This window comes from Haemorhous mexicanus, chromosome 2 (assembly GCF_027477595.1).
Source record: "Haemorhous mexicanus isolate bHaeMex1 chromosome 2, bHaeMex1.pri, whole genome shotgun sequence".
Lineage (NCBI taxonomy): Eukaryota > Metazoa > Chordata > Aves > Passeriformes > Fringillidae > Haemorhous > Haemorhous mexicanus.
This window is the reverse complement of record NC_082342.1, coordinates 2,992,924-3,137,102: the sequence shown is the minus strand read 5'-3', so window position 1 is coordinate 3,137,102 and position 144,179 is coordinate 2,992,924. Positions and strand designations below refer to the sequence as shown.

The following is a 144,179-nucleotide window of genomic DNA, read 5'->3' as shown; positions in this document are numbered from 1 at the left end:
CTGTTTTCCTTTCCTGTAGCTATGGTTTAATCTCTTGATCCCCTTTCTGGGCAATCAATAAAAGGCTTTCAATTATGTTTTAATGTTTTATGTTGTCTCCCTCCAAACTTCATGGAGTGCAATATATTACAGTGGGCTGTTGTCTGCATTACTGTCATAACTTACTCTCTTTTAGTGGATGCAAATTATCCTTCAGTGCCTTCTGTGAAGAGCTGAAAGAACTGATCAACCACCAAGGAGCATCCCTCCTGTGCATGGGGAGGAATTTCTTACAACTGGGAAGGAAGAAGCAGCTTGTTCTGGGAGCCAACCTACTGCAAAAGCAGTTTTTGGCAGAAAATAACCCGGGGGTCCTGCTGGACAACACAGGGAACCATGAGCCAAGCCTTCAGCAAGGAAGGCTGAGAAGATCTGGGCTGCAGAAGGCTCAAGGGAGAGCTGATACTGGAGATAAATACCTGAATCATAGAACCATTTGGGTTAGAAAATGTCTTTAAGATCTTAGAGTCCAATCCTTAACCTAACACTGCTGAGTCCACTGCTAAACCATATCCTTTAAGCATCCCCAGAGATATCAAATCAACCCCTTCCCTGGGCAGCCTGCTCCAGGGCTTGATGACCCTTTTGGTGAAGAAATTTTCCCTAATATCTAATCTGAACCTCCTCTTGGGCAGCTTGAGGCCATGTCTTCCCATCCAGCAGGATGAGAAACTCATTGTTTCCACCAGCCTCAAGGGAGGTGCAAAGAACCAGGCTCTTCTCAGCAAGAGGAGAAGGGCACCAGCTGAAACACAGGAGGTGCTGCCTGAACATCAGGAAACACTTTTCCACTGTGAGGGTGACCAAGCACTGACACAGGTTGATCAGAGAGGTTGCAGAGGCATTCATGGGCCTTGGAGACACATGGAAGGAATCTGGACATGGTCCTGGGCATCAGGACCATTTCACAATCCTATAGACCTCTGGGAAAATCTCTTCCTAAACACAGGTTATTGCAAATTGGCATGAGGGTTTATACCCTTCATGGTCTCACCCCGTTGCCAACTGCTGCCCTTTCCATCAGGGATGAGGGCAGAATAAAGAGAATTAGCAGAGTCCCTCAGTCTGGTTGTTACATTCAGCCTGAAGTAGTTCTGGAAAATAGAAAGATGAAGATCTTCATCAGCTTTGCACATCTGGGGAAATTATTCTTTCTGAAACAGGTCTAAGAAAAACCTGTTTTGTGTACTACACACACACACAACTGGGATCAACTCCCATGCATATTTCTACACATATATTTTATTACTTTTTCTCACTCAAAGATCAATAATGTTTTAAGAACTGCTTCGGTTAAGAGTGCAGCTACTTTGCCTGTTGTAAATCTGGTTTGGTCATCAAAATTGGCCAACCTTACAGGCTGCCTCATAGAGAGCATTTGGAGGTAAGGCTAAAAGCCACCCTCTATGAATCCCATAAGGTCTTACAGTAAGTCATATCTGACATCCCATTTGTCATCCTGAAATGCTGAGAACAGAAGACAAATAGCCCTCAAAGTTGAAGGGAATCCTTCAGACAGAACTCACTTAAAAAGTAATAAGTTAATAAAGTCATCAGGCTCATGGGCTGGGGTTTTGCTCAGACCTCTTTAAATAACTTCCTAGATAACAAAGAGAATTTAATTTTCCTGATAAAATTAGACCAATTAATCAGACAGCACAGTAAAGGATATATTTCCCTTCTATAAGAGGACAACCAGCTATGTTATGATAAAGAATTTATTAGCAAGAATAGTTCTCCTTAGACTTCCTTGGGAAATGAAGGGCAAGCCAATAGTAAAATATTTTAAAGCTCTTTGAGGGCTTTTGGAGCACTGGTGAAATGTGCACCATCTATCAAGATTATTAAGATGAAACTATTAACCCTCTGACAGTTTAATAACCATTCTTTATGTTATAATAACACAGGGCCCCTTTGGGATCAAAGTTCCAATTTTGGAGGCACTGTCCATCATTTGTCTAGGAAACTGAACCTTTGTGTTGGCCAAAACAGCAACAGGACCAGCCTACCCTACCTTTTGCTCTCTAAACTACAGAGCCTTGCAGTTCAGGTCCAGGTCCCTCCTTTTATAGAGCTTTTAGGGTAAATAGTGCCACTGGGTCAGCACACTTCTTGGGGGATCATGAATCACTGGACCAAAGGAAGAAGAAATCTGAGAAAAGGATTAATGAAGTGTGGTCTCACAGACCTCAGCACCCCTGCAGCTCATGGAGGTTTGGATCTTTTCTAGAATTGACAAGTTGGGGTTCCAGACTAACATCCAATCCTGCATAGCCATCTTCAGGGTGACATGCCAGTGCTGCCCAAAACATTGCTACCATAACAAAGATGAGAACCATTCCTGCAGTGAGTAATTAGTCCTGACAGAATGTAAAGATTCCACTGAAATCTCTCCTACAAGCTCATTAATGCCCTTACAGCTACCCCACACTCATAGTGTACTCTGTGTGCTTTGCTTTACCCTTGTGAATATTCAGGTTTACAATGCAACCAAGAACTCTGCTTCCCTAGGAAGTGGCAATGCATGATCTCCCAGCAAAGGAGCCTTTTGTAGAAATGTCATTGCAGCCAGGCTAAAGTTTCAGCCAGACTGATTTCCAAGCTGTTTCTGTAGTAAAGCAAAGTGTTTTGCTGTCAGCTTGGTTTCCTTATCCAATCCATCCTCAGCTGCCACAGCTCAGCATTTGCAAGATAACCCTTTGAGGGGACAGTGTTCTGGTTTTGGATGGGATAGAGTTAACCTTCTTCCTAGCAGCAGGTGCAGTGCTGTGTTTTGGATTTGGGATGGGAATGGGAACACACTGCTTTCATTGCTGCTGAGCAGTGCTGGCTCTCCACCCTGCTGGGGACAGCGAGAAGGGAGCTGCACAGTTCTTTTTTGTCAGGGTTAAACTATGACAGACAACACTCAAGATTCTCCTTGGATTAGGATCTGAGCTTTACCTGAACTCACAAGAAACCCAGTGTTGTTTTGGAGGCTGTGCCATACACCTTGCTTTCTCAAGAAGGAAACAGAAATAACAGGAACACCTATACTTTTGCTCAAAAATGATATCCCAGCATTTAGATCATAGCTTTGTTTTTCTCTTACATGTTGAGATTTAATTTTCTGCCTCTATTGTATCAGGGGGTAGGTTGGTTTGTCCATTCAGTGTTCCAGAAATGTCTGTTCTTGAAACACTTCCTGCCCCATTTTGCAAACCAGCTGTGCCTGGACAGGCCATCCTTCAGGTGGTGTAAGAAAACACTGCCAGGCACTGAAGCCAGTACAGCCATGGACGAAGTAAGGATACCCCTGTATTTTTTAATACAAAAGCAACCTCCAGGTGTTTTCCCAGCATCAATCACTGGCAAAATCTCAGCAAAGCCTGTGCTAGCAGTCAGGGGAAGAGCTGACAACAAATAGTGGGAAGTAAAAGAAATCAAACCTGAATACTGCTGCACACCAAAAATGCCAAGGTGGGGAGAGAGAGGGAAGGAAATGGGGACACACACAGGGCAGGAAGGATGAAATCAGAAAAATTGGGCCCAAAACCAGAGGTGATTATACTCTCTGTCTGTAATCAACAGTCCTCAAGAGGTGCCTTTTTTTCTTCTGTAATTTTTGCTGACTTGGTTTATGTTTAAATGCAGAAATGACTCCAACTTTCATAAACATTGTGCATACCAGCATTTCTAATATGCACTTTTGGCCCTGTGCCTAATTTGATGTAGTTCACATCTGTAACCTTGCTACTTTTTGAGAATTCAACCCTGACCTTCATCTATTCCTTCTCCAATGCAGCTCAGTTTTCTATCCTACCCTACACTTGGCAAAGTAGCATCCTGCTCCTGACTGACAGTCCTACCAGCTGTCTTTGGGTGACCCCAGTACCCTTCTGCAACTGTCAACTCTTCCCAAGTTTCTAATTTAAAACATCTCCCCAAAATCTCATCAGTGTTCTGTGTCAGCAGTCTAGGAGAAGAAAAAAATAGAAAATACACTCATTTGCATAACCTTTCCTTTCTACAAGGATCTCAGTGCCTAATAAGACACTGAGGATCTTTCTCATGTCATCTTCTGTCCTCATGTTTAGGCAAGGTCAAGCTGGGCTTTCCCATTGAACTGGGACCATTTCAGAAGATGCTGATGTTTCTTCCTTTCCCTTCCACCCCTGGGAATTAAATGCAGCTCCCCAAAACTCTCTCCCCAGCTCATCACACTAATTATAATCAGAGTTCCTTAGAATTCTTGCAAATGTAGGGATTTTCTTTTTGCTGTAGTTACTGAAATCACTCCCAGGAAAACACTGCATCCCAAATTTGATGTCGTGTGGGAAGTCACCTCCATCATCCAACTGGTTCATCAATGTTTTCAAATTTAATGTGAATATTCATTTTGTTCATCAGAGCTCTTGAGGACTGCTCTCTTTTGACCCAAATCTTTAGGCTTCAGACAAAAAATACCAACATAAAACTTATGCCATTGCATTCTACATTGGATGATGATGTTAAATATCTCCCTGTCTGTGCAGTCCACTCTCCTCACATCAGAAGTGAAGAAATCTGATGCAGTTAGTGCCTCTTTCTCTCTTTTCTCCTCTTCCAATCCCTAAGAAGGTCTAGGGTTTTGCCTCTAGGATTAGAGTAAGGAAGGAGAGGAAGTTTTCTGGTATTTAAAGTTTTGATAGGTTAGTTGTTTTTGTCATTCTTTTTTCAGCATGGTCTCCAAGAGTTTGTAATTTGTGCTACTCTAATTAACAAACTTGCTCTAATTAAGCTGTGTGAGAGCTCTGGCTGTCAGCAACATGGGCACTTATTTTAAGTTTCCTTTTATTCCAAGCTTTTAAGAAGGTGTTTTTCAACTTCAGGCAGGATTTAAGTCACATGAAGTTCAATGGCTTTTAAGAACCTGTGCTCTTTGCTGAATGCAAAAAGATTTGGAGGCACCTTTAATTAGTCTGATGAAATTGGAGCTGGAAAGAACAGATTATGCTACTTTGTCTTATCTCTAAGTGTGTGCATTTTGCATGAGAGACACACAAAAAACTGCAGAGCCCTTTTGTCCATTTGCTATCCTGGTGCCTCTTAAACTCTCATGATTTATAAAGTATCCTTGGAATAGAAATCTAGACATGGCTTTTAGAATGGGAATAAATGTTTTTCAGATTACAGAACATTAGGGCTCTAAGAAGCACACAGTAAAAACCCCACAGGCCAAAGAACAAAATTCACATCCCTTATTACCTCAATGCTGACCATGTCTATAGCTGAGCATCACAGAGTGGTAAAAAAAAAAAACAAAAAAACCCCAAAACCACAACAAATAAACTTAGAAATCACTGTATATTGTTGATTAAAATAAAGAATAAAAGAGGCAAATTGGATAGAAGAGGCAGAGAACTGGAATTAGCAGTCTAAAAAGAGCACTATCAAAATTACCCTGGTTTTATAAAATAATGTTTTGCAGCAAACTCCAAAGCATTTAATTTCCTGTGAAAACTTTCAGAGAGCCTGAAGGCATTGTTTGACCAGCTGTACAATGTATCAGCTAAATGTCCTCTGAGTGAATAGAATCTCCTAGCAGAGGCACCTGCAGGATGTATAAATTGTATTTCACACATTCTTTCAAGGCAGCCATGCAGCTCCACTGGCTCATCATTTGCATTCACAATGGACAGCTGGCATCACCCAAATGAAACATTACATTTGCTTTTGCTGGCAAATAAATAAAAAATCCCCACCAAAATAACCACCCCAGGAACAATAAAAACAGCAACCAAAAAAAAAAAAAAAGGGGGGGAGGAAATGTCTTGAAAGGTTCTTTTGGATTCTGAAATGCTTAATTGGACTTTCAACAAATCAAAATATGCAGCTTTTCATGTATAATGAGAACTAAGGAAACAAAAAAAAAAAAAAAAAAGAATCACAAACCTTTGCAATACCCCAGAATTCCAAATAGATGAGCTTGCCAAATCAGGAAGCTTGAAGAGGGAAGTATAATTATCTTAAGTGTCTGCTTCATTAGCAGCCCACGAAGCAACAGGAAAGTTAACCATATGTTGCACTTTGCTGAGGGAGAGGAGAGAACAAAACAAAGAAAGCCTGACACAGTCTCCTAAGCATCTGCTGAGTTCTGCAGGGTGAAAATCCTCCCCTTGCTTGTGTGAGTGGAAACACATCTTTTGATTTTTAGATGTGGTCATGGACTTGACAGGACACAAGTCCCAGTCTCCTGTCTAAGTTCACCCAATTATGATGGTGCAGACACCACAGATCCTTGTTCTTTTTAAATCCTGTTAACATGCATGGCTGAGATTTGTTACACTGCAAGTTCTTAATGTGGAGAATTATACACAAGCAGGATGTGGGAAGCCCCACCAGTCCCAGGGTCATCATTTCCAAGGCTCACTTTGCAATAAACAAACTTGCAGCAGGAGAGATCTCAGCCAGCAGTTCTGACTTACCTCAAGTCCTTCCCACTCTGGAAAATGCTGCCTGAAAAATTTCAACTCCAAGGGAGCTCTGGACACAGTTTGGTGTTGTAGAATAATTCTCAAATCCCTTCTTTACCTCTGTGCCAGCAAAAAGAATAAAACTTCTCTCCAAGATCCTTTGGTGGAAGAAAGATTTATGACTATAAAGGACAGGATTAACTGATTACACCAAGCCATGCAGCTTTCATACATTGAAGGGATTTCCCTTCTTTTGATGGACAGGAACCATGAAACAACATGAGATCTAAAATCATGGAATGACTCAAGTGGACATGTCTGTGCAAGAGAAAGTATCTTTTAACAGGCAGCCTGATAAAAAGCACAATTGCATCCACAGTGAACAGAAGACACAGTCCATCTACCTCTTATCCAGGTGTTTCAGTGCTTTTATTTTTCTTACTTTCTCACTATAATACTTCAAATGCAAAAGTGCATCTATAATTTTTTTTCCAAGAAATATTAGTGACTATTTCTTGCTGTGCTCCCTTTGCCCTGCTCATTATTATTTGATAGCTCCTCATCAGGCCACCTTTTGTGATCTCATCTCGAATCCAGAACTTGGAGTTAAACACTGTTTCCTTCTCCAGGAAGTGATCCCTTGAACCTCATAGTTACCCTTCTGACCTCAATCACATCAAAAACACTGGAGTGGGGTGATGAGGGAAACTGGGCTGAAGCTAGACTGAGTCTAGCATTCAAGAATAAATGCTGCAGGCAAGCTTAGAAATGTGATGCTCTCAGAAAAATTAATTTTTTAAAATTTTTTAAATATATTTTTAAAAAAAAATATTGGGTTTTTTTATTTTTGGATGTATGACAAATTTACTTTTAAGCAGCACCTTTAAAATTAATGAGAAGCACATACTGGAAATATTTAACAGCCCAGTAAGAGTTATAATTCTTTCCTCTGGATTTTCAATGGAGCATGGAATCCAAACCCACTTTGTGCCTTGAATAAAACTTCAGTATTATTCAAAATGCTGAGGTCTGTGGAAATCTTGGTGCCTTATTCCTCTCACTTCTGCTGGCCACATTTATCAGTGGGTAAAGAGACTTGTGGCTGCATGGATCCAGCAGTTCTCAGCTAATGCAGATGTAATTTCCTGATATTGTGAAGAACTGTTAATTGTTGTTATCTCTCCCTTTGGTGCTATTAAGAAAAGGTTTAAACTGCTTCAAACTCTGGACTGGTGAATCTCTTTTAAAAGCCACTTATTTAATCCTGGAAACATCAGGGAAATGCTACCAATGATAAAGTCCTGCTGTTAAAATAAATATTGAATTCTGGTTTGCATCTGTATTTATTTTTAATGCAAACTGCTAAGGATTTGTTCAGCAGTGGGAGTCTATTTATCTGCATAATGCATGCTCTTGTTTACACATTATCACTTGTTAAGTGTTATGTCTGCACATAAACAGACAAAAGAAAAAGCTGGACTGAAACCACATGAATCTGACAGGGGAACACTCTTGACAGAACAGACAAGGTTATGGGTTCTTAGCACACCCTTTCATGAATTGCCAAGTGATGACAATAGACAGAATTTTATTGAGGCTTACAAAAGGCTCTGCAGCACTCTGCTCTTAATCAATATGGTGCAAATGTTTGCATAAATAACATAAAATCCTACACAGGCTGACTCTCAAAACAAATCAGGCCAGAAGAGAGGGAGAAGAAATGGAGTTTCCAACCACTAAGACAGGAACCACTGCATTTGAGCAGCTAAGCCCATGTCTAACCCTTTCTGGCCATGACATTTTTGGGATGAGATTTTCTAGCACATTTATTATTGACATGACACTTTTGAAATCCATGTCTGACTTGACTGAGTCAACATTTTGCCCACATTTAAAACATAATTCTGAATTTACCAGGAGGCCACTTATACCTGGATGCAGCCACAACATCATGCCTTTCATGCATGTGATAAGAAATCATTCAACAGGCACCTTTCATGGCTGAGTGTGACCACTTCCAGTAGCATGTAATTCCTCATTTCATACAAATTTTAAAGGTAAAAGTATTAATTAGGATTAAAGATCTGCTCTTAGTCTCAAAGGAAGAGATTTAATTGATACTTCTGTAGCTGGAAAATAGACATTGTAATTTATACATAATCATCACTTTTCATCATGTATTCTGCTAAATTCATTGCTGTTACTTTATTATTTTGTTATTTATGGACAAACTACAAAGCATAGCACTGAATATTCTGTTAGGCTTTGCTGAGAATCCATTTTCATGCAGAGTTTTTTCCATCACCCCTGCAACCCAACCCAAGTCTGAAATGAGCAGTAGTGATATTTTCATTTGAATTATCTAACCCTATTTCAAATTTTACATCAAGTACAGGCTTCTTTTCTTTTTATATGTAGCCCTTTTTTTAAGTCTGAAAAACAGTCTCCTGTTTACCAGGGAAAAATAAACATAATCTTGCTCCAAGGCACAAACAAATAGCCCAGTTTTGTGGAATACAATAAATACAGCTTGAAAGAAGCATCTGAATGAATTTGTATAAATGGCCACCTCATCATGAACTGCAGTGTGACAGGGTTATGATCTCCAAATCTTGCATTTCCCTTCCTTCAAGCACTGCCAGCCTGAGCTCCTTTCTGCTCTGCAGAAAGCAGAGTTAGTGCAATTTCTCTACCAGCTATCCCATTTCACGTGGAAAAAGACTCTCTTAAATGCCAAGGAAAGAAAAGTGCATCAGATTTATGTCCCTCAAGTACTAACTTAGTAAATAACTTCCAGTGGACTCTTTTTGTTCATTCAGGGAGGGCATTTGCTATTTTAAGTCTGCTAAACAGGAGATTTCTCACTTTTCTCTTGAAAACGATAATTTCTTTTTTGGTCAGTTCTCAGGAAGCTTTATTAATAAGTGATTTATTACTGTGTAGCAATCCTGTGTTAACAATTACATCATGTTAAGCACTTAAGTGCCTATTAAATACAACAACCAACATCCTGCAGACATGGGCACATCCTTTACAGCCTTCAGCTGTGTGAGTACAGAGCATTAACTGCAGAGCAGAACATTTCTGTGTGAGGCAGCAGATGGGAGCTCAGTGCTCCGTGTTTTCTGCTCTCAAAAGGAGTTTTCAAATCCACCTCCTCTTGGGGGAAAATCTACAAACCACCTGTAGGAATGCAAAGCCTGTAGCAAAATCTAAGTGCAAGAGGGGCTGATGTGCCCCCCTTACTTTTGTAGCTCCCTGCAGGTGGGGTGGGTCCTTCCAGTTGTCCCACATGGATGCTGGAGCCTTGGTGGGTGCTCTCCAGTCTCCTGGGGAAAAACAGGAGCTGAACCCCAGACACTGCTGCCCTTCTCTCTTCTGTATTGGCTGGACTGGTTATCAGTGGAGAGAAATTATGAAGATCTGCTGATTGCTACATTCCCAGACTGCCTGAGATGTTTTTACCATTTTCATTGTCTCCCCTCATAAACCAGGCTAATCCTAATCTCTTTTAATGCTGGGCTCTCCACAGAACAAAGGGCAGGGAAAGATCTCATAGATTCCATCTCACTTAATAACCACTTTCTCCCTAACATTAGGAATGGGTGAAGTTGAGGTTGAAAAACCTGTCTCTTTTCTGGATTCATCCCACATTCCTAGATTCTTTGCCAGTTTTATTAATTGAAGATTTTTTTTATACAGATTAATCTGACAGGGTCTTTGCTTTCCTGTTTCTTCTGCCTCATTAGCATTTGAGAGACATTTGATGATAAAGTCTTATTATATCCATCACAGGCATTGCAAAATCTGACATTTCCTGGATGATCAGATGGGAATTAACTTTGGAGCACATTGTGATGGGCAGCACATCATGATATCTGAAGCTGACAGGCTTCACATACAGGAATCCTTTCTGGCACAGATTTGCCCACCTTTGGTGACCCCAGTAAATTTAAGCAGCCAAATTTTGGGCTTTACCTGATCCCTGGATAAGGAGGCAAACGGCCAAATTTTGAGCATGGAAAGCAGAGCTCAGGCCAGCCCCTCACAGCTCCCTGTGCTTCTTGTGTGCCATGGGGCACCCCCAGACCCCTGCCTTCCATGGGGCCCTGCAGGGAGAAGCCCCAGGCCCCAAGGAAGAGCCCAGCTGTGCAGAAGGGCAGAGGCCTGAGCACCTTGCACAGCTGGGAACGCACACCATGCCCTCACCTTCCTGGGGAATGCATCTGTGGACATTTCAAATACTGATGCCACCTGCAACATCCTTGAACAGCCTCCCAAGATGGAAGTGAAACCCATCTGCTTTGTGTTCCATCCTCTGCCCAAAGAATTGCCAGTGGGCTTCACACCTGCCTCTTCTCTGTAAACATTTTATTCCCAGGAAAGTCAGGTTGTTTGTTTTTCTTCACTGCTTTAGAATGCTTTTGAGCAAAAATGCACAGAAAGAAAACCTACTTTAGATGATCACAGCAACATAAATATGGCCAATTCAGGAAAGCTGTGCAAGGAATCCTAGTGCATCACTGTGCTGGATGATCCAACTGTTTGCAGCTTTTATATTTTCCTAAGTTTGTATCAGTTGTTTGTAGATTTATAATTTCAAACCACTACAGATAAGAATAAGTCCGTGCAAACACATGAAAGCAGTTACAACAGCAGAGAACGATGGAAAAGCAAAAAAGCAATTACTGGGTTGTTGGTTTTGGCACGTGTTTGAGAAATGTCTAATGCCATCACATCTCACAATTACACGTAGCTAACCCCTACACTGAATGGAAACTCCAGAAATATCTAGCATCAGCTTCAATAACTGCTGCTGCTGTGCAAACATATATATACAGAAGCACACAAATTATTTAAGCAACATTACCTTAGAGTTTAATGTGTTTGCATTTCATGCTGCAGGCACACCACAAGGCTGCTATCATAAAATATCCCACACCTACCAATTCCTTCCCACCAGCTGGGTAGTCCCTTGAATTCCAATTATGTAGGAAACCTTCACGTTGAAGATGCTACTCATTTTTGCCTTATGATTTCATATTTCTGCTTGTGACATGAGCTGCAAAAAAATCTCCCACTATAAACTGTAGCTAGTCCAGGCTGGATCAACACAGTACTTCCCTCTAATCCAGGTCAAAATTTGCTTTGTTTTATTATTTCATGTGTATGCTGATGTTAGTTTAAGGTAGTTTCAGCACTAAAATAGTTCCTACAGTTAAAACTTACTATGTCAGGACTAAAAATTCATGAAACATAAGCTACAAAATTGACTACAATAAATGCAGAAGCAAGTAGCACTTGAAAATTATCTTGGTGAATCATCTAAATCTGTCACCATACACACATTTGACATATATTCATATATTGGTCTCATTTACTATAGATCAATCATTCTGAATTAAAAGCATCAGGAAAGACAGAGACCCAAACATGAATGATCAGCTTGAAAATTAATATGGGAAATTACACCAAATGATTATGTTTGTACAAATTTCAGTAGAAAATGCATCCATTAACAAGTCAGATTGGGCTACTATATGGTAGTCACTGTATCTATGGATCATTTAAGGGGATCTTCAAGCTTCTCATCTACCAGTGAGAAAAAAAAGGAAATTTACCACATGAAAAGCCAGGATAAATTAATGTCATGGTCTTTTCATCACTCCTTTTCCTAAGCCTTAAACAGAAAACAAGCAGACCACCTCTCTTCTGTACATGGGAGAAAAAGTGGAAAAGTGCTCCCAAAAGATGGAAGTAATGGCAGCAGATTTGTTCATTTGGGGTGTGCCTGGGGATGGAACTGTAGGCTTGTGGAAATATTTTCATACATAGGTAGTGAAAAATGTTGCAACTTTTGAGGCTCTGATCAGTGATACTTTTAAAGGACATAAAATTCACCAGTTTGTACACTCACAACCTCCACCAGCTAAGCTAGAGCTGCCTAGGACCCATCATCTTCCCATAGATTGAGAAGTGATTTCCAAGTGCTGTAGACCCAAAACCAAATACCCAAAATGTTCTGAAAGGTTTCCTGCTACGTACAATTAAAAAATGGATGTTAGATACAGCTTAATGCCTTGCAGCTCAACAGAAACCTTGGCCAAATCACTCCTTTCTTCCTCAGTAAGTTTAAGCAGGAAATAAGAATAAAGCCTCTCCATTCATAACAGCTTAGCCAAAGGGTTGGCAAAGTGTTTAGAGATCCCAGGGGACAAGTCAGCACATAAAAGTATAATATTCTGATTGCAAGGGGCAGGTATATTTTATCACCTGCTGGATAAGTCAGAGTGCAGGGGATCAGAAGAAAGTGCATCAAAGGAAAACTCTCCATGTCCATGAGACAGACACCTCCTGGGGTATTTTTTTTTTTGCTTACTTCAGTTTACCTTGAGACAAGGAGGAACTCCCCTCCAAGAGCCAGCTAAACAGCTTGGTGGTGAAAAAAGAGAAGCAAAAAAGCTGGTAAGGATCCACACTTCAGTAGTGGTAGAAACTAGAAAGAGCAGTGTAGCTTTGTGAAGCAGTTGTGAACAACAGGACAGGAATTTAGAATAATATTTTCAAATTTGCCAGAATTGAGCATGCAAAATTACACAGTTTTCAGAATTACACAGGAATTGAGGGGATCTGTATCCTGCTATCAGCAACCTGTCCTAGGTACACTGGAGTCCTTTCCAAGGCAGGAAAAACTGTCTGCCCCCAGCCCCACACAGCATCTTCAGAGACACTGCAAAGGTATGGGGTAATCTTTGCCCTTCCTCATCAAAAACTTAATTACAAAAGCTGTTGAAAGAATTTCTTACAGAATTTGAAGCTTGATTCTGGTGACCTTGGGACAGAATTCCAGAAATCACAGAAGATTTGTTGGCCTGAGCAATTTTACCCGGATCCTCTCTGGGCTTAACCTAAAGCATCCAAGCCTCTCCCATATGGGAACAGCAATTCATCCAGAAATAGTCATTTGTTGCTGACAGCCAAAAATACTATGCAACAAACAGGATTCTTTGAAATTCTTGAAAAAAACCCAGAATCTGCACTGGTTTAATACAACTCAAGTCACAAACTCAGTGAAACAGCTTCTGATTTACAGCAACTGGGAACAGAACCAGGAGAAAACATCTTTACAGTAAACCCCTCAGACCACAAAGTGCAGCTAACAGAGCCATACAGCAGCAAAACAGGGATAAATCATGCTCATGTTGTGGATCTCAGTAAAAACAGATCCTGCTTCACTCCATGACTTCTCCCCACCAGGTGCAGATATAGATGAATTCCATGATAATCACTCCAATGCACTGGTCCATGTGAAGGTAATGCCAATTCTTTGAGGGGTCTAACTTTTTGGAGTGGTTTTTTTTGTTGGTTTTTTTTTTTGGTGCTTTTTTTTTTTTTTGGCTTTTAGATTAGTTCCTTAGGCTTCCCTATTTCTCTAAAGCAGCAGCTTTAGCAGTTCAGCCACCACTGCTAAGACAAAGTGGTTGTTGAGAGAAGCCTGAGGAAGAAAGAGGTGTGCTGCTTCCTGAAATGCAATCAGTTCTGGGGAATCAATACTACCAAAACAAAACAGGAACTTGTTAATAGACAGCTTTGATTCAGAAGGGCAGATCAAGTGATGATTACACTTTTTAGGTCCATTCTTTGGATAAGCAGACCACTTTAACTTGTGCCAGAGGTGAGTCTACAATGGCACTTACCTGCTAGAATTAGCTCAAACCAGATTGAAATCCCCTCATAATAAACAGCTGAACTCCTAAGTGCATTACAGTCTCCAGAAAGGAAGGAAAAGGGCTGGAAAGAGAAAACAATATCTGTTTCTGTGTACACCATGAGCTATTGAAAACATAATAATCCTTCTCTGACCCCACTGCATGCTGGAAGGATTTGGGTTTTTTTACCATTCAGTCAAACTGGAATCACTCAACTCAGTTTGATCTGAAACACAGTTCAGTGCTCCAATAGGCAGAAATTCAATATATAGAAAATGCAGTAAAACCACAGATGGATGAAGAGAAATAAGCATCTCCTTCACAAGGTAAGTAAAGGGTCACAAAACAGACAAAATCTTGTGGATAGAATAACTGGGGCATCCATTGGATTTATGTTGTCAGCATATCTTTTACCAGCACTAGTCCCACCCACCAGCTGATCATCAATTTATTTTAATTGTGAGGGGCAGAGGTGACAGATTCAGCTGTCACATTTCTCAGAACAGACATCTTTCCTTAAAAATAGTCAGCAGAATCATCCACCAGTGCATATGGCCTTTCTTCAAGCAACATTTCCCTCTGTGCATGAAACATGAGAGAAGCAACAGAATCTTTTGACTTACAGGACACTGAAAAAAAAAAAAATCCAGGGTTCTCAACTAGCAAAGATACTTTTGGAAAGCAAATATTCTTCATCTTGTAGGAATCACTTTAAAAAAAAGAAAAAGAAGGAATGCACTTAGCACCTTATTGTAGGGAAATTATACATGTGCAACTTAAATGTGAGAGTGCACACAGAGAGAGCAGAGAAAAGCATTGGGAAGTTTTCTGAAATCAGAGCAGATTTTGCAACAGAGTAGAAATTCTTAAAACAGAAACCATAAATAGTAGGAGCCTCAGCATTATTGTCCCTACCAAACAGTCACTTCCACAGGTGACAAAAGCCACACAACCTGCTTTTGCTGCTGAGTGAAGGAGCCCAAGGGGTCAAAGAGCACCCCTGCAGCTCCCAAAATATGCTCAGTGACCTCCCTGGATGCTTCTGCAGATAAGGCCCAAGTGCTCAGTGAGAACACAGTGCCTTTAAATCTTTTTTTGCTGGTACAGTGTAAATGTCTGCACTCTCTGCTTTGCTGGTGTCCTGAAGATGAACCTGGCCAGGATAATTGACTCTCAATCTTCCTGATATAGTTACTGAAAATAACTTCATCTAATGTAATCTCTTTATTACTACTGTAAAACACTTTACTCCTCCTGCAGGTCACAGGCAGAAGGGTGAGCTCTTTGAATGCCTAGCATGGTCTCAGGAACACAAAACTCTAGCAAGCACTAATAGAGCTTCATATATAATCAGCACTGCTCTCAGCTGCAAGGAAATCTGATTTACATCAGGCTACCACTGCAGCAAAGCCATGAAAGGTCCTGCAGAGATGCAGAGCTCCAATAAATTCAGGCACCATTTCAGAAATTAAACTGAGGGTCACATTCTGCTCCTGGTAAGGCTGGAGAAATGGCCCTGACTTCAGTGGAGTTGTTCTTGATTTATGCCATACCTGGTAGCATAACCTGGCCATCACTCTCCTGAACCAGTTTTCATTCTCTAGAGAACTTTGAAGTATTCCAAGGTTGTTATTTTTAAGCTTGCAGTAACCAACAACAGAATAGGAACTTTTGGAAGGAAAATATTTCCTCTTCCCTAATGAGGGTGTTAAAAGCAGGTCTCCCTTGAGGGGCTCTCAGAAATACCCAAAGCCATGCAGAAAGTAGGAAGCAAAAGCAGGTCTGAAGTTTACAAACTTTATGGTCTGGAGCAAAAGCAGCAGTTGGTTGCCACCAGTCTATTGATTACAATAGCTGGCACCTTATCAATGCATCAGTCAGATTCAGATAAACCACCAGGCAAGGCTATTTAAAAAAACCCAAAACACAAAAAGGAAAAGAAAAATCCTTTTTCTGCTGTACATCCTTGTGGAATATGAAAAGCAAGAAAGAAGAGCAGATTGCTGCCTGGAGAGCACAAGTTTTTATGTCACCATCCCAGCTGAGCCCTTGTTTTGCAGGAGAAGTGGGACAGGTCTGTGTCCTCTGCTGGTGCTGAGAACTGAAACGACCTCAGAGGGCCAGCCTGCAGCAAAACGAGGTCAGAGCTGCATTAGGATCGATCCAGAGCATTTGGCTGTTACACTGAGAGGGCCACTTCTCATTTCCCAGCCAGAGCCAAACTCAGAGAGCCATTAGAGGTTGCTCTGGGGCCATCCAGCCTTCCCTGGGAAAGGCAAACCTCCTTGCTCCAGCCACTTTCATCTGTAACACTCCACCCTCGGGACTCAACCTCCCTTTGACACTTAGGGCTTGTGGCTGGGGCTTGGGTCTTCTCATCAGAGATAAGACAATTGGGAAGTCAAACAAACAGGCAAACAAACACCATCACCTCTTCAGAGGTCAGAGCTTATCCAGCACCCAGGGGAAAGGAAGCCACACAAAGTGTGACTCATTTTGTGTTTACTGTTCTAGTGCAGTGCCCATCTACAGGTGATGCTGGGCTGTGCCTAATATTGATTTGTGCTGGAAGTTTTGATCTTAACCCATTAGTCAGAGGAAGGAAAGCCAACATTTATGTCAGACACAGCAGAGCAAGAGACCTCCACTCGCTGTGTTACAAATCACAATGCAATTAAAATGATTCATCATAAGTGATCCCCAGAAGAGTCAAAGGAAAAAATAGAAGTATTTCCACAGAGGCACTAGAAAACTGCTGTGCCAGGGCATACATGCAATATGTTTTAATCAATATTTAATATTATTATTTTTATGGTATACCTGAACAGAAACATATTAAACCCACTCAATACTACAGCAGGAGTTCAATCAGAAGGGGGCAAAGCTCAAACTAAACTTTGTTCCTATCATAAGACATTAGCAGATGACATATAAAGAAAAAAAAAAGTATTCAAAATACACACTGCGTGCAGACTGAAAAAAAAAAGATTTAGGTGTAATCTAAAATGGACAAAAATAGTTTTTCCTGAAGACAACAAAGCCATAAAGCAAGATCAATTATAACAGTGTAGCCTGAAATAATTTTTTGAGTAATATAATTCAGAAAAATATTGTCCTTACAATGACACTTTGGAAAGGAACAATTACACCTTAACAGAAAAGTGCAAAGGCAGGGAGGGGAACCCAAAGCATGCTGGGTCTTTAGGTGGAAGGATTAGGAAAAGTGATCAACCCCAGACTAATTTTAATGAGGAAAGAGATTTTTTTTCACATTCACAAACCAGATTTGAAATCAGACTTTACCTGAGCTTCAGTAAAATATGTCTTCTCAACATAAACTGAGCCCAGTTTCAAGGAAATTACCACAAAAATAACATGGGTAACCCTGAGCATGGCCAGGAGTGCTGGCTGGTAAAAACAGAAAGATTACAGAAGCAAGATACCATGCTAGTAATTGTTCATTAACAAAACATAAAGATGGAAAGAGGCTGAAAATGAAAACAAGACAAAACAAGAAGGATCTAATAAACACAGGAGGAAGAGAATATCCAAAGAAACTTCACAGGAAAACCTTGTTCAGGTACAAATCTCCCCTCATTTCAGCAACTGGGTTTCAAGAACCATCTGGCATCTACAAATGGCAACCTCTCCAGCCACAGAATTTCAAGGACAAAGTGCCACCATTCTGATGCCAATCCTGTCTTTTATTATCTTAATAATATCCAACATCTTAATCCATCTAAGGTAATCGGATATGAACACACAACCTTGTATTGATCCACACAAGGCTAAATTGATGTTTACTATACACCTGGCTGACAAGCAATTTTTTTCTGACCTTTTTGTTCATGGAAAAGTACAACTGTCTCTCACATTCAGTATTCCCTCATCCTGCAAATTACAGAGAGCCTACAGATAAATTGATTTAAGATGCCTAAAAGAGCTGCTGGTGGCTCTCAAACCACCACTTATAATGTTCTGCCTCCCCACTGAAAGAGTTAGGATTAAACATGGGGTGTCACTGATGCTAAATAAGTTTCTTTTTATCAAGTTGAAGGTAATAAACTGCATGGAACCCTTTCAAACCAATCTGTCAGAGTGCAATAGGCACAGGTTTTATTTCCCTCCACCATGTAAGTGCTTGCTGTACTTGCAGCCATCTGTCTTGCATTCCTTGCAGAAGCAATTTCCCCCTTCTACCTTTGAAAATAGCACAGAGAGCTCCTGTCAGCACTGGGGTGACATTGGCCCGTGGGTCTGAGACAGGCAGTTTTCTTGCAGCTCTGCTTTAAGCAGAAGGAAAAATGAGGATGGAAAACCAGAGGATGTCAGTGGGAGGAGTTAAATAGGAGTGGTGGGGAACAAGGGGCTTGGTAAAGGGGCAGTGAGTAATTTGGTAAGGACCATCCCAAGTGGTTTGAGGGATGTAACCTCACAAAGGTGAGTTTTCCACAGGTCTCAGGCAGGCAGGATGCAGCCAGGGGAAGGAAGAGCACTAGCACTAGCCTGGCTGTGTGGGGCAAAAATCCTACAGGAATTGCTCCATTTTGACTGCTGCCCTTGAGCATCTCTCTCAGAGGAGGGCTGTAGCAAGCAGGGGAAGAGAGAAGGGCGATGCTGCTCTCTCCTCCCAGGCTCTGTGAGGCAATTACAGCTACTTGGAATTACAATTAGCACTAAAGTGAACCCAGCTCAGTGCAGGTGAGGCTCCCACCTCTCCATCTGGATTTAGTCCAATGCTTCTAAGACAGAAGGCAGATGGTTTTTAGCTTAATTCTCTGACAAAAGCAGAACCTTTAAAAACGATGCTGTGTAAGAGCCCTGCAAGAGATTTGTTTATAAGCACTTTGCTAAATAGCACTGCTTACTGTTTGGAGAAAACAGCATTTGTGAACTGTTCTCACCTTTCAAAGGCAGGGCACCTGCTGCAGTCAAGATTCTTCTTATTGTTGTTTCATTATTTCTGCAGACAGAGGACAGAACATTGAATAGTAAATGATGAAGCAGCCTAAATAAAGATGAGCTAACACTGACAAAAAAGAGCAGCAGAATACCATTTACTGAAGCAGTAGCCATGCACAGTTGCTAGTGCACAAAGTTCATTGGGGACAAGTTTTTTCCACTCACCACTGCAAATTAGCAAAGACTCCTTGTTTTGATGAAGGGCAAGAAAGTCATAGATTATCAAAACAGAAAGGAACAGCTCCTCTTTCCCAAAGTGCCAAACCCTCTCACATTTACACATCAAAGTTGATGTCTAAATCAGTGTCGTTGCTTCCTTGATTCAGCCAGTTCTGGATCACACATGATGTGTTTGATTTTCTGAAAGGCAAAGCACATATGTTCAATGATTGATGGATATGAAGCACATACAAATGTATATTAGAAACAAGGAAGTAAAGAGCTCCAGCTCAGATGGAAATCAAATCTTAAGATAAGATCTCTATATTTGATTCTATACATCCAAAATACTGTTACTTATACAGAATAAATAGTTTTAAATAAAGATTTGGTCAGTAAGCTTCTTAAATTTGTATTGCAAATTCCTGTTTACAGGGTGACTCCTTCAGTGAGGGACTTGGGCTCCATATAAAAAATTTCATTCAATGTTTATGCTCCTGTGTTTTAAAAGCAGGACCTGCATACTCATCTTTTTCTTAGACATACATGACTGCTTTCATTGTCTTTTGACTTCTTGGCTTCAATTTACAAATTTTCTGACAAGATGTTTTAGTAAAATAATCCTATTCCAGTTTAGCAAATGAATTTTCCATTATCTCACTTGAGTAGAGCAGACTGAGATCAAGAATACCTAAAAGCCTGTGAGCAACTCTACCTCAAAGCAGTTTATCCTCTTTCCTAACTTGATTTTACATGGTTAGTTCAGAATCCAGAAAAGAGCTACATGAGAACAGATCCTGATGGGGGAATAGCTGTGCATATCCACGTTCTCCTAAAAAAACTTAACCAACCAGAAAAAAAAATCCCAAAACAACAAAACAAACCCAAAAATTAATAGATGAAGGAGTAGAAGAGCCTCTCAGGCTCTGTGTTTGTGTCCACTCCCAAACAGGCCAGCTGTCGTTTACTGATAACCTGCCTAAGCATTGCTTTTCTAGAGCAGGTGAAATAAGCTGCAAAAATAAAGTGTATTTGTCACACTGCTGCTAAACTTTAATTTGTTACCTATGTGAAATCAATTGTTCAGATCTTTAGGAGGTGTGTGTGGAGGCAAAAAAGGTTAATTCTTTCTGTGCCCTTACTTAGAAGGCTACTGTATATTTAGAGAACAACTATTTAGCTAATTGCTTTCATCATCCTGAGCTTGAAGGATCAGAGACCCACAGAAAATAGTGAGGGAACAGCAAACTCAGAGACAGCTGTCAAACCTGATACAGCAGGAAAAGGACAAGGGTGTTTAATCAAAGCCAGGAATGTGCAGGTACAGGACAATGTTCAGACTTTAAAGATAAAGTCTGGACATTTCTTTGGCATGACAAATTGGACATCACTAGCCTGCCTTTTTCTGATTTTGGAATCATCATCTGAATTAGGTTGTTCTCTCAAGATGAAAATTCTGCGTGCTCTCTGCTCTCTCAAACAGGAATTCTCATCTCATTGGATATCAAGATTCATTGGATATGTTGCATTCTTAACCACAGCCAGAAAGGTTTTTCTTTCCATGCCATGTGATAATCTGGGGGCAGATCCAAGAAAAAAAAATTAAAAATCATCTCATTCCAGCAGTGCTCACCTACTTCTACATCAAGAGGAATGTGTGTATTTCCCAATAAATATTCAGATGTGGAGCTGTGGGTCAGAATCCAATAATGTCAGAGCTTGCAGAAACACCAGAAAAGGAGGACAAAAGGTGGAAATTGCCCAAGAAAGCCCCATACAGTGAATGGTTTGACCTCAAAACTTTGACTTCTTCTGGTGTTTCTCTCCCAGCTCCAGATTTATTTGCAGCCCTGAAAAATTTTTGGATTGAAAGGAAAAAAAGGCATAACTCAAAATATCCTGCCCAGCAATCTGCTGTGGGAAAAAAAAAAAAACAAAAAAAAAAAAAAAAAAAAAAAAAAAAAAAAACAAAAAACGACGTGGATTTCTGGTAGTAAAGAGTTAGTGTACTAATAATGATTTTTTATTTATTGTTCTTATTGTTCATACCCAGAATGCACAAGAATTTTAATAACTTTAGTGAACAGAAGTCAAAACCAGGATCAGATGGAAAAGAGACTAAGGAAATTCAGCACCTATAGCAATTTTATATCAAAATGAAGACTGTTATACCTTAAACACCAAAAAATCCAGTTCACAACTCTCAGCCTAGTCAAAAGAAATAAACACCAACAATGAGCAGCACATCTCTGACCCTCATCTGAACCTGAAATATTTCAGATTTCTCTAATTAATGCCATTTTGTACCAATCAATACATTTGTATTATCAGAAAAGCAGACCTGCTATAATTACAATGTAAAAATACCAAACACCACTAAAATAATACATCACTGAATATGTGAGTATAAATACCAATTCAACCACTGCCTATTTTGTCATTGCTGCAGGAATCTTTTTAAAGCCCCCTTTCAGTCACAGGGTTTGTCCACATGAATCAGAATCACACAAAATTTCACCTGTTTGGAATATTAAAAAAACCCAAACAAATAATGAAAATAAATTGACCTAATAAACATACCTTAACCAACAGAAGAGATTTTTTTTCAATTAATAGGCACAAATGCTCTTTTCAAGTAAGCAACAATGCTCAGTAAACACCATCCTTGTCAAAAGTATATATTTTTTTTTTGCATTTTATGCCTCTGGTCATAACAGGATTTCAGCAAACTACAAGAAGGAAATACTTGACTTCTTTGTAGAAGGTTTTGTGCAACCTAAAAGAAGGGTAATTGGGACAATAAAATGCCACAGAAATACCATGGATTTGTGCTGAAATTATTGTGAAAAAGTCCGGGGCATTTGTCAGCTAGAATCTTGCTTTAAAATTGTGTTAAAACATCCTACAGGAACAAATATCACAGCTAATATTTCTATTAAACACTACAGCATGGCCCAGTTTAAGATTGGAGCTTTTCCATTAATAAGAAGGAGTTACCTGCAGTTGTATTTGACCCTATGTGGACCATCTGCAATACTTCATATAATTTTAACCTATATATTTAACATATATAATGTTATTTTTTTATTATTTATTTATTAATATCTGTACTAAAACATCTCTATATTTATACTCCCATATTTTGGGCTGTTTTACACCCAACAGCAACCACCAGGGGCAAACAGTTTTACATCAGATGAAAAGAGGGAGTCAAAACTATTTTACCTACAGTGGCTGAAAAAGTATTTAACAATTATAAATTTTGGCTGATTCAAAGCATGCTTTAAAAAAAAAAAATAAAAAAAGAGGTGGGATGAGCATCACCATCAATGGTAGACAACAAAGAGCAATAGCAAAGCACTCAATTTTATCTGAAGCAATAAATCAAAACTTTCTAAATAGCAATGAACAAAACAATCCCAAAAAACCCCACAGAAATACAATACCAGAACTTAAACAAAGTAATCTATGGGAGAGTATTTGTAGCATATTTCCAAAGCACTGCAGTAGGAAAATTCATGAATAATATTAGGAGCATTTATGTGATCCACTTTCCTCCTGTACAGTGTTTGTCCAACATAATGAGATCTGGATTGGCTGAATATAATACAAATTTGAGAGTGTTATACAGGAAACTGATCGTGCATGTTAGGAGGGGGGAAAAAAGGCAGATGGAGCATTTTTAATGCATATAATGGCATGTGTGAATATTGACACTCAGCTGCACTAATACAGGTTATTGCTACTGAATTAACAATGCTCACAAATTAACAGCCGGAGAAATCCCATGGATTACACTTGCATCTTCTGTGTAAATATTTTTTTAACATTTGTTTCCATTCAGGTCAAGGCCATGACATTCTAATTTCATTGGAAAAATGCAGTTCCCACTCTCTGAGGCAGGCAGTGTGGGAGAACTATGACCCACAGAAGATGGGTTTGCTTTATTCTCCAAAATTGAAGTGAAAATTACATTTGTGTCATTACATTTTAATACAGTCTCCCATGAATATACACACCAATATACATCTCTCTTTTTATATATATATTTATATTTATATATATATGTTGAACTTATTACCATTCCAGACACTAAAAGTTGAGGTTTACAGCTGCAGGAATTCAAATAGGATTAAACAGAAAACTTTTACTTGTTTGCAAGCCCTGCAAACAAGTATTGAATTTTGAACAGCAGTTTTCACCAGGTAGAGAGCATAAAAGTCTCCTCCATTCTGAGAAGAAAGCCAGAAAATATTAGGTGGGATAGGATGGGTAGGAACGACTGCAAAATTTCATCTTTTTATGAAATTCATGCCTTATTATGCCTGATCCTGCTTCGTTCATTATAAGAATAAACCATTAAATAGTGTAAAGCAGTTGCAGGTCTTCCAGCAAAACTTTACTTTTGCTTTTCCCACATAAGTCTACACAATATTTTTATTAAAATTCCCCACAGCAGATGAAGGAGACTTTCCTCCTCCAGCAGTTTTGTACCTGAGGAATTGTCTTATAGAACTGAAACTTTGTCCATTTGGAGCATTAAGTTTAACATTTTCAAAGTGCTGAAATGATTTTGAAGGCCCAAGGAAGTTAAAAGGACTTTGACAGAGTCACTTAGGCACTGTTAACCTTGCAGACAGACTAAAGGGATCATGTAAAGAAGGAAAGGGAATTCCCATTTTCCTTTTAATTCAACAGAGAATGTGCTTTCCTGGGAAGTTTTTATACAATCCTTCTTTTACAGCCTATTTCAGAAACAGCACAATTCCTGCTTTCTTTTCCTCAACAGAAAGAAAAAGAAGAAATTTTAGATTTAAGAATTTTAAGATACTTCTCCCTAACATAGCTTTGTTTCTTTCCAGATGTTCCTTTTACTCAAAGTCTGTGAGGAAAAATCAATAATCAAACAGGTTCAATAAAACAGACAAAACAAAACGTAACCAAGTTTTAATGGTAAAGAACGTGCAGCTTGCATATTGTTAGAAGCTCCACAGCTATAAATGTGTGCAAATCAGACCATTAAAAGGGGAGAAACCCAGAAGTTCAGAGTTCTATTCCCAATACTCTTAAGACTCTTTTTTCAAAGTTTTCTGCCACTTAAAAACACCTGGAAATAACTGAAAAATTGGTGTTCCAGCCATTACTATAATTACCTTAATTTTCTTTTTACTAGATCTTCTAGATAGCTGTTGCACTCCACAGTATTTTGTTTCCAGCATGGGAAATCTCAGCACAAAATCCATTCTACATGTAATTTTCTATTTCATGGGTCAAGCATCAATAACTTTAAAAAGCAGCTTATATCTTAGACTAAAGCAAAGCTGAGTTCAGAAGTTAAAGCATTTTCTATTCTGAAAAAAAAAAAAAATTAAACAAAAAAAGGAGGTAGGCTTTTGTCAGAAAGCCAGGCATCTGTGCTTTGGGGTTGTTGTTTTGTTTTTTTTTTGGTTTTGGGTTGTTTTTTTTTTGGGGGGGGGGTAGGGGTTGTTTTTGGTTTTTTTGTTTTTTTTTTTTTTTAAGAAGAAGAATAACATTTTATATAATTTTTGTTTAACAACTTCCCCATATTCTAATCTTTGTCATCTCTGGATGTCACAGTGTATTGCCAAGAGCCACTGTGACATCTGCTAGGGAGGGCAGAAATAATTTGCAGGTTACTGACAGCTGCTGTGAATTGCCAGACTGTCATTTGAGAGTGTACATGGAATAAAAATGTGTGGTAAAAAGCTTTCTCCATCCCCACCCTCTGCTATTAAAGTATTGCACATTCTCAGCAAAACCAGTGAATCCTCTAAGCACTATATAGCCTTGTAACTTAGAAAATAAATTCCCAGATCAGCTGTCTTCTGAAAATTGGTGGAGTCGAGTCAGAACTTTACAAAAATGTGAATTGCAGCAGGGGAGGCTCAAGGTGGGGAATCAGGAAGAATTTCTTCACTGAGAGGGTTGTCAAGCACTGGAACAGGGAGGTGGTGGAGTCACCATCCCCTAAAAGTGTCCAAGAAGTGACTGGAAGTGGCACTCAGTGCTATGGTTTAGTCAAAGTTTGGAATCCATGATCTTGGAGGTCTTTTCCAGCTTCAGCAATTCTGGGGCTCTGTGGAAGTTGGCAAATGCTACTGGGGCAAGCATGGTTCTGTTCTCCAAGATCTCTGTGGCTCACACGTGTGCATCATCATCAGGAGACAGATGAAAAAAAGAAATCCCAGAGACTTTGAGGGTAAAGCAGCAAGTAAGTCTTAAATCCAATCTCCAATGAGTCTTAAATCTGGTTTTGGGTAAGGCAATGGGAAGATTTGATTTTTGATGGCACTTAGGCCTACACTAATTGCTTTTAAAAATCACAGCAGAAGCAAATTGCCAAAGGAAATCAAGAGAAATAGAAAAAGGAGCCAGGAACTGAACTGTGACCCACCTGAGCCTCTCCACAAAGCCTCTGTGGTGGTTTACAGGTGCTGGACAAGGAATGATGCTGAGGTGCACAGCTGAGCACTTGGAACTCAGCTCCACCTGAAACTGCGTTCAGCACTGGAATTCAAGGTCTGCAATCTCCTGAGAAGTAGGAGAGAAACATGAATCCCAGCCTGGCAGTTCAATTTTGTATCTCTAATTTAACACAAAATAACAACCCCTCCCAAGCAAAATAAAAACCCACAAAGCAAAATATCCTGCTACTTACATATTTTAAATAAACAACACAACCAAACCTGAAAACATGAAGATGGTGAAAACCAGCCCACCAAAACCAGTTAATTCTCATGTCCTAGGTCAGTGCTGTTTTCCAGGAGTGCTGGAAGGGACTGGGCACAAGAGGGCTGCTTGTGCATTGAGATGAGGCTGTTCAATGGCTTTGTCAACCCCATGCAGCACAGCCACTTAACACCACCAGAAAGAAGGACTCTTCAATATCCTGGCACTGCCTGTGCTTCAGCAAAAGCTGGAAATGCTCCTGTGTACACCCAGCTAAGCAAAGAGCTGACAAGCCTTTGCACAATCCAGTTGCAGGAGCTGTAAGTGCAGCCAGCATGAAGTGTAAGGGTGTTGTACAGCAAGGCCAGCTGAATTGTGTACTCACAGCTACATCCTAATAGTTTTAGTCACACTGCAAACTTCTTGTTTGAGTCTTCTGCAAACCCTGCTCCTGCACTGAACTGGGAATGTGCTGCTCTCCAGCATACTTATGGTGAGGAAAGGAAGCTGAGTGAGAACATCAGCCTGGCAGTCATCCCATTTCCACTGTGCACACGTTGAAAGCTGCTCTGAATCCAGAGCTTTCAATGCATAACCAGCAAGGTTCACAGCCACTAAAATATGGCTCATGCATTGTGCATTTTCTTTAAAGAGGTCGAGGACAATGGGTTCTGCAGGAAACAGGCATCTTACCTCCATTCAAAACATTTCCCAATTAGAACATGAGTTACTATACTCATCTAATTAATTTTTTGTTTGTTTGTTTGTTTGTACCTTGCTGATTTAGTGAGCTGCTATCCAAACAGCTGCTTTTCAAAAGGAACCTTTCTTAGCCTCTGGTGCTGCAGACTGCTCTGTTATGTACTAACCCACTGATCCATACTGCCTTCAATTTTCTTTGATGCTTTCTAGTTTTTAAGTGCTGCAGCATAATGTTAGCCTTGCAAGTGCGGCATCTATTTCTACCACAGTTACCTCCTGCAATTTATCTGGGCAAATTTTTCAAAGGCAGTACTATACACGTGGAGATGTTCTGCATGCATCCTGTGCCCCTAATAAATTTAAAAATAGGTAGATAAATAAATGCCAACCTTTAAATTCTATTTTGAAGGCAGATCACATTATCTCATCAGCTGGAGACTACATCAACAGTCGTGACTTCACCACTTTATAAAACACTCTCTGAACCTCAGATGAGGAGCACGCTACACACGAAAAATGGTGTGTGCAGGAAATATCCATTGTATATCTACAAAATGGGCCATATCCCAGTGCTATTAAAATTGATGGGAGTTTTGCCATTGCCTTCAATGGGATCAGCAGCAGTATATAAAGATGGATTGGCTCTGAGCGGGCACACTGGCGCTTTATGGGCGTGACAATATAAAAGCCCTGTTGAAGTAATGGAATGAATTATAACAGTGCTGGGGATGTCAATTTGCCTTCTTCTACCTTCACTTGCTGTACAAGGAACATTAAACATTTCCCTGGTTAGACACAGAATCATAAAAATTACAGATAAAAAAGTACTATTAGGTCTACTTCCCACCAATACAAAATTACTCCTCCTTGTACCTTTTCTAATCCTCTCCGCAGCCCTATTTTACACCACTCAAACGTTCTGGCATGTTCTCTTCCCTGTAAAGAATCATTCCATCAGCTACTTAATCACATATTCAGACATATAGATTTTTTCCTAGAGTAAATCAAAAAAGCAAAATACCCTCCTAAAAAGAAATATATATATATATATATATATATATATATATATATATATATCTGAATTTGTTCTTAGCATATTATTCCACTTTGGGACAATTAGAAAATATTTTTTGAGAACTGTATCAGTGACATTTTAACCTGCTTTTTATGGCCCACCACACCCAAATGCAGGGAGGAGGAGCTGCTCATTTGTTAGTGGTGGGAAGGTTCTCAGTAAGGCTGAAATCCCTGGGCTCCTCTCCCACCTTCTCCCTACTGCCTCATCACACTTTTGGGCTTTATCTTGATTTGGTCAGAGTAGAGAGCACGAAGTCTCCTCTGTTTTTTAGGGTAGGATGATCAATAAGGACCCAGTACATTAAGGAGGAAGAAGTAGATCTAAAAGATATGTCATGTTTTGAAGCAACCTCAGATCAAGGAACCTCGAGCAGGTTACAATAAATGTTTCAACAGCACTTATTCTGAGACAGAAGTTTGGCCAAATGACATCAAAAGGTGGTTTGAAAGCCATTCCCAGGTTCTCACTGAAGATGTGTGACTCTAAAGATCTCCCCAGCAGCAAAGGAATTTACTGGAGACAGGGGAAGAACCAGCAGGAGTCGTGTCAGGGCCCATCTCCAACACAAATGCTGCTGTACAAGAATTACCCAAGAGCAGCACAGGGGACTGAGACACAGCAACATCAACCCAAATCTCGTGGATGGCTGCAAGATCTGCTCTGACACTGCATGCAAACAAGCCCCTTGTCTGGTCTGACTGCTTTATTTGATTTGCCTTGTCAGAGGTGAGGCCAGGCCAAATGCTTGTAGTCCTTAAAGATGAAAGCCTCATGTCAGGGAATCGTCATTTTGGAAAGAACAAGGTGAGAATGTCACTGACCAGCTGAAGTGCTGGCTCCATTCAAATTTGGATTTCTCTGCTGCCTCCTAGTGCCTTTATCTTTAAAAAAATAGTTCTGCAGCAACACTTGTGGACCTGTCACTGTAGGATTATTACCTGTTTAGGGTTTAGGCAGCAGATTCATTTTTTTTTCCTCTGAGCCCACAAAGGGTCACATCACCACACCATGTGCAAAGGGCCATCTCAGAGTGGAGCAGCAGAAAGCACTGATGGGAAGAACCACCTTGACACAGCTGTAGGGAGAGAAATTCTGCAGTGGAGTACAAAAAACTGACCCTGGTTTATGTTCCATCTCTCCCTCTCAAGAGCAGCTGTGACTTTTTGATCCATTTTGTTTTGATGGCACACAAAACATTTTTGAGCTGGAGCTGCAGAAGGTGCATGATGCTTGACCCTGCTGAAAACTATGTAAAGCTACTAAGAAAATAAAAACTTCCAAGGTCAGAAGACCTTGACCTCAAGTCATAGGATGAAGACAGCAAGCTCAAACAAGGAAAACATTTTCTGACAAGTGATAAACACAAGTCTTTAGTCAGGAATCACGTAATGGGGTGACATCTAAGAGCTGTGACCAGTGACTGTGTGTGCCTTGTATGCTCTGACCCAGGTTTGGCAAACAGAAAACTCCAAATTTCACTTTTCCCTGTAAGTTAAGAGACTACCAGCATGTGCTGCTCCAATTTCCCCTGGAACAAAGAATCTCATTTATAGCCAATACTGCATAAAGTTACACCAGCTTAGAAGTTCTACTACAGCCAGGCCTGAGTCTCAGATATTTCTCCTACTCACCAAATAAACTTTTCTGCTAGGAACATCTACCAATACAGCCATTTGTTTGGCAAGAAGCAGGTAGACATGTTTGATTTAAATGCTTATAGCTAGGTTAAAGACCCTGCAAATTTAAAGAAAACCCACTGCAGTTTTCACAACTTATGTCCTCAATTCTCCTTCTAAGACAGTCAAATGAAGTGAGGGGGTCCTCCCAGCCCAGTACCTGTGGCTCTCCCACCACTCTCCCCCAGAGGAACTCTCCCCTCTCCACTCACAGAACTTTTCCTGAGCAGGCTGCAGCACTGCTGCTCTTCCATGCTAAAAGCCACAGTATGTCACATTTTTCACCCACTGCTGTAGTCCTGATCTTTTCATTTCGCCCCTCCTTCAACCTTCTCTTCCCACATCTTACTGGAACAGCCAAGAGTTCATTAGTCCCCTGGTCAGCTGCATCAGCCCACACACATTGTGTAATCTGTTTTTCCACTCCACTCCACAGTGGAGAATTCTTTTGACAAGCCATAATTGAACTGTGTCAGATGCCACTGAATAAAGGAAAAAATTTGGTAAATACTGAAATTGCCTTTAGATAAGGCTTTCCAATTTCTTATTGTGCCAACCCCCTGAAACAGAGAAGTGACTTTTTGGATGTTGGAAAAGGGAATGGCAGAAAAGCATGAGAGCAACTCCAGAGCTCTCTGCAGCCTCTGAGGTGCTGGCAGTGGTGTGTGCTACACATACACCTGTGGGCAGTTTCATTAGAGATCACGAAGATTTCTCTGGGACTCCCCAATCCAACAAAATTGGTCATTTTCCTGCCCTCATCTTGCTTGGGGCTGCAATTTCTTCTATGATAGAAAGACTGACTTGTTTTCCACCCCATGTCCATCATCATGGCTCAGGAAAGAGGAAGGACATGGAAAGGAATCAAATTACAATTACCTGGCTGAAAAAAAAAAACCAAAACAGGTGTAAAAAGGAAAAATGTTGCAGCCTTGTAATGAAGAGGAATAAAACCAAGAGATACTTGAATGGACAAGAAGCCTTTCAAGAAGTGCATTTGAGGGGATAGTACTTGCCAATATGTGCAAACTTTGCCCCTCACTTCTACAGGCCTGCCTCCATCCTTTCTGCTTTTCCCTTTTCACTCCATATGTGCTCACCAAATTCCAGTCACCAGCCAGAACTGATTAGAAGAAAAAAAAAACAACTCCACAGCACTCTGGAACAGAGTACAAACCAGAATTAATCAAGTACAAACAAAAGTAAGTATCACTTATTAATTAACCTTTTTTTTACCTCTCTTGTCAGTGCATTTTTAGACTGGTGGGGACTGGAAAGGGACTCCAGGAGATCAGCAAAAGGTTATGCAGAACTCAGAGCACCTTTTAGACACAGGTCTAAAACAGCTCACAGGAATTTGCCCATCTGCTGAGACTGAGTTCAGCTTTCAAGGGTCTCTTTGTTCTTCCCGTGATTACCCAGTCCACGTCCTCCTCAACCATCCAATTCAAGCACATATTTCAATTCCATCCCTGAGCAAGTTACATTCTTGCCTTTCCATTTCAATTTCTACAGGGCAAATGAAACCGATGGGAAGCATTTTGCCAAAGGTATGGTTATTTCACCCAGCAGCCTGACATGACTCCAAATCTGGATATTACATTTAATGTTCCTGGGACAGATGCTGTCAGGCCTTTTCACAGTATCCTCTGCATACTCAAACTACATCCACTTTACAGCCTCTCAAGTTTTCAGAGACATTGCTGACAATTTACCACTGCAGGGCCACCTCAAACATTTTTCATCCCAAAGCAGGGGAAAGGGGAACTGTGAAAGCTCACACAGCAAAGGGTGAGGTTTCACAACCTCTGATGCATTTGTTTGCCTCAGCAGAAGGTACAGCAGTGTTCTGAGGGCAAACTGTGTGATAGACACATAAAATATACTAAATGTTTGCAAACTGAAGCAAGGCAGATTTGGATTTGATATTAAAAATAAATTCTTTACAGTTAGAGTAATGAGACACTGGAACAGGCTGCCCAGAGAAGGTGTGGATGCCCCATCCCTGAAGGTGTCTAGTTTAAGGTTGGATGGGACTTTGCAATCTGGTCTAGTGGAAGGTGTCCCTATCCACAGCAAGGAAGTTGGAACTCGATAATCTTTAAGGTCCCTTCCAACCCAAACCTTTCTGTGATTCTGTAAAATTAAAAAATGTACAATGTCACAGATCCCCATTTCCACATGAGCAACTCATCTACCCCTGTTCTTTAAACCAATGTTTTTAAAACCAGTGATTATCACCTTCCATCTGGGAAAGAACCCCTGGAGATGACAGGGTTCCACTCTGCTTCAAGACAAGCACAGGCTGGAATAGATGCACCATTACTTTTCCAATTCATATTTTTGCAAACTCAGAATAGAAGAATATTAATAAATTAAAAAAAAAAAAAGCTGGTGTTGATCTAACTGCTGACCTTTTCATCTGTAAACACAAGACACCTTTGTTTTTTTTAAGCAAACAACTTAGCAAATATGAAACCTGTTCTGCCAGTGCTTGAAGATGACATATACAAATCTGTTCTTGCAGAAACAGAGATTTCTAGATGTGTTTAGAGGGAATGCAGGATTTCCATGACTTCAGACCACTGAAAACCATTTATTTAAAAACATACTGTATTAGAACAAAGTAAATTAAAAAAACCAAAACCAGTGCAAAACTCTACCACATTAAGCCTCCAAATTCTAGATTCCAAATCCCTTTAAAAGCATCACCTTAAAAACAATGCAAATTTCCTAAGGGCTTCTCAGAAGCTCACAAGCCCATGCTGGAAGGCACATTCAGTATTTTAAGGTAAATTTCTTGCTTCCTTTTGATCAGGAAACTGCAACACTCTAAATTCAACTGCCTTGGGTGTGTTCACATATACAAACTGTATTTAAATCAATATTAATTTATCATACACTGCTCATAACCAACAGGCATCAGCTGGAGGACACTTTCTTTAATTTAGCCACATACATGGGACCCCACGCTCTCCCTTTCTCTGGGAGAACCAGCAGTTCATGCTGCTGCATTCCACTGAGAAAAGTGAATTCCTGGGAAACACCTCTGGCCATCCCACTTATATCCACAGGCATCACATTCCTGCAGGAGCTCAGGATGAGACTGATCACATCACTGTTTTCTGCCCTGGAGAGGGTGCACGTGGAATAGACCAAGGAGCCACCAGGACGCAGGGCTTGAACAGCAGACCTGCAAAGAACAGGAAAAAGGGGAAAAAAATCAACATCACAAGTGACATACTGCTAGTGGGAGAATGTGTAGACCTATAAATCCAGAGTATAAATAAATATGACCAAAATAACATTTAAAAAATGCCTTAACTTTAAGTACAGGAAACCACCCACAACACAATTTTGCTTTTCATTTATTATTGTATTCTCAGTTAGCTGAAGGTATTTTTTACACCACAGTGACAAGCAGAAAGCAGCTTTCATTCAGAATACACATCAAGCATCCCCGTGCTCAGCACTGCTGTGAAAATGCTGCAATTGCACACAGAATGGGTTACCCCACATCAAAAGGGCCTGTTAGACACTTGGCAAGATGCTTGTGTGAACCTGCAGTAACAGCCTGAATTAATGACTGGGCTGTAATTTTAGAAACATTCCTGCTATTTCTGCAACTTATTTAGCAGGTAAGAGGATTTGGGGGTGTCACTGAGGCCTTAAAAACCTCATTTTTTAAGGCTCACATATTTATGTACCTTTCACTTACTAACCTGTTGACAAATTTTGACTAAACAAAGGTAAAATAGTGGCTTAAAGCCTGTAAACTTCACAACTACTGTTGGGTGGAGGGAACAGAGGCTCTTCACCACTGAAAGTAAATTTAAATAAACTGCTTATTTCTCACTACAAGATCTTACTCAGACACATGAAATACAACATATGAGTATAGAAATGAGATATGCAAGTTGTATTCACCTACTCCAAATTAAATGAGTAAGGAGAAAACTCAAAAATCTTGCACCACAGAAGTATTCTTCAAACCTGCTACCACCACATTTCTAAAAGGAAGCTACACAAAAGGTTCACTTGCTATTAAAACACTGTCTGAAGAGAAATCCCATTAAATCATACATTTTTGAGCCATTTTTGGCTCAAAGACTGAACTGTAAGCTGGTATACAAACAGATGCTACTGGAAAATACCACATTAAATACAACTGTTCCCTCAGTAATATTTCTTTTATTTAATACCAAGAAAACCAGAGCAGGTGAAGGGTGTAAATGACACTGAATAATCAGAGATGAAACTGTGCCCACACCCCAGGGGAAAAAATATCCTGGGACAAATAAAAAAAAGAAAAGAAAAAAACCATCTCCTCAAACCAGATGAGGTGAGCAGCCCCCAAAGGCAGAAAGTCTGATTCCAAGTCTAGATAAACTAAGACAATGCCATGGAAATAGCAATTCCTCCAGAAACAAGCTGAGGACTTCCCAAGGGTGATAGCTAAACAAAAACAGTTGAGAAAGGAAAGAAGAAAATACAAGGGGGGGAAGAGATAAACCATTTTAACAGAATTGAAGCTTTTTGGGAAAATAATCAATAAATAAAAAGTTTCAGCACAAGGAGGATCAAAGCTTTCACAGCTGCTCTGAAAGTCCTGTCCAAAATAATATGGGAACACCAGGACACTGCATCAGACAATGATAAGACAAGGTGAAAACTCTGAGAATTACATCAAACATAGCTCTCTTGGGAGCATACACATGACCTTGCTCAGTTCTTTTATGAGTCTTGATTATGATAAGCAGTGAGCCAAGTATATATTAATAACCACAGTGCATCCACATATATGGACTTAACTGCTAAATTCAAGCAAAGCAGGGATGTGCAACCTTGCCTTCTCATGGACACCAAACCAGCAAGAGAGCCTGATGCACTATCTCTTGGCCTCACTCCCATTTGGGGAAATTAAAAATCACTTCCCCCCCACCACCCCCCAATATATTGGATTTTGCTTTTTATCTTTCACATTAGAACTCAAAGAGAACAGAGCTGAAGTCTAAATGGGCTCTCATGAAGTCGAGCTGATCTTCAGATTTTTATCAGAATCCACCCACATAACTCATTTTTGACAGACTTTCCCCTGCCAGCTACACCTTTTCCATGCATGCAGGAGTGCCAAGCCCTGAGGGCAGCCAGCAAGCTTGGGAACGTGTCAATGTGACAATTGAGATGTACTTTTAGCAAACCTGAGAATTTTACTCAGAGAAGCAGATAATGGCAACAACTTTCCTTCCTCTAAGACAGCGTTTAGACAAGAGAGAAAATTCTTTTACCATGTAAAAGTGGGAAAGGTAAAAGATAAAAAAAGTAGATGTGGCTACAGGTTACAAGGTTAAAATCCTGGACACTTGCTAAATGTCCTTTTCTTCCCATATGGAAAGCAAGAACCCACCAAGACATTTTCAAGGGCACCATGCTCCTCCAGCTGAGTCCATCAGAGAAAAGAGCAGCACAGGCCTCTGAAGGGAAACTTGAAAATCTCACCTCAAAACCCCCTTGTATCTAAACCTCAACTTGTGAATCTTCACTGGCCCATGACCCAAAAGGTCAGCCTGCTCAGTGCAGCTCTCTTTATTTTCAACCTACAGCAGGAATTAAAATATCGAGGAGAATTACTTCAGGCAGCAAGGTTAATCAATGTATCTATCCATCTTGTCAAGTGCAGCAACAGTTGTTTCAGTGCCTGTGCTCAAAGTCAATGCCCCCAGCTCGGATTAAGCCGTGCCTGCCTTCTGATAAACCTGCAGGGAGCTGCAAAATTCCAAGTGAGGAAGTGCTGGGCTCAAAGTCACACGGGGTGACACTGAGCTGGGCCAGCAGAGCCACAGAGTTTGGTCCTCTCCTCATGAGCAGCACAGAGAATTCATTCAGGACAGGATTTGATCATCAGGGAATTTGTTCAAATATATTTAACCAACTTCCTCTCTAACCACTGGAGGGAAACAAGCTCATCCAAGGGCTAGGCTGGAGATGAAGCACAACTTAGTCCTACTGTAACTCCACCATCTAGGAATTCAGATTTCTCTTTCATTGGGAATCTTAATTATCCACTCTTAGCTGAAGGAATTCAGTGTCTGTTGCTTTGTGGCTCCCAAAACTAGGAAGTCGAATCTAGAATGATTAAGATGCCAAAATATTTTTTCATATTCCTCTTATTACAATGTTAAAAAAAAACCCCACATTATTTAAAAGTAGCTAATCTGCAGTTCTTTTTCTCTTGGTGGCACACATTACATTTGTTTATTAAAGAGCTAAAACTTTCAGCTGATATAAACATCTAGTTAATATCCTAATTCTATTTCAGGTACATATATTTCCTGTAATGAATTCTGTAAGCTTACAGGCACTACTACTGCAAAGTTTCACACTTCACATGAAGAAACCTCAGAACACACATTAAGAGCCTGGGAAAATTTTTCTGGAGCCTTTGTCTGTCTACCTCATTCCACAAGTTCTGTAAAACAAATTAACACATGTAGATTGCTCCCCTCAAAATGAGACTTTAAAGCACTAACAAAAAACAAGAAAAATATTATACATATATATATATATATATATATATATATATATATATATATATAAAAATATTTTACATTTATATTTTTTCAGGGTGCATCTCTGGGTACAGGTTCATATTGTACTGTGGAACTCAGAGGTACAACAGCTGCAGTAATCTATCCTCACTCCCTGTATTACAGAAGTACCAAAAAGACTTTGGAAAGAATACCTTATTTCAAAGCTCTGTTGTTTTTTTTTTTTTTTGTTTATTTCTCAAGATTTACTAAAATAGGGAAAACAAAACAGCATTACTGTTTAATATCTCAGGGGGAAAAAAAAATATGCTAAAGTCACATGACAAACCCAAAAAACTCTTCCATGCAACTAATAGGTAGTTAGCCAGGACTTAAAAAGGATTTTTCACACTGACAGAGAAAAGTCTTGGTGTCTCAAATATCCTTCCAAAATAGGGTAGACACAAAAATATGTATTTCACACTACAGGTAGCACCTGCATGTCCAGCCTATCCTCTGGCACGTGGGTTTATGCTGCATGCCATGGGAACGGGCAGCATTAATTATGTTAATAATTCAACCATTTGCTGTATTAAAGGGAAAAGATGACACAATTTTAGGGCAATTTTTAACTAACACAACACTTCAACAGTGCCATCTTTTGGCAACTACTATGTACTTCTGCTCAACAGGCAAGATCATTCTCATCACAATAAAAAATGCCAATTCTATTATTTTTATTGACTTAAAATATCCACATTACCTTTTGCCTCTCACAAGAGACCAGATAGTTTGTGGCAATATGACCTGCATGTCAAAGGTTTTGCTTTTATTTCTTTGAACCTGGACAAAATAATAAAGAAAATCCTTCAGGGTCAAAACACCAATTTTTTTTAATACTTTCTGATGGGCAGTGACAGTAGTTCAAGCACTCCCTCTGCTCCTCTCTAAGTAAACTTTGCTCCTGTGGAGAAACATTGCAGCTCAGAATAACAGGAGAATCATGAAAATTGACTGCCTTTTCAACATTAAATTGAATTCTAAATAAAAGGAGGCATCAAAACCCCTCAACCAAACCCAGTCTGTTCCACCCTAGACAAAAGTTTGTCCTGAAAATCCCGATACACAACATTTCTATTGCAAATAATTCTAAATTATTCTAAAGCAAAGGCAAAAAAACAAGCTAGAATTATTGATCTTTCTCCTTTAATGCATGGTGACTTCTGGGATATTCATCCTGTTAAAACAGGGATATGAGACAGCCCGGGAGGGAGAATGAAGGACCTTTGAAGCCCACTAAAGAGAACTTCAGTGGTTATCCTCACAGCTCATAAAACACACAGAGAAAGGACTGAAGGTGGAATTAATGCAAAATTTGTGCCTGAATTCAAATATGTGATCCCAAAAAGTTGCTGAGCAGCTTATTTGTTCAGTCATACAGTTATTTATATATTCAATAAACCTGGCTTTGCAACATATCCTAAGGGACTTGATCCATAAGTTATTCACAGGGTGCTTCCACACTTAAAATCAGAAACCAATTATTTTAAGATAAAACATGATGGAACACCTGGTGGAATACCTGCAGCCATAGCAGGGGCCACAGCATTCACACTTTGTGAAGAAATTCCAAGTAGCCATGTAAAATACCTCCAACAACCCAACCAAAAGTGTTTTGGGGAATGGCACAGCACAAACACACACAAATTATTCAGCTTTTGTAGGACAGAAAGTGGCTAAAGAATTCTATCATCCACATAACCCACAGCAGATTTGCTGGTCCAACAGCTGGAATTCCCAAAAATTCCCAGTGGACCTAATTGAGAAGATGGTTTTGGACAATAAAAGGATTAACTGGGCAGCTACAGAGGAGCAGAAGGAAAAATTCCAAGGGAAAGAGCTGAAGATATGATGAAGCAATTCCCAGCACAATTTACTCCACACAGCAGAAATGGTGACATATGCTAAATATATGATAGTATATTTATAAACACAATTTTTGCATTCACTCTATAACCACAAAAAAGCCCAGCTAAGAGCACACAATTTCTCTGCTGTGGAAAACTCCACAATTCAGTGAGAATACAGAGCTGTTTAATTACTCAGAGATGCTGTGTATAGAAGAGTTCCAGCAGTCTGAATGCCTTTGCTGAGTTTTCTAAAATGTATTCTGTTGGATTTCTTTTCTGCTGAGCCCTAACACAAGTTCCTTTCAGCTGCAGAAACCAGTCTAAGAATAATTACAACATCCATAACAGTTTAACCACTACGTAATTGGGCATTCAAGCTTAGCCCAAAATTTAATTTCTCTCTGAGAACTGATAACATTGGTAAATTTGCTTCTGGGAACCACTGTATTTTGTGTTAGCATTTAGCATCAGGAAGTGAATATTTCTTTTTTTTTTTAACTTTGCAATTTGTTTTCTGCACGAACACTCCAAATGCTAACAAGATTTGCAATGTGTTCTTGGATTAGAGCACTCAGCAGGGATGCTCTGGTTTGGGTATGAACAATCATTACAATCTCAATTTCCTTCAAATCAGTGGTGCCCTCATTGCTTAGAACATTTGCTGTTCAGCATTTGTATCACTTATTTACATTTCAGATTTTATGCAGGCTGCAGGAAGAAAATGATTCCATCAGCTTCTTCCAGATTTTCTGAAGCCTTTATGTACCTAATTAATTACATTGTATTGCAAACCCTACTTTTCCTTCCTTAACTTCCCTCTTTGATGACCCGGCCTCCTCAGAAACAGATCCATAAGAACAAATTAGAGGGGAAGCATTTACTTCATTAAGAAGGAGGGAATCTCAAATTTTAGGCTGCTGCTTGAGAGAAATAAAAATAGAACTCTGCTTTGCATTTCATTCTTCTCATTTTTATGTTACACTTAATCCTCCTGGTAAACTGAAATGATGCTTGGTACCTCTAGCTTCATTTTCAAATCACAGGATGGCTGAGGTTGGAAGGGACCTAATGATCATGGATTTCCAGTCCAATCCCCAAACTATCCCAAACTGCTCCAAGCCCTGTCCAACCTGGCCTTGGGCACTGCCAGGGATCCAGGGGCAGCCACAGCTGCTCTGGGCACCCTGTGCCAGGGCCTGCCCACCCTCACAGGGAAGATTTTTTCCTACTGTCCCATCTAAACCTACTCCCCCTCAGTTTGAAACCATTTCCCCTGTTCTGTCACTCCATGCTCTTATAATGTATTTCTTACATTACTCTCAACAAAACTGCTGGGATTCAGCCTTACACTTGTTTTTGGTTACAGATACAGGAACCAAGGTCAGGAACACCTGGGAGCATCAAGCACTAGGTAACCTGAATCAATGAACCAGAGAGAACCCTGCAGGAGCTGGCTCATCTAAAAAGCAGTACAGCTTTTCTTTTTTTACAGTAATATTCATGGAGGCTCAGCCCTCCTGAATATTACTGAAAGGACTGGAGAAGGGATTCAAACTCAACTTGTTATTTATAATTATGCACTCTAGTCATTAAACAGAGGCTTGAATAGGGAAGCATTCCAGAATTTTAGCTCTAATGCACTTGTCACAAACCCATTCAGCCTTTTGTGATCTTGCTTTATCATTTTCTTTTTCCCCTTTCACATGGGATCTGAGATGTCTCTAGAACTGGGAATTCATTCTAAAGTGATCAGGTAAATAGAACAATAACCAGCCAGTGGACAGCTATCCTTTAAATATTTTACCCAATAACCCAAATAACCCAATCAATAACCCTTATATCCTTTACCAATAGCCCTTTTATCCAATAACCCTTATAAACTCTAACTCTTGAAAGTAACCATAATTTTACTACCATATATATTTGTTTTAACAAATTCTTATTACTGTTGCTAAAGTAAAGAACATTTCCAACAGAAAGTTCTCTCTCTGTTTAGGAATAATTCAATTAAATCTGATTTGGGCTGAAAGGAATGTATTTTTAATTTAAAAAAAAAAAATAAGGTTTCTGCTGTCATGAGTTCTCCAGGATTACAATATGGAATGATTTATGCAAATTCTCAAAATTTCTCTGCATGATGTATGCTTCCTTTTGCTACAGGTTCACAAATTGGATTTTCCATGTCAGATATTGAGAAGGGAAAACTGGAACAGGTCAGTGTTTTAAATGTGATTGATTTCTTCAAAGGAAATGGATGACATGATGCATTACTGCAATAAGATCCTCATATTTCTGTTATAAATCACAGGCTTCTGCCAGGCCTTTTTCAACTGGAAGTCTTGCTAAACTATCTTGAACTGAAATGGGAACTTCCCATAAAAATTTCCCTTTTTTTTTAATAATATGTTATTTTTCCCTCAACTTGCTTTGACAGATGGACTTCAGGCATGACTGTTAGTCCACAAATAACATTCAAGTTTTTATTTTAGAAGGTTTCATTGAAAAGTCACTCTTTTTTTTTTTTCCCCATGAGAAAAACTTTGCAGTTTGAAATGCTTCACAAATATCAGCCCATATCTGGTAGCATTAAAATGTGTAATACACAACAGCCTGGCTTTGGATTACTGGGGGCATGTTCTCAAAACCAAACAATCCTCTTACCCCCACCAAACCTCACATTATTTTACTTTTTTACCCTGCCAGTTAGGACTGGGAGCCTTTCTGTGCTATAAACAATCAATATGGAATATATCTAAACTCATTTTAGCTGTGTCCACCTAATATATTTTGATTTTACACCAGGCTGTTGTGAGTCATCTGCAAATAAACACTCCTGTGAGTGAGTTAAGAGGACTAAGGCCTCACTGCTGATATCACCCACAGATATTTCCACATCCTCATTATCTCAGACCCAATGGTCATTCTAAACAGCAACCCAACCACATATTCCTGACGCTATTTCCAGAGGAGGAATCCTGGATTGATTTATTAAATCTTGCTCCCATGTAATTCTTATTAATTACAGGAAGTTCCTTGAACTTTTTTCACTTCTCACCTTAGAAGCTGGAATTGCAGGGAGGACAGCTCCTTCCTTTGCATGAGCCTGAGCACAGCTTGCTGAGGGTCAGCAGAGAAAAGCCAACTTCTGTCATTTGAACAAGGAGCATCAACCAGGACCTAAACAATTAATAAAATCAAAATTTAAAAAAATCTCAACAAAGATGGTCACTTTTTGAACACCATGTGCCAAAATATATTCAGTTTTCTTTTGCAAATATTAAGAAAATTTTATTTTCCATTTTGGGGGCGAAATGATCCCACTGCTATTTTTAAATGTTCTTACAGTGTTAGCAGTTGGGGAGATAAAAACATTAGTGCTCTGAAAGTAAGATCTACCTGAACAGCTCCCTCTTGCTCTCCTCCCCTTCCTAATTACACATCATGCAAAGATTACAGCTACAAGGTCTTCAGAATTCACTCCTAACATCATCCAACACAGGAATAAATGCACAACAAGCTTCATAAAGTGTTTCCTGAGGCTCTACAAATCCTGTACATTACTTTATGCCCCTTGATAGGTCAAGTATTGATGTGGGGGACCAGGAAAAAAATTTAAAAAAAGAACATGAAAAAGACAGCAGCCGAGAAAGAAGAAGAATCAGAAGGCAGAAATATAATTTGCCAATAATAATGTTACCTTGTCATAAAATTCAGGCTGAAGATCACCAATCTGTCTACCATCCAGTTTAGAGACTGTCATCAAGTTAATGAAAGGATCTGGGATGAAGGATTCTATTGTCTGCTCCAACCATCTTGATCTCAAATCATCATATTCATTACAGTGAAAATGACCTTAGAAAATTAAGGAAAAACCACACAAATAAACAAAGAGAAGTAAACACCCAAAGATAAGTCTCTGTATATTTTCTTCTGTTTTGTTTTCACAAATACAAGGAGTTAGACCCATTTTGGAAGTTCTACAGAATTGCCATGACGACCATGGAGTTTATACCTTACGTGCCTGTGTTATTGCACTTTTTAGAATACTACTGAATTTTTACAATCCTGAATAAATTTCAACATGCTCCTACAGAGCAAACCCCAAATATTTACTAGCAAATCCTTCTGTAGCAATAGCACAGTAAAACAAACTTTAATCATTACCCATATCCAAAGAGTGCGTGCCTTCCTGGGCTCCTTGAGCCACCATCTGCACAAAGTGCATGCCCCATATTATTAAACTGCCTTTTAAAAAAATAAAGCATCAATTTTTCTTCTATCTTACAGTGTATCTTAGCATTCAGTGAGGTATATTAAAAATCAAATTCTTCACATCTCCCATTCAGCAACACTTTGGTCTCTTCAGAAGCACACAGAGGGTAAAGTGTTGGGTTTTTTTTTTCTCTAAACCTTCTGAAAGGACAATTCCTATTTAATTTACTTCACTAGCATCACCCCATTCCTCTAGAAGAGGGAGGGAAACCAGCTGTAATCAGCTGGTGCAGGTGGTTATAGTAATGGTCTCATCAGCAGGAGCACAGGGTGCTGTGAACAGTTTGAATGATTATTACCCAAGCCAGCAAATGAACTGGGAAACAGCAATCCCTGCTTGCTTAAACTCCTTGGCCCAAGCTGCTGCTTGCTGCTACTCTGATCATCTCAGAATCCTCCTCCAACCAATCCCTTACCATAAGCCTTCTCTCTTTGCCCAGATCTTGCACATTTCAAGACTGCATCTTGCATAATTTCTTAAGCTCTGCTTTACATCAGCACACTTAAATTTACCTGTAGTATTTGCACAGGATTGACAAAAGAGGCAACAGAGGAGAAGGAAAAAAGAAGTAAAAAGGACAAGAATAAGACTGCAGATTACTTACACCCCTGTGCCAACGAATAGATATGGCTTTAAGTAACATCTGAGAGGAAGTAGTTGAGAAAAAAATCCACAGAGCTACCCCACTTCTGCCTGTCACGCTGCACTAACCTATATTAAAGTAAGGACTACATTTTTAATCCTTAAAAGGCAAACAGATTTCCTGAAATCCTTATTAAACAGCACAGAACTAGGTGGAATATAAACTGCTGTTTGTTTTTTTTTCCTGCCCCAGCACCTGCTCCATTACCTGGACAGGCACACTGCAGGATAGCTACAGATTTGCCCCCTGGTGCAGCACAGAGATCCAGAACATCTTCCCCATCCTTCACCTCCAAGGCCAGCACAGGCAGCAGTGAGGCAGCATTGAGCAGGTAATAATCCTTCAGCCTGCCAGGCTGGTGTTTCTGGGCAGGGAATCTGCCAGGAGCTGTCCTGGTGTAACACCTGAAGGCTGCAGGGAGGTAGGGCAGGGCTGCTGGAAAGGCGGGATGGTATCCCTGCTCAGCCAGGCTGCTCTCCAGGCCAGGGCTCTGGCTGAACCTGTGAAAAATTACCAGATAATATTGGCTTTCACATTTATGTATTAGCTTATGCATGTTGTTAGTGATTAGTTAGTTATTAGTATAAGTATTTAGAAATACTATAAATTATAACTCTTTTTAGCTGAATATAATATAATATAATATAATATAATATAATATAATATAATATAATATAATATAATATAATATAATATAATATAATATAATATAATATAATATAATATAATATAAATCAGCTTAAGTATGCACTGTGTTGCTCATAGAAATAGTAGTGTAATGAATATAATATATCACTTATAGAAATAAAAGTCTGATTAATGTATTGTATTATAGACCTCAGCAAAACATAAGATGTGAAAAAGGCTTTTGTGTAACTAAAACAGTGCAGGGCTATCCACTGACCAACCTGTCCAAGTGATAAGATAACCCTGACACAAACCAGAGCACCAGAGGACAATTAGAGATACCATGTTAAATTTAAGGAGGACATACTAAACCTTTATCAGAGGATGTGAAACAGCAGGATGGAAATACAAGAAGAAATAAAAGGTATTGACCTGACACCCAGGATGTCATGTAGATAAACCAGTGTGTGAAGAAGTCTAACAAAGGAGTTCCCAAAACATCAGAAAGTTAGCAAGAATGTTTGAATAATATATGACACATATGAATATGCAAGTACCTCAGCAATGTAACAGTATGAAGATAACACTGTTTGTATACACAGAAGTATTCTCTGGCTGTTGGCCAGGAGCCCCCCAGAGCTAGAAATATTGTCCTTCTTTGTCCTATTATTATTAAACCTTAACAAATTCTACAAACTGAACTGTGTTTTTCACAAACCTGTTCAGCAGCACAGCGTGCTGCCAGCACCACGGCGAGGTCAGCACATCTCTAGGGTGAAAAAAGGAAAAGCCATTCAATAACCCATCAAATAAAACAGTGTAGGAAGCCTTCACATACAATCTCACTATTGGATAATTCTGGTGTAATCAGGAATTCATCACTTTGAGGGTGAAATTAATCATTTTGGTTAGAAAAGTACACAGGAAAATAATTGTAATAGGAAATCAAGCCACCGTTTTTTTCTAATTATTGCATTTAAAACACCAATTTCTTCTGAAACAAAACATTCTCCATTTTTTTTATTTTATGTAGGAGATATAAATGATGAAGCATAATGGTTTTCCTGACTATAAAGTACCTCCCTGGGAACAAAGAATAACTGTATTATTAGCTGTAAACAACAAAAATAATCACACACACATTGGCTTTACAATGCCCATTCCAGCCCACACTAAAATGCCATTTTTAAAAGTTTTCTTTTTTACATTTTGTGTTCTGCAAACACTGGGCCAGTAAAACTTAAATCAGTGGATATTTCTGGAAGACAGCAGTGGTATGTGATAGAAACATGCTTGTTTGTATTTAGGTTAGCTCTTTCTTACATGGATTTCCCCCTTTCTGCTTGAATTCCTACTAGTAATTTTTCATTTAATCTCAAAAAAAAAATATTCCTCAGGAGTATTCACTGCCTAAAGCAGAAAAACACATTGATCCAATCAAACAGCTTTTAAGTTGACTCAATTAAACTAATGCTATGCATCGATACTCTTTGTTTTTTAATAATGAAGTTCTTTAGCAGCTGTGTGACCAAGACCCAAATTTAGTGACAGCCTGTGCCACACGTGTCATTACTAATTCAATTCCTTATCTCTCTACAAACCTGACACTGCTCCATGCATCTCCCAGCTCTGCCGTGTACTGCCTCTCGAAGTGATCCAGAACCACCTGGCAGATCTGCTTCTGGAGCTTCCCTTTTGCCTTCTTTTCCAGCTTCAGAGAAAGCAAGAGAAAAGAAAAGCAGTAAAGCCAAACTAAACCCGCTCTAGTTCTCACTAGAATGAATAAAAAGCATCTTACTAATTACATCAATTTATCAGTGCTATTAGAATGTTCAAACATTAGAGCACATCTCTATGTGACCAAGATGGAACACACATTTCAGAGCGCAGAGGAGTTAAGCTACAGCACATTTTTCGTCCCTGCTTGGCTGGTTAATAAAAACTCTCTGTGTCCACTTGATGACAACCCAGGGCTTCCTGGCACTCTGACGGAGTTTACCCTACGAAAGGAAGGGAAAGAGCTTTCGGTTTCTAAGCAAACCCCGAAGGCAAACGCTGAATTTCCCTCCCTCGGTGCACCCAGCAGCCGTCCCGTCCCACGGCGCTCCTTCCAAGAACGGCACCGGGACGGAGCTCGGGCCCCAGGCCGGCCGTGGGGCCGGGACCGCTCTGTCAGTGCCGGAGCAGCTGCCGGCCGTGGGTACAGAAACCCAGGGCACACTCGGTGGTGGCAGGAAGGACACGAGCAGCGCCAAGGGGACGGGCGGGCTCTCTCCCGGCTTTTCCTCGCACGGCCCGCGCAGGAAGCGGCCGGGCCCTCTCGCCACGCTTCCGGCCCCGGCTCTCCCCGCCTGGCTCCAGCCCCAGCCCCGGCCCCTTCTCACCTGGCCCGGGTCCTGCCCGGCCGCCCGGCCCAGCCCCAGCCCCAGCGCGGCCTCAGCGCGGCGGGCGAGCGGCAGCGCCGGGCCCCGCATGGCCCCGGCTGCCCGGGGCGGGGCGGCCGCGGCCCGGCCCCCGCGCTCCGTGCCGCCGCTGCCGGGTGCACGGCTGGGAATCGGAGTTCTTTACAGCGCCACAGAACGTAGAGGGGCAGGAAGGGACCTGAAAGATCAGCTGCTCCCAAGCCCTCGGCCAGGGGTGCGGACACAACCCTCTGGAGGATGCTCAAACCCCCATCGAGCTTGGCTTTGAACGCTGCCACGATTGAGGCATCCTACAACTTCCTTGGGCACCTCGTCCCCGTGTTGTAGGATGCCTCAATCGTGGCAGCGTTCAAAGCCCCTCTCTACTCTCACACTAAAAAAAAAAAAAAAAAAAAAAACCAAAACCCAAAAAAACAAACCAACCAAAAATCCCCAAACTTCCTAATTTTTGGCTACCTTTTTTTTTTATTTGTTTTCTTTTTCTTTACTGTGGGAGCCTTACTTGCCATCGCAACTCCTCTGCCTCATCATTAGCCAAACCAGGATTAGACAGCACCTGGGCTCTTGCTTAATCAATTTACAAAATTAATCCTCATCCCAGTGCCTGCTGGAGGGTCTGACAGCATCCACACCCCCCCCAAAATCAGGTCTCTGCTTGTGCCTCACTAGACCTTTCTTCCCATCTGGCCCGGGCTTTAGAAGTGCTACTCAGCTCATCTGAACTACACCGGAGACCAGCTCCAGTTTAACCGCTGCTACTGCCTTGAAAAACAGCTGGAGGCTTGAGAATTAATTATTCACAGAAATTTCTGTCACAACTTTCAGATCAAATATTCTCTGGGGACAGGAATCAGGAGGACACTGCACCCCAGTTCAGCTGTCCCTGGTTTAGCAGCACTAAAATTGGAGTCTGCTCTCATCTGATCCCTTCGTCTGGACAGAACTCGAGACCTGCAAACTGCTCCTCCAGGGAAGGGCATCCTGCCATCACTGTGTCCTAGCAAAACAAAACGAATCCCCACAAGCCCTTTTGTGCCCATTTGCCAGCTCTCTTGCTAAGATCAAGCCCTGTGGAAGCAGCAGACTTGTTTTAAGAGTGGTTTTAATTAAAGCTTCTGCAGGCTGAACCCAGCCTCTGAAATCCAGACTGGAAAGGGGTGCAAAGGTAAAGGCAGGAGTGCTGTTGTATGGATAAATATTTGAGTTTCAGGCACCAGCTAATGAAGACTAAGCGTTTTTGCTCACCTCATGCAGATTAGCTTGAAAGCTGATTTAAAATGCTTCTATCAGGGTTGTGACAAAGGGCCTGGAGGCAAAACAGAGACCTCAGAAGGAAACCTGAAAGGCTTTTTGATAAGTGAGTTTTACCGACAGACACAGAACAAAACTGGTATAAAGAGTAGTTCTCTGTGGTTGTAATTCTGCCAAGACCAGTACCATACTAGAAAATGTACACAAGAACTAAATTTTACTGTAGCAGTACAACAAAAAAGTCTGCTGAATGAGTCACCTTCTCCTAAATCTATGGCTATATTCCACTATATGACAGATAGTGCCATGTGTCTGACACTAGACTTCCACCAAAGAAAGGACTCCAGTTCATCAGCACCACCACCATCACTGCCAAACTGCAAACAGCAATAATGCACCTTGCATCTCTCTTACGTGCTACTGCAGATAAACCTACCTCAAATTACATTTACAACAGGCTCCATTAGTTATTCCATTTACAAATTAAATACTGGTGGGTATGTTCTATTCAAAATAGTAAAGTATTTCAAATTGAAATGAATCCCAGGAGCCAAGAAGCTAACATGATGGCAAAGTTATTGGGCAAGCATCCTGAAGTTACAGTACTAAACTTCCCACTAAAATACTGGAATGTATTACTGAAAAAAATACTTACTGAATCTTATTTAAAGGAGAAAAAAAGAATCAATGTTGTTTACCTTGTTATGGTCCATCAGTCTTTTCCAATCTCACACCAGAGACCTAATGGATACCAAATATGTCTATTTTTTAATACTTTTGTTTTTAAAACCTTTAAATCTATGAGTAAGGTCTTTCTGTGGACTCTAGGATGTAACTAAAAGGGAAACAACAGAACAACTTGAAGCACTCAGTCTCTCACATTAGTTCAGTAGATGAACATTACTATTCCTTCTTAGAAGACACTTTAAACTTACCTTTAACATATTTTGTGCAAATTGTATCCAAGACATTATACACAGATAATACAAAATGTTCTGCTTAAATAGTGAATTTTTGTGTTCTTACCACTCCTGTATTTAAGTACAAATACTCTTAGTGCATGCACTGATACATTTCAAAAGTGATGCTATGGATGACAAAACATCTGGCAAAATCTAATCCATGCTCTCAATTTACAGCTGCACTTTTATCTCTCAAATTTTAAGTGCATTAATAAAGCTCTTTATAGGTAGACATATACACCCAACTTATTGCCAATCTATCAGTATATTCTAAATTTGATCACATTTCTCCTGCAAAAATATGTAAAGATTCTGTCTATAAGGACTCTATTTCATACATTTTAGAAATGTGAGACTTACAGCCCTTAAATATTTATAGCCTAGACTTACTTCCACAAAATTGTAAATACAGGAAACATGTCAATGCTTTGCATTAGTTTTATTCTATACATAAATGTCATCTTAAGCAAATAAAAAGTCATAGCAGTATAAATTACTGGAAAAAAACCCCAGCATAGTAAATAATTACAAAGCATAGTAACAAAACAAAAACTTATAAAACATTTTTGAGTACATTGGTCACATACTGGTAAAATTTATTTTAAAAGCAAAAATCAAAAATGATACATGTGTCCACACACACAACACACAGAACACACAGTTCATATATAAGCATTAACATTTCACTTTCTCAAATTTTGTTACCACAGCAGTATTTAGCTTTATTTTAAATAAAGACTTCCATGATTTATTTTAGGAAAGAGGGAAAACAAAAGTATAATACATTCCTAGAAATTGAAGCTGTAAAAAAGTAAGTCTGCAAAAGTAGAGCCTTTAAGCCAAAAACTTAAGTGGTAACAGAGCTAGTGTTAGTAAAGTGGAGATTGCACATCTACATTTTTGTGCAACCTCTCCTGCACTTAGTATTGTGTTGTCTGAAGGGAAAATGACCAAATCCTGAGAATAATTCAACTGAATCATGTTCTAGTATTAGAATACAACAGAAGTATTCTCATGCTGGTAGTCACATAGAAATTGTTTCCTCCTTTCTCTAAACTAGCAAACACAAAGGAATAAACCTCTCCACCTATTCCAAACTTAGTATCCTTAAGAGTGATTCCACCATATTCTTTAAAAATCTTAAATTATTTCATTTTAATATGGCAGAAGTTTGTGCAACTCCTTGCTGCAAGGGGTGCATGGCAAGGATTTCCAATATCAAAGTGCTGAACATGTAACACACCACATTGTTTCAACATCTCAACTCCTTTGGTAAAACCACATTATTGATGACAGACCATAATATAAAATTATCAAATGCTGCTTCTCCAAAAAACCCCCTGAATGGGGGCTTCATCCTGTCTGTCATTAAGTGGCAGAACAATGAACCTTTACAAATACAGTACTGGTTGTCTCCACTGTTAATAGTAAAAACATTTAAACAGGAATATAACAAATTGAAATCCTTCTTGTTTAGGTATCACTTGTATGTGATATTCAACACATTACATGGAAGTGTTAAAGAAATCCTTAAAAACCCAGGGTTTCTTCAGTTTGCAAGATGATATTTTAGTATTATTGAGATTAAAAACTGAGGGAGGTCCTCTGCATACTGGTTGATTCAGTTTCCTATCGAAATTGATGATTTAATTAGTGCAAACTTCCCACTATGTGAATTTTCTTGTTTGTTGTAGTAGACAATACAGTATTCACTCTATTTTTTTCCATAGAATTTATTACCTATGTCAAACTCAGTTAACAAAACAAAGAAAACAACAGGTAAGAAAACTTCCAGATAGTTCAAACAGCAATATTTTGTATAAAATGTATTTATTTTAATTTTTTTTTATTGTACCCTCTGCTTCAGATTGCCAGAAATATTAAATATGTAATATAATACCTAAGAAAAGGTATTGGTACTGTAAGAGAAATGGAAGAGTCAAGCACACTTTATTTTTATACACTTGACTATCAGCTTTATAATGCTCCCTAGGTATCATTTCATTGGTAGCAGGTACACAGCTCCACTCAAACTTTTAACTCGTTTTATAAAAAGGTAGAAAAATATATTCAATATTTGTTTAACCTTTCTATATTCACCCTATCATACAGGAATCTTACAAAATGCTTTAGAATAATTTATTCCCTGAAAAAATACCAACACCTGCACAGCACCGGGAGAAAGGTCTCAGTGGGAATGTACAATCCAGTATTATGGGATCTTGAAGGTGTTTTTCTTCAGGTTTACAGCCATGTCTTTTCACAAGTAAACCAAAGAAATCCTGAAGAAGAGCTGGTGATGTGAAAAGTAAATTATAAAGTCTGACCATTAAGCACAACAGGATGAACTCCATGTTTAATTGTCACATGCTGATAAAATGTCACATAAAAAATTTTCCTTCAAGGCTAAAAAAAAAAAAAAAAAAAAGATAGGATTTTTAATTTGTGGGTTTTTTAAAATTCTCTTTGTGCTCCAGTTAAGCAATGACATCATGGGTATCACTGTTGGGTCTTTGGCGTAGAGTCAGTGGGGGCAAAGGCTTTCCATAGAAATCTGTGGAAGAAATTCCAGAGCAGAAAAACACATCAATCTATCACTTACCACCTTGCTGGCTAAAAGAATGTTTACTAAATTCTTACTTCCTTAATGAAAGCCAGGTATTCTATGAGTTTAGAGCTAATTCCTCCAAGCAAACTTTCAAACCTAGTGCTAATTAATGTCTAGAGATGGACTGGCCAAACGAGGGTTTAATTACATTTTGTTATACATGCATCAGCATTTGCACGATCAAGCCCAAAGGGGATCTGTAAACATCCCTAACAATGGGAAAGGAGAAATTCAGAGTGTACAGTAACACTCAAAAAATGAAACACTGAACTTTGTATGTTGCTGTATTCAAGACTGGACTACAACATAGTTTTAAATGACAGTAATATTGAGCAGAATCCAAAATTTTGCTACCATTTATGGCATTTATCTTCCAAGCTAAAATAACTTTCTAAAAGAAGTATTTCAGAATTTTTAGATAAAATTGCAGCATTTCCTTTAGTCAATAAAGGAATTTAAAGTGGTAAAATTGTACAAGACAAAGTTAAATAAGTACATCAGAAGAGAGTAACAAGTGTTCTCAAACATTTGTAATGGATGTAAAGTAAAAAAACCATGCAGACTGGAACATGCAAAGCACTTCACAAACAAAAAAAATATGGAAGATGGTAAGAGGAAAGAGGTAGCAATCAAGAAAAAAATAAAAGCAGCTTTTTGAAGCATTCAAATCTCAATTCTGTTTATACAGACCACCTCTCGCCCAAGAAAGCCTTGATGGCCTGCCAACACAAAATTTAGTTTTATTAAATCATCATTTTCCAAGAAGAATATATCCCACGTGTCCTACAGATGCAATTACTTCTGTTAGAATTGCATTCCTGAGCTAAGATTAACAAAAGCAAACAAACTGGACTACACTACTTTAAAAATATATGGACCTGCCTGTAGGATTGAGGTTTTAATTATCCTTACATTTAGTCAGCAAAATGAGAACACTTTTATGTTATTGTCATAAATATTTTGATTTCAATAGCAGTAATTACAGCAGCAAGAAAACTGCAACAAATGATTCAAAGGTCAATGAAAATCAGTCCACTGGATGGTTTTATTCATCCATTTTTTGAGGTCTGGTAGAGCACTATAGGACTGGCAAAGAATTTTGCCTCCTATAATGAAAGAGGTTTAACATTCTTGCAAATGTATCCTCCTAAATGACATAAAACAGGCACTCATCACCTCATATTGTGCCAAAATTATTAGCATGACTGGAAAAAATTGCAGTCTTCAGTGAACAGAAGTGTGTAATTACAAAGTTTGAATGTCTGAAAAAGCTTTTAAACCCACCTTTGAATTTTGGGCAAAGGTGGGGGAATGGAAAAAATATTAACATTTTTATTTCTCTGATTTATTAACATGATTTATTTCTCTGCTGAGGGGACAAATGGGCAAGGCCAGGTGGGAAATTAAATCAGTGCAGGATGGACTTGGCAGTGCTGGGTTAACAGTGGAACTCAAGGATCTTAAGGGTCCTTTCCAAACTCAATAATTCTCTGATTCTACGGATCTCAAATTGACAGAGTTAAAACCCCACAGCTGCTTTAAGCAAAAGAAATAAATGATGTTTTTGGAGATCAGGACCTAGCTAAAGGTTTGACAGTGCTGAGCTATGAATGTGAAGAACTTCGCTCATTTATAAATAGTGCTTTCCTAATAGCAGTTTTCTTGCTAGTATTGCAAGTGTGACTCTTGTGAGTGGTTCAAAATTCCTGGAAATAAGAATAATTCTCCCAAAGAGTAGGCAATGCCTTGAATTCAGCTATAAATTCTGAGTACTTCAAGTTTGCTCTTACACCTCTGGTCAAGAGATAATTTTCCTACCAACATAATTGCCATTTTCAGCTTCCAAAATTATTTAATAATTGTACTTATTTTACAAATCAACACCTAGCTTAGGCAGGTTTTTTCCTCTTTGCCCCACCCATGCTCTTCCTACAGAATGCAACAGCTCCATTAGGCACAGATAAAAATTGAGTTCCTTTTCTTCCCCTCCCTACCTCTTCATATGGCTTTCATTTCTTGTCACCTTCTCTCTATTTGCCTTTAAAAAAAAAAAGAGTAAGATGGGTTTAGGATCAACATTACAAATCACATTTTAAGCACATGAATTTCCTTCCTGTGAGAAATGTTTTGGGTTTAGAAATCTTATTTCCCCCTCAGGCATCTTTTAGTTCTCTGGCAGAAAAGCTCCTTGTTCTTGTGTTCCAGATGTCTCCAAATTCACTTTTCAAAGTTTGAAAAATAAAAATGAAAGAAAAATGAAGAAGCTATCATCTCAAACTCAGAAATGTACTATCAACATATGAAAAAGTCTTCCACAATCTTCCAAAAATAGAAAACAGTAATTATTAAAGCAAGAAATCAAGACTGCTTACTGCACCTTGATATTTCCAGTTAAAAATTTTCATTTTAAATGCAGTTTGTATTTGGTCCCATTACACTTTGCAATGTGTCACTTTATAATTTTTAGGTGCAAATAACTTCAGATCATTAACAACTTCTGATATCCCATGCCACTTTATGAGGAAATTGGAGAGAACTCATTGTTTTTCCTAATAAAAAAATCAGACTTGAAAAAAATCAAAAAGATGCTTTCTATTAAGCAAAAGGGAAAGCTTTTGGTCAATGAAAATTGGAATTTAGAAATGAAAAACAGACAAAGAATGAAATAAATGTAGAAGTGAATGGACAATGGAGAATGGTTTTAAAAAGGTACAAAACTTCAAATACTTTCAATTACCAGGATGATGTGTTTCACCGAGAGGCTCAAGTTTTCCAAGTCTATTAAGTTTTGGAGTTCCCCATCCAACTACAGGAAAACAAAAACTGTCAGAGCATTCCATGGCTGCACTGGATTATTCTGAGCTGTACAGACCCCACATCTCCTTGGGAGAAATCAAAGCATTTGGAAATGCCCAAGCTCTGCATTACATTGCATCCATGGTGAAGAATGATGAAACACTTTAAAAATAAACTGCTTTACCTTAAAAATATTGCTATTTTTAACCATTTCAGTGAGTAATCAATTTCTGGCTCTTTTTTTGTGAAAATTATGTTCTCCCCATGGAATAGGCCAAATCAATACTGCTGGAAGTTCATATCATCAAGTGGGAAACTGCATTAAAGATTTTCTAGAGAGGAAGGTTTAGTAGCTCCTCGCTGTTTGAAAAGCAGTCCAGTTTCATCATTCACAGGTGAGACTTTTAAAGGATTACCAACTACAAATTGAGACATCAATTACTGTTTTTACACTTACCTGGTGGAAGGGCTGCTGGTGGTGTAGGATTCTTGGGAATAGAGTCCTCTGCATTAACAGGTTCTACTCTGTGGCCCCTTTTTAATTTTGGTTTTTTACTTTTTTTCTTATTGTTATCTACATCCAACAGAAAAAATACCCATTACACATCCTACAGTTATATTCAGGTAATATCCTACATAAGATTCTAATACAATTGTTGGGGAGCTACATCACAGCTTTCAATCCAAACTTAGACATAAAATTATGGGAAATGTAAATCACACATTTTGCTATAGAAAATAAACTGTGGGCATAAAGTACATGCAAACTCTATGTCTCCATGAAGAAATTCATCTCATAGAACCTATTCCTGCATTTTTGTGTTCCCAATAGATGACACTGGTATGTGCTATCATGACAACTAACATGGACAGAAGGAAGAAGCATGTGAAAAATCATATGAAATGATTTAAAAGGCAGCAGTTTTACCTGAGTCAAGGCATTCTGAGGCTTGTTGGTCACTCTCTTCTGCGTGCTGCAAAAGCTGGGCAGTTGTAGAATTGCACCTTTCCAGCCTGCTGTCATTTGTGTTTTGGCTACTGCTACTTGATAAGTGGTCCTGCTCTGCTTGGGATTTCAAGACAATTGTAGCCTTTTCAGTCTCCAACTTTTGTCTTTTCTTTTCCTTTTCCAGCTGTTTTTCATTCTAACAAAAAGGACAAGATTTTTTTAAAATGACTTCTAATGCTACAAAGTGACTTGTAAGACAGAAAGATTATTAAAAAATGAAAATATTCCCCAAATATCCTACATTTAGCATAGAATTGATTTTCAAATAGACGAATAAATTAAATTTCCAGTATCCTATTTAGAGGAAGGGAGGGGGAATTATAAAACAAAAGGATCTTTAGATTTATTGCCTGCTTTCTTGCTTTATTTTTGGTCCTACTAAAAAAAAGAAAGTAGAAGGTTGATTTGTTTCTCCTCAGTTACTTTTTTAATGTGTTAGTTTAAAAAAATATAGATCCACAGAACCTAAGTCTCCGGAAAATGTTATCCCAGTTTGGATAAATACCTATTGTGGCATACAGCCTCAATGACTGGCTGCTTCACAATTCTGTATCACTAAATCACCATCTCTGCAATATTCACAGCTGCACCTTTATTTTCTTGTTTTTGATGTTATTGCTAAATGGATTATTGTGCATGTAGCTGCCCTGACATGTTCTGTGGATATGGGTGCTTTTGTCTTGGAAAAAAGCAAATGTTTGAATTACTTGCTGGAAAAGTTTACGTGTTTCTTTAGATTGTGTTATCTCCGGGCAACTGAATTAAAAAAATCTGAACTCAGAAATGTAGCTTTCGGAAACTTTAATATGAATGCGATTTTCATATTTCAAAGTTAATAAAAAAATTCTCAAGAGTCTATTTTCAACTGAAAAGAGGCTATGCTCACAAATCTGAATAACTGAAGAAGTCAGGAAGATTTGATATGACTCACCACATCACTAAAACAACTTAGAAGAAACTAATAGACCTTGAATATTTTCCACTTCTGAATCCCAGGAGTTTAATTAGGAAATGTTTTCAGTCATGTGTTTACATTTATTTTACTGTGTCTACAAAACTTTTGTTCCCTAATCAATAATATGGGTTTTCTTATCACGAAAACATTGATTCAATGCACAGAAAACAAGGCTGCCAAGATTAAAGTAAGAATTTAAAAAGTGCTGCGCAGACAGATTTAGAACAACTCTTTCAAATGACCATTTTTCTCATTCCCTCTCAGACATTTGCTAGTGTATATCTTAACAGATCTAGATTTCCACATATTCTCCTACCTCAGAGATTACAGCAGATATAGGCTGGAAGGGGTTTCCACATTTCCCAGGCTCAGGGTCTTCCTCCTCAGGTGCATTTCCTTCTTCTTTCTCCCTTTGGCATTGTTGTTGGGTTTGTGTTGTTTCAGTGGTTTTGGTGTTTGGTTTTGGGGGTGTTTTTTGGAGGCAAGGGAAGGGAGAAGAGGGAGAATGAATAAAAAATTATGAAAAAGCCATAAATTTTATAGAGAACCATGTCAGCCCTCCTCACCACACCTCTCAGTGTGGCATAACCCAACATAATCCAACGTGGTCAGGAGGTTTTGTGTGTGCAGAGACATGTGGCAGATTAGAAGCAAACCAATTTTTTAGAAATTTGTGGAATATATATGAAGACCATGTCAAGTTGCAGCTGTTTAAAATGTACTTTAGTAATTTACTTGTTTATTTAAGCCAAAATATCCAGAATATAGTCTAAGATAATTCCCAGCTACTTGTCATAGTAACTGAGACTCAAAATTCTCTGTCTGTATAAGGTAGAGAGAGGACAGGGGTGCTCAGCAAGTTTTTTAAGAATGTCCCAGTAAAATGATTCACATCAGCTCTTCACAAGCACCACAGCAGGCTGGCTAAAGACCAGAAAGGGATGTGAAGGAGAGTAATAAATCAGTTACCCTGCTTTCCCTCACTGCATCCTCTTTAGTTCCTTCATGCCTCACCTGTTGGATATCCTGCAGTTTATTAAGCATAGTATTGACTAAATTTTCGTATCTAGTCTTTGATATTCACATATGGGTTAAAGAGGCTAACTTAAATACTTCATTTTAGAAGGTAACTTCAGATTAAATCACAGGAATTATTTTTTAGGTCAGCCTTCTGTGAAGTTATCCCACAACTACCTTGCAATTCTCATTCACAGTACATTTCCAGCATGCAGCAAATCAAATAAAGGGGATGAAGAGGCAAAAACTTCAAGAAAGACTTTTGGCTTGTGAGCTTTAAATCTTGGATAGCCTGGTTCCCATAAGATCTAGGCACAGGAATGACTCAAGTATCTCAGAGAAGGGAGGAAGGGCTGGAGTAGGGATCACAGGAGAATACCTCTGCTCCCGTATCCTCCTGACTCGCTCAGCTCGTTCCAGTTTCTTCTGCTCCTCGAGTGCCTTTTGCTCTGTAGTGTCTCTCTGGATCCGCTCACTTAAGGCATCAAAATCTTTTGCTATGATATGGAGAAGCCAAAATAATCCCTTTTTGATTGATTTGTCAATCTTTTTCCCACAGCCCATGATCGCTGAGCAAGGCTCCTGTAAATACATGGAAAAGGAGGGAAAAATTTGCAGTTTCATAACACATTCCTTGAGTGGAAGCAAGAAATTAACTGAACAATTACTGCTGACTGTGAAGCTTGTAAAACACTGAGAATTATGGGTTATAGATAGTCCATGCTAGATTTATCAATCAAAATGGAAAAAATCTGAGATGAAAGAGAATCAGCTGTGCTTCAGTTCATGAAAAAAAAAATCAACATGTTCATAAGCACCTCGGGGGTAAATAAAATCTCCTGTGAATTTGACAGAAAAGATGTCAAATCAATTTTTTACATCAGAACAGGCACTGCAATTCAATTGGAGTAATACTTTTCGTCATTATACTCTCAGCAGCAAGTGAGAGAAACATGATCTAGGCAAATCTGTTGAAAGAGAAATGCAAACCTCATTGAGAAAATAGTTCTGAAATAGTTCTGAAAACACATCTGGTAAGAAAACATTGAAGGACCAAGAGTGCCTCTCTTGAGATTAAAGCACTTCAGGGAGATAGGATAATAGCCTTCAAAAATATAAGGTGAAACTGCAAATAGGAAAATAATAATTTCTTCTTAATTTTTCATGTCAGGAGGATAAGTAAAATAGGCTTTAATTGGGACAAACGAGGCAGGGCTTGATTCAAGATGGGAACATGGAAAAGATGTTCTCTCAAGATCTCCCAGGAACTGTTTTAAAAAATGTTTTGGAGCACTGTGTCCTGAATATTCTCTGAATAACAACTGAATAGAGCCAGCTCTGTAGAGCATGCATGACATGTAGAGATGATATTTCACACTGATGGTATTCAGGATTTGTGTTTATGAAGATTAAAAGAGATTCTTCAATGTCAACATCTGAAAAACTCTCAGTGCTCTCTCCATCTGACAAGGATTTAAATGGCACCACAATCAGATATGAAATGTACAATTTACAACAGAAAAAAAAAATTCTGACCAGTTATGTTTAAATTAAGGTTCAAATATGAGTCCTTTTTACTATGGAACCCTGCAATACTCTCCAGCAGAACCGACTCAGGAAGGAGATGTATAGAAGATGTATACAACTTGTTTCTCTGAGAAAACTGAGATCAAACACTGGCCAGCACTGGGACAATGTTCTTCTCAGTTTGCACCAAGATTATTGTTGTTGCAGTTTGGTTACAAAATATAAAAATGCAGAACTATGGAATATGCAGACATATTAAATAAGAAAAAGAGGAAGGTCATTCTCACTGACTCTGTCCAACAGCAATACAAATTACTCCTTCCTTTTGCTTTAATCCTTTGTGGGGAAATTTAAAGATTTCAAGGAAAACTAACTATAAGAATAAGAAGCAACAAAAGGTTTTCTGGTCATTGCCTAACTTTGTGTCTTGTTTCACAATGCCTCTGTTTAACTGGCCCCAGGAGTCCTCCTACTGAAGGAATTTGGGACCACATGTATCTTTGAAGAGCCTGGTAAAGAAGGTGTCCATTAGAGCATGAAATAGTCTTAAGAGTGTGTGATCTGGTGTCTTTCCTAATTACACACAAAATATAAATAAAGAACAAGAACAGCATGTCAGAAATTAAACAATTCAGATGTATTGGAATATACTAGTATCATTCAGGTTGTTTTTTACTGAATATTTTTCAAGAAAATATTTTGGCACAGAAATTCCTTGGAAAAAAACAAGGATGAACTTGCAGTTTTAATTTTTATGATTGCTATATGTGCACAGTGCAAAGAGCACTAACTGAAGAAAAACACTCAGATAATCATGACATAATAAATAGAGCTATGCCCTGTTCTAACTCAGCTATTAGAGAAAATAATAGCAGCATGTAGTGCTCTATAAATTTTGCAAATTTCCCTAATGAATTAAAATTATTTTTTTTATTTTAAAATCCAAAGCTTAAATGGTTTTGCAAAACTGCCTTCTTATCTTGGTTAATAACACCATAACCCTCATTATCTTTCAAAATGTTTTTATTGCCATCAGAAAAAGATTGTGGAAGTAAAGCTTTAAGACACTGGCAGATTAAAACAAAGGCCCAAAGAAAAACTTCAGGGACTACTAATTCAGATATATTATCTGAAATACTGACCAATATTAAGCAGCTTTCATAAAGATTTCTGGTTTTGGCTTCCCCCACAAAGACTTCCTGCTAGGTTTTTTCTTAACAGGACCATGAATACTACATCTAAATTTCAGTTTTATATCATGTAGCCTAATTTCCTACCTTAATGGAAGCTTTACACAGATAGGAGAAAATACAGCATCTTAAAATCTACTTACAATCTGACAGAGACACTTGTGCTCATTAACCAGCCTTTCCAGAGATAAGGATTCGATCACATCTGCTTCTGACAGAGCTCCCTCTCTGTCCTGCTTATTTGCCAGCCTGGAGGGAAGATGAAAAGAAACACTAAGCATCCTGCTACAAGAAAGGCTCTTACATCTCCAAAAGTTGAGTTGGTGACAAAACTAGGAAGAAGGGGAAGACTGAGAAAGGAAAGATGAAATTCCTTGTTTCAGCTTTAATTATTTCTTCTACTCAATGAGCATGTTAGTCTATGCACCATTTTCATCAGATACTAATGTCAGATAATCACCAAGATGCTTAGTAATAAATTAATATTATTTCTAGAGAAAGCAATCATATTTACAGTTAAGAAAATGGACATAAAAGACCATCCTGCTTTACGTCTTGGAGCCTCTGGAGGAAAGTTCACAATTTTGCAACTTCCCAAACCATGAGCGTTTCCTTGTTTAAAAATGCTTCAGGATCATCTCAGCTCTGCCTGCTACCCAGCATTTCTCTCTGATGCTTAACAATGTTTTGAACTTGCTCTTCCTGACTAAAACTTAAAGAGCAGAGAGAAGAACTTGCATGAATGGCTCTGAAAAACATATTTTATTAAATAGAGGAAAGCAAAAGACTCCCACATAACTCACAAAGTAAGTATTGTGTAAGATGAAGATCATTGTCTTGTCACTTATATATGGTAGGAAACAGGACTCTAGAAGACAGACATTCATTTAGGAGTATAAAATTACAATCCAACCTTATTTAGCACTTTCTACAACATTAATAATCCAAGCAAAGTGTTGCACAGCACTAGAAAATATGAAATTTGTACTTGCTTCTCTCTAATAAAGGAATTCCACTAAAATAATGTTCCTCTGAAATTTAGCAACATTTCAATGACATGAGATCTTCGATTCAATTTTCTGGATAAGAAGACAAATATTTGGCATCCATGAGCTCGGGGGCAGAAGATCTTGGAACCAGACATCATAGCCTTCCTCCTGAAATCTCAAGTCATTATCATTAACTCAAATGGCTTTTAGGGAACTTAGGCCAAAGCCTGAACTTTGAATTTATGTTAATTCATTGCTGGGAAGGAACAGTGGTAAGAATTCACTCCATAGTTACCAGACCTTGTCAGCACTTTAAGTTGATCAAAGACCTTACTTGTCCCTATTCCCCAGAATCCCAGTATGAGAGCTTCAATTCCTAATTATCTTTCTCCCAAGAGATTTTTCAGCATCAAAAACATTAGAAAAAAAGCTGTGTTGCATCTACAGCCCAAAACCCCACATTCCTTGTCACCATTACCCTCATGAGCTATGATTCATTATCTAATCTTTCATCTTCCTTTTCAAGAAGAATTTGTTTATGAAGGAGACCATAGAAAAGCAGCTTCTCAAATGTCCAGTCTCTCTCAATCTTCACCATTCTTAACTATTTGTGGTCCACACCATTCAAACCATTCACTTATTTATCATTATCCTGGGGATAAAAATCCCTATGTCCTGCTGATAATCAGAACTTTGCTGGCTTGGCCTGCAGAGCTGGTAAGAGCCTAAAGCTCTTCCCTGCCCTTCCTTGATAATGAATTCCCACTTCTTAAAGAGAGGACTTCTACAGTGCTTTGTATGATTTAGCAGGGATTCCCTAACTACTGTTCAATGCATATACAGCACCTGTGATATATTTTCAATATGTTTATAATACTCTGGCACTGCTTCTTTTCACCAAACAGCTAGAACAAGACTAGTCCTCTCAGTATTTAGCTATGAAACCAAAGCTAAACCAGGGAGAAACTGAGATGCAATGCAAAAAAGTAACTAAAAAACTGGAAAAAATTACCTCCTCTTTATTTCTCCCCCATATAACCTATTTTGTTACAGTCTGAAAATCCTACTGTGCTGCCTCTTAGTCTCAAAAAGCATTCCTCAGCAGTGCTGTCAATTCATCTAGAGCTAATTGAAGGAAATATTTCTGAGCAGTGTTTGTTGCCACAGCCTGTTCCTCTCTCACCTGAAGATTAAATAACTGCACTATTTGCACTATTTTGCTCTGCACAGCTTACAAAGCACAGCTGAAGCAGAATGAAATGCTGGTGAGCTGCATAGCTCAGTGGCAGTTTGACACTAACATCCCACAGCTCGCAGCAGCTGCTGATTTTTAACCTCTAACACCTTGGAAGGTGTCATATTTGTCTTTCTGGTCAATTAGCTTCCACTTTCTCTGCAGCAAGACTGACAAAAACATGGCTGAGGTACCTGGAAAAGCAGCTGTCTCTGCCTATCCTCCCCAGGAACTGAAGTGGTTTTGCTGAGGTCCATCTACTGCTGGACACCCCTGCCCACTCCAGACTTCTAAACGGACTTCAAGTATTTTCAAGATACTGTAGTAAAATGCATTATCTGCAGGGGCTTTTTTTATCCCCATGAACAGATGCACCCACCCTCAATAATTCCTTTTCCCTCCATCCTTTGGTGCAGAAGAAAGCAAAGCCTGCAGTTACACTTGTGCTTCCAAGGTAGGCAGAGCTCCACTTGCAGCTTCCAAAGGGAGCTGCTCCAAGGCACTTCCTGCTCCTGGGCACTCCGAGGGATCCGCCTCCCAGCAGGGCTGGCTTTCAAACAGGCACAACCAGATTCCCCAGGCACAAAGTAATCAATTTGCCTGTCTCCTGCAGGAGTTGCAGAAGGCAGTTTCTCTCTCACTCTACCTACCACTCCTAAGGATGATCACACTTGGATGACGATGGAAGAATTAGAAGCAGGAGGAATGAAGGAAATACTACATGGAATGTTACTCAAGACAAGTTGCCTAGGGAATATTCTGGAAAAATGTTTTTTGGGATTATACTGAAGCTTAACCTCAGGAGTTCCTGTGTAAAGGGTAAAAGCCACCAGCACAGGATTCAGAGGTAAATAATCTTCTCTTACTTAATGTTTCTAAATTTGCAAATATCAGAAAAAGGCTTTGTAGTGGGATTTAGAATGGAAATGTGCCTAAGTGTCGAGACATAAAAATAATAGATGTCTGTCTTGCAAAGAGTTAGGTATTTCTGTGGGTGAATATGGACTCACAGCTCTGCTGCTCTTGCACAGGAACACCAGGGTTTGAGGCAAGTTTTGTGCAAAAAAACCCTTCTTTTGGGAATACATCAGTTATCTTAAAAGACAGACCTTGATTTTAATTTTCCAAATCAGCTGAGCTTCATCTATAGCAATTTTCCATGTTTAAAAACCTGTAGGAGGTATATATCAAAACATACTTGAAAGCACAGCAGAGTGGCTGTTAGTTTATCATATTAAGTTTGCTGAGTAAGAAGCTTTCATCTATAAAATCATGCTTGGCTTATTTCAGTTTCACATGAAGTATATATGAATTGTCTTAGTGTAACAAACGTACCTCATGCAAGAAATAAAGAGAAAGTTGGCACCTACTGCTTTTAGATCAAGTAGGATTTTTCTAAGCAACTGGAGAGCTTTTCAACTTTAAGAGTCAGGGGAAACAATGTGGAAAGGGAGTGTTATGTGTGCGTTGGCACAACTGACATCTACAGCTCAGGGACAATATTTCTCTTAGAAGCCACTTCTGCCAGAGAAAAACAAAGTCTGAATGCTATGGAAGTTCCTTGACCTGTCTTTAAAATCACAATTACTGAGCAAAGAGGGGGAAAAAACCCCAACAGAAACCAAACCAGTATTAAAAGTTTACTTTGCAATACAAAATCTGTAAAAATGTCTCAGATGCTACTTTTGGGGTTATATTTATTTAGAATCAGTGATCACAACCCTAAAATTTTGTGTCAGATCTGCATAGTGTCCATCAAAATTAATGAAGAGCAAAGCATCCCTAAGGTCAAAATATTAACAGCATCAGAACAATCTCCATGACTGAGAGCAGCTATAGGAAAATGAATCTTTATGGGAATGGTTTACCTACGACCAAGCTTAGTCTTTAAGGCTACTTCAAGAAGTCCTAGCTTTAAGGGATGGAATTAGCTGGGAAAACAAAGCCAGAACCTTTGAAATTGACTGCAGTCTAAACAAGGGGAAAGAACAATGCCATATTCTTCACTCTACAGTGAATCTTCTGTTTTAAAAAAGCTGCTCTACCCTTTTTCCATTTGGAATTTTTATCTCTCATCCATTAACCTTTATCTTGAGCAATCCTGTGGACAGCCATCACAAGGATGTTTTATTCCAAAGAAGTGAGGCCTCAGCAGATGCAGCCGGAAAAACTTTGTCTCTTTATGCTTTGCTTATTTTAACATCCACAAAAGTCAAACTCCTGACCTACACACAGGCAAAAATAAATGACTTGTCTGCTTGTTTTGCTTGTTCCTTCTTCTTCAATTATTGGCAGTTCACAAGGTTTTTGAGGAAGTCATGGAAAATATAATACTTCATACTTTTAACAGACAAAGAGAACAACAGACCAAGAATTTAAGTGGCCCATGGAAGGCACTCTTGATGAAGTTCTGAGCCTGCTCTATCAGATAATTTTTTGCAGACTGCCTTCCACATGGAAGTGTTAACAGATCTTCAAGCACATTCTTCTTTAGCATTTTAAGCCCCTGCCCCTTCTGGGTTGCCCCTGTCATTTAATGACAAACCTGTCAGTAAATTCTGATGGTTAACATGTGGCTCCTTCTCAAATTAAGGGACTTAATTTCAATTCATGCCTTCAGTTCTTATGCAAAACAATACTTTGACTGTTATGGTTAACTATAATTAGAAAAAGGTGAATAAAGTGCTACAAGATTATTGGCCTGCTTTCATGCAACTAGAGGGAATTATAGGAGACATTTCAATAAGTCAACACTTTCCCTAGACAGTTCCTCCAGGTCACTTTTAAATAAGAGAACAGTTAAAACTAAGATTCTAAACTCCTCCTGTTAACAATATCTCTAGGCAACTTTAGTCTCACATTAGCTTTTGAACTTGTCATAAGAACAGCAGTTATATTTTGTTTCATTTTCTTAAGTGGCCTCATTCTCACCACAGGTCTGAATCATATTCCTATTTACTGAAAACGTTTCGTGACACACTGCTCTGCTATCAGTTCAGTCCCACCTCTTAGTCAAACAGGCTGCAGCCAATGATGTCTGAGCTCCCCTAAAGCAAGTTATGTTGAGCTTCCAGATGTGTAATTCCAAAACAAATGACAGTAAGTGATATAACAATATATTTTTGGACAAGATTAAAAAAAAAAAAAAAAGTGAATTGGTTTCTTATACTCTATTTCACCTTGATATATCAAACCATAGGCAGATTCAGTATAGTCAAACTGCCTGTATGTTTTTTTAAAAAAAAACTGCCTTAACATTTATTACAGGTGAGTTCCAAGGCTGTGATAGGCAGCTTTGTGGTCTGACAGAGATGAAATGGGAATGTAAAGCAGATAGGAGGGTGCACAGTACAAATTCTGAGTCTGCACTTCTACTGTCAGGATGACAAATCTCTCACACCAGCTAGAGCAATACAAAGCTGTTAAGTAAGAATTCAAACTACATATCCTATTAAATGGAAACAATTCCACCTGTACTTTATCCTGCTGCAGCCCTTTCTCTTGCTCCTATTTTATTTTCAAGTACTGCTTTAAAATATATCAATATTTGGACCTTAATGAAGTGATCTTTGGGCAAAGAAGATCATGACTTTCTTTTTAGGGTTCTGTGACCTCTAGGTTTGTGAGGATTCCTAAAGAACACTACTGACAGCAAATCTCTGGTTAAACAGGTGAAAAAAAATCACCATCAAAACATGAAGTTCTTACCAATTACAGAGAATTAGCTGCAGACTAAGTGACTTGCAGAGTGAGATCATTGCTTTGTCAGTGAGGTGCAGTATCCATCACCCTCACTGGGATCTATGTCAGTGCAAAAGCATGAACTCCTCACCTTCTATAACCCAAAGTATCAGCAGGAATGTCTGCAGACATGGAAATGCTGGGAGATGCTTTTCCTCCAGTCTACATCTGCAGCCACACAATCATAACAAAGATGTCAGAACTCCAAGGAACAAGCTCAGATTTGCAGCCGATTCACTCTTTGTATCTTTGAACCAAATACTTCAAAAATAGCAAAACACCAATGCAACACAGATATATCTCCTACAACACTGACTGTGTTACAGATTAGTGGTTAAAGGCTCAAGAACATCTTGAGTCTCTTCTCCCTCTCTCCATGTCTCTTGAAAAACTCACTCCAGAGCAGCATGATTTGGCTCCACTTTTCCAGCAACTTTGGCCTAATTCTTCCCCACCTTATGAATTTTTTGAATACTCAGGTCTGCTTTACTGTATTTGAATTTCTTGGTTTTACTCAATATCCACATTTCTCCACCTCCCACAATCCATTTCACATTAATTAGAGAATTCCCAAGCTATCTTGCTTCAAATGCAGCATTTCTATTCTTGTACATTCTGGTAATTTTGGTTTCCCTGGGGAAGTCTTGTGGCAGTTTTTACACAGTGATAGGACAAGGCTGAAGTGTTTTAAATGCAAGAGGAAAGATTTACATCTCATGTTGGGACAAAATTCTTTATGTGAGGGTGGGGAGGCTCTGGCACAGGTTGCCCAGAGAGAAGTTGTGATCATCCCCTTTGCTGAAACTGTTACTGATTTTGCACTATCATCTCATCTGTGGCATATTTTTAGGCAGAGGAAGCTCTCTGCCTTTGGTATTTTCTTGTTGAACCACTCCCACACTTTCCACAAACAGAAACTTGAATGTACAACTATATTTAAGTATGTTTTTCCAAGGTCTTATCTTAGAACAGAGATGCTTAAGAGGATGTTTTCATCCAACCACCTTGTGTCTTATAATCCTTGGTTTAATAAGTATGTTTGTTTACAAGGTATTTAAGTTAAAGGAAACTTTACAAACAAGGAGAAACTAAATCTAACTTACAACAAGATGTCCTAGTTTAGTGACCTCAGATTCATCTTTGAGTAACAGGGCAAGATTTCAAAACACCAAACCAAGTGCCTTCTTTCCTTGTGAGAACATGAGAGAGCACAAACTGAATTTCAACTCAAAACACCAGCTTTCCCCAAAGACTAATGTAAGGATTTTAAACTATATCCATTTAAATAGTATTTGTGTCTCACTAATTTTTTGTTGCTAGCTTAACACATTTATGCAGTAATCAAGCTCCAGAGTATGACTCCAAGATTGACTCATTGCCATTGTGCTCAGAAAAAAGTTAGATGGGTTTCTTGGCACCACATGACAGAGTTGTAACGAAATTCCACTGCAGCTTGGAAATGAGTAAGAATAATAATTTAAAAAAATGTTTAGGATTACATGTAACATGAAGTTCCCTTGGGACTGATTGCCTGAAAGTCTACCCAGTGTCCTTAACTGACTCATAGTTAGGGGTCAGGAAAACAAGCCTACTCTTATTTTTGGTGCAATCATTTAAAAAAACCCAAACAAAAAAACCCTCCCAAAACCAAAAAAACACACTAAGAAACAAAAATCCAACAGTTTCAGCAGAGGCAAAGAAGGCAGCATGAGCCAGAACACAGATCATAGATACCAAAGAGCTCTTAAAGAGAGGATTCTGTTCCTTGATTGCCTGCAAGTCGTCTTCTCTAGAAGATACTAAATCCAAGGTGAGGTGGCAAATTGTATCAAAGATCAAATAGAAACAGAGCCTTTGCCAACAGGCATTTTAATCAAAGTGCTGAATGACTAAGAAATAGTGAACAAAAGCAGAAATTAAAATGAACAGGAGGCTTTGCTAATTTGGGGACCGGGGAAGAAATAAAACAATTCAGCAAAGCCAAATTAGAAGACATTAAACCCGAGTACAACCAGAAACGAGAATTCCATACAATTAACTTTCCTACTTCACGTATCTAATTATGTCTTTTAACTTAACGTAGCCCAAATCTTATTTTTGGATGTTGGCTCCATGTTTCCTGGGTCTACTGATAAATTTATCAGACAGGTGGAAGAACATTCTATGTGGTTGCTTTGCAATTAAGCAAGTGGACCTTTCAACTTACCTTTTTTTTTTTCAAATGCAGAAGATAATATAAAAAATTTCATTTCTGTCAAACTCATTATCTTTGAGTTCTAGACATATTTTATCGTGATGACAGATTCTAATGGTGGTCCAGCTACCAGGATCTGTTATTCCCCTAGTCAGTGTGCTGAGGTAATTGTCTTCATCAAGATTTCCCCAGTCACACATGGCATCTGTTTAAATGGGGAGATTCACATAACCCTGTTCCTGAGAAGCAACACAGTCAGGTTATCAGAAGGCAAAGACTCTTGCAATACCCTTAAAATATATTTGACAAGGATGTGAAAATTGCATTTCTGAACCTGCCAACTATATATAACTATAGATGGCTATAGATAAAGATGCTTCAAAAAGAACAAACTTAATTACCAAGGGGTTTGCATGATGATAACTGCAATGGGCAGTGAATGTAGGGGCCACACTAAGTCACCAGAGTGCTTTCAGTCCACATACTCCATAGAATGGGCATTTTCTCCCTTTACTGACAAAAACTTCAAGGAAAGTGAAGTGCTTTCATCTCAATCAAAAGAAAAACAGGATGTGCCCCTATATACTAACACACAGGACAAAACAAGGACTCAGTAAATGAACAGAGCTTGTTGTGGAACACTCAAGAAGCCAAGCCAACAATTTCCAAGGTTATCTCTGTCATGAAGACATCCTCATTTCTTTGAAACCAGCGTGTGTTCCAATTGCCAGTATAATCAAGCACAATTATTGGCAAGCCTGTTCAGTAGCAGGCTTTGAAGGCAAGCCCAACAGTAGAGAAGATAAGAAACTAAGATTCAATTGCTTGCATTCCAGTCTTTTGTGAGACTGATCTTTAAACAAGAAAAAAAACCCTCCAGTATTTTCTGCAACAATATATGCAGATTTGTTTTGCAGTTCTGTGAGGTTCCTCCCTCCAGCCCAAGGAACACAGGCTATTTTGAGAGCAATGCACCAGTTCTCTTGGACACAAGAAATTCTTGTCACCTCACAGCATAAGCATTAATGGTGCCCTTAGAACTTCCTTGTAATCCCAGGTTTGCACAGCCCTGCTAAATTAGCATGGGTCAGCAGATGTGTGAGGCTGGACTAGAACAGATTTTCAGGTCACTTCTCTGAAGCCCTGTTTAGCAGCCCTGGGTCCTTTCACATGCCCCAGGCTGAACTTTCCCTGTTGGTGGTGCCAAGCAGCTCTGGAACATTCCTGAAGAATGTTATCTGGGAGAAACTGCCTGACTTCTGCCATGGGGACATCCACTGAAAAGTTCAGTAGTGGAGAAGCATTACTGTCATGAAATGAACACATTTTGCATTTTCCTCACCCCAGGGTAACACTCTCCAATAAATAACTTGCAGACTTGTCTGATCACAAGTCTTCTCTTCATGTGAATCAACAAACATTAAATTCAAATATTAAGGCATTAAGAGGAAAAAAAAAACAGTAAGGAAAATCTGCACTAGGGTTGAATATCAACATTCTTTCTCATGACTGACCTCTGAAGCATTTCAAATTTTGTTTTTCAGCTAATCCTCCTGCAGAAAGCTAGATTTAAGTCTGTGAAGATGTGTCCACACTGCTCAACTCCATGACTTATACAAAAATCTATTTAGAGACTTTAAATATGCATAGGAGAGCAGAGATATCTCAACAGTATCATTTGGAATTGTTCAAAGAGAAGAAAATCATTTGCATATTGACAGGTTACTGGATAGACCCTTTGCAGTTTCTAGAAATGCATCTTTTGGATACTATTAAGAAATCCTACATTTGCTTCCTAAGAAAAAAAAAATCTGTAGAATCAGGGTTTAATAAGAGTTGCACCTATTTAATGCTTCTATTTCAGAAAACAGCCCTAAAAGCTCTGAAAGAGCCAGAAGATACCACTGTGCTGGTTAACCTTTATGCTTGAACAGCCCTTTGAAAGCCACACATCTGATTGAACCAGAAGACCCTAAGTAAAAAATCCCATAATCTTGTAGCCCTGAACATATTACTTCTTACTGAAATCTTCCATTCTTGATCACAGTCCAAGGAAATAATTTATGTAGAGTTTGAGAAAAATACCTTCTTCCCTATGATTAAAAATAGCTGAACTTAGTTTCCATTGGGCGTGTTTTAAAAAATATCTTGCTTTTAATTATCTCTCCAGTAAAGCTTGCACAACAGCTAGGGAATAAAATGAAACTATATCTGCTTTCTGTTAAATAAGAAACAGCACTGAATTGTAGCCCACTGTGGTTCACAATGCACGTTTGCATCAATTTTATAGAGAATGTAAATGACAGTGTAAGAGTAGATAACAGTAATTCAAAAAGGCTTAGAAAATCTTTATGCTGCATTAGTGATATGGATTCAACTCCATAAAAACTCAAACATAAAACATTAACTTATTTTCATGCTAAATTATTAGAGTTCTTAAAGAGTTCTGTTCTGTTTTGTTGTAGCTGCTTCAGTTACTGTCTAACTCCCCAGGCAAGGAAAATGGTGAAAGGTTTTTGAGAGTGGCCAAATTTATAATCTTAATTCACGCCAGAATGCTGATTCATTACAAAGTCTGTCTCATCATCTCAAAAACTGAAATATTTCCTACTGAGAATCCAAAAATGGCACAGCCACACTCACTCCTATTTCCAAAAAGATTTACAGCTTGATTAGTTTTCATCAAGTAAAGAGTAATGATAAAATAACTGGAGTTACTTCTCTCTTCTTCCCCAAAATAAAAGTCCTCTTCACATTTCCCTAGTCTAAATCACAAATACCACAAAAATGGCCTTGGGCTGCAAATCACAACTTGTTCAGAATACCCTCCCATTCCAAGTCATTGCTACTTTTACTTTGGTGCAGAGGGAAAATGTAAATGTTCTGGAAAAGCTCCAGAACTACTTTTCATATATACATAGAACCACTAACATTGGTTGTTGTTACATTTTGATTACAGTGCAATGAAACAAACCAAACAAAAAAGATACTGGAATTAACTTCCTGTGTTGCAAGAGGGGAGGAAAAAAAAAAACCCAGGAAAGAATCCTGACCACAAAAGCCATGAGAGACCGTCTGCAAGAGCTCAGACTGAGGGCTAAGGAACTACAGATGGGTGGGGAAAACAATGGGGCAACTGTACAAGAAGAGGAGCAGGAAGAGTTTGAACAGCAGGCCATTATTTATGAAAAAGAGCCCATAACTGAAAGGCACTTGCACGAAATCCAGAAGCTTCAGAACGAAATTAATAACCTGGTGGAAGAAGTCAATAAATTCAGCCAACAACAAAAAAGCCTCGTGTCTTCAATGAGAAGATTCAGCGTTCTCAAGAAGGAATCTAACATAGCGAGGGAAATCAAACTGCAAGCAGAACACGTCCGCAGAGGTTTGGATGAGCTGTCAAAAGCAGTGAGGAAAGCTGAGAACGAGCACGGGCCGGCCCGAGCCACGGTGAGGATCCTGGCGGCCCAGCACGCCTTCCTGTCCCACCGCTACCTGCAGGCCATGCTCTCCTACAACGAGGCCATCACCGCCAAGCAGGACAAGTGCAGGACCTTCATCCTCCGCCAGCTTGAGGTGGCTGGGAAAGAGGTGTCTGAGGAGGAGGTCAATGACATGCTCCAGCAAGGAAAATGGGAGATTTTCAATGAAAATCTGCTCACTGAAGTCAAGATTACTAAAGCTCAGCTGTCAGAGATTGAGCAGAGACACAAAGAACTGGTCAATCTGGAGAACCAGATCAAAGATGTGAAAGAACTCTTTATCCAGATCTCCCTTCTGGTGGAGGAGCAAGGGCAGATGATCAACAACATAGAAATCTACATGAATAACGCTCAAGAATATACTCAAGCATCTAAAGAAAAGTTTGGGCTTGCAGTCAGGTATAAAAGAAGAAACCCTTGCAAAGCAATTTGCTGCTGGTGTTGTCCATGCTGCAGATGACAGCAGAAATGAACTGTTTGAAATATCAGTGGTTCCTCCACACCAAACTGATCTTGGAAAGCCCTCTTGGGATCCCTCAACTGCTTCACTTTTCTTCCCATTTTCCCTTCAGCAGAGCTCTCAGGAAAAACTGCATCCATCTTTCAAGAAAGAGTAAAGAATTTTATGGTTTTCACAGAAATACGTGAACTACAGGAAAGGATCAAAGGATGAAAGTGACATTTTTTTTGGTTCTTATATTAGAAGTTCTAAAGTTTAGTTTGGTTGTTCAAACTAAAACAGTGTGGCAACAAACTCCCTGTGCTGTTGGGAGGCATTGAAAATATTGTTAATCTCAAAGACAGGATTCATGAAAAAGTTTTACTTACTTTTCACAAAATAATAATAAGTATTTTTAATTGCCTTGTGTTTTTTTAGCATTTATATTTACTTGCTCAAATTCTAAACAGTTTTTTTCCCCAGGAATCTAAAATTCTACTAAACAAATCTCCACACATAAAGCAGACACCATTAGTAACAATCCAGAATGGGATGCCTAAACCCAACAAGAGGTCAGAAAACTTAGAGTAATGTTTCAATACTACATCTATAGGAAAAGTTCATAAACTTTTCATAAATTGACACTGAGATACTTATATTATTCAGCTCTACAGGCAGAGACCTACCAGGACAGGGGAATATGATCCTTAATTACATACTCACAAGGCACATTATTAATGCTGCCTGTCCTACCTAAATACACAATCACATTTGCAGTCTCACTTTTGCTTGCACAAAAATTAATGAAAAAATAGCACTCCATCCTTACACCCCCTACTCCTCCCCCATAATCTAGAAGCTGAAAATTATTTAGGTTGGAAGGAACCTCCTGCAACCAATAGCTCTCCATGCAATTGGACAGACAATAGCAATGTAACTGAGACAAAAAAGTTCTTTCCAAAAAGAAATTTTCAACAAAAATCCACACTAAAGCCGAACAGCAAACCAGAAATGTATTCCTGAACTGCTTTGTGCTGGGCAAAGACATTTTATTTGGATAGCCAGAGAAGGCAGAAAAACTGCACTGCAATTCAGCAAGTGAACTGGATGTCTTTAGTTGCACGTAGTGGGGAAAAAAAAATAATCTACAAAGTCATTTTCACATTGTGGTATTCAGAAATAGTTGGATTCCTTCCATCCCAGATTAAAACTGCAACGGAAATTAACTGCTATCGAAATACAATCAAAGCTCTGAACCTTAAAGTAAAAAATACTATTTACACAGTAGCAAAAAAAAAATAAATGTAGATGATGACATCACTGAAAAGATTTCATTAAATCCTCTCCCCTTAACTGCATATATTAAAAATACCTTTATGTTCCAAGGGCAGAGTAGAAATAAGCCAATAAACAAGGGCTATACTTCCAATAGTGGAATAAAACTCAAGTTTTCAAAAATCAAGTTTTAATACGTAGAAAAAGAGCTGCCTGATTAAGTAATTTCCAGATGTAAATTGGTAAGAAACAGGCAAAGCATAAAACACACTGAAGGAGACCTGGAAAGTGAGAAAGACTTGTGGAAAACTTTTCCTTGATAAAGGGGTACTATTAACTGAAAATAAATAGTATGAAATAATAGTATGAGCTACAGTTTACACTGAATTTGATACTGAGCATTCAGAATTATTAGCAGCAGAAATTTGCAGTAATCACTAAAGTAACTTTCCAGTGGTTTCAGTAGTTACATAAATATGCAGAAAACCAAACAAATTAAAGCCCAGCTGCAAGTGTTCTATGAAGAAAAGTGAAACATTAATAGCTATAATCCCTTATCACCAAAATAACAGGTAGAAAGTAGCTTTCTCCTGACAAAATACCTGCCCAAAAATCTTCTTGGTATAAAATATCAGTCACAGCACATGGACTTGGATTTCCTCTTGCACATGCTCCATGTCAACTTAAATTAAAAAAACCCACAACCAAAACAAACACTCCAAACAAACGCAACTAATCCCAAACAAAACCAGCATTTGCCTGCTAATATGATGTCTGTGTGCTCCCTTCTGGTAAAATAAAGGACAAAAATAATCCTAAGTGAAGAAAAGTTAAACTTGTATCTAAGTCTTGAAGATGCTGCCAGAAGAATTTACCCATAAACATAAATAAAGTGATAACACTGAACAATAAAAAACCCCAAATGACAAGTTTAACGTCTCTAAGTGATCTATACCAAGAGACAGAAAAGACAATACTATCACATTTGAAGAAAATTGTCTTAAAATGATTCTATGACACCTCATGGGCAGCAATAAATAACAACATGGGAGAGCAGCAATTAAATTTGTACAAAGTATCACACTGAACATCAGATTTCTCATATTCCCATATTTCTGTAAGGTAGAGTATTTAGCACCAATTTTATGTCCACATTGTGCAATTCAGCCTATTCTGCATATATTAAAATACACTAATTAAAAAATGTAGCAAGGTACTAGGGAACTTACTGCTACATGGGTAGCAAGTATCTCATTATTAAAAAAAAAAACAAAACCAAAAGACCCACAAATGCAATCTGAACATTAAAATTAATACAATATTAAAAAAGGCTAACTTTCAGCATAAATTTGGAAATCTGACAACACAGGAGAGAGTTCTTAACTCAAGAGGCAGGCTCACACGGGAGCATAAACCAAAGAACTACTGGATCCCTCCACAGAATTGGGATACTGCAAAAGCAAATTCTGATCAAAGGCTTGAATTTGAATCTAATAAAAGGTAATATCATCAACAAACTTGGTTTAGTCACCATTAGAGCAATTAATAAATACATTCTGCCTTCTGATTAGCTACTGATACAAAAAGCAGTATCAAGATCCAGGGGAGTGAATGAGTTCTCTGCAGGTCCAGTCAGCCACACAAATATAACACCATTATAGGATTATAGAGATTTCTACCCCCCAAAAAAAAACAAGCAACAAAACCAAAATACAACCTCAAACCCCTCAGTTGTATTTAATTAAAAACCACAGCACAGCTTTCCACAGTCACAGCTGCATTTTCATTTGAGTTAAACTAAGCTGGCTTTATTGCCTTGCCTGTGCCAGTAACATGGAGAGCAGTGAAAGGTAAAATCTAATCTATTTTCAACATAGACACCATTACTTTGCTGAACTACCCTACACTTCATCAACACAATTATCCAGGCTCAGCTTCAAATCAGCAGAGCATCACAATTTCTTAAAAATAAGAGGTCTCTCCTCTTACCTGTACAGATTCTTTATGATAGCACAGGGATGTTGTGCAATTTATGCTTTATGGAGGTCTTATGCTCACCAGACATAAAGATATTGACTTAAAAAAACATTTTAAACTTTCAGAGTTTATTTTTTAACTTCAGAAGCATATTTGTTAGCAAATATTTTTGGTGTGGAATTTAAAAAAATATGTTCTTTCCAATACTTCTACAAACCTTATTAAACAGAGAAAAATCAGAAAAATCAGGTGCCCAATACAATTAAAGCAAGCCTCCTTTAATGAGACTTTATTGATCATATATCAGCAGCACCATGTGTTAAGTGAACAAGACATTTATTGCTGAGACATCACCCTATTACTGAGTATAATCAAGCATTTACCATTTAATGAATTGATGTAGGCATAAGTAGCAACAATATTTTTGCATCATGTTGCCACACCAAATTTGTAAAGCTTTTAACCTAGCATTTCAAGTAACATTAGAATTTTAAAGCATTAATCCCACCTTGTTATTTTTCCATAGCTAATAAAAAAGGAGAGAAATAAATATCCCTGAGAAGGATAAAATAAAACATAAACCCATTAAGCTAATTGCAGTATTGGTTAGTGCTAAAGTTACAGCAGTATTAGTCATAAATATAGATCCTTAGGTCTAAATTCACCCAATTTCACATTATTAGGAGAACATTTGTTATGCTACTTACACTAACACAGGTTTTCCTGATATCTTAGGGCTTTTTAACACTTCTATCATGGCTTGTTTTGTTTCTTCCATTCTTTCAATGTCACTGGAATCCACCACAAATATGACACCGTAGGACTCAGCATAATAATTCCTCCAGATATTCCGGATTCGTTTTCCACCTCCTAAATCAAAGATGGTGACTTCAAAGCGTCCCTGTTTAAGATTAATTTTGGAAAACCCAACTGTTGGAGCCACATCTTCAGGAGACTCTGTCAAAGAAGAAAGCCTTCAGTTTAAAGAGGATTTTATAGTGGGATTTGTGTAGCAAAATTCACATTTTAAAAACACGGAGCAAATTCTCCTTGTTAAATATTGCTGAGCACATTTTTGCTTACGTGAAGATTTCCCCTCTCCTCGGGGAATTGTAAATTAACTAGTCTCTCAGCTAGTTACTTTACATTAATTTAGACAGGAGCACTGGGGGAGTGGGAAGCGGGGAGTAAAGAGAGGGCCCAAAAGGCAGATTTCAGTATTTCACACCACAGTTCCATTGCAGTGGTGGTTCTGTACTGCATTTTCACTTCCACTCATTTCCATGATAGTAATTAAACTTTGAGAAGGAAAAAAAACAAACCAGTCAATGCACTATGACCTGGGAACCCTTGTGTTCTGCCAAATTTATATTTTATCCTTCGTGGTTGCCAAAACAGCTTCAGAAGTTCAAACTGACGGGCTGAGGTGAAATGACTGAAACCATGTTCTTCTGAGATGTAAATTACTTGATTCCCTTTATTCAAGGTCAGGTTTTAGCCTTTGTTTGCTTATTTTTATTTGCTGCTTTTTTCTAATTTGCCCTGCAATATGCTAAAAAATGACAGATTTCTATTTAATACTTTTGCTTCCTGTCTCCCTTTCCTGAAGGCAAAGAAAGCCTGGCCTCACCTCACACCACTAAGCTGTGCCTGCAGGGCTGAGATAATTGGATCTCTGTTTTCTGCAGCTGGGGAGCACAAGGCAGGAGAAACATGGAAAATACAGCTTATTGAGAGGAAAAAAAATGAAAGCCTGCCTAAAAGCACTGAGCTCTGAGGAGCATTGCAGAAACTGAGTCCTCACCAGCCTTCTGCTCCTACCCTTAAGACAGCCAAGATGGGCATTCAGAATATTTAAGCCCTGAGGAACACTCAGGGAAATCAGAACTATCTTTTCCTTGAGTTTCCCTTTAGAAATACACATCTTTATCTCACTTGTTTCCCCTGAAAAATAGGAATTTTAGAAATAACAGTTACATTCAGAGGGTAAAGATAGTAAAGGTGGTATTCAAATAGAATGGAAGGCTAAATTATGAAACACTCCTGTTTTCAGGGCAAAGATGGAGAAATAGGAGAGAATACTCATGATTTTATTTGTGCTTTAGCAAGTCTGTGAACTTACATAACACAAGTAAACAAACTCGAGGTGGAGTCTCCAAGTCTGCCAAAACACTACTAAGTAAACTCCTGTTCTTGCACAAGATGAAAGTTATTTAGAAAGACAATCCCACAAGTGGAGGAAAACAATACAGAATTTTTGTTTTCATAAGTTTTATCTCAAATTATATCCTGCTTGCATGCACCAGGGCAGAGTACCCTTAAAAATCGAGTGGTCTCTTAATGGCATTTTTATTTATCATCATTTTCTCATTATAAATAATGATAAAAAATATGTAACACTAGAACCATCCTTAATGTTATACATACCAATTTCCTTTTTTTGGACCTTACATATACTTACTTACAACACTGATTTTTATATAAAGTTTACTGCTGTATGCACATTACTGGAATGGTCACCTGAAAGCAACTTCAGCACACGCACACAAGTAAAAAAAAGAGAAAATATTCAAGTCCAATGACTCTATTGTCCATTGTAGAGTTTTTATTAAAATGTGATATATATGGTATTTGGATGGTACAACCACCAACATTTTGTTTCAACAAGATGGGAGGGAGAGATACATTAAGACATGAAACAATATTTTCAGATTTAAATGATTCAAAATTAGGAATGGTACTCTCAGTGCTCCATTTGGATTATAAATTAATCACTTACCTCCTTGAATTCCTCGGACTGTAGCAGTTTTCCCAGCATTATCAAGACCCACCATTATTAGTGTCACCTTCCTCCATAAGGAGAAAAAACAGAAAGATATTTATTTTTTTTCCTCTATTCACTCTATTTTTTTAAACACATTCACAGCAAATTTACCACCAAATAACAGAAAGAAGAGGTATCAAAATACCAAGGCATTGTTACTATTGTGTGTCTGGTGTTTAATATGTCCAATGATCTGATTAGACAGAACAGCAGAACAAGGTAGGAAATTAAGTCTCCTATCATGGTCTAAGTTTCACATGAGACAATGATTCTGCTTTCAACTTGATACTTGCCAGCTGCAATTTAATTTCACAGTACTGTAAATTTTATTTGGTGTGGTCACGGTCCCTTTAACAGTTTCTGTAATTGCAGTTCCATTACCCTGTATTTTTACCATCTCTCTGCCTCAAAGTTTGTCCTGGATTAGAAAATTACTTCTGTCTTCATCAGCGTGTCTGAACAACACCTGTGTAGACAACACCAGTGCTGGAAATATGTGGGACTTACCATGCCTTTGTTTCTAGACTGTAAATGTGCAAGTGGTGCTAGGAATGCACAATTTATTAGCTAACTGGTATACAGGTTATTATTTTCCCAGGATAGGATTTTAAAAGCCACAGGAAAACCTTATTTATGTGTATATAACTCAGTTCTTCTTCCTGTTTACAAAGACTCACTGGTCAAATCCATTTGCTAAATTCTATGCCCCCTTAAGTGAAAGAATTCTAAAAAAACATTGTTATTTGCAGACTTGAAACTATACTATCAAATATGAAGTAATACTATCAAACATGAAGTATAATTTATACAAGTTCTTTCAGAAGAGCAAGAAACCTCTGAGAAAAGAACCCAGAAATTAAACTGTACTTTAGAATCTCAAAATCTGCAAGAGTAAGGCAAAAACCAAACAAACTTTACTTTGAGCAGCTTAGAGACTTTCTGTGATGGAGTGACCAGAGCAGTGGACAAAGGAAGGAGTAGAGATATAATTTATCATGACTTCTGTCCCAATTGGAGAGATGTGTTCAGTGGATGGAGTAGCAGGTAGATAAGGACAGTCACAGCCTGAGGGCTGTGGTGACAGCTCGGGGCCCCAGTGGACACCAGTGACCAGCAGTGCCCCTCAGAGGTCCGTACTGGGACCAGTGCTACTGACTATCTCCATTAATGAGCTAGAAAAGTTGCTGAAGGCATCCTCAGCAAGTTTGCAGATGAGTGGTGAGGCTGACACACCTGAAGGATGGAAAGCCACCCAGAGGGAACTGCAGAAGCTCAAGAAATGGCCCATGGGAATATCAGGAGGTTTAGTAAGACTAAGTACAAGTGCTGGGTCAGGGTATCAGCACATGGAGAAGAGCCAGTTCTTTCTCTGGGGAGAAAGAACTTGGGGTGCTGGTGGGTGAGAGGCTGGACATGATACACTGAATATGAAACAATGTATAAAACACAGTTTGGGAAGGTGAGAAATGTAAAATACTTTCCCATGTTTACCTGACAGGTTCCCTCCACCGTTTCAACCAGTTGCAGCAATTGGCCATTAGATTGAACATCCCTCTTCACCAGCCATCCAGAGCCACCCAAGCTGCAGGAATGATGTGGGCAGGCCAGAGCAACCCAAGGAGACTGGCAGAGAGACTTCAGAGCCAAGGTCTTTCTTGTCACTCCTAAAAAGAAAAAAAAAGGGACAAAAAATTAGTTAGGCACTCTGTAGAAGGAAGGCAGCAGCCTCCTGTTCAGTGTGTTATGTTCAGTCTTGTTATCTTTCCCTTTTCCATCCTCACACACTTCATCCACCCCCTCTTACAGATCTGTGCAGCCACCACACACTGCTTATCCCAAATAATAATGCCAGGCCACAGCACAGAAGGAAACTTGTAAGTTAGAGGAACAAGACACATCCAGCTACAAAATTTCAGCACTTGTCTCACCAACACATGCCACAGCCCTGCTGACTGACAGAGAATAAGGACCAATTTCAAGCATGAGTAAAACTTACAAGAATATAACAGGATAAAGCATTAAAAGCAAACAAAGAACATCCCTACCTACTAAGTGTATGCATTTAAGTGTCAATTTCTTTTGCACAAAAAGATCCCAGAGCAAGGAAGCTGTAGCTCTCTAGTGAGTATTTTGAGGAACTGGCAAAGATAACTAGTAAATGTCACTAAATTAAACAGAAGTACCAAGTACTGCCATCATTCCACTCTTCAAGCAGAAAGAAACAATATTCCTCTTTTTGACAATTACTGTAGCAGGTCTCCCAAAGCCTGCATCTTAAAATTTGCTTCATATTTTAAATTAGAGCTAACCTCAAACTAAGGTAACTTTAAATATGGCAAAAAGTGAATAATTAAAAATCATAGCAATCCTGATCAACTGCGATGGCTTAGATAATTTATAGAGGTAGGAACTGAACTCCTCCTGATCCTATGAAGTTCATTTTCAAGGATGCCTTTGCATGGGTCTGCTGTCATTCAGTGTCAGAACCAGGTCAGGTTTCATCCAAAGCAGAGACAACAGCTACTCTTTAAACATTTATGTTCCATTATCCTCAAGAATTTGAGAGGAGCTTCTCCATGGGAGAGCTGAGTGTATGAAGAGTAGAGAAGTTCCTAAAAAGAGCAAGATGATTACAACTGTTACAAGTATTAAAATCAAGCTCTAAAGAATACAAAATCATTTAAAAAAAAAACCAAAAAAACAAAAGCCCACATGCAGTGTGCTGTAGTGCCTCAACCCACAATCAAGTCCGAACAAAGCTCACTTTGAGAACAGAGCCACAGAAATTTCTAGGAAGAAAAAATGTAACAGCTCAGTGAACAAAATGTTCCATTGTAATTGTGTCAAATGACATAAATGTAACATTTTCAGAGCCTGAGCACCTCCACAGAGCAATTCCCACCCCATTATATAAAGACTATCTTTGCAAACTGTCACAAAATTGCTCTTGAGCCTATATATGGCCCAGAGCATTCAGATGGAATTCATGAGATGAAGAGAATTTATTCAAGAGTGAAAAGCAGAGAGCAGCTATGCCCTAGCTGAATCTTATTTAAATACAAAACCATAAAAGGGGGTGGGCAGGAATTGCCAAATTAGATAAAAATTTTAGGAAACAAATTATTCTAGGAGGAAAGGACATTCAACACTGCTGAAAATGTTGCAGTAGGGAGGCAAATCCCATTCTGCTATGCCAATTTGGAGAGACTGGATCTCTGAAATATGTACAGAACATATGTCAGGTATTTTATAGGGTGCACTAACAACATCCCAAACCTGTTCCAGATATTACATCTGTCAGCTTGCTGAGGTCAAACAAAACCAACAGGCCCAGAAACCTGTCAAACTTAGCAGTGAAGCCTGCACACCATCCAGCAGAGTACATTTAGTACATCACCTTCACTAGAGGCTTTTACAATACAGAATTTATTTCAGCCACATCAAGCTTTCACGTTCTTGGAAACACAGCTAAACAAATCATTTAGAGCTGACCCTCCTCACATAATTTAATTATTTAACTTCCTGCTGTAATGTTCCTTGTCTGAATGTCAGTTATAAGGGCACTTCACAGTGTTATATTTTGAACAGCAAACCGAGTGACTGAGCAGCAAAGTAGCTGAAAATTCAGCAAAAATTTGTGAACACCATCCTCTCTGCCAGAATTGAAGTTGAGAGCTAAATAAGGTGCAACAACTGTGACATCCTGAAAGCCCGAAGCACTCAAATCTTTGTGCGGAACAGCTTTAGGACCACCATACTTTCTGTAAAGAGTTGTAACTACAAGTCCAGCAGTTAAGAGAGCATCTGCACTTTCCGGCCACGTTCCCAACTTTCCTTTCCCGCTTCCAAGAGAGCAGCAACTCAAAAATCCCGCACGTGTCACTTGCTCCTCTCTTCCACTGTGGAAGCACTTTTTCGGCTTGTAAGCCCAACGCTTTCTACACAATCCGCTCTCTGAGAAGAAGAGAGTCAGCCCTCAGGCTGCCGAGCCCCCCGGGCCCTTCCCCGCCCCGCTCACCGCTGCCTCCGCCGAGGCCCCGCAGCTCAACGGCTGCGCGCGACCCGGAGCGCTCCGCCACGCACGGCCCGGCCCCGCCACGGCGGCGGCGGCCGGCGGGGACCGGCGTCAGCTGCGGGCTGCGCTGGGCCGCTCCCGGTGAGGCGCTCCTCGGGCGGGGCCGCGCCGGGAGCTCGGCGGCCGCGGGGACGCCGCACCGAGCCCGTCACCCCGGGAGACGGCCGACGGCGGCCGGCAGGGGACACACTTAATGGCGCGCACGCAGACGCCAGGGGTGGGACCGCGGCCGACCAATAGGAAGGGGCAATTCGCCCGGTGCCGGCGGAGGATCGACCAATCAGCGACGAGGATCCGCGCCCCGGCCCCCCCGCCCCCCCACCACGCCCCCCCCCCCCCCCCCCCCCCGGCGCCGTCCGGGAGTAAACGCTGGAGACGGGGCGGCTCAGCCATGGGGGGCAATGGACAATGCCCGCCCCGTCCTGCCCAGCTCCGCTCTCGCCGGCGCGGGGCCCTGCCCGCCGTGCGCCCCCCCGCTCCCGCCGGGGATGTCCGCGGAGCCCGCCGTGTGCGGCCGCCGTCTCCGCGGGGCGGGCCAGGCGCGACCCGCCCGCGCCCCCGCGGCGCTGTCCCCGGCGCCCTGGTGACGCTCCCGCAGGGCAGCGCTGCCCGGACACGGCCCAGCCTCCCCACTCCGCGCCGCCGCCCCTCCCTCCCGCCCCCACAGCCTCGCCCGGCCCCGCAGAGCAGCAGCCGCGCAGTCCCGGCCGCCCCCGGTAGCGATGAGGCCGCGGTGCCTCCCGCTGCTGGCGCTGGCCGTCGCCCTGGCCGAGGCGGCGACTTGTGAGTGAGGCGAGGCGGGGCGGGGGGACGCGCGGGGCCGGGTGCGGGGCGAGGGGCGGCCCGCAGCGCTGCCGGGGCCGCCCGGGGCATCGCGGCCGCTGCGCTCGGTGCGCGCAGCCCCTCGGTTCTCCCGGGGGCTCGGCAGCGGTTCCTGCGGGCCGGCCGAGCTGGGGCTCGGGGCTGTGCGCGGCTCCGGAGCCGTGCGCGCCGCAGCGCGGCTCAGCCGCCCACGGGAAGGTGTCTGCACAGGGAGCTTGGTTCCCTTGCAAGGACAGCCCTCGGGAGATCGCGGTGTGCTGGGAAAAGTGGCTGTGTTGTGCAGTCCGGCAAGCGGCACGGACCCTCTTTGTAACTTCAGACCTCTCAGGCTAAGTAAGAGCTACGTGCTCTCGCATACAGATAAAAAAGAAAAAAAATAAAGTATTCCGTCTTTGACACGAAAGTCTTTGAGCTTAATAGTGGTAGAAGACAGTGTGGCTGAAAGCAGCAGAATTGCAGCTCAAAGTAAGCGTGTTTCTGACCTGTTTTACTAATGATTAAACTGGCAGAACAGAAACCGAATGTTTACTATTCTGCAAGGTGCTGGGGTATCTGACTTGGGAAGGGAGCAGTATCAAAAGATGAAAGTTCATTTTGTAACGTTTTTAACAGGTCCTAAAAATAAACCTTCTAATAAATATTTCATAATGATCTTTTCTCCTGTTTTCGTCACGTTTTTGGTTCCATTTATCTTCTTTACTACATATCTTGTCATTTTTCTTAACAGCAGGAAATGAGCTGTCCTCCTCATCCAAAATTTCTGTGGTCCATATTTCCAGTTTCCTATGCCTGGCTCTGAACAGTGCCAGGGATTTCTGGAATGGCAGGGGAGGAGAGGGGGAAGAAGAGAAACCAGCTTTTAAGTGCAGCTCATACCTTCAATAATCATAAAATTGTCTCTGCAAGCCTCAGTGCAGGTGGATTTGGTCAAACAACAGGTGAGGGACACATTTTGGAGAAGGTGCAGGTAAATATTAGCGGCCAATTTTATTTTGTTGGCTGCATAATGTCACTGAGGAGCTTTTCAGGATACTCTTGTCACTGGAGTTATAGAGCTGTGCAAACAAGGTTGTGCCACTTCCTACAGTGGTGTCACTTTTTATTCAGTTTTATTCAGCTGCTTTCTTTGGCTGGGGTCTTGGGTAAGCAGCTCTAAGTTATGTTTAAGTGGCCCACTTTAAGCAGGTTTATGGTTGCATCTGCATGACAGAACAGCTGTAAGAAACCACTGAATCTCATCCTCTCCCACATTTTTTTTTTCTTTTTAAGTAGCATCACTTTTAGATGCTTGATAAGCATTCACTACACAGTGGCTGTACACCACCTCTGGAAATTGTTAGGCTCTGGAGTTACACAAGGTTTCAGTGATCAGCACATGAAGCAGCTCGAGTGCATTAAGGGTTAACTTGGTTTGGCAGGGTCAGAAATGGGCTGGAGTTTCCTGTAATCAGACTGGTAGCAGCAGCAGTCAGGATTTTTTGTTTTTAATAAAGGTCCTATCATAATCTTTGTAATTAAAACACAGATGAATAGATACACTGCTAATTTTGTGCAAGGGGATTGAAATATTTGCACTAAAAAAAACATGGAATTTGCTCTGAGTTACATGTTTTATTTAAAGTCAGAAGTTACAGGAAATCAGCTTGGGAGAAGGATAAAGTGCTCTGATGTAGGGGAAAAGACTTATTCCCATTGCCCCACTGTACTGAAAACATGAAGTAGAAAGTGTTACATCTGTTTGTAGACAACAGAAAATTTATTGTCTTTTATTTACTGTAAAATCATGTGAAAATGACAGTGATGCAGCTAAAGGTCAACATCTTTGTGGAGGGTAGAGATCTCCCATGGAAATAAACCAGCGGCTATAATACACAATATTCCTATTTCTCTTGTCACTCCTTTTGCCTCAGTACAGATGGTCTTTCTGCATCTTTCTTATTAATGAGAAATAAAGCATTTAGGTTTGAACTTCTTTCATTTCTAAGCAGCTTGCTTGTTTCTCTCTGAGATGGAGGTGTGCTATAAAACCTTGGAGGTGAGCTGTACATCCACCTTATGCTCAGGAAATCTTATTTACTGCCTTACCAGGATGAATCATTTTAGCAGAATGAAAGGAAATAGATTAGTTTGTAGTTACAAGCTCAGCCCATGTGAGATTCACTCAGGAGGCTGTAACACAAAGGTCTCATCAGGTCATTACCCAACATTGCAGCACTTCAGAATGCTCCCTGTCACTTAGTAGAGATCTTGAATATGTTTAGGATGGTGTGATTTTAGTTAAATGTTGAATTTGTCTCCTTCCAAGCCCTGGGCCTCATTAGTTGCTCTTTCTAGTCAGCTTCCTTAATTTTTTTCTTTCCTTTTAGTGCAGAGAATCTGGGAGCTGTTCTCTGGCACTTCGTTGCTGGTGTGGCTCGTGAAGGTGCTCTGGCTTTGAGGAATTGTCACAGGCAGTACTGGATGGGCTTGGTGTGCTTGAATGGCTCTTTTCTGTGGAGCTGGGATGAATATGTATGGCCACCAGACCTGATGTGCACTGCAGGTGTCACAGCCCTCACACAGCTGGGCAGCTGTGAAAGGTTAAGTTGTGCAGAGGCTGAGGAGAGGAAAGTGTGGTGCACTCCAGTGAACATCTGTCATCTGCACTCTTTAACCCAATCAGCTGGACTTCTTCCAGCTGTGCTCATCCATTTTTCTCGTGATCACAAGCTACATCCAAAAATGAAACCAGGCAGTCTAATTTAGAGGCTGTTCCTGGAGTGTTGTGTGCTCTGCAAAGAACATTGAAGCAGACATCTTTCATTTTTAGTGTCATTTCTCAATGTTCACCACTTGTTAAAAGTCACTAAAATGACAATAACCAGATACATGAAAATTAAGTAATGACTCATGCTGGGTCTGAAACATCAAAGCTGGCTAGGATTGTTTTACCTTGTAAAATGTGGATGTGTTTATAGATTGTCCACCTTGATATTCCCAGGATAGCATTCTCACCTTTGTCTTGCTTTTCACTGTTCTGGAAAATAAAATGACATTTATGTTAATTACATGTAACAGGTAGCCTGACTTTGTAAAACATAATTTTACTCTCACATAAATTTAATAGGGTCAAAATATTTACATGCAGATCACTGACACTGGTAGTATAATCAGCTTTTTTTATCTACTTGTTGCTTACATACCTTGCTTTGTAATAACCATAACAAATAAATCTTGTCCTGAGTATGACATGTAAATTATGCTTCAGGCATGGATGATATTAGGGATTAATAGCACAGATTAAGGATTTTTTGATCAGAAACAGCTCCCACATACAGAATCCTAGAATGTCTTGCTCACATTTTTTCAAAACAATAACAAACATCAACTCCTGACTAAGCATTTATTTCAGAATTTTGTATTAAATTCTCACATTTTCTCAGTGTTCACAGCATTTTTCAGCTGTTGCAAAAAGAGATAAATAATAACAGAGATGCTTTGTTTCTCCCAAGTTTTATCCCAGCAGTATGCCTCTCAGTTCCTGCTGAGGAAACGCCGAGCAAACTCTTTCATGGAAGAAAGTAAGAAGGGAAATCTAGAAAGAGAATGCATTGAAGAATTATGCAATAAGGAAGAAGCCAGGGAAATCTTTGAAAATAATCCTGAAACTGTAAGTATTTCATGAGTATCTATGACATAGATAGAAGTTCTTTGCAGAGGGAAAGACAGAAGCACATGGAATTCACAGCTCCCAGTAACAACACTGGGCAAGATTGTCCCATTTAAAGAGACAATTTTCTAAGTACTTTTGACACCCAATTCATTTGCATTGCTTTAATTTTGCAAGTGTCCAACTCAGTGCAGTATTTTAATCTCTCCACTGAGTCTTGTGTGTATTAAATGATCTGCTTTAGCCCAACCTACTGTCATTTAGAAAACCAGGCCTATATTCTGTTGCTCAAAGTAACTCTTTTCTTCCTTTGTAGTTATGATACCAATATACTTCAGAATATATTCAGTGATGTGTTTTGCTGTTATTTTACCTACTTGAAATTTTTCTTAGCCTTTCTTTTTCTTTTCTTTCTGCAGGAATATTTTTATCCCAAATATTTAAGTAAGTACAAAAAAAAAAAAAAAAAAACCCTAAACAACTGTAGTGTATGAGTCAGTGATGCTCTCATTTGGGTAATACTGGTTTAGTTTTTCTGCCCCTAGCGCTGGGATGATTTCCATGCTGATTATAGTGCAGAGAATGTCCTGTGTGCTGAGATCCTCACAGAGGCACTCTGAAGGTTGTCATCAGCTGTCCTTAACATGCCCAGACCAGTTTTGCAATTCAGGCTGTGAGAACAGGCTCTTTGAAGATGCCATGCAGCAAGTGGTGTAATTTCAGTGTAAATGAGTTGTTTGGACCCTGAGCTGATTCTGTGGCTTTGCACTTGCAGGCTGCCTTGCCTCCCATCGAGCAGGGGTGTTCAGGGTGGCTGCAGTCACTCCAGACTCTCCAGCTGACCTGAGGGCTTGTGTCAAGGGTAAGTGGTGATGTTGGAACACACAGTGGCTAAAAAGCATTTCACAGGGACACAAAAAGAGACAAAAAACGGTTTTCCTCAGGCAAACTCAATAATCAAAGCCATAAGTTGACCAAAAAAATGTGAGGTGAGACAGAGCATTTCCAGAGAAAGCAGTTTAAGTGACTGCTTTTAACTTTATAAAGATAAAGGAACACAATTGACTGCAACATGGAAGGCAGAGTTCTTCTGCAAACAGAATTGTCCTACACCAACCCAGCAATATTCCCCAGTGTCTCTTCTGTACTCCACCACATCTTTAATAGTTATGCCAAACCCTTTGCCTCTAGCAAGTCAATTTCTGTCAGGTAAAGTAAGAGAGTCTCTTGTTAATTGTCATTTCTGCCTTCTCTTTGGCCTGTAGTTACATTACCTGCTGAAAATTTCAAAATTAAGGAAAAAAAAAAACAAAACAAAACAAAATCATCCAAATACTATCTGGAACGCAGTCATTGATTCTAAACAAAAGGTCACAAAGCATGAAACTTGGGATGTTTCTCAAATGTTTGATTTAATGCCTATGCCTTCACAGGCCCAGCATGAATTGTGTTCTTTCTAGTAAATTCATAGCAAGCCATTTTTACCATATTTCCTACTGTCACAGCTTAAACATCTCTCTAAACCTCCTACAGCCTGGTTATATCAAAGAAACTTCCAGTTAGCTTGAATAATACTCATCCTTAACCACTTGACACTGTTTTTATCACTGAAAGCAATGGAAGGAAAAAAAGAAAAAATCCTTAATAATTGCACTGCACATAGACATGGCTGTGCATATGCTCATGGCTGAACATGTTTTCTAGATCAGTTTGTAATAGTGCAGTAAATTACCAGTTTGTCTGACCACTCTTGAACAGAGAAACTCAACTGTCTTGAGTTCTTGAAACTTTGATCTTTCTAGTGAAATTTGTGATAGTATGATGGGGGCAGAGCACTGTTCTTTAAAAACTGAAATACATCTTTAAAATATAATAATATAAAGTCTGGTCACATCTTGCAGGGATTAGCTTAGCAAGTAATTTGTCTTCTAGTTGTTTTCTGCCTGGAAAAGAGAAAGTACTGGTGGCTTTGTATGTTCTCACTAAAGAAATCTTGCTGACAGGACGAGTGGCAAGATTGTGGTGGGGGTGCTTCATGTTATACATCAAGACCTTTCCTATTTCATGACCTGTAGAAAGAGAAGAAGAAAGACTAAAGTGATTCTCGAGGAGAAATAACCCCAAATAACAAGGATCTCCCATGTTTTCCATCCCACAGAAATTTCTAACCAGTGCAGCCCCCTGCCGTGCCATAAAGATGGATATAAGGATTGCATAGATGGACAAGCCAAGTATACCTGTGTCTGTAAAGCAGGATGGAGAGGAGAGAACTGTGAGGAAGGTACAGTCTTCAATTTCATGCCATGCTGGTTCTCAGAAGCACAATTACATTTCTGCTATTGAATAGTATTTGCAGCTGGTCTGTTGATGTCTCCCTGTCAGCAGAGAGTTTGATTCCCTTTTCTTTATAGATATAAATGAATGTGAAGACTTCAATGGAGGTTGCAGCCAACGCTGTTCTAATTTCCCTGGGAGCTTCCGTTGCCTGTGTGAAGATGGCTACTTCATGCATTCCAACAAAAGGGATTGTGGAGGTAGGGAAACTTCAGGAGAACATCTTTCCATGCCACCACAGTGCCTGCTGACCAGGGAGAGGGAAGGGTTTGATCCAATAATTCCATAAATGCTCTTGCTTTGCCTCTGAAAAATCCAGCCCTAATTTAGTTTGGCTTCTCATGCCTTACACACTGCAGGCATTTGGGCAGCCAAGTAATGAACTGGATCAAGAAGTAAGGAAAGGAAGAGGGAATGGCTATAGATGAGACTCTGCTTCATTACTGGAGCTCCATAAAGCTCATTTTTGTCTCACACCAGTTTCACATATCCTTTAAGCACCCTGAAACAAGAATCTAAGGTGACAAATAGCTGATATTGTTACCATGGAAATTCTCTCTGGTAAATACTGATTTAGGCTAAATCACTCCTAATTAGCCATGCTGCTCTTTCTGCAGTTTGAAGTTCATTGGGGAAGAAATTATTAATAAATAAAAAAAAAAATCTTTTAATGGAGAGAAAGATTTTTCTTTGATTCACCCAGCATAATTTTTTCTGTGCATGCTTGTGTCTACTGTTGGCCATGACCTACATGCTTCATCCCATTCCAAATAAAGACTGTGTATTGACATAATAAGCAGTTCTTACTACATTTTTAGAAAAAATTACAACTTCATTCCATTTTAATGGAACAACAGTTTTGGGTGATGTCCGATTTTTTTTTTTTTTTGTTCAAAGACATGCCAGAATGACAGAAGACTGTGGGTTTATGAAAAAGGGCAAGCAGACAAATTGGTTAGAAGTTCTGTAATTCTTGGAAAGATACTGTAAAATCTGGTAAAAAAGTAATCAAAGATAAAAATAGACTAATATACCTTAGTGCCCTGAATGTCAGTTTAATCATTTGATAAACTGCACTCAAATATTTTATTACATGCAACTACAGAGTTAAACACTCAGGAATTTGGAATACTCTTACTAACTTTAGAAAAGTAGTCTGAATTCAGGGCAGCTTTGACTTAGTACAGTTCCAGGACTCCAAGCAAGCCAGTGGCAGAATCTCCTGTGCAGCACCATTTCCACAACTGCTACAAAACCACAGAGAAAACCAGAATGATCCCTGCATTCACGAGTGGGAGTGAAGTACTGCCAGGATCTGATATTTTCCTGTCTTGAAGACACTTAGTAAGATTGATACTATATCCTGAATCCCACTGTCACATCTACATTGGGAAAATGACATTGACAAATTGAAAACAAGACAGAAGATAGACACTAAAATGGTTTGAGGGATAGAGAGAGACAGTAAGGGTCTTGAATACCTCTCAGCATAGCCAATTAAAAGAAAACTGACATGAATTGATTGTAGCATGGAAGAACCTCTGATTGGATTATCTCTTGTCTTTCTGGGTGTCTTTTTCTAAGATGGAATTTTACTAGGCAGTCTGGTTTAGCTTATGGGAAATCTGTAGCCTGATTCTCTCTCTGCCTTCCTAGACATGCATCCCTTTCCCTGTTACCCACATGAAGGGATGGGAAAGATAGGCAGGCAGAGAATTTTTTCACTGGGGACATGCAGAAGCGTCTTTTACAGCCCTCTGCAAATCTTTCTGGCTGTAGCTCTAGTCTGCTGTGACAGTATGGTAGAGTTACCAAGAAATTGTGCCAACCTCACTCAGTTTGCACAGTGTTGGATAAAGTTGGGAAGAAAAATGGTGTGCAAGAGTGGGAGTTGTTTTTTAATACCTCGTTTGTGTTTCTAGATATAAATGAATGTGTGCTACATCCGAACATCTGTGGGACAGCCATCTGTAAAAACACCCAGGGGAGATATGAGTGTGAATGTCCAGAAGGCTACACATATAATTCAACTTCCAAGAACTGTGAAGGTGGGTCCTTGTCCCCAGCTTCCCCTTCTTCATCTCTTTCATCATCCCCCTCCCCTTTTCTTTTCTTAATCCACTGCTATACCAAACTCAGCTCCTCATCTACCAGTGCATTTTTGAATCTTCACCTTCTTTATTAAATTAATTGTTGTCAGGCTGTATTATATGACAGCAAGGCAGTTCTCTAAAGTTTTTTTTAAATGTTTTTTTTATAAAGGTCTCAAATGTCAAATAAAACTATTCCTAAATATCCAGAGAAAGAACTGTGAAAAAAAGGAGCTGCTCCAAAAGAACTTTTCCTGAAATGACAGTCTGGAACTAAAAATTTCCAAAGTTCTGTAACAATTATAGCAAAGTTGAGAAGTATTGATAACTTGCATACAAAGATCATAACTTATCCAGTGTTGAAAATGTTTGCATATTTGTCTTAGAATATGTTCTATTTCTCTGTGCTTGTTAAAGTTTCTGTTTACTGCACATCAGAAATTAAATTTCAGCTGTAAAAAGATATGAAAGCTCCTAGAGTTTTACAATGAAGATGAATATTCTGCACTGTCAGTTTAAGGAAAATCTATCAGTGACTGGTTTTTATTTTAAAAGCTGCCTTGTATTACTGCTCAAAAGGACACAAAAGCAGCTTCTTGCTGGCCATGAATCTTGTGCTCCATGGCTTTTCCTGCAGGTCTTTTGTGCCAAAGCTCTGCACAGTGGCAGTGTTTACATATCCAGGTGTCAGCTCTTTGCCCAGTTACTATGGGATTAAAACACTACTGACAATTTTCTGTTCCTGCATGCACCAAAGTGAGAAAAAGTTCACAGTAATTAATTTTTACTCCTCTTAGGGTTTCCTTCAGATAAATCCAATTTGATGCAACCCATGTAAGTGCTGTGTTTCTACTGGGACATGGATTCAGGAGGTTGCAGGATGTCGACATTCCAACAGGGAAAGTCTTACCTCCCTAGCAGGAGGATTATGCTGCTAAGCTTTTAGACCTTGTTGTAACCACATTAAATGAGTCACCAAATCCTGTCTAAGGACAGGATTGTGCAGCCTGACAGGAATGTAGCCTTACAGAAATACTAAATGACATGAGCTTTTCATTGTCGTATTGCTTGTAGGTGGCTAAACTCAATTATGCTTATTAGGAAAATTGAATTTACACAGCTATGTCTATGATGACAGTTACTATTAGACTGAAGAACAGAACAGGGTTTGTTACATTTTTCATTACCTCTCTTTCTCCAAGCAACAGAAAAAAAAAAAAAAAAGTATTTTAGTCCTAAAAACCTCCAGATTTAAATGAATGCATTGGTACATAATTTTTTCTTCCCACTGGAAGGGCTATTTGTTTCAGAATAAATGTTGTAGTTGCTTTAATCTGAAGCCCAAATCACCCTCATTGGAGTGTCTTGTCAAGGAGAGATTTTGCTTCTATATTAGAAATGAAAAATTTACATTAGCCATTTAAACAGCCTTTCATTTCTAAATTACTTATTTTACACAATCTACTAAATAACAAATGAAATACTTTTATTGATTTAGCTTAAATCACAGCTCAAATCAGACTGTTCTCCACAAGTAGATGCTATCTGAACCTTAGGCATGATCAGATTATTGTGTGTTATTTTAAAAGGTATTTTGCCCTGAGATTATTTGGGTTTATATTAATAAAGCATGTACTTTCTTCACATATTTGCCCTACATACTTTTAATAATCTGAGCTCTCATCGTGTCTTACAAGGAAAGCAAGAGATCTGACACAGAATGGGATTTGTGCCATCTGTGGTAGCAATTTATGAGGTCTCTCACTATTCAGCCACCTTGTGCCTCAGATATCAGACCAAATTGTCTGCAGCTCTGAACTCCAGGCCTTTATCATATTACTAAATCACCTTTTGGATTCATGTTATTCCAGAGATCCTCTCTTGTCTGTTATTCCATTAATTTGTGTTAGTTTTCAGTCTGTGCCATGAAAAAAAAAAAAAAAAATCTGTCTGCTTTGATTTCCCTTAGATATTGATGAATGTGCTGAAAATATTTGTGCTCAACTCTGCGTGAACTCACCAGGAAGTTACAGCTGCTATTGTGATGGCAAGAAAGGGTTCAAGCTCTCTAAGGACATGAAGAATTGTGAGGTAAAAGTGTGCTATGTAAAATTCCATGGGGAAAATGGCAAAGTTTGGTATTTCTTGATGAGAGGATAGCTTAGATTAAGGAAAATGGGAAGTTTTTTGAGAACTGATTAAAAATTCCTGAGAAAATGCTGGGGATTCTGATCTATGGTTTGGCTCACAAAGCAGCACAGATTTGGATGCCATTCAGTTCATGCATGCTCATTTACAGGAGTCCTGTCAAAAGCAGCTTGCTTTAGCCAGGCATCTTTATTCCCTGCTGCTTCCAAAATAAGCCTCAGCTTTCTCCTATCAAACAAATAATTCTTGTTCAGCCCACTCAGAGACAGAATGTTCCTTTTGTCCATATGTTCCCAAGTTTTCCTTAGGCTGTGCAAAAGTTTTCGCTCACTTTTTCAGAATTACTCTGTTTGGATTGAAAAAAAAAAACTAGATTGTTTTTCACAGTTCTCATCTGCCATAGCTTAAGGAAAAGCACTCAGTAATACTTGCCAATTGGAGAACATCTTGCAGCCAAAATGGGCTGCTCTTGATCAGTTTGAAAATTTACACTTCTTAGGAGTAGAAAGTTTGAAACTCTAGAGAACTGGGATTCAAGGATTGAAGTCCAAGGATTTTTTTGTAAGTGGTTCTCTGTATACTTTGAAAAGTTCAGGCAATCTGAGATGTCATGTGAAGTGAGCTCAGATAACTGCCAACCATAAAACACTTCTAACAACAATAAAACACTTCTAACAGAGTATAACAAAATTTGGCTTAAACTGCAGGAGCGAGATCTGACAAAAGTTCCAGGATGTGTATATTAGGTCGTGTTTGTACTTTCTGAAATTTAACGAACAGCACTTGGCAGTCATTCTATTTCATTTTGCTCATCCTTGAAAGGGTGAGATGTAATGAGGCTGGAAGATGCTCTTATTTTCAGTACTGTTGTTCAACAGCAATTAATTCTCTGTCTGGAAGTTAGTTTCATGCCTTTTAATTGGGTAAAAAAAATTCAGTCAGCTGAAAATATATTCAATCTAAGGACTAGTGACACCAGCAGCCATAAAATGAAGTAGCCATAAAATTCAAGGAGAGCACCTGTACATTTAATGGAACTGCTGCATCAGGCATAGCAAAGTCAGAGTGGAAGACAGTCACAGGATGTTTTGAGGGATTTAAATTTGATCACAGAGGCTTTGAGACTCCTACTTGTCCATAAGCACTGTGATTCTTTAATTTCTCTTTTACACAGTTGGGTACAGCTCTGGTCTGTTCCCTTCTAACGCCTGAGCAGGTTTAGATTCTGCAGAACTTTAATAACAGATCTTGATAGTTTCCTAGAAGGTGGGTGTCATATATCCCTGGTGAAAGAAAAGCGCTTGATGGAAGACTGGAATTCTTAATTCAAAAACTAAGTATTTAAATATTAGTTTCAGTCCACCAGAACTGTGTGTCAACCTGGATTATCCTCCAGCAGTTTAAATAAGGGATATTTCAAGCAAAAGCAAAACCACACCATTTCATTTGTACATAGGCATTCAAGTTTAAAAAAACCAAAAAAAACCCAGAGATAAGTCATTACTTTAAAAATAAAAAAGGCTAGCTGGCAGCAACAGGAGCTGCTTCATAAGCTATCACAATGCATTAACAGCTTTTTTTTCTCTACCATTTTCAGTCTGTTACTGAGTGTATCCCACTGAATCTTGAAAAGAATTATCAACTGCTTTACCTGGCAGAGCAATTTATTGGAATTCCTGTTCTCTACTTAAAGTTCAAACTGCCAAATGTCACAAGGTAAGCATTTGCTATTGATAAAACTATGCATTGGAATGACATTTGTTTCCATTAATTTTCTGAGGGTTTAGGAAGAATGCATTGCATGCCTAAATTTTATCACCATCTCCCCCTTGGATAAGATACCTTTACATGATGAGTGAATGAATAAACAGGAAGGCATTTAGAATTATCAACATAAAATTCACAAGTTATATGAAAATAGTTACAGTATGGCTTCCAGTTGTACATGGGAATGGCTTTAGTTTGGGTGCTGCTCCTTCACCCCTGCTCTGGGAAGAAGCTGAGACATGCTTCTCATCTTGCTGAGCAACAGAGTCAGGCCATTGCCCCCCTGCCCCTCCCTGGGCTTCCTTTCACACACACAGTGTCCCAAGGACACCCACAGAGCACAGTACCCTGTCTGGCACCAGCTGGATGATTTTCTTTACAGCTGTCAGAGCGATTGCCCTTGGCACTGATCCCTTTATTGCTCTTGGACCTCTTTGCTGCAGCAGCCGAAATTGCAGCGTTCCCTGACTTAGTGACCAAACGACTGGAAGGTAACAGCAGCAGCAGCTGTGGAGCTGGTGATCCCCAGAGCCTCAGAACCGTACAGATGGACATAAATCCTGAGAACTCTGCCCTCTGCCGCTGTTCCAAGTTGACCGGGCACTAATGCTGTCCTGGAAGAACTTTCAGAGATGATAGATGTTTGAAGCCCGGTGTAAATACAGAGCGGGTTTGGGTGCGTCTGGCGAGGGACAGCCCCATCTAGGGGACATAGAGCAGCACTGCGAGGGACAGCGACTCACTTCTGAGTTACAGCTGCCATGGCAAACCCCAGCTTCCAAATGCTTTCACCTTCAATCTGCTTTGTCTAGTCCCAAAAACTGTTTTTTACTCTACTGCTACTCTCCTCTACTGCACAGTAAATTCCAACTTTGCTACATACACACACTCAAAGTAGATCCAGCCAACAAATCCTCAGATGAGAGAATGGCCCATGAAAGGCAGAGCAAATTCCTAGGTTATAATTCTTTCAGGACAACACTTGGCAACCCAGCTGTACTGAAGCACATAATAAATCTTCTATTTTGTCTGCATTGCATCCCTGCAAAATAGAATAGGAATATTACATCTCTCTTCTTGCTCAGGGGACTGGGATATCCTTCACAAGTAAAGCTCAGAGTGAATTTGGGAACTGTACCAAGGTTCTTTCAAATCCCAGGTCAGAGTGCTAACCTGAAAACTTCCCATTGGATTTGAGTCAACAAGGCTTATGTTCCATTCTGCTTTTGACTAACTGTGCAAAAAAATCTCAACTGCTCAGATTTAGAGACTGCAAAAGTTACTATCTATGAACCTTTCTCTGACCCTACTAATGAGTTATCCTAGGCTGTACAATATTTCACCTTTCCTGTCTTCTTATTAAGATTCCTTCTTCACAACTCAGATTTACAGCAGAGTTTGATTTCCGGACGTACGACGCAGAGGGGGTGATCCTGTATGCAGAATCCCTGGACAACTCAGCGTGGATCTTGCTTGCTCTTAGGGATGGGAAGATTGAGATTCAATTCAAGAATGAGTTTGGAACAAAAGTCACCAGTGGAGGCAAGGCCATTAATGATGGACTGTGGCATATAGTAAGTTGGATTTCCTTCTCCCATTCACTTCCTTATACTCACTGTGGAGAGATGCTGATAAATAAAGTAGGGAGAAACTGAGCTAAACTAAACTACTAAAAGGCTTAAAATTATGCACTCAAACCCCAGGTTTAAAAACCAGCCAAGAAATGCACAGGAATGCCTTGCATCAGGAAATTCTGCTACCTTTTAACAATCAGAGAGAAGATAATTACCTCTAGCTATCAACATAGCAAGTATTAATTTTAAACATGAAAAGGAAAGTGGCAGGATATTCAAAACTGTGATTGCATGGTCAAGTGTACAGTTATTGGATACTTTGTGTTTAGAGGGTTTTACATCTGCTAGACCAAAAATTCATCTCGCTTTTCAAGCCTTTACACCTGAGATGAAAAGCCTTTCTCACACAATCTATAGAGCACACCAGATTTTTAATGCCAGTTAGATTTTTTTTGTTATCCTCCTGTGAACATCCCTAGATATGGGCAGCTTTCCTGCATCAGGTTTAAATACAGCTTAAGTAGTGACTGCACTAAAACTCTTTTACAAGGTAGATATTTAAAGAAACATTAGTCATGCTTCATAGGGCTTATGTAATTATTAAAAAATATAATATAGGCTACATTTTTGTATGTGTGTATATGTAATTATTTGTATTTTATTCCAGATATCAGTTGAAGAATTAGAACACAGCATCAGTGTAAAAATAGCTAAAGAGGCTGTGATGAGTATTAACAGCCCAGGAACTCTGTTTAAACAATCCCAGGGTTTCTTGGAAACCAAGGTGTACATAGCAGGATTGCCTCGCAGAGTGGGCGGTGCTCTTGTTAAACAGGTAATTAAATAATAGTAAGACTAACATTGATTGATCATGCTCTGTTCAGTTCTGTACTCCTGGAAGTCACAGAAGAAGCAAGCCTGGCATGGAACCCGTTTAGAAATTGAAAATGTGCTTATAAAACCACTGTTTTGAAAATAAACATGTGTGAAGCTTTTCAGTCTGCCTTCAGTAAGGCTTCACTTGTAAAAACACAGCACTTGTGGTCTAATCTTTGAGGATTCTGTAGCCTGTTTCCTAATATGGCTTTAAATTCCCTAAATTACCAGCACTGCTGCTGCTGAGAATGCATTTCAGGGTGATTCATGTCCTGGTCCTGGCTTTTGCTAAGCTCTAAATAAGTGCAGCATTCACTGTGCAGGCAGCACAGTGAGCTTTCATTTTCACTAGGTTTTACAATTGCCCAGGCTGGAAAAGGCCCATGATTCTTTCAGTATCTCAGCCTCAAGAATGGCTATAGTCAAATTGTTGCAACTGTCTTCTTTACAGTCCAGAAGACTTCAAACTAATTAGCAATCAACAGAGTGTTTAGATTAAAAAAAAATAAATTAAAAAATCAATTTTGCTTAAAAGCAAAGCAGAGAAAAAATCATGGAACAATACAATAAAATCCCTTTATCCAATATAAAACAATTCCAGAAATTTCTTTGTACTTTGGTATAAAGGTAAAGCTTTGAACAAGGAGCATTGCTAGGGATCATTTTCTTTCAGCTACAGAAAGTCTGCTGTCCTTTTGTCCCGCTGACAGCACAAGCTTTTAGAGTAGAAGCAGTCTCTAGTTGTCCAGATCCCTGGCAGCAAAGTGGGAAATGCTAAACCATAAATACCTTTTGAAGGCTGAGGTACCAAATGCCTGCTGCTTGGTTTTCTCCCAGCATCACTTCTGTAGCCTATAGCGTTGTTAAGATGGTATTGCCTACATAGAAATAAGCTGATATGGAAAATAATGCCTCATCATTAACATTTTAAACCCAACTTTGGACTCAAAGCCCCAATGCTGTCACTCTGCTGTAGATTAACCCTCGTCTGGATGGTTGTATCCGGGCCTGGAACTTGATGAACCAGGGACATTCAGGAGTAAATGAAGTTATTCAAGAAAAACAAAGCAAACACTGTTTAGTATCAGTGGGGAGAGGATCCTTCTACCCTGGCACTGGAATGGCAGCATTCCAGATAAACTATAGTAAGTATTTTTCTATTCCTGTGGTTTTTGTTGGTCTGAGTGATTGAATTGATGAAATTTTAACAGAAAGACAATTTAAAAAGGCACACAAACTAAGTGATACACTTCTGCATCCACCAGTGATTCCCTTAACTTCTGTTAGGAATCTGCTTGAATGAGGATTCTGATCACAGTAGTTATCTGTTCAGTGTCTGGAGTGCTTTACATTCAGAAGTTTATTTGCAAAGGTTGGCCACTGTTGAAGACCCAGCATTAAAAGTTAGTTGGTTATTTTTTTGTTTTATCTGCTTTCGTTTCTTTAGAATTGTAGTTCTTTCTATACGTGTAAAAAAATTAGCACTAATTTTTCCACAGTAGGGAGGAGATTTAAATACTAATTTTTAACTCCATATTAATTTTTCATCAGCAGGTGGATTTACTAATTTCAATTATTCTCTTTAAAACAGATAATCTTGACAGTTCTGAAGATTGGCTAATAAATGTGACTCTGACTATTCGCCCATCCACAGACACTGGCGTTATGTTTGCCTTGGTTTCTAATGAAACAGTGCCTCTTGCATTGTCCATAGTGGACTCTAACTCCTCTGACTCACAGGTGATCTTACAATTCTCCTAGCAGCTGCCAGGTGAAAAATCAAACTAAAATAAAGCTGCTCACACACTTGCAGTGCAGCTGGTAGCCTCAGTATTTTGAAAATTAGATTGTGTAATAATGTTAAAAAATATCTGTCTTTTAATGATTGCTGCAGCAGTGACTAAGCACTAATCACTCATGCCAGGGAGATTACATTATGTAGTCTGAGCTCAGATCCATCCCATCATGTTTTCTTTAACCTTTCCTTCCAAATGCACAGAGCAGAAAGGGAACTATGAGCAGTGTATACAGTAAGGGCATCATGTTAGTTCCAAATTATAAACTGATTTTGTTGTCCTTAAGTTTCCATTTACATCAGCCATCCCAAGCTAGAGCATAATTATACACCACGGTTAATCCAGTTTTTTTTTCTAAAAATAAGAACCTCTAGTGAAAGCTTGGGTACCTTTAAAACTGTTGGTGAACCAGGATTTCACCTCAGAACTGTAGCAAGAGTTGTTCCTTGTAAAACATTCTCACTTATAAATTTAAGAATGGCATTCATCATCTGAAGTGATGCTTACACATCAGCCTTTCCAGCTGAAGGCACCAGTATTTAATATTTTCTTCTACTTGCAAATACAAAGTGCACTAGAACCAAGTATAATGATTTATTAAAGTTGCATGTGACATCTTTGGTGATCTACCATTCTTCCATCTAGAAAATCACTGTGACCATTGGGAACATCATTGTTGCACAGCTGGAATCAAAGAAGTTATGCACCCCCAGAAGAGTGCAGGTTGGACTTCTAGTGACCAAACAGGAGCTTGAATTGGCTGTTGATTCACACACTGACAGAAGCAACTCTGAGCAACTCTCAACTCTGCATCAAGCAATGTTGGCAAATGTTGTCACCTACCTGGGTGGTGTGCCAGGTGAGACCTGTTTCTTTTCATTCATTTCATTATTTGTACAAGCCTGATTGTATTCAGCCTTATCCATGCTAGGAAAAGCCTACAATTATTTTAAAAAAGTAAGAAAAAAAGGGGGGGGATTTCCCCTTAAGTGCCTCGTGTTTCCTCCAGTCATTTCAGCTTTGGAGGCAGCCAGCTTTTTAACAGTAGCAGTATTTGGACATTAATACATAGCTCTCTAGAGGTTTGAATTTGGAAAATGTCTTGATTTTTGAGCTGGGTGAGCATTGCACGTTTCTGAAATGCCACCATCTGGCACAGCTGAGGAACTGCATCAAAAACGTAAGAAAAGCAGGTATTTGTAAGCAATCCAAGTGTCAGAAGTGCAGAATGGGAAGTCAGGAATATGGTTTCAACAATTAAACTCTGAGCAAGAGATGACTGGCAATCTTTATGAGACAGAGAATGCATTGAAACAGCACATATTTTGTTCAAAGCAAGCTTCAAGTTAACATTATTGAGAGATAATGTCAACATTACCCTTATCACAAGGATGATTTTGTCCAGGAAGTGTGCACATACTTCTGTATGAATAGTTTGACTTCAGGCTGAATCAAGAAGAAAAAGAACATTTCCCAGGTGAGAAATAATCAAAACCCGAATTATAACTTGAAAATTGCTAGAGGAAAGGTGCCATGGTTATAGTGTTGCTACTTATAGAGCTTTTCTGTATCCTGTTATTATTTTATGGAGGATGAATCACAATTCCTAAGAAAATGCTACAAATTTGACTGACATGTCTTGAATTGACAAGGAATGAGTCAGTATTTACTTAGTACAGGTGAGTCAGCAGTTTAACAGAGCCACAGTAACTAAGGTTCCAGTCATTTCTTGGGCCTCTTCATCTTTGTGATGCTTAAATGAGTCTCTTTTAGTACACTGCCAGCCCCAGAAAAATTGACATCTTGAGAATTAAGAGCTTTGCATTATTCAGGCATCCCAAAGAGATCAGAAGCAAGTATTAGTTACTTGCTGCTCCTTAATCTCCGTTTTCTGTCATCTCTGTCTAAGTTTTAAAAGCCATCTTAAACTTGCAAATTAACACAATGAAACAAACAAAACCCCCCAAAAAACAAGCCTCTGCATTCAAAAACCCCATGCATTTCATGAGGACCATAAGTCCCCTTTTCTGATAGCCCTTTCCTCAAACCAGTAACAGTGGTAGCAGTATTCCCCTGTTATTTCAGCACAACCAGTGCAGGTTAAATGAAATTTCCATGGTTCTGTGACAGCAGTGTTTTCCTCACTGGGGGAAAAAAGCAGAAGGGAGCAATTATATAGGACTCTGTGCAATGCTTCAGCTTACAGCAAAAAAAAATCATGACAAAACAGCATTTCTGGTTCCTAAGATAACCAAGTCTATCTCCTAAGGAGGGATAGGGTGATTAACACCTGAAAAAAGAGGGTGCTTTTGATAACAGCCCCTCATTCGAATTGCTGAAGGTGCTTGCATGCCTTAGGTCTACCTTGTAAGAAGCCAGTTGTACCCTAAGACTTGACAGCAATGCCTGCTTGATTTTGTGCTTAACATATTGTTTCCTGCAAACATATCCATGATCTGATACTTCCCTAAGCCAAAACAAAACCTAAACAAGCAGCAGATAAAGGGAGTCTTTCACAGAGAATTTACTTGGAAGCAGCAGTGAGGAAGTAGGAAAACGTGGGAAGTTCCCAGGGGTGCCCCAAGTGAGAAGCTGCAGATTTGAATCTAGAGTAGCTTCCTGGCAAAAGCAAGACAGTTCTTTGTGTGACCTCTGAGCCCAGAAACAGCTGTTTGTAGCTCAGGACAAGAACAGTGGGCTCCAGGAAACAAACTCTTGTTGTTAATACAGGAAAAGCTACTATGGAAAACATTCCTGGAGTTCAGTTTCTGGATGGGAACAGCCTTCTAATGCATATTTAACATTTTACTGGCCTTTCTCAGCTTTGCTGATTCGATCTTGATCTTAAAGAAAAGGGAGAAGAACTCAAGTGTTTCCTGCCAAATCACTCCTTTTCTCCCATGACTAAATAATGGATGGGGAGTGGAGTATTCCCCATGTTTTGACTGACCTGAAAAATCCATAGGAATTTGCATGCCTTGGCCTAATGAACTGAATGTGTTTCTGTGCAGATGTTCCTCTGGGTGCTACTCCAGTCACTGCTTTTTATAATGGCTGCATGGAGGTGAAGGTCAACAACAGACAGCTGGATCTGGATGAAGCCATTTCCAAACACAACGACATCAGATCTCACTCGTGCCCACTGATCATGCAATAACTGTTCAGATCTTAATTTAACTTTTTTGTCTTTCAGATGTAATTTGTGTAATTAGTCTCATGCCATAATGGAGCTTGCATTATTTCATGCAAGATGTGCCAGGGAAATAAGCAGCAGTGTGGTTTTCTCCCTTTCAATATAGAATGGAGGGAAAAAATCCTCTCTGTTCAGCTGGAAAGAGACAATCAAGTTCAAAATTTTGTAAAACATACTTTTATATATCAGTGGGAAATCTTAAAGCTAGATTTATCTTTCGTGTTCATGCTATGTCCTTTGACATATTTAGCTTGGACAGAAAGTTAAGGAATTTCTGTTTAGAAAGAATTTTACATCTTCTATTTCATCTATCAGCACAAAGTTACAAGTTGCAGATAATTTTAATGTATTAGAATCTAAATGAAACCAGACTTACTAAATGTTTTCAAGTGTAACATGCAAAGAAAAATCTCTACAGGTTTTGTAATATGTGCTTTTGGTAAAGGAAAAAATATCCTGGAATCTATAGCCCAAACTCTCTGTGAATATGTTTACAGGTTGTATCTGCGGTGGTAAAGCAACTTCAAAATGGAAGTGTTTCTTTAAGTAGCTCAGTTTTTGAAAACAGTTTTGGTAATACTGGACCAGCTTTAATTTGTCTGTCTTTAGAACCTAGCTTTAGAATTTGAAAAGAGCTCTGGATCAGGTCAGGTCATTTACTTTGAACATGGCTAAAACACACCCCAGGTAATTTTGAAAAACAGAGGAAATGGCTTGAAGGAAGGAGCTCTGCATCACAGGGCATCAAACTGGAATTTGCTGAGTAAAACCAAGGAATTGCAGCAAATACTTCTTCCATCAAACCTAGCACTGTTCAACATAAGCACAGTCTGATGATCCATCATATTCCCTTTATTTAGGGTAACCTTGCCTTCAGGGAGCTCCAGAACAGATTTATTTGTGAGCCCTGTTGCCACTGAAAGCCTGAATTTTGCCAGTAACCTCAGAATTTAAAGCCATATTCTGCTCAGCCAACTGTAATAAACCAACAGGTAATTAGAAAAGTATTGCTTTCTTCAGGTGTGCTGATTTTGAGCATTTCCAATATTTCTTTAACATCCTTTGAGTGTTCTTTCCACTTGCAAGCTCATTTTCACAGCACCAGAAGCCTCCCTGTGCAGCTCACCTGGTGGCTTTGTTAACCCCAAACCAAATAAATAGCAAGAGAGATGCTGTGAGGTATAAATATATCCTCTCATCCATCAAGCAGAGACATTTATCTGCCAGCATTCCTGACCCCAGCTCTGCTGTCTTCACTTGAGACACTGAAGTGGAAGTGGATGTCCAGAAGGATGGATTGTGACAGTATTCATTTGGAGGACTGCCTTTCTCCAGGGATATTCTGAGTGACATCAGGGAGGTTTCTTCCAGTGTTCAGTGCAAGGGTTAGTGCAGAATCTGAGCCCCTCTCTGTGTTATTACTGCTTTGGCTGAATTTCTTGGTAACTTCAGTTCCCACTTGGGTAGTGCAATGCAGGATTTGCTCCCAACTTTCACCCAGTACAGCCCAGCTAGAAGCTGATAACCAGGGGCTCAATGCCTTTAATACAAGGTCAGTTTTCTAGGATGGCATGGAAAACAAGCTTGGAATTCTGACTCCATGGAGGGGAAATCCTTTCCTGCAGTCACCCTTCCCTGCTCTTCCACCATACCAGCACGCATGCTGCTTACAGGTGTTAGTTGGAGAATAACTTGACTGAAACAAGCAGGTTTTGCATGCAAGGCAGAGCTGAATTGAGACTTTTGACATCAAATAAACACATCAACACTTTATTTATCTCTGTGGCATCCATTAATCTTGGAAAGCCCCTGGGTCAGACTCTGCCTCATACAGAAAGCACAGAAAGTAAGAGATGAGGAACACAAAGCAAAGTGTCATCAATGTTCTAAGTGCTTCTGGCCTGCAGGAGCAGAAGAAAAGATTTTTTTGCTGTTTTTTTCTAGAGATTTTTTTTTAGGTTTTGTTTGTTTAAATGTAATAAATTGTATAGAAATGAAAGGAAAAACCAATCACTTTGTCACACAGACACTATTTCTCTTTGTTTTCATGGAATAATACTTTAGGGTTTTGTAGTTAATAATGAAACCTCTGCACTTCTTTTTTAATGTAAAAGTGCCTCCCTATTGTAAGAATTCAATAAAGCAGCATTTGCAAGTTTCTTTTCATTTGAAATTGTATTTGCATATTTTTGTTCCTTTTTGCTGTGCAAGGCTTCTTCTAGTAGTCTAATGCCCTACTCATGAGATTGTGATCACCTTCAGCATCAAAGGAAAGAACTGGCTTCAATTAACATGCTACCCAAATAGGCATCCATACTCTCTAGATAAATAAGTTAATTAATTGTTTAATAGTACCTGAGGAAATTAGACTTTGCTTAAAACTACATGTGGAAACAAAGAAGATCAGGGCAAGTAACCAATTCCTGTGTTTTCTCCTTCATCAGATGTATTTCATTGTATTTTAAGGCATAATCATTTCAGCAAGGGCCATTCAGGGTTTATTCAGAACAGCTGGAGCTGCTCTGCATTTTCAGCTCCTGTGCACTTGTGCTACAACTCCACATGTCCCAATTTCCTTCAAAGTGAAACGCAGTCCTGAAATTGGTCCTCAATTATACAGCAGTTTAGTTTACATGCTTTAATGCCTGCATGTTTTCTGGTGCATTGAGGACTCTTGATGCCCAAGACTGGCTCTAGATCATCTTCAAAGAAAGGGAGGCCACACTCACTTATGTCATTTTAGTCCTGCCTGTCACTCTCTGGTGATACTGGTCCTTTAATGTCATTCATCATATGTACACACTTAGTATTTTATTGCCTCAGAAACCTTTTTATATCAGAAGTACCACCCTGATTTGGGCACAATTTCACACTTCATCTTTTAGAAATAGATGTATCCCCACACCCCAAAAAAAGAAAGTCAAGGAAAACCATAACAGCTATTACCCAGTGGATAAGTAATGCACCACTTTCTGAGTAAGAACTAAGGTACTGAGATGTTCATGCTTTTGAAAAATGCTTTCAGTCCACAAAATAGCTGTACCCTCCTTGTTGTACTGGGGACATCCTTCTGCTCAAGGGGCAGCTAAATTTCAGTAGGAATATGTGGATAAGCAGCTAAACTGTAAGGGGGCTGGTGTGTTGCTTACAGGCACTTGGATCAACTGAGTGAGTGCAAATTGATGCAACTCAGCACTTAATTATGTGACTTAAAAAAATAATTGAGTTTTCGTGGTTTTTTTTTCCAGGAATTTCTAGTATCTCAACAAATAAGGAAAAAAGTCAGAAACTCAACCCTCCTTAGTGCACAGTGGCTTCTATCTACTCTAGCTGAGCACTGGGGGGAGGGACACACACAAGGAACCAAAATGAGCATTCAAAAATAATACTAAACTTCAAACAAACAATCTCCTCCCCATCCCAAAACACACACAAAAAAAGCACCAGCAATATTACCACTCTGCATGACAAAACTGAGCAGGTGTGAGGGCTACAGAACTGGGGAGGAATATTTTTAGAATTCATCAGATTCATCATCTACAATTCAGCATATTTAAATATTTTAATATTTGTAATATTAAAAATCTTCATTAGTAGGACATAAGACACATGCTAAGCTACATGTGAATTAAGTTTTGGGTAACTTACAATACCAAATAAAGATGGCTTTGCTTAAAACATGCCCCAAGGAAGAGCAGTTGATCTATAAAACAATATTTCTCACTACCACTCAGCAACAGCTTACCTTTCCAGCAATGTTTTTTTTCCCTTCTTGATTTCTATCACCCAGAACTCAGCTCACAGAACACCTCACCAAGCCACAGCTGTCATTAAAGCAAGGCTTTACTCTTTCCTAGCCTATCACAGAGGGCCTGATCATTGCCACCAGCTGGTGACAGACTCCTGCTAACCCATGGAAAAGTAATCTGCTCTTCTAAACCTGGGCAAAATCCAGCCTTTTGCTTAAAGGGGTTTTTTCTGGGACAGGAGGTCATGTGGATTTAACAAATCCATTTGCCTGGAGCAGGCCAACCCCATCACCTTGTAATTCTTGACTTTATACAAGCACTATGGGCAATAGAGGCATTACCCAGGCTGTACAGATGAGCTGGAGTTTGTGTCTTGCTGGAGGTTTAAACTCTCACAGTCTCCCAAAATTTCCTAAGTAATTCACTGGCAGCTTCACAAAACACTCCCAGTGAAGTCATTTTGCTGCATTTGCTGTTTCCCACAGATGGGAACCAAGCTGACATCAGGCTCTGCCCCAAACTGCCTTTGCATCTGCTGGGCTGGGTTCAAACCCAGGGCTTGGGGTGCCCCTCCCTGCAGGGGGAATGGAATCAGTCTGGGTCAAACAGTCCAGAGAGGGACTGGTGTCCTGCCACAGGAGAAGGCTGCTCTTGCAGCCACTCAGCATTTTAGACAAAGATAAATGGAACAGCATTTCCAAGCATGCTCTCTTTAAAAAAAAATCTTCCTCTTTAAAAACACAACCTATAAAAACAAACACTTCACAGAAGGCAAGCACACTGCCAGTCTCTTTTAAGCCTTGCACTCTTATTTCCTGAACTTTATTTACGCACAAAAGACTTTTGACAAAGAGCCTGACAAGAATTTGAAATACAGGCTGATTTTTTTTTTCTTTTCAGACAAGTGAACAGAATCTAATCACAATATTTTGGGGTAAGAGGGATTGGTGAGTTCTTTACATGTCACTGAAAAGCCCAACCACTGATGTGAATGTGAGTCATCTTTCCATATTTTGTTCCCACAGAAAATAAAATGGGTTTTAGAGCTACTGTAAAGCAGGTAACTTCAAAGGGTATTCTCTCACCTTTTTGCACTCTGTAGCAACCTTTCTTCTCAACTGGCTTTGGACTTACATGAAAAGATGGAGATCCCAGGAGTCCCAGGTTCCTCACCACTAGCAGCATTAGCAGTGGATGCATTTAGCTTGATCCTTGCTCTGCTTGGGATGTCAGTGATATCCTTAGCTGAAGCTGGTGAAGCAGAGCTGTGATCTATGATCTCAGGGGGTGAAAATGTAGTTCAGCTCATCTACAAGAAAGTAAGAACAAGCTTTGCCAATACTTGAAATGTTGAGTTACTACCAGAAGCCTGGAGAGATCATTGCTAATGAAGGATGAGATGGATTTAATCAGTTTTACTCTACACCCTGTTGTAGGTCTTGATACAAAAAGAATTCTCCATCCCTCCACCCCGCCCAAAAACCCAACAACAAACAAACAAAAAAAAGCAACCAGTGCAACTTAAAAAGTGGACATGAATTTCTCAGAAGTTTGCACAGTGAATATTAAACAGAGCCCCAAAGCTCTTTGTGCCTCTGCCCAGAACCAAATGGGTTTTCTTCCTTATGTGCACTGATTTTTCTGCTGCTGATGCTGGGTTTAACCCCTAAATTGCAGAAACTGCTTTCCTAGGCAAGTGGCAGAACAATAGACAAAGGAATGATCTCCAAGGGCACAGAAGGAATTTAGGCATCCCTTTGCTATTGAAAGTCAACTACCCAAGCACCCTTCATGCTTCTGGAATTCTGTCTTGTTACACTGAGGATCTCAAAGCCAAAATTTGGGTTATGTGCTGTTCTTCACCAGAACAAAGAACTGCCTGGATGCAATTGCAGAGGTTTATGTTTGCAGTCAGAGGAGGAAGGCAGTAAGTCCAAAGATTCTCTGACTTCAAACAACAATAAAGCATGTTTGTGGCAGTCCCACACGGGGCCACCAGCTTTAAGCCATTCCCACTGTGTGGTGTATCCAGAGAGTAAGAAAGCAACTTTCCAGACAAGCCAGAAATCTGATGGCTTCCCATGTCTGCTGTACATTTGGCTATATATAAATGCACAGCATAAAACCTTTTAAAGTGTTGAACATAAGCCATGCTGGCTTTCTGCAGTAATACCCAGTTTAATCTCCCACTAGGAACTTTCTATCCAGACTTTCAGATCCTAAGGGTGAAGGAAGTTGCAATGACACCAATGCCTTTGGCAAGCTGCAGTTGGGTTTATTTGCCTCTGCCAGCCCATTTGTGCTGCTTTGTTACAGGGAGAGAAGGCCCAGGTAGCCCTGGAGCTGTCCTGTCCCTGTCCCTTGTCTCCACAGACACTGCAATGTCCATGTGATCATCGGCAAATGCATTTACAGAAATTCACATTACCTGCAAGGGTTTGTCTGCTCAAAGCCTCTGCTGCTGGCCACAAGGTTCACTTTTTCACTGAGTGCAATGCCAGTTTTATTACCCCCACCTCACAGGGCAAAAGCCAATCTTGACTCTCTCACTTTGTAAGAAAAGGTTTGTCCAAACATTGTTCTGAGGGAAATTCTCTCTGTTAGCCCCTTCCTTCCATGTATGAGGTGACCCATTCATCATCTACTCCAGAGAGAAAGCAGATTCCTGGATGTCCTGCTGCTCTCCAAGTGCTCACACAGAAATTACCTGAGTGCAAAGGAAGCATTTTGAGATCCCTGAGAGTGTCTGTGCCTGACCTGCTTAGCTTATCAATAAAAGAGTTTTGTTTGCAGTGGAAAAGGCATTCTGGGCTCTGCCAGGCTCAGCCACATCTGCACTGCAGAGCCCACCCCTGGTATTGAGTTATCAATTCCCTTGCTGTTTCAAAAACCAGGAAAGAAACTGGGTTGGTCATTTAGGACTTCACCTATTTCTCAACTTTTGTGCAATCTCATCTCTTTCACTCAGTTTTTCTCAGCTCCAAGATCTCCAAGTCTCCTCATGCTTCTGGATGAGGCAGTGCCTACCTGAGCCTCCTTCTCTGATTTGCCTCACGCTTGTTTTTCTGCTTCTGTTGTTGGGATTCAAAGCATCTGGTGACATCCAACAATATTTTGGTCTTAATATTTTGGTTCAATAGCTCTTCAAGTTGTACTTCTGGGAGAACAGAGTCCCTTGTTGCTCCCCTGGGCCAGTCTTTGGTCTCTCTGCTAGGAATGTCCACTCCTAGGATTGTACTGAGATGTTGAATCCCTCTGGGCTGCAGTTTTGAAGGCAAAGGTGATGGCTAACACGGAGAACCTGGATTTTTAGCACTGTCAGGGTGGAGACAGGGGCAGCAGAGCTCCTCTCTGGCCCTCTGAGGTAACACACAGCTGCTGTTGAATTCAGTACCTGGCCTCACCTCAGGAGCTGAACTTCCATCTCTCCCAGTGCAAGACATTGATGGTGCTGTGACTTCCTGCAGACCAGGCTCTGCTTTCATGTTCTCCATCACTGTTTTTGAAGCTGCTAGTTCTTTGTGGAGGAGTTGGGCCCTTGTTTCAGAAAAGACAGGTCCTGACCCTTCCAAAACTCCACTGCCCTGGCAAAAGAGACCCAACATTGACATTAGACAGATCCTGCTCAGCTCTGCAGGGGAGAAGTGTTCTCCTGCTGCTGCCCCTCTGGAGCCTGACTCTTTATGTGCTGTTAAGTGCTGGTCTTCAACAAATACCTGGAGAAAATCAGTGGTTTGGATCTATTACTGGAAAAAAATCTGTAGATGTTTAGCTGGTCATGCAAATTGTATTGTTGCTACATTTATTAAATATCTGATTATCTCCTTTGGAACACGAGCACCAGACACGACCTCTGTTTCTCCTACCTGCTGAGGGCAGAGGAAGAGAGTTAAACAAAATACTCTGATCCTTCCAGGAAATGCACATCTGGAGTTGATAGTCTTGCAGAGATGCTGAGCAGCTGCTTGTTTATTAATTCTCTGGAAATCTTTGTCTTGTTTCCAATAAAACACTTTCTGTCACAGTTTCACTACATTTCCCTAAGACTGGGGCACTGTTTTTCATTTGTATTCTCTGTTTCCTGGCCAAACATTGCATTACAACCAGAGAAAGCTTGCAGGAATGTAGCAGCATATTGGGGTGGAAAACAAACAGTCCAGGGATATTGCAAGTGTTTCCAAAACAAGCAATGCACCCTCAGCAGGGTCAGAACCAAAGTTCATCCGAAAAGGAACACAAACACTTGAGGTTTGAGACAGCACAAAGAAGAAATCCCATACAAAGCACTCTGGATTGTGGGGCAGGGGAGCTCCTGCTCACAGGACAAGAGGGGATGGATGGTGTGTGTGCCATGTGTCTGCTGACATCAGCCACCGTGAGGTGACCCCTCAGACACTCTACCTCTTCTCCTTGGGCAAATGTGTTTAATTAAGATACCAAAACCAACAAGAAAGGGATGCTTCTCACATGGCTGACTACTGGAGCCTGTGTTTGTGGAGAATCCCATATTATAGGGACAAAATGCAGCATCCCCCCCCCACTGGAGAATTTCTGCCTTGGCTGGCAAAAATCCTTTCATGTCAAACTGCATTATTTTGGATGAGCAATTGCCAGTTTCTTGCTCAGTGCTTTGATAGAATGTGATACACCAGACATTGTTGTGTTTATATGAGCTGCTAAACCCTGCACAGTTACCTGGAAACACACAAACCAGGCTTAAGTAAAATATTTTCTAATAATGTTATCAGTCCAGTAACATCAACTTGGACTTTGGTGATCTTTCCTCATGCTCGCCAGTGATGATTTACATTTTTTTTTTCCCGGATATCCCCAGCCAGCTCCACCTGGAGGAGGGAAGGGACCAGCCCGTCAGCAGGGCGGGCAGCAGGGGAGAGAGCTCAGCTTCTGCATCCGAGAGCTGCTCAAAACTGGTGTTGAAACCAGCTCCAACACCCCTCCGAGCCTCTGCAGGAGTTCGAAAGCGTTTGTGTCCCCTCTCCCCGCGGGCTGGGAATGCCGAGTTCCCGGGATGCTCCCGGGGATGCGCGAGCGGCGCGGGGACCGGAGGGGACGCGCGGTGGCGCTGCGGCACCGGGAGAGCGCCGCATCCGCAACCTCGTCTGCATCTCCATCCTCATCCTCATCTGCAGCCTCATCTGCATCTTCATCCTCATCCGCATCTGCATCCTCATCCTCGTCTGTGTCCTCATCTTCATCCACATCCTCATCCGCATCTTTATCCTCATCCTTATCCTCATCATCATCCTCATCCACATCCTTCATCCTCAACTTTACTCTCATCCTCACTCTCCTCCTCATTCTCATCCTCCTCCTCATCCACATCTTCATCCTCACCCTTGTCTTCATACTTCTCCTCCTCTTCACCCTCATCCTTATCCTCCTCCTCCTCCTCCCCCACAGCCCCCAGGGCAGCTACATCCTCATGGTGTTTTAAGCAAGAAAACGACCAGTGCCAAAATGTTCATTTCTGCTTTAAGATTTTTTTTTTTTTTTGGCAGAAACACTTCTGGGAGAAGCCGAGTGCAAAGTGATCCTCAGGAATAGCTGTAGTACAAATGAGCCAAGTCCTGCCACTTGCAGATTTGTGAAGTTCTGTAAACACAGACATAACTTCTTTATTTTATTTCAGTTGAGGGGCAAAGATGATTTTCTCCCACCAATGTAAAAGGTAGAGATTTAGTTTAGATGAACTTATGAAATGACATGAGAAGATTTCATGAAGTAACTGTAGCACATCTGAAGTAAATCTCAGTAAATTCACCCTCCCTTCCACAGTCTGTGAATTAAAGGGAATTAAGATGGCACTGCCTCAGTTTGAAAAATTACAAAATTTGTAATTATGCAAAGTTTAATAAAATTGGGAAAAAACCTCACCCTATTAATTTCAAACAAAGATAAAAGCAAAAAATCATTAGTGCAGACAGCTATGATCATGATAAATAAAAACATATATATTTGAAGTATATTAGAGAGAAACTAATTACTTTTCTCTTCTAGCTAACCCAAAATATTTCACAAAAAAGTATCAGCAATATACTGAATATAGTGAAGGCATTCTCAGGTAAGCAGGTGATGCTTTCCAGTTACATGTTCCAGTGTCTCTGAAAGGTCTCCTCATTCTTGAAGGTTTTGCAGACAATTCCAGCACCACAGCACCCAAAAAAGTTTTGTGTCTGACAGTAAAGAGGACCAAAAACAGAAGCTCAAAGTATAACAAATGCAACAACCACCTGGAGATGCTCATTTGCAGTTACTGTCTCTATGTGCCATTCATGGCAAGAGTAAAGCCAAAACAAAACCTCAAATAAAACAACAAACAAACAAACAAGTGAGATGTGTTTAGGGATCAGAAGTCAGTGTTTAAGATCCTCTTAAGTACAGCTGGGTTCCAATTCCCCATTTTTGATAAAGCTCATCTTTATATTCAGATAAGTTGGTCAAAGTTTTCCAGCTAGGAAGGACCACCCTGTCTTTCAAAAATAAAACTGGATAGTAAAATTAAACCTTGACCTAAACTGAAAGTAGCAAGCCCACACATCACCACACCAACTTAAGAAGCACTGGGATGGAATGAGCCCATCTGGTTTATATCAACAGGCATTGGGGGTTCATCTCCACACATGAAATGTCCCAGCCCTGTCCCACACAGGCAGGAAGAGTTTTACTGCACAGAAGTGGGAGCTTTGTGCTGTTACTGAGCACAGCCCTACCACACAGACCTTACCTGCTCACAACTCCTAGGAGTGTTTGTGTACAGCCTGTTTATGGCACTGACTGTAAAAACAGAGGGCAAAAAAGGGCCAGATGAGGTCATCTTCTGTGCAGAAGCTCAGCCAGGTATAAGATGGGCAAAATGGATTTTTATCCTCAAATGTACTTCAGTCCTCCAGGCAGATGGCAGCTTTTGTACCAAGGAATGGGAGTGCTGAGGGAAAGAGATGAAGTGCAGAGCTCTAGGCTTTTTCCTTGCTTTCCAGAGCTCCAGAGGGAGCAGAGGAAATTGGATATGAACTGGCTGTTCTGGCTTATGCTGGTGATCAGGCAGGGACCAGGTGGCTCTCGTATGTCTTAACCAAAAATATCACTTAATCCTTATCTTCCCCCTGAGCTCCAGGGACAGGGAACAGAGCTGAGGCCAGCCCTTCAAACCAGCCACACTGATGCACATGGAAGTGGGAACACCAGCTTTTGTCCCATAAATATGAACCACCAAATGTCTCTCAGACACTGTTTGATTTTTGGGTGGAATTGATTCTTCCTCTCCACTCCAGCTGGGCAGTGCATCAATCTGAATCTGACTGAAGGAGCTGGTAGGACTTCAAGCTGGAACAGAAAGTGGTCTCCTGTCAAAATTAAGCAAAGCTAAAACCCCAATATTACCTTTCAACTGGATTTGGAACAATTATTCATGCAAAAGAACTGAGGCTGGAAATTTGAGATGTTTTGCTCTGCAATAAGCTGGGACTTAGGTTGGGTTTTTTTGTTGCTGTTTTGACTGTAACAAAGGAATATTAGATCATTTTGGAAATATGAAAGTCAGACACACATTTGTCATTCCTGCTTGTGCTGAAGTCTTTTGGAAAAGCAGAGTCAGACACAGAATATCACAAGTCCCTTAACCAAGGCTGACTGAAGGGGTAAGGTGCCATAAGAGGCTACTGGTCCTTCAGTTTCTTTAGGGATTTTGCACAAACTGCAGCAGCAGAACTTGGCCCTTACCCCTTTTGCTGAATTGATTTATTCAAATCCACTTTACTATCAAACTGCCCCAGGAACAGAAGCTCCTCAGGACACTCCCCAGCAATCAGCTCCAACAGGGAAGCCCTCCTTAATGAACATTCCCCCTTGTGATACTTTCCAGCTTCTCTGTTATGGACTTGTCCTTCTAGAATGGTCTTTCTACATTTCAGTAATATATTGTCCCCATCAACTTGCTGGCAAACTTCCTGCTTTTGATGTATCAAAAAAAAAAAAAAAAAAAGGTTTTATTGTTAAATTTTGAGCCCTTCCTCCTCAAAATCATTTTTGGCCAGCTTTATTATTGCTTCACATTAAGCTTGCCAGAAGGCTTATTATCTTTTCTGCAATCTCCATTTGGACTCCACTTATTGAAGGGTGTCTTTTATACTTCTAATAACCTCCTAAATTTACTTTTAGCCATGCTGCCTTCCCTTCTTGTCCCTGGTTCTCTTAGACTTCAAGAGTGTTGGACTAAACTCCAAACACTCTCTCTGAAAATAAAAAGTATGCAACTCCTTGAAAAAGGCCAGAATTATTATTCATTTTTTTATGGTGATTTTTGAGTGAAACAGAATTATGCCCACCCTGTGGCAGAAAATAAGGTTCAAAGTAACTTGCTCCCTCTTAGACTCCCCCTTAGAATCATCACAGTTTTCCAGGATGAAAATAGGAGTATCTGCAAAGCTGAGGGAGAACACCTTTCATGTGGGGAACCCCGTGAGCCAGCAAGATTTAAGGGTGAGATGAAGTCCTTCAATATGCAAAATATCCACTGGCAGGTCTGAAAGGTTTAATCAGATCCTATGAAGCCACACAGGTTCAAAGGATTTAACATTCCTTGGAAAAAATCCTGAGCTGTTGATAGTGCAGGGAGCTCTGAAGTGAATAATTCTCAAAGCATGTGCACAGAGCTGGCAAAGGCTGTGCAGACCCTTCAAACAGTGGTCAAGAGGGAATGTGTGATTTAGTAAATCAGTCAAGCAGGGAGCTTTCATCTTTGGAGTCCTGGTTTATGACTTACTTAAGGCGTTAATTATAAATGCCTTGGGTATCCATCCCTCACTTAATTAATCTCCAGGCTCACGTGAAGTGTGAATCCAGATCACAACCCAAAGCTCTCCCAGCACTGAGAGTGGAGGAGAGGGGAAGCTGCTGCAGGTTTTACACAGGGTGGGAAGACCACCCCAGCCTGAAGGTGTGCAAATACCTGTGCAGCAGAGAGCAGAGGATTTGCCTTTTTCCTCCAGCAGTGTCTTCCAGCTCCCAGGTTCCTGATCAAAGCAGGCATCCTCAAAATGCCAGCACAGCATAACAGCCCACCAAAGGAGGTGGTGCAGGTTTTAGTGCCCCCCTACTGAAATCCCCATTGATGAAAGGAAAAGAAAGCTGAAAACAATAAGAAAGGTCACATGAAAGTGAGGGAGAACCGAGATCAAGGAAGAACTGGATACCAAGAAGAGAAATACATAAAATAGAATTTAAAAACATGAAAAGAGACACAGGCATGTCAGAGGAAATTAGATTTAAATGTTTCAGGACATGGACTTTTCTCACAAAGTACATTAAGTGAGGAAACACTGGCAAACATGGTTTGTTTCACTGCACTACACAGAGCACTCTCTAATTAAAAATAAATAAATCAAAACTTAGATTTCTCTGAACATTCTGGTCTTGTTGCCCATGTAACTTGATTTTTAAAGATTTTTGATATCTTCTAAAGCCTTTTAAGTTACCATTCTATTCAACCAGCTTCAGCATGAACATTCTTCCTCTATCATTAGTCTTGCACGTGAGTTAAAGATCTAATTCCATAATGAACTCATCAGGTTATGGGAGCTTCTACATCTATCATTTATGCAATCCATTTATTACTGAAAAGGCACACACATTATTGCAAAGCATTACTAGCCACTGTAACAACCTCTAAGCATTTTTTAAGAACCTTATTGTTTTGTTTTTCTGCCCACAGTCAGGCTTTAATTAAGATTGCAGTTAACTGAAGCCTCATGGGCTATGTCTGGGTCACTTTCAATTTGGAAGCTCATCTGTGTCTCTGTTCTGGATTGCTACAGCACAACAATTTTCAGAAGCTAAAATTTTCTAACCAGGGATTGTTACATGGATTATGTGACCTCTTTTTTCACATCTAAAGGATGGAAAACCAATATTTCTCAGGTAATGAAATATTTTCCTGCAGAGCTACTAGATTTGGCCCTGAAACTTCAGGTGAAGATCATGCTTGATGAATAATCACAGATTTAACATCCTCAGTCCAACTTTGCTTCTGCTCAATATTTGCACCAGATAAAGTGTAGTTAAAAATTAATTTAGGCAAAAAATACTTCTTCTGAATGAATATATGAATAGTTTTATCATGAAGAGTTTTTTTTTCCTGACTGTGAATGCATAAGTTTTACTACTCAGGGTAAAGCTATGGTTCCACTATTATTATTTTAATAGAGACTAGAAAAACATTTCCACTTTCTGAGCAGAACCAAATGTGTTACAGAGGCATCTGTTTATAGCTGTCAAAGGTCTGGCTTCTCAGCAGGTGTGAAATCACCAATAACTGACATACCTGCAAATTCCAGTCACGTTTTTTATATGGAAACAGTCTGGCTGATGATGCAGAAGTGAAACACAGACAAAAGGCAGGGGTTTTTCCACCAAAGACCTGGCTGGATTTCAACAGATAACCTAGAACAAATCTCTTTTGCAGAAATACAATTACTATCAGAGCACAGTAAAAAATGTACATATTTGCCATATCACCCTCAGGGTTGTTGCAATAGTTGGAAATGTGATCCTTAATAGCTTAGCACTGGAATTCAAATTGAGAGCACTACTTTTTATTTCATTAAGATTTCTGATTTGGCTTGGATTTCCTAACTTTTCGTGACTAATTTTTTTTTTGAGCACTTGAGAATGCAATTTTTAGCTACTTTTTTTTTCCAGTTAAGGTTAACCATAACTTACCTGTTTAAATCTGACTACTTCTTGCTGCAAGCTCTGTGTGTGCAGACCCAGATAAAGGATCGTGGCTTCATCTCTCATGGACCCCAAGTGCTGCAGAGGAGCAGTTTCACATGCCATTACCTTTAAGGCCTCTTTGGACACAAAAGCATAAAGCTGCAGCTGCATTGTAAAAAGCCAAAATGAGTCTCAATTTTTGTTTTACTTGGAACCCTGTGGACAATCTTTGGTTCAGAAGTCAACCAGAGGAAAGATCACTTAGTGACAGGACAAGGGGAATGGCTTCAAATGGAAAGAAAATGGGTTTGGTTTGGATTTTAGGAAGAAATTCTTCTTTGGGGGGGTGGCAGGCCCTGGCACAGGTGCCCAGAGCAGCTGTGGCTGCCCCTGGATCCCTGGAAGTGTCCAAGGCCAGGCTGGACAGGGCTTGGAGCAGCCTGGGACAGTGGAAGGTGTCTGACCATGGCAGGGGTGGCACTGGATGAGCTTTAAGGTCCTTCCCAGCTAAAGCCTTTCTACGACTTTGTGATCATGAATTCATTGCTCCTGTCATTCTACACAACAAGGTAATACAATTTTATCACTTCATCTGGATAGCTAACGTGGTCTCCCACTCCACATGGGGAAAATACAAAGGAGACTCTCTTAAAAAGTAAAAAAATTCATACAAATGAGTAGGTGCTCAAAAATGCCCCCAAAAAACCACCGAGGGATTTTTTCCCCCCCTCAAATAGGTTTTATGGAAACGTCACTCACGAAAATGACATGTTTCAAATAGTTCATGCAGTCCAACCCAAACATGGGCAAAAATTCCACAGCCTCCATGAAAGTTTGGTTTTTTTAAAATCTTTTTTGAATCTACACCTCTGCCTGTTTGGGGGCACCAGGATGCAGGCAGAGGGGGGTACTGCTGCAGGGTGTTAAGGGTGACAGCTTAAATAAGAGCCATCACTATGTAAATAGTTTGACAGTCATTTCAATTGCATTTCTTTGTGATGGGGACAGACATCTGATGGCCTTATTTCCACATGAGAGAAACACATATTTTAATAATCCCAGAATTTCTCACCAGCAGGCTATGAATATTCAATAAAAAAAAATTCTAAAATATTTTTTATCCTGGCCTTTTTTCTTTCCATATGAAATTAAAATAAAAATGTGGGAAATATCATAGTTGCTTGCTCTACATTCCCATTTACTATCTCTTCTGCGGTGGACTTGCATAATACTAAACTATTCAATAATCACAATAAATCCTGGGTGGCAACCTCCAGATCTCACAGCTTTTGTTCTGCTCTAAATGCTCATCCTTAAGGACTTAAAAAAAGACCAAAAAGTGGTAGCCACCACAGCTTTATTTGTCATGTTATCCTCTCCTCTGTGACTGTTTGACACAGAATAAAAGATGGTATAACCTGTACTAGGCTGACACCAGAAGAAGATTGAGCACAAAGTTAATCAGAAAAAAATTGCTTTCATTGCTTTATCAGTCTTGTAATCCTCCAGGACTGGAGGAGCACAGGAACTGGGGCCCATGCTGATGCTCAGCTGCTGCTCCTTAAGATTTATACCTGGGCAAGGATGACAGTTTTGTTCTCCCTCTACAATGTCAAATGAATATATAAATAGATTAAGGGACATCAATCTAGAATCCACCAGGAGCTGCAAATATTTAGGGATTATTCTTACAGAAGTCAACAGAAGTATTACAACTTTAGTGAATGTTGTACAAGATTCAAGGGCAAGGAAATAAAAGGTTTTGTTCCTGTGACTGCCTTACACCTATTCTGACTTCTGCTATAATGTTGGGGGTTTTTTCCCCAAGCATTTAACAGGAACAAATATTTGTATAGGTGCTACACAACTGGGCTATGGGGAAATGTTGAATTACAAACTAAACTTCGTTCCTGAGAAATTGTAATTACTGCCCAGGAGAGTGTACAGCAAGAAGCTGCTTCCTCTCTGGTGTGGGAACCAGAAGTGTGCTGTGCACCTGATCAGAAAAAGAGAAATAAATCCCTCAAATTAAAAAAAAAAAAGAAAAAAGAAAAAAGGAAAATTCCCACAACCAGAGTACTCACACAGATTCACACCAATATGTTTGGGATTTCAGAGTTCTGCACAGATGTCAGACAGTCAACTGGGATAAGACGGACCAGTGCCTGGTGATTATGGTTACATGAGCTGACAGAAAGGAAATTTGAGTTTAGAAACTCTCTCCCAAACCCAGAAGCCAGCAGAACACCTCCTGTTTATCAGAAGAAATCCCTTTCCCTTCCACAGTATGGCTCCAGATAACAAAGGACACTTGCAAAGGGCAGGATCATGTCTTGCTTTTTCCTCAGGGATGTATCAGGAGTTGCAAAGATCTCCTGATCCACCATCACCTCAAAGCATTTTAAAAACCCTCATCTGTATGTCCAGCCTCAAAATTCCTGAGATATGCTAAAAAGTAAACCTAAAATCAATAAATGCTCAGGTTTTTTAATTTACCCACCCACCCTCAGAGTTTATAAAATTCATATATTTCAAAATCCGTGGGGGGCAAAATTTCTTTTCCAACAAAAACTCAGGTGCAAAGGAGATTTCACCCCATATTGTGCAATTCATGAAGCCACTCAGCTGTGGCAATGTGACGCAATGTCTGGATGAGAGCAAGAGCTGTGTGGCCAGCCAGAATTTCTTCTTAGAAGCCAGATTTCTTCACCAGCCTGCACTGAAGCCTTCATTCTTCCCATCTTCTACATCAGGCAAAGCCAGCCCAGAGAGAGCTGGAGATTTTGGTTACTGATGCAGAAACCAAAGTTCTTTCCCTCAAGAAGTGCTTCCATGTGGGTGCATTCTGAGCTGCAGCACTTACAGGATCCCAGCCCTTGTGTGAGCTGCTGCTTTCCCTGTGCTTGTGTTGCAGGAGCAGCAGAGCTGTAACACAGCTGGAAACCCCTGGAAACCATTCTGATTCACTGGAGTAGCTGCTCACAGCACTGTGGAGCTGCCCCTCTGCTCCTTTAAGGGCAATGCTGTGCTTAGAAAATTCATCTTTCCTTTTCACATTGCCTGGCTTCAGAAGCCCTGAGGGACTGGGGGCTTTTCAGACACACTCTTTGGAGGGTGGAGATGTGCAAAGGCAGCTCCAGGGCTCGCTGGGAGCGCTGATGCTGGGCTTTGCACCCAGCAGGATCCCTCTTACAGCCCAGCTCCAGCCTCATCAGGGACCAGTGCTGATTGTACCCATGCACAATCACTGAGGAGGAGGATGCAGGTCAGCAAATTCTCCTTAAACTTTTGCCCCCATGAGAGAAAATTTGCATATTGCCTGTCCAGGTCAAATTCTTAGGAGGTGTTTGAACTTTTGACTAAGCAAAGTTTCCCAGGGAGCTGCAATCAAGGGAAACATCAAGATGGAGGTGCCTCACTGATGGGGAGCAGATTTCCTGAAACATTGGAGAAGGAAAACCTCAGCTTCCAAGCACAGAGACTCCTTATGGAGCAACCAAGCCACCTGTAAGGGTCTGTCCTTTAAATGTCACTACAATGCATCAATATTGGCAACTTGATTATTCTACTTTGGCCATGATATAAATGAACACAACCTGGCTCATTAATTTCCTTTATCCATTTTTGATTCAGGAGCTGAGAGTTTCAAATGGACTGAGCACCTTAGGAAAACACATTTTCCACCTTAGGCAGCTCCAAAATCATGGAGCAAATTGAATTTCTTGCTCTGCAAGAATTGGAAGAGGCCAGGTCCTCTTGCACTTGTCCTTGGCACACTCTGTGAACAAGAGAAGCTCATTTGGCTTTGAGAGTGATACTCTGGTTTGTCTAACAGCTGTCAAACTGTCCAGAACAGCTTTAAAATGCACTGTAGAGCAACAGGATGAAAGTAAGTCACAATATATTCTCACAGAGCTGCAGAAGCTGTGATTTCATGTTCAAGCTGTACGTCTGAATTTCTGCAGAAGAAATGGATGTGAGTTCATTTCCTGGTCGTGCTGGTAAAGGAGCTCTGTGATTACAAGGCACAGGAGAACCAAGGGTCTATAAATGTGAAGTAATAAACTTTCCTTACCTAAATAACACAGGGGCTGTGTGTTCCTGTTTGAACTACACCAGTTAAAGCAGAGTATAAGCTAATTCATCCAGGGGCTGCTACTGGACAAATTATACAAAACAATGGCAACTGATGCCTCACAAAAGGCATGGACAGTGTGGACTCTCCTCAAACATGGTTGTGGGAAGTCTTTAGTTTTGATTAAATCATTTGCAATCTGATCAAATGGAGGAAAAGCCAGTTGCCTGGTGCTAGTGAGTATTTTCCCTCTCTTAACAGCTGACCCAACAACTGGGCACCCTTCTGGGCTGAGGAACAAATCAGTATTCCTCAACTGACTTGAAGGCATTTAAGACTGAAAAAGGCTGCATAAGGGGATGCAGCTAAAAGTAGGTTAAGTGGTTAGCAATGAACTGCAGATAAACCATGAATCAGTCTGGCTGGATGATAAACTGTAATTTCAGCTTTTGCCTCCTCAGTGTGTTTCACAAACACAATAGGCAGGCTCACACTGAAATGTGAGACAAAATATGACTCTTCTGTTGAGGGAACACATTCCTTCCCCTTCCTTCCTTCCTGCTCTCTAGGAACCAGGAGGAAGGTTTGGTGTGGACACTTTCTCAAGTTTGTACAATCAAGCCCTTTAAAAAATCCTAGGAAATTATTCACATTTCCATATGAGTGTTCCATTGGGAAAGACATCACCAGTGTAATGAGCAGACCAAACTCTCTGTTTGATATTATGCATTGAAGCAGTTAACTGTCTGTCCATAAAATCTGATTGATGACTACTGAAAAGATGATGTCTTGTAGCTACTATTTTTATTGAAACTAAAGCTTGTTATTTCGTGTTTCTTTGTAAAGACTGGGGCTTCTTTAGCATTAAAATATATGAAATACTTCCCTCACTACCTGAATTCACAGAGTTAAGTTTCTACTGATGTTTGATAAGGACTAGAGGCAACAGAGAAGTTCAAGAAATGCCAAATGAGGAAAACATTGATCTGGAGGATGCAAGATAAAACAAAAGAAACACTAAAAAACTCTTCAGATTAATCTTAGGGTTTCTGTTACAAACTATTTAAATTGGAGTCATTTTAAGGTTCAACTCACTTGCACCCTTTGGTTTGAAAGACAGTGTCAGAGGCCTGTTCTACAGCTTCATTAGTAACGAAAAAATCTGATCAAACAGCCTGGGTTACACTGGGGTCAGTGTTAAAAGGAAGGTAAATGAAAAGAAGGTATAGCCAGGGCTGTTTGAGCCACTAAGCACAACATCAGGCTAATCTGAGAACAATTTTATAAGGATTGACTAATTTTCTTTTTTTTAGTGGTGATTTTTATTCTTTGGATGTGGAGACACAGGAGAAGTTCTAGGGGACCTGTTCACTGAAGCGTGCTGCAGCACTGTAAATTGTGATAGATACTTCCAATAATTCTATCAGTACTTCATGTGTGAAATACATCACCAAATTGTGCATATTTATTTCCTGCTACACACACACACACAGAGGAAAAGGCCCTTTCTGCACAGATGGAGTTGGAGAAACTGCAAAGGGAAACTTTTTCAGAGATGCACCTTTCACCTCTGCTTTTCTTTAGCCTCTCCAAATTCCATGGTTTGCTTTTCACCTCCAACCATCCTATTGCTCCTGCTCCTATACATAGGCATGCACCTCCAAAAACCACTAATGAAAGTTATTTATATTTATAGTGCACTGCACCAAGTCCTGATCTCTTCTCAGAGTTTTTCCTCTGCATGCCAATGCATGGGCAGGGCTGTGGGATTTGCTGCAGGCTCAAGCTGTATCCCACCTTCTCTCTAGCCATGAACCTGTATTTCCCAACATCTGCTTATAACATCAAGTCTTCTGTGTCTAAAGTGGGTTCTAGAACACATGCTGGTAGTCAGACAGAGACAGGAGTGTTTTGGAGCTGGTGCTTCTCCTTACCTCAGTTAGCAACAGTGAGGGTAGCAGCAAAGTTAACTGGAATTTTAGTACCTTAGCTCTGGATGACCAATGGGAAAATGATCTCACCTTGACAGCATTTTAAGGAGGCATTTACAGAGAAATATAATAGACAGAAATGCTCTTTGTGTGTTTCTTTTGTAGAAAAACCTTACAAAGTGTAATAAGCATTTAATAAATATCTCTGTAGAAGTTTACTAGAGCTGAATAGAATTTACTCATGAAGGTCTGCAGTAACCAAAGCACTTCTACCCTCAGCAATGAAAGGCCAGCTGAGAGACTGTCAAATAACACAGAATGAAATAATTTCTGAGTTTAACTATCCTATAGAGTCCTATGCATGTGATGTAATTCCCAGTTCAATTCCAGAGAGAAGCTATAATTTCCTATTAGTGTCCATGGGGTTGTTTGCATGTAGGTTTCCTTTCACAGACTCCTCATCTTCTCTGTGTAAACTACATGGTGGAGCTCTTTTTCCTCTGAAGTCATGTGATGTCTGTCACCACAAAAAGCAGCCTAACTCTTGTTTTGGAGCCTATTTCCTTTGCATATGGTTTCTGGATGGAGGCAAATATCACTGCACTATTTAACCAATGTATTGTCATACAGTGATTAATTTCTCCTTTATTTTCAGCATGAAAATCTGTGGCTCAGATCCCCATGTGGTAAAATAATAGGCTGAAAGATTAGCCACCACCACCATCTGCTACCTGTCCCTGCCTTCACCCACTTTTTCAAGGGCCAATTGCAATTTCAAAATCTGCCACTGAATGAGTCTATTTTCTTTCACCTTATTACCTAGATGACTTCAGTAATTCTGCCTAAATTGGGCCTGAAAAAGAAATGCTGGGAGCAGTGAACACGAGTAATATATTTGCATAATGCAGTGGAAGAGAGAGTGCTGTGAGAGGAAACTCTCAGGGCTGGTGTCTCCTGTCAATGCTTACAGGAGGGTGAGTCCATTGCCTGCTCTGGAGTCACTCCAGAGAGCACAAGAGAGAGAAATGAGGTTTCCAGCACCCCACTCCTTACCAAAGTCATCTATTGTGGACAAGGAGTGAGAGATAAGAACCCTGTTCTTCTTTTACTATGCCTGTCTATCACATGCTGGTTTTGTTGGATGGATGTTTATTCAGTTGAACTTATCATGTCCAAAACACAGGAAAGTAAAAGGGATGGGGAAAGAAAGAAGGGTAAGGAAACCCAAGCAAAAAGAGGAAACATATCTTAGGAAAATATGAGGTGGGAAATCAGTGAGAAAAGTATTCTGTGATCAGTATTCCCATTAATGCATGGGACTGATTACACTAATGTGCCCTGTAAGTGTGGCATGCAGCCCTTCAAACACATGGCAATCTTTGTAGGGGAATCTTTCCATTTCAGGGCTCAGCCCTGGGGGCACAGCACACTGGCTGCAGAGCTCTGGGATGAGCAGGAATCATTCTCATGGATCAAGGTGAGGCAGCCAAGCCTAGGAAGCAAACACACATTTAGCCCATGGCAAATCCTACTGGAATCAGCAAGAATCCATACTATCACTCTCTCCTTTTTTTTTTTTTTTTTTTTTTTGCTCTGGGAGCACTGCAAAGGCAGAAGCTGTGCCTCTGCATTTTACCAGCAGCAGCTTTGCAAACACTACTGCTGTTTCCAAAAAAGAAGCAAAAACAAATGGCATTTCTTATAGCAGCCCATTTTTTGTTTCCATCTGAGCAGGAGATTAACTCCCACCTTTGTGCCCTTAGACAATAAATTGTGTTTAGAGGTGTCCTCTTCTTTCTCTCTTTCTGTGTGCAAGTTCTAGCTGGGGTCCACCCTTAAGGCTGCAAAGTTTCCCTTATTTAAACTTTGAAACTGTATGAACATCAATAAAAAATGGCATTTTTCTATGATATGAGTAAAATGCTAAACTTCCTTAGCAATGAAGTTTAGAAATTTTGCTAAAAAAATTTAAATTTTGAGTGAGCAGTTGCTTTATTTCAATCTCTCTTAAATAACACTGATACTACAGCACCTGCCTGTGTTAATCCTCTTATTTTTACACAGGCACAGAAAAATACTGAACTCAGCTGAATGAATGCTGATGTGTCATGACTGGCCTGCATTTGCCCCACAAGCTGATTCACATCTCACATGCCCTGAGCCACTGAGGTGTGAGCAGACCACAGCCACAAAATCCCACTTTAGTCTGGTTTTGTTTTTCCCTGCCTGGAACATTCCCTGCCAGCTTTGCTTTCTGAGTTAGATTTGGAGCATCCAGCACCAACTTCTGGGATTGCAGAGCACCGAGCACATCATGGGGACACCACAAACAAAAACCCTGCAGAGGCACTTCACACCACGTGCAGGGAGCTTTGTGTTCTGCATCCATCCCTTGGATTGCTCTCCCTGGGATGGCAGGCCAGATTCCCGGTGGGAGCCAACAGCTCAGCCTGGCTGTGCGTGACAGAGCTGCCCCCAAAATGAGCTACTCGTGTTTATGAGCAGGAACAGCCTCCATGTCACTCTCACTTCTGGCTCAGAAGACCAGAACTGTTTGACATAAGCCATGTATTTGTTATTTTAGGGGGCTGGTCGGAAGGAGATGGCAAAGGTTTAGGAGTCAATGATCTCCATCAGCTCTACAAACAAGGCAAGACTGCTGGGCTTTGTTTTCTTTTGGGAGCTTTCCAAGCATCAGTCCTTTGCAAGTTACCCCCATAGGCAATTCAGTGTCTGTTTCAAGTTAATGTGCTTTGTTTTTCAGGCCACAAATAAAATCAGAACAAAGCAAAAGTTCACATTTGTTTGAAAACAACCCAAATTGTGTATCGTGTGAAAAGAAAGGTAAAAAGAGGGTCAAGGAAGCTGGGAGTAGAGAGGGCATGGGATAGGGAAAATCTCTCCAGAGGAGGGAAAGTGGTTTATAATACATAGAAAAAGAACACACTGAAGAGAGGAGAAAAAGATAATTGTAAGAAAGAAATAACTCTAAAATATTGCAGCTCTCTTTTTCCTAGTGAGGTTCTGATCTCGCTCCTAAGAGGGTCACAGGGACTGAAACTACTCTTGTATTTCCATTGTATTAGAGACACATGAAGTAGATGACATCAATAAAACCAAGATACCAGGCCAAATCCTGCCCTTGATTACAGTCATTCAACTAATTTAAGAACCTTGTTCAATGTAACCTTTTAATTCTCTGATTCCTGAGTCAGCCAGAGCAACAATGGAGGACTTGCATTAATCAGACATCAAACACACTCATACCTTTGTTAAAACAAACTTAGCCATAGAAGGATTTAGAGGGATTTTTTTCTTCTTCTTTTTTTTTCTTGGTAACAGCAAAGATCTGTTTCCAGATCTGTGAATGTGATGCTGTGATAGCTGATTTCCCCCCCTACCTTTATGCCTTCATGTGCAGCTGTTTTCTCAAGGATGGCACCAGAGTTAGGCTGCTCACCTGGTGCTTGGAAGACCTATTTTTCAAATTCTTGGACCAGTTTTTACAACCCTCCACCCCTTCAGAAATACTGGATCAATCTAGAGACAATGGTCCCCACCTGCCAGGTGGAGAATTTGTTTCCACACAACAAAAATAGGTTAAAGGAAAAGGATAAGGGTATGCCTCAGTGCTGAGCTCTTTTCTGGATTGACAGATTTTCTTTCCTCTGTTGGATTTGTGCAGTCACCCTCAGAAATTTCCATTGACTACCATGGCAACTGCACTGGGCCAGTAGTAGCCATAGTGATGCCAGATGGTGAGAAGTTATGCATATGACTGCCACAGAGAATTTCTCACTGAATGCTAAATTCAGATGAGCACACTGGATCCAAAGTAAATAGAACTGAGCACAAATGCAGGCAGGGAACAACTTTCCCCCAGTACAAAACCTGTTAAAAGTAATACAGATATTTTTGAGAAATTAAAGTAAAACCATGTTCAGTGGCACAACCCACCCTGTCATTGACTGGGCAGGTTTATCTTGCCATGGAAAAGAGAGAAAAAGAGAAAAAAAAAAAAAAAAAGCAGAAGTGCTGATTTGACTAAGATGACTGCTGAGCAGTGGAACTGTCAGGCTCAATGAACTTTTTAAATAAGAGATGAAAGTTTTGAAATCCATGTCACCACCCTAAGACTGGCTTCAAACCCGTGGTGACCCATGGGCATCACAATGCATGGATGAGGTTTTGGTATCCTCCTGCCTTTATGTTCCTAATCCAATTAAGATCTGTTGTTCACATCAAGCAATCAAAACCTAAACCTGCACTCTCAGGGGGCTGGAAGACATGAAAAAACCTAAATCTCATTTGTGACATTGAGAGCAATTGTGTCCTTGCCAAAAGCCTGAGATTAGGAAGGCCAAGACTTCCTCCTTACACAGCTCTACTGGTGAACCTCAGTGCCTGGATATTACAAGGAGGGCAGCCAAGGAGAAATTCTATGAATGCACTGTCACCTGGGATAAGAAAGGTGGCAGAACAGACAGAAACCTTTATTGCTCCTGTAAGGTGTGGTACTACTGTTTGCACTATTTTTGTTTGCTTGTTTTTTCTCCTTGACTTAGAAAATTGCCTATGTAGAAAGCACAGTAAATTTAGGCTTCAACATGCAGGGAAAAAACTGGAATTGCCCAGTTATCTCCCCACCCAAAAATTTTATTTCCTCTGCAAGAGAGAAAAAACCCCTTGTCTTTCAAAAGGTCCCTCAATAGAAACAACAAAGACATGCAACTGAAAATCAAAGCAACATTTTAGATAGTCTCCTTTCATGACAAAGTTTCGAGGTTCTCTGTCAAGAAGCAGTGTCAGGCAGGGAGAAAAGCATGCAACACTCTTCTCTTTGATGATTAAAAAAACAATAGAAAAAGAGCCATTTCAGTAAAGCTGGAATAAGAAAAAAGGAAGTGTTACCCACCGTGGATGCTGACAGAGGAGCAGCCAACATGGTGAGATTAACAACAGCTTGAAAATGCTTCTCCACACACAAAATGCACACATGAGAGAATGTTTTTGTGCTGCTTTTAGGATTAGTTGACAGATGATGCCCCCAGATGAGATGGTCACTTACCTGATGTCTTGATAAATTTATTTCCACAAGGAGAGATGCTGATACACCAGCAACTCCATGCAGAGCAAATCACACCAAACCATTGACATTTTAAGTTCTGCAGCTGATTTTGCATGGTTGCTAACAAATGCAGGCAAAGAGACCACAGTGATTGCAGCAGTGAGCTGAACTCATGTCTCATGTTGGCTTGGAGATGCAGTTTGACAAGTGCTGCTTAAGCACTTGTCAAGATATTTTCTAATGATTTACTTGCCACAGTCACTCATAACATAAAAGCCAGCAATCAGTCATTAGCACACAGCAAAGGAAGCTTTCCCAGGGTATTATGCATCATGTTTGGACAGTTAGAACTCACAGCTATTATTTATTCACACCACCATAAATTATTCTCCTCCAAATGAACCTGAGTCACGTAAATGCTGACTTGGAAACTACCAGTGGCCTCTCCTTTCCTGCAGTGTCTATTTTTCCTTTCTAACAAACTTCCTGCCTAAAAATGGAAAACCAAAGTGAAGCTGAGGTGTTTAAAATCAATACCCTAGAGGCACTTTGGTTAACATTTGCTGTGTCCTTTTCAAGGCTCTAAATTTGTCAAGGGCTAAAATTGTCTCAGCACTGCAAAAGAGCACCAGTGGTGCCTTTGAGTAACTTTCATGCTAGTGTAAGCATCATATTGTTTTTCACAGGCTTTTGCCTCCCTCTTTTTTTTTATTTTTAATGCATATTTTGTCCTGTCAAACAATACCCAACCAGGCACTTTAGAAAGGCACTGTAAAACCAGTGCAGGTTATGCAAAGTTCCTGATGGGAACAGAGTCCCATGGACGTGGTTGACAGGGGCTGGATTTAAAGCAGGGAAAAGTAGGACTGAAAACTCCTTGGGAATTGTTATAAACAGCCAGAATCTGGTGCTGAATTATCACTAAATTGAAGCCATTTTACCATGTCTGTGTGGTGGTCCATTTCCCCAGACACTTCCACAAATAGCAGATGACAAATATCTCTCCTGTTAAAAACAGAGAAAAAAATCCAAACAACAAAACAAGAAAAAAACCCAAACAAACCAAACAGCACTATGGAAGAACAACACCAAAAACCACACACACTTTCCCCAAAATAAAACCCCCACACCTACCCAGACTGCTTTATGCTACATTATGGAATTTTGAAAGAGAGGTACCAAGCATGAACTGACAGGAGAGAAACTGAATTGGACTCACAGGTCTGAGGGGTCCTCCTGGGCTCATCCCACTCCTAACAGAAATAAATTAATAAGGCAATGCCCTCTGAAGTTATCCACACAGTGGCAGAGTTAAAGCCAAGCATTTTAGTGGATGGCCCTTAAGCACAGAGCATGTCACACCCTTCAGCTCCCTGAGCAGCTCTGGAGATACCCCAGTGTGTTCTGGGGTCCAGGTATCCCACAGGGGGTGTTCCAAGCAATGATCAGGTAGGAAATTTCAGTAGAAAGCTGAATTTATCACTGGGTTTAGTACTTCCTGCATCGCTCAGTCTGTGATGAACACAGCAGACCACCTCAGCTGTAGTGTTCTCAGAGATATTTGTGCTACAGCTCCTGGGTCTGACTTATGCAAACACCCAGATCTGCTCTGGGGCCAACTGCCTGCTCAGTCCTCTGACAGCTTTATTGTCAGGCCATGGCAGAAGGAGATACCTCCTTGGAAAATAACTTGAAAATAACTTTATCCTTATTTTAGGCACCTCTGACACTTCTTTGGGATTTTCTGTCTGCAGCTCCAGCAGACACTGCTGGGAGAGGAACAATTCTATTGACAAGCTGTCCCTGCTGTAAATGTGATGTTGTGCCTCACTTGCACATTTTTGGAGATGTCTTCTTCTTTCATCTATTTGGCAAAAATTGTCTCACACATGCTGGAAACATCCATGCTGAAGGAAATTATTGTTACTTAACTCACATAAATAGAAGGTTTTGGCAAATAAAAGGGTTGAACTCCACTGATTACTGCAGCCAGAAAATGTCTTTGGATAATTGTTTCTCCAGAGCCTTCCAGAATATGAGACAAGCAGTTTTAAATAAGTGTATCTTTAACTGCTTTGATAATGACTTCTGTCCTTAGATGCATCCACCTCCTTTTTTTGTTTCAAGACAGCACCAGAACCAGTCAGCCACTGTCCAAATCAGGTAAATCTGATGGTACCTTCATCTGTCATTGAAGCTTGAAGAGAAAGAAGTTCCTATAGGCTAAAATCAAACCAGATCAATTTTTGCAAGCTAAGTAAGACCAAATAATGTGAACAAGCACTGAGACAGATCTTTGATTGATATGAATTGTGACCAATGGTGTACACAAGTTAAAGGCACGGCCCTGAGCTCTGAGATTTCTTCTGCAGGACCTTAGCTTTGAACTTCTGAGGTCTCTATTTACCCAGTTCCTTGCAGAGAATGTTTCCCATTTAAATAAACACAATCAGGGCTCTTCACATAGCACAGGAAGTCCAGGACTGGGATTCACTCAGGGTCTTGCTGCAGTGAGTCATTTATTATTTCAATTAATCGTTCAGCTATACTTATATGTTTGCTATCATTCTAGCAGGTTTTGAACTCTCTTTTTTTTTTTTTTTTTCCTCATTCTCAGGGCATGATCTTTGCAGGAAGGGGCTGCACCACCGAGGCAGCTGCTAAAGAAATATGTCACTCATTAGCTTCACACTGGCAAAGTAAATATGCTAGCAAAAGTCTTACATGTCTGTTTATTTGTGAGAATGTCTGTGGCTGAGCCTTGGGTGAAATAAACCAAAAGAAGACAAATGTCAACACCTCGGCTGACAAACCCCAAACAAAGGGCTTTACCCTAAACTGAAGGTCCTTTTTTGCCTGCAGCAGAGTGCTTGCAGCCCCACTTGCTGCAGAGGAAAGGCAGGAGCTCAGGAGAGCTCCAGGCACACCTCTGAGTTCATCCTCCCCAGGCTGGGTGGGATGCAGCTGCCCAGATGTTTGTTTGTCCAGCTCCCAGCCCTGCTCCTCGGGCTCTGCTGCCTGAGCTCACGGCCAAGTGCTCCCCTTGAGGCATCCCAGGGACTCCTGCAGCCTGTGGGGAGCCTGCAGAGGCAAGGCTCTTCCCCCTGTGCTGGATAAGAACTCTATTTTCAGCACTTCATTAACTATTGCAGCTGCAACAGACCCACTGTAAGGGGGGGAATGAAAAACAAAACAAAACAAAACAAAAAACAAGCCCCAATCTCACTGGTGCTGCCACATCCAGCTTTAAGGATGGCACAATCCACACCATTTTTCAACCTCTTAAAAACAAGCTTTTTCCCTCAATGTTTACAGCTGACAGATCCAAAAACTTCCCTTGTCCCTCCAAGTCTCAGTATCAAACCACTGTGATCTGGGACTCCCAAAAATCTGAATTTCTGGATGGAGTGGAGTCTTCTGCTCTCTGCCTGTCCCACTGGCATGTGGGCCATAACCAAAATCAGCTCTTGAGGGACCTGTTAGCAAATCCATTTTGCAGCTCATCCAGTTTGGGATTTTTTAAATTTAGGCTATAAAATATCACTAAGGTGTTTGCAATAGGCTGATGTGCATGTAATAAGTGGCTGATGTGCCTGCAAGTTCAGAAAGTACAAAGCTCTGAATTTTACTGTTCAGCAAAGACATTTTCATTTTCCTACAAGAGAGGTTTTTTTCCTTTCTTCTTTTTTTATTATTTTTTTTTCTTAAAGAAGAGCTATTTCCTGGGCCATTCAGTTTGCATTAGTAAATGAATTATGCACACTAGCTGAGAGTCACACTGGGAAGTGATGCTTTGAATGGAATACAGGATGTATTGGATTAGGGAAAACTTGGGCTACGCAAAATCTCAGCTGTTTCTTGCAGTAGATTTGCTGCAAAATGACTTTTTTTCCCCTAATCCTACCAGCTGAGACTTTCTGAGTGTGCATCCTTAAAGCTGTTTTTATAATCATATAAGAAGAATTTAAAATCTCATAAACCTTGACTGAACACAGAACTTAGGCAATTCAAGGATTTTCCTGTCACTTATGAGCTCCCATTTTTAAACAGTTTTTAAAGCATCCAGCCACCTATGATACCAGGACAGGAACATGATAAGAAAAGGAAATCCAAGAGGTGATTCTCACAGGAATTTTGAGTTGCTGCTCACCCCTAAGTGGTGCAAGTGTGAAATGCACAGCTTTATATACACACACCTGAAAAATTAGGGTTGGATCCATGAAGTTCTCTGTCAGGGACCATTCAGTGAATCTAACAGGATGAAAGGTGGAGATGGTGATAATTATGGAAATAAATAAAGCCAAATAGAAGATATACTTTAACTTGACAGGGACACAAATGGAAAGACCCTTATTGAAATGTTCTAAGCTGTGAAACTGTCTCTTTAATGGAAATTAAATATGTTCAAAACATATGTATTTTTACTCTCCTTCTAATAAAATCCTCCCCACCCCAATCAAGCTGTGTTTATCTCTGCTAACAGAGATTCTGACAGTCCAATTTTCTTCATTTGACTTTGATATTTGCTAGAAGCACAAAACTGGCAGAAAGGCAAATTTCCTGCTTGCCAAGCAAATGGACTCCATCGTGCTGGCAATGGCTGCCTTGTCCACCCTGACCTGGAAGGAGACATCTCAGGGGAAGAGGGCTGAACATCATGTCACAAAAATGCTGTATTTTTGCAGCTGAACTGCACATTATTCCCTGCACACCATGTTTTTGCAGCTGGAATACCTAATTTGTCTTATTATCCACAGCATATAGAATCTCACACGTAACGCTGTCGCAGAGGTATCAGGACAACACAAATGTGCAAAACCCACTGCAATATATTTTACCTTCATTTTCATTATCATCACAAAGGGGAGCAGAGTGCCAGCATTTTGGGGGAAATTTCTCCAAGTTCATACCTGTGGGCTGATCTTCACAGAACCAATACAGACCTAATGTGCTTTTGTATCTCTGCAGCTCCATCTGCACAGACAAACAAATGTTAATCATGATCTGCCCATGTCCAAAGGGACATCCATTGATCTGAGCCCTGTGCAAACTCTGTTAGACTGCAATTTAAATGTCACATTGCACAAACCCACCTGCTTACCTAACAAAACACTCAGCACTCCTTGCCCACGCCAAGTCTCAGCCCATAATTAAAAAAAACCCAACAACAAACAAAACAAGGAGATGGCTACACCTACTTCTTGTTGTCTAAACAAAGACATTTTTAAAAGCAGAGCTTAAGGAAATTTGGGAAAAAACATGTTTTTTTGCTGGATGTATTTTCTGTAGCAAAACCGGTGTCTCTTGCTGCCCAGTCATTGCCAGAGATCTTTCAAATGAGATTATAGTTTATTATTCCAAATATGCCTTGTGATAAGGAAAGGAAAAAACACCAAAAAACCCACAAAAAAAACCCCCAACCAACAAAACCCCTCAGAAACAAACAAAAACCACATCCAATCAAGAAACTCTCAGACTCATTTAAAATATCTACACTGCTGTCTGTTTATCTTCACTTAGATCAGCTTGTCTTCACTCAGATTCTTATCTTGTTTAGGTTGCTATGGGAACTGCATAGTTTTTAATTTGCAAAGAGAAGAGTGTAGTACTAAATGCTAATTGAATATTGGGAGCCTGGGAGCCTCCCAGATGTCTTTTTACAGACTCACAGAAACATTTACCAGACATGGGAAGAGACTGAAAGTTGTGGAAAACGGCAGGAAAAGAAATCACCTTACCTACTCCCCTGGTTTCTATTGGAGAAGATGAAGTACATTTTACTTACAAATTGCTAGTTTGAGGAATATAATCATATTTCAGTTTGTTTTTTCCCTGTATTTCCCATGGAAGAAAATGGGAGAGTCTCACTGGCATGCATAAAAAACTACTCAAACATGGAAAGGATAGCTCCTCTCTTTATTTCTTTACCCCAGCCTGACAGTGAATTTCTCTGAGGGCTTCCAGATTTAGCCTCATGCCCTCTTTTCCCCTGGATGCTCTGCTGTGCCCCACGTCTCACACAAATTCAGGAGCTGCATCAATTTCAGATGCAAGAAGAGGTTCTCTGGAAAAAAAGTCTGTGTACCAAAAGGACAAAGCAGACTCCTTCAGCCTTGGACAGAGGGATGACAGCTCTTACCCTGTCACATGAAGGACTGAGGGGTGCAGTCAGAGCAGAGATGCAGCAGCAGGCTTCCACTTTCTGCATTGCCTATTAATCTCTTTCAGGGAGGCAAAGCTCTCTCAGGCTGACACCAATGTGAATTTTGCAGGACTCTGGCTTAGCACTACTAATTATCAGCTCCTCTGCTGAGCCCTGTGGTGATTAGCAGGGCAGCTCTGGCTGCAGGAGGTGATGCCAAGCCTTTAGGGGCCGGGGTATCACAGCCCTGGCATCTCCAGAGCTCTGGCCCCGTGTCCAGGAGCTGAAATCCAAGCAGCAGCATCAGCAAGTCTGCATCCTTAGCCTGGTGCCAGAACCAGGACTAATAAAGCCCAGCTGCCTGGCTCAGCACTCTGGTCCTGCTGAGCTCAGGCAAAGGGCTCCTGGCTTCTTGCTGAACATGTGCAGCCCAGTGTGATGGCAGGAGGTGGACAAACCTTGCCAGCTCAGGGCATGAGTGGCACCTGCCCTGCCCAGTGTCAGAGGGCCAGGCTTGCTGGCAGCTGCTGTGTTGTCAGCCCTCACTGCTTCCAAGGGATTCAGCCCTCAGGCAGAGAAATAGAAACAAACCCTGTGTGAGAACCTCAGCCTGCACTGCACTCTCTGCAGCAGGATCACCTGAAAGTTACCTACAGCTCTCTCTCCTGAAATTAGCTCCCCTGGAGGCTGAGCAGGCTGAGCACACCTGAGGCCAGTCCAGTGCCATGCCTCGATGGCCCAACCCTCATCAAACCATGGAGAGCCCTCTGGACTAAGAACTCCAACACCATTCCCCAGGGCAGCAAGCCTTGAGAGTGGATTATTTTTTTTCTGTGTGTTTATACCTGTGTTGACACGTGCTGTAAGGTGTAATATTTAGGATGTAACCTGTATGTTCAAAGCAAAACATAAAATTTGTTGTGTTTACATGGTAGCTTTCAGAAAAAGAAACAAGAAACAAGTCATTTCCCACTTGAGCACATCAAGAAATCAAGAATTCCAAGCACTTTTTCTGTGACAGCTGGGGAAACAAAAATAAAACCTGGAGCACCTTTCTCCTTACTTGCTTGCTGCTATTTGATGCATTTATTTATTCAGCCCAAACTGTGAGAAATCCTTTCTGCTTGAGGTTATTAGACTACAGAAAATCTGTCAAAAAGTTATCAAGGCTTGGCATAAATATGTCAAGGTAAAGTGAGTAAATGACACATCCAGGGAGACTTACCTGGTAGTTACTTATAATCAGTATTTAAAAATTACACCAAATTTCAAATTTGAACCTGAATTTCCTAAGCTCTCTGAAACTGCATCTTGAAATACCTCTGCTAAAGCAGATAGCTTGTTAGGATCAGAGGAGAGATCCTCTCCCAGGATGGCATTGCCTGCCATCTGCTGTGGAAGAGGCAGGTCAGGCATTTTTGTGAGTGCTCTCTAGACCTGGGGAATCATGTCTGAGGCTGCCTGTTTGTGCTCACACAGCTAAAAGCAAGCTAGGGGTTACTAACTTGCAACGAAGGAAGAAGATTTTTCAATGAACTGTGACATTTCACAGCAATGTTCAAGACATTAATAGAAAGAAAGGATGAAAGGTGTTCTAGAAGTTTTTTTTTTCTTTTTTCCTGGGCAGAAAGAGAGGAATTCATTGCATTTCACCTACAAATCTTTCCTGGGCTACAACTTGAATCTTTTTTTGACTCTCTGCTGGTCCATTCTTTATGGCACCTTTCCAAGTAATCTAGACCAAATATTCCACACCGAATACCTGCATAGATGAAACACAAATCTGGAGCAACCCTGAAGCTGTGAAAGGCAGACAAGCCTCCATCCCCTTTCCTGTTCAGCTAGAAGTGCATTGCATTTTGGGGGAGAGGGGGAGAAGGCTTGAAAGTGGAAAGCAAAATGAAGTGATGGAAAATATTTAATGAATTCCAGATGATTCACCAACTGCTCGCCTCGAAGTGCAGAGGGGAGCTGACAGACAGAGAAGGAAATGCAAATTAGATAAGCAATAAAGCAGGAGAGCTGCACAGCCCCAAATTCTCTTCAGATTTCTCAGAAGTCAGTGTTTAGATTTGGCTTTGAATTGACATAATGGGCACATTTTACTTGATGTCTTACTAGCAAGCCAGCCAAATCACAGTGCACTTTAGTGCTCCAGTGTTCTAATAAGTATTTGCTTCAAAGCAGCAGTTCAGATCTCCCTGTGAATTTTGTCAAGTACACATCATATCAAAGGATAAGCATTTGTCAAAGCCTTTATTCAGCCACAAAGCAGGGGGAAGGTTTGTTTAAAGAATGTCAAGTTGCACCTGCTGGCTCACACAGGGAGGATGAAAGGCACGACTGGAATGTCTGTCACTGTTGAATTTTTATTTTTCATTTCTTAAAGTATTTTTAACCGATGTGAAAAGACTTGTTGTATTACAAAAGCAGAGTGTTGCCATAAGCTATTCAGAACCTTTCAAATGAGAAGATAATGGATTTGAGGCTAATAAAGTGGTGCTTGTCTGTGAAGCAAAGGAGTGGAATTAGGCTGGCATGTTAACAAGATGTGCATGCTAAAGCAGGCTGAAGTATTGCATGGCCTTTGCTATGTCAGACTTTCAAGATTTTAACCCCTAAATTTGCAGTAAATGTGAGATTGCCCTTTTTGCCTTATGGGCAGAGAGTCAGGACCCATAGCCCTTGTGGGGTTTGCCCTCCTTCTGGGTATGATGGAGATGAGGAAGCTTTGTTTCTGTCCTTTAGCTTCCCCCAGAGTGATTTCCCCAGCACAGGGAGCTGGGGCAGACAGAATGCCCTTCCCAGGGCAGGTTGGGGTGCACAGCTCTGGGGTACAGCCTGGCTGAGACCTGCCCCTTGTACAATTAAATCCAACAGCACTCATCATAAAACAATCCACAACATCAGATCTCCACGTCCTCTTAGCTTGTAATATAAGATATGATCATGTGCACAGAATAAAACTGGGGCTTGTTCTATGAAATAATAGTTTCTAGAAGAAGGGAAAAAAAAAAAAAGGAGAGGGAGACAACACATACCTACATAAGGGTAGACTCATGTTACCCTGAGTGTATTGCACAGACCCAGCCTTTCTGTGCTTCTTTCCATGCTGCTGGCCAGGGAGAAGCTCACCTCTGTTCCTGCTGCAGGGCTTTGGCAGGGTGAGCTCCAAAAAGAATGAGGTGCTGAGATCCTTTTGCAGCTGAGATCAGCTCCACAGCCAGGAGCCACGTGAAGAAGGATTGCCTACAAGGGGATGCAGACACTAGACCCATTTAATAAACCTCAGCTATTATCACAAGAGCACATGGGCTGTCAGGGAGGAGAAAACAGGGCTGCCTTTGCTGCAGTCCCACAGCACTTTCTCCCCTCGTCTGCACAGCAAGGGATTACAGAGTGGAAAGTAACATTAGGCAGCACAACTCCAACCAGCCAGCCTGAGAATGAGGGACTCAGAAAACCAATTAGAGAGGCTCCTCTGGTTTTTGTCATCCACATTATTAACAACTGCCCACAAAATTGTTTTCCAGGCTTTGCCTTTGGCTGTTCTGAAGTTCATTTTCAAGTTATTGCCTCTTCTCATCTGCACACTATGTTGGGAAATTGCAAGTTGCTCCTGATTTGCCAACAACTCCTTAAAAGCTGCTGATTACTTCAGAGGTTACCTGGCTTTCATGTTTTAGGAGAGTATTGATAGATGTCTCTCCTAAATCCAAGAAAACAAGTTACCTAGAAAACAAGTTACCAAATCAGATAACGAGTTGGGGGGTTTTTTGCCCTTCAGGTGTTAAACCAGACTGCTTTGAGCAGCCCTCAGAGACCAGCTCTGTCCTGGAGACAGCTTATAAAAAGCCTAAAGCCTCAGCAGAGAGACAGGTAACACAGAGCTACTGCTGGCAGCACACAGGACATTTCTCTGTTAAGGTAGGAGCCCTAATTAGAACTTGGCTGGAGCTGAGCCCTTGGACCAGGTACAGCAAAACTCTGCTGCATCCTGAGCCCAGACACAATGTTTAGACATGATCCAATCCCCAGCTCAGCCCAGCATTGTGCTCCCTTGGAGGGGGATGGGGCTCATCTCTGACTCCAGCCAGCCTGGTGGGAGGCTGTCCAAAGTTGCCATCTGCTGCCTGATCTGTGGCCTGATGGAAGGAGTTTGCTGTTCTGCCTTGCTCTTCCAGAAGGAGGCTGGAAGTACCAGCAGTTTCTGCAACCAGTAAAAAATTAAAAATCTCAAACCAAGCAGTTATACCTACATCTAGTTTATTTAGCTTTTTTTTTTTTTTTTAATTTTTTCAGATTTATGAACAGGCTTAAGTATATCCCTCACACCTCCAAATCTTGGTCCCTCAAACCCCTTCCCAACATGTTTACATTTCTAATCATACATGGAAAATATTACAGGATTCTCTCAGGAATTACTCATTTCAGTCATCCACATCACCTTCAGCTTTGAAAAAAGAAACATTACTGCAAAGACCTGGGCTGGAGGACTGTGCTCATGAATTTTCTTAGCTAAAAGGGCTGTAGACCTTCACAGGGTGGACAGAACTTGCCTACTGCCTAAAACTCAGCACAACAACCTGTGCAACAGCTTCTGCAAGGCATCGTCTTCCCCTGGCTTCCTGTAGAGTATGAAAATGATTTTCCACCATCATAGCCCTAGAAATCCATGCCCAGAGGTGCCAGCCTCAAGGGAAGAGGGTAGAGGCTTCTAAAAGCTGCTTGTGGGAGAAAGGAAGGACAGCAAAGGTGGAAGGAGAAGAGAGGAACATGGAAATAGCAAAATGTAGCACAAACTGTGCAGGTCTCCCTGCCCTGCTGTTTCTGGATGCACTGAAAAGTAAGAAGCAGAGAAAAAACTCCCCCAAAGCTGATTTTTTTTTCAATTTCGATTTTTTTAAAATAAAAGTTTAACCACGTGGTTTTTTCTGTTTCTGATGAACTAAAGATGTTTTTAACTAAGTCCCTTTGATAGCAAATGCTATTCATAAACTTTTCTGTCTGTAACCTATAATTCCTCTGGTTATAAGGCTTAAGAACACATTGTGAGCTTCAGCCAAGGCTTATCCCATGACTAAATCATGTTAACTTTCCTCTGCTGTATGGTTTGTTTTAAGCTGAGCATTTGTTCAGTGCTTTTAGCATCCACCAGACAGTTCCATCAAGCTGTGCCAGGGATACAGGGAAAAACATAAAGGCAATGCCAAAGTGCATAATACAGTAGTACATTTAATTAAACAGATAGACAGAAGATTTATTAGCATCCTCATCAGAAAAATAGATAAAATCCTAAATTATCTGGATTGTAAAGATTCAGTTCCAGCCCCACTATCACAGGCAGGGACATCTTCCTCTTGCCCAGGTTGCTCCAAGCCCAATCCAGTCTGGTCTTGAGCTCTTCCAGGGATGGGACATCCACAACTTCTGTCCCAGAGCCTCAACACCCTCACAACAAAGAATTCCTTCCTACTGATTAATCTGCATTGATGGGATGGGAAATCTGCACTGATTTTCCTGGTGGGAAAATACAAACTGCTTCTGGCTTGCTAAACTCCCATCTCTAAGATAAGAGCAAGAGCTTGTCATCACCTGAATGCATCACTTGATGCTTTGAGGATTTTTGTGCTTTTTCTCCCCACCTATTCTGGTTTTTTTATTCATTGACAACACTTTAAGCAATTGTCTCCCCTATCCCAACAGTTCTGCAGGATTTTTCCAAAGAGGGATATTTCCAGCTGTAGGATCCCAGAAGAGCACATCTCAAGCCCTGACACAGTTTAGAAGTCAGCAAACTGTACCACTGCCTCTCAAGTCCATGAGCCAGCTTCTCCAGCAAAGAACAGTCCCATAGAGAACATCCCACTCCTGTGACACATCCACCTTCCTAAGGCATTCCCAGCTTGTATGAATTACTCCATATTCAATAGCTTTTAAAACCACCATTTCTTCTTTCTCCTATCCATTTCTGGACTTGGCACCTCCAAGGCTCACCTAGTTTTGTGGATAAATTAGGGAAGTAGATACAATATCATGGTGGTCCAGCATTTTTTTTTAGCAGTTTCCAAGCATTTATGAAAAAACAAACTCTCCTCATTACACCCTTTTAATCCTGATTTTCTTTTTTTTCAGAAATCTTGAACTAAATAAAAATATTTACCTCAGTCTTGCACTCACCCAAGAATTTATTTCTTAATTATGACACTGTAATTATATTTTAATTGGATTTCTTTTGAGGACCTATTTTCCACTGAGCTCCAAGATAAAAAAAAGTTTTGCACTTTTTTGACTCTTGCATGTGGCAAAGCCAACCTTTAAATTTAGGGAGACCTTTCATGCACCATTTTGGGGTGTCTGGCAAACAAATATCTCAAAACAGGCAAAATTAGTATCTGGGGCCTTCAGCAAGGAAGGTGATAAATTAGGAGCATGCAAGGTGAAAAAGAAAATGAAAGGTCCTGCTCCCGAAAATATATCTTGAACTGATCAGGTCCTCCTTAGACAGAGCAAGGTGTTTTCCTTGTTATCTTTAAGAATATCACTTGTGACAGGGAACATTTGTCTTCTTATGATCTGGGCTAGTGGACCTATGTTGGGATTAAAAATGAAGAATCAGGAATGCTCTTTTTTTTTTTCCCTTTTTAATTAGGAGAGTTGCGAGCCAAGCTCACAATGCAATAAAAATGTAATTTCTGGCAAAACAGAGGAGGCATTGCTAAATTAATTTTTATGATGTACAAACCCCAGGGACAGCAGGGGGACCAAGCAAGGAGCACAAAACTGTTTGTTGTTACTGTTGTACAGATTTCAGCATAAAATGACGTCCCTCAGAGATCTGCTGAGAAGCTGATGATCTTGTGAAGTTGTCATTCATCAGATAAAGAACATTTCCTTTTCTGTAGTAGCCACAGCCTGATTTCAATTATTTTCAGCACGTGTGAAGAGCTTCCTTCTGAGATTTGTTTGTTTTGCTGGCTTCCCAATAAGAAAACAGCATAAATTCAATTTTTTAACTGAAAGGTGCAGAATTCTTCTGGTTTTAATTGCAAGAGGTCTCTTGGAGAGTGACTGTCAGAGGAGATTATGAGCTGTTTTTCAAGTCCAACTGAAATTAAGGGTGGTTAAGTGACAATTTGGAAACCCAATAGGACAACTGGTGGCTGTAATCTGCAAATACTTTCCATGCCTGTAGGAATTTTTAGAGAGCAGAAGTGAAAAAAACAAACAACCCCATAATACCTATTGCCAAATAGATATGAGAAAACATGAGAGATGCATTGAGATTATGAATTCTGAAGCTTGTATTTTCTCTCATTTATTTTTAGTGGCTTAATGGGGGACAAGTGCTTCCTGATTGTTTATCCTATTTGGAATTTACTGAAGATGACTTTGCTGCAGCAGTTTCTGCCAGCAACAGACTCCATAATCATAAAAATTTCTGCTAGGATAAGTGACAGAAATTAATGTTAATCCTTTCATTACAGAGCATTTCTTGTCTAGCTGTTCTTTAGCATCTATTACACAAAAGCATGCATCTAAAAATTGATAAATAATTGAAGGTTTTCTATGTTCTTCTTAAGGACCTGAAAACTTCTGCCACTTTGGCCTTTAAAGGGAGATGAAACTTCTACACTGATAACATTTTTTTCTGTGGAAAACCTCTGGTCCAAGATCCTTTTTCTGCTGCTGAAAGAGATTTCAGCATTTTCCAAGTGCTATGAGCAGCTGTATCAGCCTCTCAGTTTCCTGGAACTGGTGAGTGTGGACAGATTGAGGAATGCTTGGAAACTTGCTTGGTGATTTTTGACTTAGAAGGCTAATATTTGCCAGCTTGGGGAAAAAAGGAAAAAAAGAAAAAAGAAAAAAAAAAAAAAGGAAAAGAATGGTGGAATTTATATCACTTCTACTGCTTTGGATGGATAATCCTAGAATTAACACTTTCAACCTGTAGTGATTATTTAGTGTTTTATCAAAGCACTGCTGGGTGCTCTGTCTTAGTGCAGAGAGGAATTGTACATGCAGGCATGTTAAAAAAAACCCCAAACCTAAAAACCAAACCTACCATTACAGCATTAAAACTAAAAGCAAAATATCTGAATTACAGCTGCCCTTTGAAATGTTGAATCACCCCCCTCCCCCTCCCAATATTTGCATTATGCTACAGACTCTAATTATATACTCAATTTTCTCCCCTAATAGGATACCACCCATATGATTGCACAGGCCAAAGGTGTCTTTGAGGATTGAATACTTGATATTTTCCTGTATCCTTGCTGTTTCAAACACAGTCCTGCATTGCTTTCATTGCATGCAGTGTAAATTCTTCTCTCAGTCTATTTATATTAAAAAAAACCCTCTGTCCTTCATTAAAACCAATTAGAGATTAAAAGAGCAAGTCTATTTATGCAGACATTTATTTATTTTAGCAGTAATACATCTCTGCTTTGGTCTCAGTACTTCTGCTGGAAGGTACTACATAATTTCACTGCTTTTATAGTTTTCAGTCAAAATATAATTATGGAGAGTTTTTGTCTATTCCTTTTAGTGCACTGATCTTTCACCCTACAGAGGCTTTTTCCCTCATGGTTTTAAAGCAAATGAAATCATAGACAGCCAGAATAGCTCCTGTCAAAACAGCAAACAAGATTCATCTCCAAATTAATCCAGAGTTCATCTCTAATCTGCACTGTAATCCACTTTTCATCAGTGCCTGTCATTATATCATCTGTTTATGGTTCATTTACATTAAAATCTTGCAATTCTCATATTAAACGTGCCTTTTCCAATTTTTTACTCATTTTCATGACAGAAATGTGTGAATATCAAGCTGATGTGCTGGGCCAGACAAAGGATGTATGTCTGTATGAATTTATCAGAGTGACTAATCTCATTTGATCTACAGCTGTGCTATAACAAAAGACATTTTCTATTTACTCCAATGTGTTTCATGCTTACTTCAATATTTGGTTTTTTGATCCTTCAGTGCTATCAACATATATAAATACATGGGTCATTTTTCTCTGTCCATTTAAAATATCTCTCTTATATTTTAGGAGTGGGGGAAAATTCAGGCAAAATGTTGTGGGGTTTTTTTGTTTCTTTTGGGATATTTTTTAAAAGCAACTCCCATGCTGACACTGGAGCTTAAAAGTATCTCCCCTTACTTTTTTATTTATGTAGCTGAAAAGCTTTTTCTTGCCTTTTTTAATACACAAATTCTGAGTTAGACTTCAGCAACTCTTTCTTTCCACATATTGATTTTGGATGTAAGATTATGGAGATAAAATTCTTCTTGCAGCCCTACAGTCTCACGTGGATCACAACTCTGGGATAACTAAAGACAATCTGGCTCATCCAATATCAGAATGTCAAATATTAATCCAAACTTCACATTATTTAGCCTGCTGAAGTTTGCCTTTCTCAATAAGGTATTCTGCTATTTATTAACCTCTGAAATTTCAGCTAAGCAGGATTTAACCATCCATCACTTAATCCAAAGTTATTTTATACATCCAACTCTTTTACTGGCCTCATTACTGTATGGCAAAGCACTATGAAGTTTACAGGCCAAAGAGCTTTTTTCAGACCCAAATGACATAAAGATTATCCCCATTTTTAAACTGGAGATACCATTCTTTTCCAAGAGCACTTCATATCCTACTCCTAATACAAATTTTCTTACAGTTTAATTCCACCTACAGGCAAGCAAGAGAGTGTGAGGAGCTGAGCAAATTTTCTTTGAAGGGACAAGCATTGAAAGCTACAAACAAGTTTCTCAAAGGAGTACCATGGATTTTTACACAGAGATTTACTCCAGGACAGCCACCTAAAGAAGAGAATTGCAACACCAAAATAATTTGAGTACAACATGTATTATTCCATTGAAGGAATTGAAAAAAAAAAATCATTCCTCCAGTCTTTCTGTTACTCCACAGCTGTCATGGTCAGGCAGGTTCCTGTAGAGGGAAGCAGCTCCTCAGGTATCCAGGAACAGCCTCCAGAAGGGTTTGGAACAGGACCCCCTTCCTAAATTCAATTTTTCACTCAGATTTTATCTGGTGCTGAACATGATGTCTGTTGTGATTTTTGCATTCTAAAGATCAGATTATTTGAAATAGTGCAGTGAACTTGCCTGTCTCCCTTCTCAGGATACAGACAGGGGCAAAAAAACCCCAAAAAACTTCTATAAAAACCCCATGGCTTGACTCTGGCAGGATGTTTTCCCTACCTTAAAAGTCTGTATGACATCCAGATTCAGTGATTAATGGCATACAATTAATGTGTGGAGTATTAAATAACTCAGCAGATGATAACATGGCTGGACAAGTGGGATATTGTTTTCCCTCTCCAAAAGGGAATTATTACTCCCCCTAATCTGCAAGCTGGTATAAGGAAACAAGTATGTACTGGGGAGGAGGAGCAGATTTGCTGTCAGAGGAATCTGTAATGCCAAAGGACATGGAAAATAATGCTCTTCACACTTTGGGGCATAACCTAGGCCAATATATTGGCAATAGAAGGATAAACAAGAAGCCATACATGGAAAAGTGCGAGGAACTCCAGTGGCCCAGGACTCTGGAAATGAGTTTGGCTCCCTCTCTGTCTGTGATCCTTGCAGGACAGGAGGGATCCAGAGGAGCCTTCAGGACTAACACACACAATTTCTACATTCAGTGCACAGCCACTACTTTAGGTACAGAAGTGAAGACATCCCCAAGAATCTGATCAACATTTGCAGAGTTGGTGACTGTGTGTCCTGTCACTTCATTATTATAAACCATACTCAGTGTATGGTTAAAGATACCCAATTATTGCTCCCATTCCTGACTTGTAA

At 40.1% G+C, this 144,179-nt stretch overlaps 4 protein-coding genes across 14 annotated transcripts; 2 read left to right on the top strand and 2 right to left on the bottom strand.

The window, feature by feature from the left end:
• Positions 1-32,025: 32,025 nt before the first annotated feature.
• Positions 32,026-45,919, bottom strand: NSUN3 (NOP2/Sun RNA methyltransferase 3). 2 transcript variants are annotated; one of them, XM_059871705.1, is made up of 8 exons: positions 45,814-45,919; positions 45,031-45,140; positions 44,148-44,198; positions 43,010-43,302; positions 41,584-41,738; positions 40,942-41,063; positions 36,740-36,819; positions 32,506-32,642 (listed from the first exon to the last, which is right to left on the bottom strand). In XM_059871705.1, the coding sequence occupies exons 1-7, from the start codon at positions 45,901-45,903 to the stop codon at positions 36,750-36,752; spliced, it is 891 nt and encodes a 296-aa protein (XP_059727688.1). In that variant the 5' UTR covers positions 45,904-45,919; the 3' UTR covers positions 32,506-32,642; positions 36,740-36,749. The 2 variants fall into 2 exon arrangements, with proteins under 2 accessions (XP_059727687.1, XP_059727688.1); XM_059871704.1 differs by lacking the exon at positions 36,740-36,819 and having other exon boundaries at positions 32,026-32,642.
• A 2,570-nt stretch (positions 45,920-48,489) lies between these two features.
• ARL13B (ADP ribosylation factor like GTPase 13B) lies at positions 48,490-81,498 on the bottom strand. 9 transcript variants are annotated; one of them, XM_059871667.1, is made up of 12 exons: positions 79,739-81,276; positions 78,814-78,986; positions 77,278-77,344; positions 75,206-75,455; positions 59,311-59,416; positions 56,830-57,032; positions 55,750-55,843; positions 54,398-54,614; positions 53,927-54,043; positions 53,411-53,479; positions 52,668-52,711; positions 48,490-50,619 (listed from the first exon to the last, which is right to left on the bottom strand). In XM_059871667.1, the coding sequence occupies exons 1-11, from the start codon at positions 79,794-79,796 to the stop codon at positions 52,704-52,706; spliced, it is 1,362 nt and encodes a 453-aa protein (XP_059727650.1). In that variant the 5' UTR covers positions 79,797-81,276; the 3' UTR covers positions 48,490-50,619; positions 52,668-52,703. The 9 variants fall into 9 exon arrangements, with proteins under 9 accessions (XP_059727650.1, XP_059727657.1, XP_059727683.1 ...); XM_059871674.1 differs by having other exon boundaries at positions 48,490-50,471; XM_059871700.1 differs by lacking the exons at positions 52,668-52,711; positions 79,739-81,276 and adding an exon at positions 81,341-81,498 and having other exon boundaries at positions 77,278-77,348.
• On the top strand, positions 61,962-71,669 carry STX19 (syntaxin 19). The gene is made up of 2 exons (XM_059871702.1): positions 61,962-62,237; positions 70,285-71,669. Exon 2 carries the CDS (start codon positions 70,389-70,391, stop codon positions 71,265-71,267), a length of 879 nt encoding a protein of 292 aa, XP_059727685.1. The 5' UTR covers positions 61,962-62,237; positions 70,285-70,388; the 3' UTR covers positions 71,268-71,669.
• Positions 81,499-82,050: 552 nt separating the features above from the next.
• Positions 82,051-103,819, top strand: PROS1 (protein S). 2 transcript variants are annotated; one of them, XM_059871643.1, is made up of 15 exons: positions 82,051-82,180; positions 85,711-85,868; positions 86,288-86,312; positions 86,644-86,730; positions 88,027-88,149; positions 88,280-88,402; positions 90,125-90,250; positions 92,262-92,383; positions 94,038-94,156; positions 95,592-95,781; positions 96,449-96,616; positions 97,634-97,802; positions 98,249-98,397; positions 99,099-99,312; positions 101,465-103,819. In XM_059871643.1, the coding sequence occupies exons 1-15, from the start codon at positions 82,120-82,122 to the stop codon at positions 101,608-101,610; spliced, it is 1,980 nt and encodes a 659-aa protein (XP_059727626.1). In that variant the 5' UTR covers positions 82,051-82,119; the 3' UTR covers positions 101,611-103,819. The 2 variants fall into 2 exon arrangements, with proteins under 2 accessions (XP_059727626.1, XP_059727619.1); XM_059871636.1 differs by lacking the exon at positions 82,051-82,180 and adding an exon at positions 83,025-83,157.
• Positions 103,820-144,179: the final 40,360 nt, after the last annotated feature.

Bases quoted from the DNA above. Each gene is read 5' to 3' on its own strand.
- PROS1 (XM_059871636.1), top strand. From the start codon at position 83,040: ATGGCAGGGGAGGAGAGGGGGAAGAAGAGAAACCAGCTTTTAAGTGCA. The intron at 97,803-98,248 runs GTAAGTATTTTT...TCTTTAAAACAG, and splicing joins AGCATTCCAGATAAACTATA to ATAATCTTGACAGTTCTGAA. The intron at 98,398-99,098 runs GTGATCTTACAA...TCTTCCATCTAG, and splicing joins CTAACTCCTCTGACTCACAG to AAAATCACTGTGACCATTGG.
- ARL13B (XM_059871654.1), bottom strand. From the start codon at position 79,796: ATGACAGCAGACCCATGCAAAGGCATCCTTGAAAATGAACTTCATAGG. The intron at 78,987-79,738 runs GTTCAGTTCCTA...TTTTCTTTTTAG, and splicing joins ACTTCATAGGATCAGGAGGA to GAGTGACAAGAAAGACCTTG. The intron at 59,417-75,205 runs GTAAGTAGCATA...TCTTCCCTCCAG, and splicing joins TCAGGAAAACCTGTGTTAGT to GCTGGCAAATAAGCAGGACA.
- NSUN3 (XM_059871704.1), bottom strand. From the start codon at position 45,903: ATGCGGGGCCCGGCGCTGCCGCTCGCCCGCCGCGCTGAGGCCGCGCTG. The intron at 45,141-45,813 runs GTGAGAAGGGGC...CTTTCTCTGAAG, and splicing joins CCGGGCAGGACCCGGGCCAG to CTGGAAAAGAAGGCAAAAGG. The intron at 44,199-45,030 runs GTTTGTAGAGAG...TTTTCACCCTAG, and splicing joins GATGCATGGAGCAGTGTCAG to AGATGTGCTGACCTCGCCGT.
- STX19 (XM_059871702.1), top strand. From the start codon at position 70,389: ATGAGAGACCGTCTGCAAGAGCTCAGACTGAGGGCTAAGGAACTACAG.